The sequence below is a fragment of the Chiloscyllium plagiosum genome, chromosome 31, assembly GCF_004010195.1.
Source record: "Chiloscyllium plagiosum isolate BGI_BamShark_2017 chromosome 31, ASM401019v2, whole genome shotgun sequence".
Taxonomy (NCBI): Eukaryota; Metazoa; Chordata; class Chondrichthyes; order Orectolobiformes; family Hemiscylliidae; genus Chiloscyllium; species Chiloscyllium plagiosum.
The window spans coordinates 1,632,390-1,735,983 of record NC_057740.1 but is presented as its reverse complement, the minus strand read 5'-3'; the positions used below and the strand labels follow the sequence as shown (position 1 = coordinate 1,735,983).

The 103,594-nt window shown below is 40.8% G+C and overlaps 2 protein-coding genes across 4 annotated transcripts in view; both read left to right on the top strand.

The window, feature by feature from the left end:
• Window positions 1-2,621: 2,621 nt before the first annotated feature.
• Window positions 2,622-70,372, top strand: LOC122565133 (calcium homeostasis endoplasmic reticulum protein). Of its 3 annotated transcripts, none has more exons than XM_043720794.1 (20): window positions 2,622-2,751; window positions 12,122-12,292; window positions 16,775-17,013; window positions 23,978-24,115; window positions 28,526-28,677; window positions 36,023-36,134; window positions 47,668-47,757; window positions 49,126-49,396; window positions 50,129-50,289; window positions 53,288-53,717; window positions 54,925-55,166; window positions 56,832-56,965; window positions 59,606-59,692; window positions 62,254-62,346; window positions 64,051-64,203; window positions 64,895-65,008; window positions 66,280-66,408; window positions 67,564-67,658; window positions 68,247-68,432; window positions 69,748-70,372. In XM_043720794.1, exons 1-20 carry the CDS (start codon window positions 2,727-2,729, stop codon window positions 69,783-69,785), a joined length of 3,060 nt encoding a protein of 1,019 aa, XP_043576729.1. In that variant the 5' UTR covers window positions 2,622-2,726; the 3' UTR covers window positions 69,786-70,372. The 3 variants fall into 3 exon arrangements, with proteins under 3 accessions (XP_043576729.1, XP_043576727.1, XP_043576730.1); XM_043720792.1 differs by having other exon boundaries at window positions 69,745-70,372; XM_043720795.1 differs by lacking the exon at window positions 66,280-66,408 and having other exon boundaries at window positions 69,745-70,372.
• Window positions 70,373-81,016: 10,644 nt separating this feature from the next.
• LOC122565075 (E3 ubiquitin/ISG15 ligase TRIM25-like) overlaps window positions 81,017-103,594 on the top strand; it is a 30,459-nt gene continuing 7,881 nt past the window's right edge. The window contains exons 1-4 of the mRNA XM_043720708.1: window positions 81,017-81,600; window positions 89,673-89,768; window positions 97,155-97,388; window positions 100,969-100,991. Coding sequence (XP_043576643.1) covers window positions 81,031-81,600; window positions 89,673-89,768; window positions 97,155-97,388; window positions 100,969-100,991 — 923 coding nt within the window. The 5' untranslated portion in view covers window positions 81,017-81,030. The remainder of the gene's footprint in view (window positions 81,601-89,672; window positions 89,769-97,154; window positions 97,389-100,968; window positions 100,992-103,594) is intronic.

Genomic DNA, 103,594 nt, shown 5'->3' with positions numbered 1-103,594 from the left:
GATACTTTGTAGTGTGGATGAGCAGAGGGATCTTGGTGTCCATGTACATAGATCTTTGAAAGTTGCCACCCAGGTAAATAGTGCGGTGAAGAAGGCATATGGCGTACTGGCTTTTATTGGTAGAGGAATTGAATTCCGGAGCCCTGAGGTCATGTTGCAGTTGTTTAAGACTCTGGTGCGTCCGCATCTGGAGCACTGTGTGCAGTTTTGGTCGCCATACTATAGGAAGGATGTGGAGGCACTGGAACGGGTGCAGAGGAGGTTTACCAGGATGTTGCCTGGTATGGTAGGAAGATCGTATGAGGAAAGGCTGAGGCACTTGGGGTTGTTTTCATTGGAGAAAAGAAGGTTTAGGGGTGACTTGATAGAGGTGTACAAGATGATTAGGGGTTTAGATAGGGTTGACCGTGAGAACCTTTTTCCACGTATGGAGTCAGCTATTACGAGGGGGCATAGCTTTAAATTAAGGGGTGGTAGGTATAGGACAGATGTTAGGGGTAGGTTCTTTACTCAGCAAATCGTGAGTTCATGAATGCCCTGCCAGGATCAGTGGTGGACTCTCCCTCTTTATGGGCATTTAAGCAGGCATTGGATAGGCATATGGAGGATAGTGGGCTAGTGTAGGTTAGGTGGGCTTGGATCGGCGCAACATCGAGGGCCAAATGGCCTGTACTGCGCTGTATTCTTCTATGTTCTATATGTTCTATGGTAAGGTCCTAGGGAGTGTTGCTGAACAAAGAGACCTTGGCGTGCAGTTCATAGCTCCTTGAAAGTGGAGTCGCAGATAGATAGGATAGTGAAGAAGGCGTTTGGAATGCTTTCCTTTACTGGTCAGTGTATTGAGTACAGGAGTTGGGGGGTCATGTTGCTGCTGTACAGGACATTGGTTAGGCCACTGCTGGAATATTGCATGCAATTCTGGTCTCCTTCCTATCGGAAAGATGTTGCAAAACTTGAAAGGGTTCAGAAAAGATTTACAAGGATGTTGCAAGTGTTGGAGAATTTGAGCTACAGGGAGGGGCTGGACAGGCTGGGGCTGTTTTCACTGGAGCGTTGGAGGCTGAGGGGTGACCTTATAGAGGTTTACAAAACTATGAGGGGCATGGATAGGATAAATAGACAAACTCTTTTCCCTGGGATCAGGGAGTCCAGAACTAGAGGGCATAGGTTTAGGGTGAGAGGGAAAAAATATAAAAGAGATCTAAGGGGCAACTTTTTCACACAGCGGGTTGTACATGTATGGAATGAGCTGCCAGAGGAAGTGGTAGAGGCTGGTACAATTGCAAAATTTAAGAGGCATTTGGATGGGTATATGAATAGGAAAGGTTTGGAGGGATATGGGCCGGGTGCTGGGACTAGATTGGGTTGGGATATCTGGTCGGCATGGACAGATTGGACCGAAGGGTCTGTTTCCATGCTGTATATCTCTATGACTTATTACACCACCCTTTTGCAATTCACATTGAAGGGCATACAGATCCCTCTTTACTGCAGTATTCTGCAGCCTCTCTCTATTCAAATAACATCCTGTTTTTCTGTTCCTAACTGCCTAATTGGATAAAATCACATTTTCCCACATTAGACTGCATCTGCAAAATTTTAGCCAATCATTTAACCCTTGTACTCTTTATGTTCACTTTCCGACTCAATTATCTATAATCGTGTCATCAGCAAAATTTAGCTTGTGAGCCAGAAGCTCCAGGTTCAAGTCACACTCTCGGTCTCAATGGACAAGGAAGATATGTTTGTAAAGTGGCCAAAAAAAAAATGAGAATTAGCTTGTAAACCTTTCCGTCACACACCAATGGCAGGCCATAACAATTGGAAAGATTGCTTATCAGCCTTTTGATGAAAGAAATTGTAACCTCTACAATTACTACCTATCCATCTAGCTGCAACATGCAAGTAAAAGTGTGTTAATGTTTCAGGTCCAGTAACCCTTCTTCAGAACTGGATCCAAAATGTTAATTCTGTTTTCTCTCCAGAGCTGCTGAGATTTTCCTGCAATTTCTGTTTTTGTTTCTGATTTTGGACATCCACAGTTCTTTGAATTTTTTAAAATTTAAGTGTGTTTGCCAGAACAACTTAGACTTCTTGGTGATTGGGGAGTAGTTGGCTGGTATTCTGGAGCCAATGGTATACTGTTCAATAGGAGTTCTGGTTGAGATGAATTGGATACTTGCATCATTATGCCACCCAGGGTGATGGGTCGTGCTTTGGGCCAAATTTACCTTTGAGCAGACAGCATTTAAGTCCAGAAGCCCTACAGTGTGGAAGCAGGCCATTCGGGCCATCAAGTCCACACCATTGAGCATCCCATCCTATCATTGTAACCATAAATTGCCCGGGGCTGATTCGCCTAACCTACTCATGTTTCAATTGTGGGAGGAAATCCACGCAGACACGGGGAGAATGTGCAAAATACACACAGGCAACCACTTGAGATTGTAACTGAACGTGGATGCATGAGCCAGGGGACTGCTTTGCATTAACTTTGACCACTCCCTGGGCACGGGAGACCCGCACAAAGATGGCCGCCACGGCCGCTCTTCACCGACAGTCCGCATGCGTGATGTAAGCCACACCTACTGTCGCGCATTCCCTACCGTCGGTCAGTTTTCCTTCCGGTCGAAGACGCCTGCAGTCGGAGAGAGCGAGTGCTCAATCTATGACATGAAGATTTAACTGCTATATCTGAAAGTGCGGACAGCCAGAAATCCGCCGCGATGGATATACCGGTTCCTCCTGAAGGTGAATGCTGGAATATACCACTTTGGAACAGAACTTAGGCTGAGAAATTGTTTTTTTTTAAATTGTACTGGAACATACAGGCCCTTTCGTTGCGCCGCTTTGGCCCGATCTGTCTCCTTGTCCGCTCGGAGCATGCGTGTCCGCCCGTATCGGTTCTGCGCCTGCGTGGTATTTCCCTCGGCGGCAGTTGTGCATGCGCAGACTGAGTTCTGCTGAAGTGGGGGTTGGGGTTCTGGGCTGTTAAATATTTCTCAGTGGAGGTGGGAAAGTAGGTATGGGGAGTTTAGGGCTTGTTACCTGGCCTGAGAATCGAACGTAAGATCACCGTCAGCTTCAGAATAATTCTTTGGGAACATTTGTCAAACGTAAACTCCTCCTCCCCCTCAAATGTAAGTCATAGGGACATACAGTATGGAAACAGACCCTTCGGTCCAACTCCTCCATGCCGACCAGATATCCTAAATGAATCTAGTCATATTTGCAAGCATTTGGCCCATATCCGTCGAAGTCTTTGTTATTCATTTACCCACCTAGATACCTTTTAAATGTAATTGCACCAGCCTCCATCACTTCCTGTGGCAGCTCATTCCAAACACACATCATCCTTTGCATGAAAACGTTGCCCCTTAGGTTTAAATCTTTCCCTTCTCATTCTAAACCAATGCCCTCTAATTCTGGACTCACCCCAACCCAGGGAAATTACCTTGTTTATTTACCCTATCCATGCCCCTTATGATTTTATTAAGGTCATCCCTCAGCATCTGATACTCCAGGGAAAACAGCCCCAGCCTATTCAGCCTCTCACTATAGCTCAAACCCTCCAACTTTGGCAACATTCTTGGAAATCTTTTCTGAAAGCTTTCAAGAATCATTTCACAGCTTTCCAGATTGATCAGCTCACAGTCCTATAAAATAATATCTTCTAATTTTAGTTTTGTTTTTCCTCAAGCAAAGTTTTCCTTGCCGCAATGTTCATCTGCAATCCATTTATGTTTTGTACTTTACAAAATATGTCCCTCCTTCAAGAATATAAAGATGTAGAAGACTTGAGACTCTGCCTTATTTCTTCAGTTTCAATCTAACTTTCACTGATACATATGTTTCTATCATTTGCAAAAATATCATTCCCACTGAAACTTAACCTATGATGTTAAAAATTTCACAACACCAGTTTATAGTCCAACAGGTTAATTTGAAAGTACAAGCTTTCAAAGCATTGCTCCTTCAGGTAGCTACCAACACCTCCACATCATGGTTAACCTATGATGTTGCACAAGAAAGTATTAATAATGTTTAGATTTCCCAGATAGTAGTACAGGGAGTCTTTAATGGATGGGGAAAATTTGCTTTACAGTAACCAAACTGGTCAAGAGGGATGGTTGGATGGCATAGGTTACCTGTTGACAAAAGGTATTCTTTGTTCAAAGAGTCATCGCAATGTCAAGTACCATTACAGACTGGAACATGAAAAAAAATCATGTATTGCTTTAAGAGATTAGGCTTTTCAAATAGGGTGTCTGCCAGACTAAGTGGCACTATTCAGAGTGCTGTGAAATGCTGGCACATTGAATTTGATGGAGGAAAGTAGGAAGACTTTCTATTTTGGTAGGAAGAATCAATAGGCAAGATATTATTTCATAGAGACAGAGAGAGAGCGCGCGACTCCAAAAACAGTGCATGCAGCAAGGAAGTAGCTACATATTTGTGTTCACGAAACACAAAATGTTAATATGCAGATGCAGCAAATGGAATGTTTACCTTAGTGGGATTGAGTATTAAAAGCAGGAAATCCTTGTTACAACTGTATATGTGTAGGTGAGGCTGGAGTAGCATGTGCAGTTTAGGGTGCTATATTTAAAAATGGATATACTGGTATTGGAGACAGTGCTAAGAAGATTCAGTGGGCTGATTCCTGGGATGAGGGCATTGACTTATAATGAACAACTAAACAGGTTAGGCCTTTTTTCATTAGAATTTAGAAGACTGAGAAGTAATCTTATTAAAATGTAAAAGATTCTGAAGGGACTTGACAGCATAGGTATTGAGAGGATATTCTCACTCATGCTAGGCACCATAATAACAACACAGAATGTTGATTTAAAACTGAGGCACATAGGAATTCTCCCACAAAGTCATGAATGTTGAAATTCTCCACCTCGGTTGTGAAGGTTAGGTCACTGAAAGAGTTTAAAGAGATGGGCAGATTTTTGAAATTTCAAGGTGTTGAGGGCTATGGGAACCGGCATGAAAGCAGATTTGAGGCTTGGTGTAGATCAGCTATGATCTTGCTTAATGGCAAAGCAGGCTTGATGGACCGAATAGCCTACTGCTCCTATTTCACATGGGCTTATGTTACCTTCGTTGATGGAAAATTACTGTTGCCATATCCCTATAAGACTGACTGTTTTGAAAGTTATCCATTGTTCATAAAACATATTGGCTATCCTAAGCGCACTAGCATGTACATAGAAACAAACTGCTGTAGATACTGGAAATATTGAATAACCAAGCAACATATGTGGAGAGAAAAGCAAAGCTTTTCAAGTTAAAGACCTTTCGTCAGAATTTAACTCTCTTAATCTGATTTGTTGGTTGAATGGTGAAGGTAGATTAGGGCACAGAACTCATTACAAACAACACAAGCCTAACATCTTAGGTTGACTGCAATCATGAGAGAGTCCCTGTATTCAGAGTTGGAGTTTTTCAAATGCGAGGGCTCCAAGTTTCTATGACATTGTTCAGAGACTTCTCTGTCCGAGAGAAAAGTCTGTCTGTCTATCTATCAATCATGTTTGGCAAAGCTGTGCTACTTTTACTATACTATAATATACTCAAGGTTCTTTTTTTTTAAATAGATTTTTTTATTGAACATTTAACATTTTTACAAGTTTACAAAATAAACAAGTATAAACATTGATATACAATTAAATCTTAAATAAATAATAATCAAAATTTAACTAAAGAAAAATACCAAGAGAAAAAAAAAAACTCAACTAACTACTAATCTAACCTACAACTAACCAGAGTGTATAATTAAGTCTCTTACATTATTCAGATAAGAAAAAAAACTGACGGATAACACAGAAATTGGGTGGTGAGATACATGCTCGGAATTATTAACATCAAATGTAACAAAACCCATATTCGTGCGGGATTCCTCTCCCAAGGGGCCCCGGACCAGCCAGATTCGCCATCTCAATTAAATAAAAGCCCTTGTTAGGATGGCCGAAATATCTGTATTTATATAATTCAAGAAGGGCTGCCATATTTTATGGAATAATTCGGTCTTTTGGTGCACCATATTTGTAAGGAAATCAAGGGGAATACATTCCATAATTAATTTGTTCCGTAGTTTTTTTTTGTTGGTCTAAACATAGCCCGGAGTCCATGCGGGGTCAGTCGGTTCCAAGGACATGCAGGTCCTTGGCCGCCTCCATCGCCAGACTATGACAACACAACGCCTGGAGGAAGAGCACCTCATCTTCCGCCTAGGAACCATCCAACCACAAGGCTCCCCCAAGTCCCTCCTCCCTACCTTTTATCTCAGCCTGCTTGGCACACCCTCCTCATTCCTGAAGAAGGGCTTATACCCGAAACGTCGATTGTCCTGCTCCTTGGATGCTGCCTGATCTGCTGCGCTTTTCCAGCAACACATTTTTAAGCATAATTAAGCATAATTAATCTGTGCCAATTTGAAAGTCCAGGGGGGCCCTCAGTCACCCAGTTTACCAAAATATTTTTCCTTGCACAGAAAGAATAGAAAATTATCTCTTCCCGTGCATATCTAGGGAGGGTAAGTTTTTGAAAAGCCCAAAAGGAGAGATACAGGGTCCACTCTAATTTCCGTTCCTAAGATTTCTGTCAGAGCACTTGCTACTTTAGTCCAATATCTACAGATCTTATGACAGGTCCACAGGCAATGTACAAGAGTGCCCAGCTCTATTTTACATTTGGGACACATTGGAGATACTCCTGCCTTAAATTTTGCCAATCGAACCGGTGCTATATGGGCCCTATGAAGTATCTTCAGCTGAATAGCCTGAGTACTGTTGCCGATGGTAATTCTTGCGTTTTCCCAAAAGTCATTCCACGTTTCTATAGAGATTTCTAGTCCCAAATCCTGATCTGTCCATATCTCCTGATACTTCATCATGTAGTAAATGATAAATAGTACTGACGGAAGATACCCCCATTGGTCATAGCACTCTACATTCTCTCTCTGATTTATAAAGACTATCTAATAATGTAGTCTTCTTCTGTATGTAATCTCAAATTTGGAAGTATCAAAAGAAGTCTCATTAGGTAATCTGAATTTCTGACACAGCTTTCAAAAGACATCAGGACCCCTTCTTTAAATAGATCCCCTAAACAAGAGATACCCCTGGATCTCCAGAGTTTGAAACTGGCATCTGTAAACCCCGGTTAAAATCCCCATTCTCCCACTATCGGAGCATAGGGGGATGTTTTATGTGAGTTGCCCTCATCCCAAGCTTTAATTGTGTTTAGTATTATAAGGTTTTTACAGTGATCCGTAATGATTTTCCTCTTGCCTGAAAATAAAAGGTTAATAAGTGGGCATTTTACTTGAGAAGCCTCAATGTCCAGCCAGATTGATTGCAGGTCAGACAAGACTGAATCGGCTATGTAACTTAATAGGGATATTTCCTAAAATCTGGGAAATCCAATCCTCCCCTTAGCTTTGGAAGCTGTAGCTCCTTCAGCTTAATGAGGGGCCGTCTATGGTTCCAGATAAAGGACCCCAATCAGCCATATAATTTACGTAGTGCCAGCCTTGGCAGCATCACCGGAAGCATTCTCATAGGGTATAAGGTGGAGGAGTTCAAAACTAGGGGGCATATTTTTATGGTGAGGAGAAGGATTTAAAAAGGATTTGAGGGGCTACTTTTTTTTTAAATGCAGAGAATGCTTAGTGTCTCAAATGAACGGCCAGACGATGTGGTGGATGACAGTCACAACAGTTAGAAATTTAAAATGTATTTGGATAAATGCATGAATAAGAAAAGTTTGGAGAGATATGGGCCGAATGCAGACAGGTGGGGCTAGTATAGTTTGGGAAACTTGGTTGGCATGGACCAATTGAACCGCTGGGTCTGTTTCCATGCTCTATGACTGAATGGCACCCATATACACAAACAGTCAAGTGGGCTGCTTTGTCCTTGTGGATGTCAAGCTTCAGTATTGTTCGATGTCCAGGCAAGTGAGGAGTATTCCATCACGCTCACTGACTTATAGCTTGTAGATGGTGGGCAGGCTTTGGGGGTCAGGTAAGTTACTGGCAGCAGGATTGCTTTCACCTGCTCTTGTGTGTCCTTCTTTATGTAATAGAATAATCTTATTACTGCAGTCAGTTTTACTTTGTGTTTTGAAAATGTACAAGCAATATTTATAATGGCCTAGATAATGTAGAAACATTTTTCAAGCTAAAAATACTGACATGCAGTACCTGAGTAGAATACAAGTACTGTGCTGAGGCTTTACATTGTAGTAGTCAAAAAATAATCAGGGTTGCCGTGTTTATTTAGTTCCATCGCAAGATTCACATTTGGGAGACTACAGAGGAAAGTAATAATTGATTCCAAATGTAATGGGCATATGAAGCTGATTTCTACAGCTTAAAGACAATGTAATTATGGAGTGGAATGGAATGAAACATGAAAGATGGTAGAAATGTAAGCTAAATATGACTATTTGTTGCTCACGAATCAGTCTTCTGTACACTAGGAAAACAAAACGCAGACTGGGTGACCGTTTTCTGGAACACTTATGTTCTGTCCTTATAAGTTACCCTGAGTTCCAGTTGCCTGCCACTTCAATAAGCCACCATGTTCTCTGGCTAAAATTTCTGTTTCAGGCTTGCTGCAGTGCTCCAGCAAAGCTCCATGCAAGCTGAAAGAGTAACAACTCATCTTCCACTTAGATTTCTTACAGTTTCAGAACTCAGCACTGAGTTTAACAATTTCAGCGTATTGAACACCCTGTTTCTTGTTTATTGCCTATTTGCACAACCCCAAATCCTGTCATGAAGTGATTTGTTTTCAGCACAGTGAACACATTTTCAATTAACCATTAATCCACCATCACCTATCTAGCTTTTTTTCTCAACTTACTATCAACAATCCCTTTGTTTACCTACCTTTTTCTGTCTGGCATCTCTGTCCACTCTCACATCCCTGCTCCCCACAAACATCAGTTGAAATTACACGTTTTCCTAGCTACTTCTAATTCTGAACTCAATGTTAACTCATTGATTCTCCCCACGGATACTACTGGACCTGTTGAGTTTCAGTTTTTATTTGTTTCAGCTGTCCAGCATCAGCTGTTCTTTGTTTTATTAGATATAACTTACAGATCTGGCTAAGATGGCAGAAGGGAGACAAACGTTCTATTATCTATCTAAGATAAAAAATTACATGATACTAAGATATCATCCAGCAGGTTTATTTGAAATCACAGGTTTTCGGAGCAATGTTCCTTCAGGGACTTCACCTGATGAAGGAGTGTTGCTCTGAAAGCTTCTGATTTCAAATAAACCTGCTGGACTAAAACCTGGTGTTGTGAATTTTGACCTTGTCCACCCCAGTCCAATACTGGCATTTTCACATCACTATCTTTCTAAGACAGCATAATGGGTAACTTTAATTATTGTAGATCTAGCTGGATAAGTATGATATTAGAAGTTTTCTAAAGGAACAAACCTCAAAAATTGCCCAAAGTGTCTAGCTTCAAATCAGTGCCTCAGCCACATTTTGAATGGGAAGTTGGACTTTCAAACATTGGCCTTTTTAGAATCAGCTAATTCTTCTACAAATACTGATGTATGGTTGATAGATGAGCAGTTTGTATGGTCCAAACAAAATTTGAATGTAAGGTGAATTAAATAAAAGATTCACATTTATCTAGAGCCTCCTTCAAGCTGTACAGGACATTGGTTAGGCCATGTTTGGAATATTGCCTGCAGTTCTGGTCTCCTTCCTATCGGAAGGGTGTTGTGAAACTTGAAAGGGTTCAGAAAAGATTTACAAGGTTGTTGCCAGGGTTGGAGGGCCTGAGCTATAGGGAGAAGCTGAATAGCCTGGGGCTGTTTTCCCTGGAGCTTCAGAGGTTGAGGGGTGACCTCATAGAGGTTTATAAAATTATGAGAGGCTTGGATAGGATAAATAGACAAAGTCTTTTCCCTGGGGTGGGGAGTCCAGAACTAGAGGGCAGAGGTTTAGGGGAAAGATATAAAAGAGACCGAAGGGGCAACTTTTTCACGCAGAGGGTGGTACATGTATGGAATGAGCTGCCAGAGGAAGTGGTGGAGGCTAGTATAATTGCAACATATACAAGGCACCTGGATGGGTATATGAATAGAAAGGGTTTAGAGGGATCTGGGCCAAGTGCTGGAAATGGGCCGAGATTAGGTTGGGATAGCTGGTTGGACAAAAGGGTCTGTTTCTGTGCAGTACATCTCTATGGTTGTATGACTTCTCAATACTTCATAAACATACCTGGTTCATATATTGTTGCTCTTTCTTTGTCATTGGATCGAAATACTGGAATTTTTTTTATTCATTCAAGGGATGAGGGCATCGCAGGGTAGTCCAGTAATCATTGTCTGTTCCTAATTGCCCAGAGGGAAGTTAGGAATTAAGACCCACATTACTGTCGTATGTCGGCCAGAGGACAAAATTGACCAGATGGATTTTACCCGACAATTGACAATAGATTCATGCCTTTCGTTAGACTCTTGACTTCGGATTATTTTTATTCAATTCAAAATCCACCATTTGTTGTGGTAAGATTCAAACCTGTCTCCCCAGAACATTACCAACATCTCTGGAATATTAGTCCGGCAATAATACCATTGCCTCCCTGGTGAATTGCAAGGATGCCTATCCAAAAGTAATGCAATAGAGGGTGTCAGGTCACCGGTATCACCTTGACGCAACTAGGGATTGGCAACAAATGCTGGACTTGTCAGCACTGGCCACAGCCTAAGAATACTTTTTTTAAAAAAATTACTTGTTTTGAGATGCATTGGTATTAGGTTCTTTTCCTGAGGTTTCACACTCGAGATACAATTCACACACACCAACATCTGCAAACAGTTAAAGTTTATTAAAGCCTGTACAAGGTAGGTGACCCCTTTGACCTTCTTTGTAGGCGTGCGAAGTCGAATCAAAGAGGCACTAAACAAAGAAAACACACCCCCTTTTTACAGGTCAGTTGGTAATGCTCACAGATACTCTGCCCTACTCTATTCTACTTTGTAGAATAGAATCCATTCATAGAAACCCTACAGTGTGCAAACTAGCCATTCAGCCCATTGAGCCCACACCGACCCTCAAAAGAGAATCCCTCCCTGACTCTCCCCCTGGTTTTTCCATGGCTAATACATCTACCCTGCACATCTTTGGGCTGTGGGAGTAAACTGGAGCACCCAGAGGAAACCCACGTAGAGACGGTTAGAATATGCAAGCACCACACAGACAGTCGCCTGAGACTGGAATTGAACCTGGCACTGTGAGACAGCAGTTCTAAGCACTGAGTCACCGCAGTTTGCCAGTCTACTCTGTTCCAGCGTACACCGCAGAATTGCAACAATGGGGGCTAATTTTCTATCACCATTTTGAGTGCAATTGGGTATGGGTAGTAAATGCTGGCTTCCTCAGTGACACCCCATCCAACTAGCAATGGCAACATTTCAACTAGCATTTTAAAAATATCTCTTTCCTGGTACATGACTCGTGAGAGATTAGTATGCACATACAGTAAATGATTTAGGAAAGCAAATGGAATTTTGGATTAATTGCAAAGGGGTTCAAATGTAAAGGGCTGGGACTATTGCATAGAGGATAGATGAGACCATATTTAGCGTTCTGTGCACAGTTTTGGTCTCCTGTAAGAAATTACATAACGTCATTGGAAACAGCTCAGAGAAGCTTCACTTTTCTGATTTCTGATAAATCTTGTGAAGAAAGATTATATTGAAAGATAAAGGTCATGAATCTGTACCCCTTCCCCAGAGAACAGTGGAGGCAATCTTTAAATATCTTTAAGGTAGATGTTGATTAACTCCATTGTTAGTCAAGAATCTAAGAGTAGTGGGGGGTAGATGGGGAAAAAAGGAGTTGAGGTCACAATCAGATCAGCGATAACCTTATTGCATGGTGCGACAGGTTAATAGTACTGATCTATTTCTGCTAGTTTGTAAGATGTATGACAATGTTTTTTGTCACCTGAACTATATATAATATATTATCTATATAATATCAGGTCTAGCATGATTTGGTTTAACCACAACATTTTCAATGGCAAAGAAAATATAGACATAGTCTGGATATTAATAATGTATTTCTTGTTGCAGACCAGGAGTTGAGGAATGTCATCGACAAACTTGCACAATTTGTGGCCCGGAATGGCCCTGAATTTGAGAAAATGACAATGGAGAAACAGAAAGAAAACCCCAAGTTCTCTTTTCTGTTTGGAGGCGAATACTATAATTATTACCAGTACAAACTGGCAATCGAGCAGCAATGTAAGTGTAAAAACAACATTCAGATTTCAAAGATAATAAAGCTATAGAGTTACTAAGAAAGAAGCCACGAACTCTCACTCGGTTATCTTAAGATTTACAGGTCACTCCATTTAGATTTGATACTTAATTATGGAAATTAAAGTTTGGTGGGTTGCTTCCATTCCTCCTTTCCACACAGCACCTTACTGAGAATATATGCATGCATATATTATCATTATTTTGATCTGTTTAAAAAGTGTAAAGGGGCAGCTTTTATTAAGTGAGAGATAAGAAAAAATTCCTACTTAACATTAGCTGACAAATAATGCCAACATAGTGATATAATAATGTCTAGCTTTACAAGGCAATGAAAGAATCAGACTTGACATTGGGAAATTTGATTGTTTGGCCAGTGTAATTATCATGTCCCAGTCACAGACAATAGGCTCAATTAATGCTTGCAACCAATTCATGGCAGTTATTTTCCAGGATATGCAACTAACAAATTGCTTTATTTTTTAAACAGTTAGTAAGCAACAATTGTAGTGTATTCTCTAATTTCTGTTTTCCAAAGTATTTAGGTTTGACATCGCTGAGTTATCAGCGGCTTCATGCATATGGAGAAGTAATAAAACAGAATTAAAGGCATGAGATGTCTATTTCATTAACTTTTGAAGGTGTATTCTGAAGCAAAAAGCTGGGACTCTTTTTCTCAAAGGAAGATTTTTTTAATTAGGAAAGATATAAAAGAGATTAAACAAACTCGACATTTCTCAGTGAAAAATTCTATTGGCTGAGATCAGGCAAGTCTAATAAGATGTATGCATAAAAGATTCAAACTGTTTGGGAAATGGACGTTATTATTAGAAACTTACATTTATCTGATGCCTTTCACAAAGTGAAGATATCCTAATGAAGGTTTTTTGAAGTGTAGCTATTACTTAATTTAAGTAATATTTCTGCAGTTTTTAACAGCAAGGTTCTATAATCAATAAAGAATAACTGAATTATCTGATTTTGGGTGTTGGAATGAAGCTTAAGTTGCTAATTGGAATAAATGATCTAATTTCATGTTGCACATTGTGTTCCATATTCTACTGTTTAAAATTGGCTGTACATTTAACATTCTTGAGGGAAATGCACCATGTAGGAAGAAATCTCCTCCATGTTAACACAGGATGGCAGTAAAAAGTTGGACTGCTGCTTAGAAGGTAGAGAAATTGAGGATTACGTGAACAAAGCTTGTGGACTTGTCTGGGATCTCTCAATCCTACGTCGGTTAGGCTTCTAAATAAATTGTAGGTTTGTGTAATTTTACAGGCTCTTTCAAATGCTAAAATTGGTCCTGGCATGTTAACATAGTAGGTATTCTCTCTAGTAAGAGAGAATCTTAACTATCTCCTTGACATTAAATGATATAATCATTGCTGAATTCCACCAACATTTTGGGTTACTATTATTGAACTGGACCACTTATTTACCTATTGTGGGAATTCAGCGGCAAGCAATTCAACTCTTGACTTCTCAAAGCTTGTCTATGATCTACAAGGCAATGGAATACTGTCTGCCTGCCTGGATGAGTACAGCTTTACAATAAAAAAAACCCTGACATCAGCCAAATCACAGGAGCCCAATTGTCTGGCACTCAATGTACCTCTTTAAACATTCACTCTCTCCATTACTGATGCACTGTTGTAGCAGTTTGCGTTGTCTCCAAGATGTATGCAGCAACTAACTAAGCTTCCTTCAGCAGCAGGACAGAAGACATTTCTTTGTACATGATGAAACAAATGAATGTTCAAACTGGTCTATCTTCTCCAATCAACGCAACTGTAGAACACAGCTTTCTGTACTGACTGAAACAAAGGGACGGTATATCTCACGTAGCTCAGACAGATGCAGCTTTTGAAGATTTAGCTACACAAAAAGCAGCATTTCCATACCTGTGACCTCTACCATCTAAGAAAGCAAGTTTAGTAGATACATGAGAACACCATATAGGCAAGATCCCCATCAAATCCCACACCATACTGATTGAAACTATATTGCTATACCTTCATTGTCACTGTTCTAAATTCTGGAATGTCTTTCCTGATAGCACTGCGAGTATCTACGCCAAATAGACTGCAGTGATTCAAGAAGGCAGCTCACCACCATCATTTTCCGGACAATCAAAAGTGGGCAATAATTGCTAGCCTAGCTGGTGATGCCCACATCTCTTGAATGAATGAAACCAATTCCATGCTTTTTTTCAAAAGTTTCTATTATAATCAGAGAGTTGCTGGTTTAAACTTCACTGCAAAACTGCAGCATACTCACAATCTCGGCTGACATCAGCACAATGTTGTGGGCATTGCACCATTAAGATCTTGCAGTTCAGAGAAGATTTTAAAGCAGTTTTCTAATGTCTCAGATGTATGATCAAAGCTTCAAACCAAGACAGAGAGATCTCCTTGGGTTTAACTAACATTTGTCATTCAACTAATTCCACTAGAAACCACTCCTTTTGATCTCCTTTTAGAGAAACGTGCAAATTAATGTTCTGCATAGGGCGAATGCATTTGTTAATTGTTGTTGCAAAGCTCTTGTCAATTTCTTCCTCCCCATTGGCTTCATATCTGTCAAGCATATTTAAGTGTAGAATTTGGAGTTATTTGAAAAGGTGGTGTTAAGATATGATCTTTAACTTGCACCATTTTTCAATGTTGTGATAATTTTTAAAAAAGTGTTGGCAAGTTGTATCATAGCCTGTACCTGGTGATCAAAATTGATTTTGTTCTGTGCAGACTATCACATTTGCTTACTGCAGACAGTGATTCCCTATCCCTGGTATTAGCTGACAAAACTACTTCAAGCACAAAGCAACTCACCATTTGCATTTAGCACTTTAGTGCAAAGTTCTAGATATTTGTTTGGTTCACCTGATCTCTTGGTCACTCTTAATGTCTAAAATTGTTTTAATGTGACCAGAAACCTCTGACTAGCTGACTTTGACACAACTGACTTCTGATCTTCTCAGCTGACAGTCAAGATAAAATCCTGAACTGAACATGAGAAACTAATTTGATGGCATTGATTTAAACCAATGCCCAAAAAAGTTTTGACCTGCAAATCAGTGTAGAATACTATTCCCAAAGGTTAATATAATTGTTCCAAGGCAAAGCATGTGCTCAGCTTACAGTAACCAGGCAGATTGTTTACTATATAACTTAATCATGATGCGTTCAATGCTAGAACTAAAAGCAGAAACTCAAGTTTAGCAGAATCTGTGGTGAGAGAATTGATGTTTCAAATGTGCGATGACTTAATTCTGTTTCTCTCCCCAAATGGTGCTACACTTGCGGAGTTTCTTCAGCAATTTGCTTTTATTATTTTCAGTACTAGGATCTTTGAAGCTAACTTGATTTGATTAAATCGTTATTCTGTGGTTTCTTTAAAATGTTAAGCCAGCAATTTAGCTCACTCAGATTAAACATAGTCAGGTAGCTGGCAAAACAAAATCCAGAAGTACAAAGGGGAAGATTAAGTAATTTATTTCAACCAATCTGTACACCAGATTCCACAAATAGAAATGGGATAGCCAGATCATCTGCCTTTAGTGCCATGTTTTCAGCGATAAATATTGGCCAGACCCCCTGACAAAGTCCCCTTCTCATCAAAAAATTACCATAGGACCTTTTATGTTACTTTATGTGAACTCAGAATATCCTGCCTTAGTGTACTGTGGTGTGATTGGACCACATCTGACACCTATGCAACAGTGCTGTTAAGAAGGTGTGTGGCCCCAAAAGTAAGTTGTGTAATTCTTATCTATTCGTATATTTTTCTAACCATCTGAAACATGACACAGTTTGAACCAAATGAACCAAATAGCAACATGAAAAACTACTCAGAATTTGACAAATGCCATTGAGAAAATAGTAAATTGTAGAACAGAGTGTTCTTCCTGATATTGAAATATATGTTCCTGATAAGTAGAAGGTGTATTTCCTGAGACAAAATTGCTTCTGTTCCTAAAGCAACATTTTTACTGTGCAATGCTGGGAAAATGTGTGGTTTGGTGTGGTGCTGAGTCATGTAGCTTAGAAATGATCTTTAATCTGCCTTTGCAAATCATTAAATCCATTAAATTTTTCATGTATCCTGCATCTCTGGAGAATTGACAGGAAAACTCGAGCATCCTTGGACTTATTAAAGGCGAGTTAATCAGAGTGAGACTTAGTCAGATTCTCACTCCAGATTGGATGTCTGGCAAAATTCGTGTTCAGATAGGTATCTGTTGAGCTCAAGACTGAACAGCTGTGACCTTACTTGGAGAATGACTGCTTCCTGAGACATCCAAGGACCCTCACTGGCTTGGGATCTGGATCTCAGAATGGGCTTTGGAAAATAAAGATGACATAAAGACATACTGACAGAATTCAGTCTGTTGTTCACTCTGTGATGAATAACATGAAGTGATGGATTTTTTAAACATTTAACTTCTGTGTATTCTTTTTGCAGTGTTGTGTAATCCATCGGGGCAGGAAAGTGAACCTCCAGCTGCAGCCTCTGTGCCAGCTCCAATTCCAGCCCCAGTTCCACCCCCTGCCTCCACAGCTGTGCCAGTCCCAGCTCCTGCCCCAACTCTAACTCAGCCACCCACACCTCCAGCTCCTGGCCAGCCACAGTTAGAGGAGCTGATTCAGCAGAGTGTATGGAACCTACAACAGCAGGAACAGCATCTCCTCGTGCAAAGACAGGTCAGTCCCAATACCTGGCAGTGATAAGACCAGGCCCCAGCAAAGATAACATTACATTGTCCTGGCATTTTATAAACTCAGTTATGTATTTGAGTGTCTCACTTAGGATCTTGAGCTTTTGACTATGTCACTGAATACTCCTCATTTGAAACAATCTGCTGTCTGCTTTGAGATAAATATTTCAATTTCCATTAATAGGAGGAATTCAGATAAAGGATAGTAGAGATCCAAAATTCTGTTCCACTGATGCTGTTGTTGATCGAAATTTTCAAGACTGTGGCTGATAAATTTCAATAAGACTAAGACATAGAAACAGAATTATGTTGCTTGTCCGAACAAATCGGTTCTACGAGTCAGAGATTATGGCTGATTGGATAAACCTTAACTCCATCTTCCTCTCCTTTTCCCATGACTCTTAATGCCCTTGTAGCCTTTACCCATTTTAATAATATTCAGCTCTTCTATTTTTCCTACCAAAGTGCAAAAACTTGCATTTTTCCACATTATATTTCATCTGCCATGTTTTACCCACTTGATTGTCTGTATCATTCTAATTCCTTGTGCCACCCTCACCACTTGACCTTGGACTTGCGTCTTCCACAAACTTAGCAATAGTGCATTCACTTTCATTATCCAAGATATTAATAAATATTGTAAAGAATTGTAGCCTCAGCAGTGATAACTGTGAAACTTAACTAATTAGAGGTTGCCATCTTGAAAATATCCCCTTTATCTCATCTCTTTCTTCTGTTACTTAGCCAATCCTCTATCCATACTAATATACTGTTATGACACGGCTGTGAACCCTTTGGTTAATTAAACCAAACACCCAGACAAGCTCACCTCGCCTTGTAATCTGTTAAAATATGAGTGATTGACAACTCCCAAATTCCACTATTTAGGGAAAATAATGTCAATTTATTTCTTAACTCTAAAAGTGAACATTAAACAACAACTACTCACAACTCTAAGCCCCCCTTTCTCTTAACCGCTTATTACCTGCCTCCAATTCTATTACAAGAAACTGTTCCAATAAAACACATACTAAAATTATATCAGTTAATTTCAAAACCATACAGTGGCTGTCATCTTTCTTCTTCCGGCTGAAGATCTCCCTGGGTCATCATCTTTCTTTTACTATGAATATGTTTCATATGAAAAGTTACCTTTGATAGAGAGTGTTTTCTAATTTCATCGCTCTTGAAGGCAGTTGCTGTGTCTGATTTTCAAAATCTCTGCTTTTTTTATATCCCCAACATTGGATTGTCTCATTGGTTCAAGGTTGGCAAAAAACAATAAATTCAAACTCGCTTAGGTTTTAATATCCTGGGCATATTTTAAACTGGTTAAATTTGAGTTGTCAAAACAGCGACCAACTCTGGTATCTATTTCACAGGCAAATATTACATATTTTGAATTTTCCAGTACACTCTGAGACTGCTCTTGTAAGGTCTCAGTGCAGAACAGTATTCACTTTCTCTTAAAGGTACAGTACACGCCTTCAATTTCATAACAATACTACCTACTGCACCATGTGTTCTTATCTTATTAAATAACCTAACGTGTGATGCTTTACCAATCCAAACATGTTATATTCACTGCTTCTCCTTTATCTATTCTGTTTGTTACCTCTTCAAAGAATTCTAATACATTTGTCAGGCATGATTTATCCTTCGTGAAGCCATGTTGATCCTCTTGATTATATATTTCTAGATGCTCTGCTGTTGTAACCTTTATAATAGACTCTCACATAGTTTCAATATCAGGTGTTAAACTAACTGACTTGTAGTTAAGTGTTTTTGTCTCTTTCCCTTTTTTAAAGAAGATACATACTAAATTACCCGTAGTGTTAGGTGCAAGGGTAAATGTAAGGGAATGGGTTGCTCTTCGGAGGGTCGGTGTGGACTTGTTGGGCTGAAGGGCCTGTTTCCACACTGTAGGGAATCTAAGAAATCTAAGATTGAAGGGTATCAAGAGATTCAGGTTAACAACAATAATTTATACAGTAAACTTAAAAAAAACTGTGGATGCTGGAAATCTGAAACAAAAACAGAAATTTCTGGAGAAGCTCAACGGGGTATCTGTGGAGAAGAAGAACAAGAGTTAATGTTGCATGGTGAATTTTGACCCTACTTCAAAACTTCAGAATCAATCTGAAGTTCTGCTGAGCTTCTCCAACAGTTTCTGTTTTTGTTGCCCATATACAATGCCTTTCACATAGTAAAGCAGCCCAAAGTGTTTCTCAGAGCATTATCAAACCAAAGTCAGCAGAATCATGTTTTTAAGGCATTACCTAACTGCATGATGAAACCTGACTTAAGAGGTTGAATGGCCTAATCCTGGTCCTTTGTACCAGACCACTTTGGCCCAGCCCATGGAATAACAGGACAGTACACAATCAGAAGCAGGTTTGGCAAGGATTGGTATATCTCTAACCAAATAAGAAAGAGAAAGTGGGAAGTAGTCTACTTGGACTTTTGTAAGGCTTTTGGTAAGATTCTGCAAGGGAGACAGATGGCAAAGGTATTGGCTGAGTGACAGGAAGCAGAGTGTGATAGTCGAGGGATGTTTTATGACTGGATAAACAAGGCAAAGCAAGGGAATACATGATGAATGGTGAGACCTTGGAAAGCACTGACTATCTGAGAGAACTTGCTGTGCATGTACATTGGTCCAAATAAAGTATCAGGGCAAGTGGATAAAGTGGCCGAGAAGGCATATGAAATACTAGCTTCTTTTAGTCAAGCCATAGAATTTAAGAGCAGGGAGGTTATTTTGAAACTGTATATAGCATTGGTAAAGACACAGTATTATAAAGAGTAATACAGCACAGGAATAGGCTCTTTGGCCCACCAAGCCTACGCTGAAACATGGCACTTTTCTAAACTAAAAACCTTTCACCTCTATGTGATTCTTATCCTTCTATTCCAGCTTATTCATGGATATGTCAAGCTGCCTCTTAAAATTTGTCACCATAGTATCTGCTTCTACCACCCTCTGGCAGTGCATTCTAGGCACTTACACCCTCTGTCGAAACAACCTGCCTCTCACATTTCCTTTAAATGTTCCCTCTTTTCCCGTAATAATTGACATTTCTACCCTGGGGAAAAAGATTCGGTGATAATCCATACCATCCATCCTTCCCATAATTTTGTAACCTTCGATCAGGTCAGCCCCTCAGCCTTGACATTCAAATGAAAACAAACCAAGTTTATTCAATCTCTCCTCATGATTAATAATCTCTGTACCAGGCAACATCTTGGTAAACCTTTTCTGTACTCTCTTGAGAGCCTCCACATCCTCTGGTAGTGTTGCAACCAGAACTGTTTGCAATATTCCAAATGTGGCTTAAGTAAAGTTTTGTACAACTGCAACGTGACTTGCCAAGTTTTGAGCTCTCTGCCCTGACTGATGAACAGGTGACCGTCTTATCCACTAATGTTGCCACTGTCAGTGAATATGGCCAAGTATGCCTCTGTATGTTGATGCTTCTAAGGGTACTGCCATTTACTCTATACTTCCTTTCTGCATTCGATCTTCCAAAATGCATCATCTTGCATTTTTCCAGATTAAATTCCATCTGCTTTTCCCTGCCCAACTCTCCAGCCTATCTATATCTTGTTGTATCCTCTGGCAGTCCTCCTCACTATCCACAGCTTCTCTAATCTTTGTGCCGTCTGCAAATTTAATAATCATACCACCTACATTTTCCTCGAATCATTTATAAACATACACAGCAAACAACGAGACCCAGCATTGATCCCTGCAGAACCCCAAAAGTCACTGTTCTCCAGTCAGCAGAACACCCTTCTATTGCTACTGTCTTCTATGACCCAGCCAGTTCTGTATTCATCTTACCAGCTTGCCACATATCCCATTTGACTTCCCTTCTGTATAAACGTGCCATGAGGGACCTTGTCAATTTCACTAAAGTTCATGTTGACAGCATTCACTGCGCTATGCTCATCATCATCTTTGTCACTTCCTCAAAAAAACTCAATCAAGTTTGTAAGACATGATCTCCCCCACACAAAGCCATGTTCCTATCACTATTAAGGCCATATTTTTCCAAATAGGAGTTAATCCTGTCCCTAAGAATCTTCTCCAATAATTTCCTTATCACTGAAGTCAGGCTCACTGGCCTGTAATTTCCTGGATTATCCCTGTTGCCCTTCTTAAACAAAAGTGCAACATTGGCAATTCGCCAGTGCTTTGGGACCTCTCCTCTGACACCATAGGATACAACGATTCCTACAAGGCCATAGCAATTTCCCTCCTTGACTCCCACAATATTCTGGGATAGATTCCATCAGGTCCTGGCATTTGGCTACTTTAATGCTTTCAAAACACCCAGCACCACCGCCTTTTTTTATATTGACATGCCCTAGAATGTCTAGATTCACGATCCACCTTGTCCTCCTTTGTGAATACCAATGTAAAATATTTGTGAAGGACCTTGCCCACTTACTCTGGCTCCAAGCATCAATTCCTTCATTTGTCCTTTAGTGGTTTTACCCACTTCTTAGTTACCCTCTTGCTCCTTATATCTGAAAAAACGCATTGCGATCTTCCTTAATCTTGTCTGCCAAACATATTTCATGATTCCTTTTTAGCCTTCATAATTCCTTGTTTAAGCTCTTTCCTGCTTTCTTTATATTCTTTGAGGGCTCTGCCTGACTTTAGAAAACTTTACATGTGCCCTCTTTTCCTTTTTGACTAAACTCACAATTTCTCTTGTCATCCGAGGTTCCTGAATTTTGCGTTCCTTATCCTTCATTTTTATAGAACATGTTGGTCCTGAACTCTAATAAACTGTCCTTTAAAAGATCCCCACATGATTTGGATTTACCCTCCAAACAGCTGCCCCCAATCTACATTCTAATGTTATGGTAGTTAGTGTTCCCCAATTTAATACTTTCACTTGAGGACTACTTTATCCTTATCCATAAGGTCACTGGTCCTGAAATGCTACCCTACTGAAACTTTGATCATGTGGCTGGGATCATTCCCCAATATCTGGTCTCGTGTGGCCCATTCCATAGTTGGGGTATTTAGATATTCTTCGAAAAGCCCTCCTGGATGCACCTAACAAATTCGACACTCACATGGACACAGATGGGCATACACACTTGCGTACACTCTATGGGACTCCGAGTCAATATGTGAAGTTAAAATGTGAGTCTTCAAATCTGAAGTTGGGGAAAGTTAAAATCGTGCAACACAACAACCCTCTTAATTTCGCATTTTTCCTCAGTCATTTCACTAGCTGACCCTCTGCTCTAGATCACACCTCCCTGCCACTCTAGTGTAAATCCTTCCAGGTGACATTAGCAAACCTCCCTGCTAGAATATTGGTTCCCTCCAGTTTAGGTGCAACATATCCTTGTACAGGTCCCAACTTCTCTGAAATACACCTCAATGATCGACATATGTGAAGCCCTCCCTCCTAAACTAGCCAAGTATTTAATTGTACTGTTTTCCTATTTCTAGCCTAATTGGAACATGGCATAGGGAGCAATCCCTAGATTATAATCCTAAAGGTCCTGCTTTTCAAATTACTGCCTAACCTGAACTCCTTTTATGTGACCTCATCATACTATCTGCCTCTATTGTTCGTACCAGTGTGTAACTTGACCTCTGGCTGTGTTTCCCCTCCCTTTTGATGTCCTGTGTGTGCTCAGAGACATCCTTGATCCTGGCATGGACACAACACACCATACTGGAATCTCTTTTGAGGCGAAGAAGCATTATCTGTGTCCCTGACTATAGTGTCCACTATTACTACTGCCCTACAGCACTTTGATCCTCCCTGCTGTACAACAGAGCCAGTTGTGATGCCACCACTTTGGCTGCTGTTGCTATTCCCTGTTAGGATCTTCCCAATGGTATCCAGCATGGTGTATTTGTTGAGAGGGGGATAGCCAAACTGGATTCCTGCACTGTCTGTCTGCCCCTTCTAGTGGTCACCCATCTGTCTGCCCGAATATAGGGTGTGATCATGTCTCTAAAACTATTCGAGGAGAAAGTGAGGTCTGCAGATGCTGGAGATCAAAGTTGAAAGGTGTGATCATGTCTCTAAAACTATTGCCTATGACACTATTCTAAAACCTTATGGATATGAAAATGTTAATGGAAATTGAAACTAAACAAAGAAAATCACCTATCCAGGAGCCATTCTGTCCAAAAGGTCACTTTAGAACTTTGTGACAAATTGGCGTTCCCACAATCTTCCCTGTGTGATTGGATCAAGGTGAGGCTGCTACTCCAAACTCGCATGATGACTGCACTGACTTTCCCAGCATCCTCCTTGGTCAACTCTCACCAGCGCCCTCTGTGTCCATTCTAGAATCCACATTACAGAAGGGATGTGATTGCACTGGAGAGGATGCAGAGGAGATTTACCAGGATGTTGCCTGCGTTGGAGAGTTTCAGATATGAAGGGAAATTGGACAGACTGAGGTTGAGGAACAGAGGATATATAGAGGGGACATGATTAATATGTATAAAATTATGGGGACAGAGACAGGGTAGATAGGAAGGAACGTTTTCCCCTTGGTGGATCGATCAATGACTGGAGGCATAAATTTAAGATCAGGGTTAAGAGGTTTAGAGGTGATGTGAGGGAAAAATCATTTCACTGGTGACAATCTGGAACACGCTGCCTGGAAGAAATATTTAGACATACACTTGCAATGCCAAGACATTGGCACGCAAGGCTATAGCCCAAGTGCTTATTACAAAAAAGGGGGATTAGTATTCGGTGGTTGTTTTTGACGAGCACAGACTTGATGGGCCCTTTCTGTTCTGTAGACCTCTCTGACTCTCTGGAAGGTGATGAATGGTGAGTTTAAAAAAAAACAGTTTGAGATGTGGCCCTTCAGAACTGATATTGATTGTTTTTCTGTCATTTTTCTTGTCATTTGATTCTTTGTCTATTTAATGATGCTTTTCAATTTTTATCTAGGAACAAATAACTGCAGCAATTGCCTTGGCAATGGAGCAACAAATACAGAAGCTCCTGTCAGAGACACAGCTGGACATGACTGAATTTGACAGCCTATTACAGCCCATTATCGACAGTTGTACCAAAGATGCCATTTCAGTACGGTGCTTCTTTTATTGACTTGATTTGAACTTGCATACAGACACTGTATTCAACAGAGATTAATGTTGGCTCTGGGTCTTGGGGATGAAAATTCCAACCCTGCATAATCTAATGTTTCGTTACTAATGCTTGCTACTTACAAATTCACAAGATGTAGTAAAGGGGAAACATGTAATACTAATTCTGTTGTAGCTGGCACGGTTACAAATGTTTCTGAAAGTCTTGATCCTTGGTTTGTCCTGGGTTATCTGACATCAATAAAGGCAGTAGTATGGTTGTTTGGAGAGAGGCAAAAATTTCGCTTCACCAACCAGGGATGCCTGGAATGACCTTGTACACGTGGACTTTGAGTATAGGTGCTGATGGCAGTGACAATGATCATAGTTTCCCATCTACACTCAAATGTGGGTTTTCACATGAAGAATGGTCACCATGCCTGATTTATGAAGAAAGTTTTTTGTCTCTGGAACAATGCTCCATTTGTGATGCTAGCTGTAAGAGTGGTCAGATAAAGGCAAAAAAAAACTAGTACATAATGAGAAGTAAAATTTTGCCACTTTATTTTGAGCATCAGCAGTGTATTAATGGGTGGCAAATTAGATCTGTGGGACTGCAGCAGCAAAGCGTTTTGATTTTCTTTTGCTCTTTGTTCATGAAGGAATTACAAAACATGAGTGTGCCACTCCACAACACTGATAAGAAGAACACAGACACCCTCAAGATAGCCAATTGCAATCACATTGCAGAAGGGGAGGTACAGCTGGGGGTTAGATACTGCTTTCTTTTCAGTGATGAGCATACTTCTCGAACAATATCTATATTCTGTAAGACAGTGTAAATCAAAACATAATGAGGACTTGTAAGTACTGTCATAATTGGTGGCAATTTTAATCTTCACATAGATTGGGCAAATCAAATTGTCAAAAGTAACTTTGAAGAAATACTCAGGACATTTTCTTAGAACAGCCTTCTGAAACCAAAATAAAACAAAGAACTGAAATTGCTGCAGAAACTCAGCTGGGCTGTCAGCATCTGTGGAGAAAATGAAAATTAAGATTTTAGGTCCAGTGACTCTTCTTCAGAACCTTCGACTTCTGCAGCTAATCAGGAAACCAGCTATTTTGAACTTGATATTATGTAATGAATAATAAATGGTCCTAAGGTAAAATCAATCACAACTTGATAGAAAATCAAACTTGCGTATAAACAATAAGACATAAAGACACAAAGTTCACTAAAGTAGTCTGGAAATAACTTCAGATAAGATGGATAAGCAGTTACAGAATTTTGGGAGTTAGTTCATAGCTTTTAATAAAAATATATTCCTTTGAGAAGGAAAGATTAAATGGGAATAATTTGCTATCCATGAGTATCCAAGGAAATTAAGAATGGTGTCAAAATGAAAGAAAAGGATTATAATGTAATGACAATTAGTGGTAAGATTGTGAACATCTTATAAACCAGCAAAGGATGATATTTTTAAAAATAAGAAATTAAAACTTGAGTAAACCAACAAGAAACAGAAAATCAGTCAATAAAGTATAACAAAGAAAAAAGAATAGCTTAAGTAAATATTGGTCCTTTAAAGGATGAGACTGAGGAGTTCATAATGGGAAATAAGGAAATGGCAGAAAATGTGCAGAAGCATTTCATAAATCTTCACAGTTGAAGGCACAAAAAGCATTCCAAGAATAGTAAAAAAAAATCAAAAGACAAGACTAAAAGAGGAACTCAAATGCATTACTGGAGGAAAAAAGACTTATAAAAATTAAGGGAGATAAAGACTGAACCTGATGGTGTGAATCCTAGGGTCTTAAAAGAAGTGGTGGCAGACATAGTGAATGCATTGGTTATGATATTCCAAGATTCCTAGATTCAATAAATTGGAAAACTACAAATGTAACAGCTCTGTTGAAGAAAGGAGGGAGATGGAAAGAGGAAGCCATGGCTAGTTAGCCTTATATTTGTCAGTGGAAATCAGGCTGAATCCATTATTTAGGAAGTAGTAGCAATGTGTTTGCTACTAAACTGTCCTTTGGGCAATAAATGTTCGCTAACCAGTGACGATTTTATGAAAAGGAAATACTATTGGGTAAATTAATTCGAGTTTTTTGAGGATGCAGTAGCAGTGTAGATAAAGCACTACTTGATATGCATTTCCAAAAGGTATTCAGTAAGGTGCTATGTAAGTGGCTACTACACATGATGTTGGGATTGATGTATTAGCATGGACAGAGGATGGTCTAACTATTGGGAAGCAAAGAGTGTGGATAAATAGAATTCCACAGAGATCACTTCTGGGGCTTCATATGTTTACAATTTCTATTAATGATTTCGATGAATCAACAGTTTATATTGTAGCCAAGTTTGCTGATGAGCAGAAAGATAGGAAAGCAAGTTGTGATGGAAACATAGTTGGATAGATTGATTAGGCAGATGTTTAGCATATGGAGAAAATATGGAAATAGACTGAGAGATTGCAACAGTTCAAAAGAATCTGTATAAATCATAAAACAGTGAGCGTGCAGATACACCAGTTAATTAAGAAGGCAAATGGAATGTTATCCTTTATTGAAGGGGATTATAGTATAAAAGTAAGGAAGTCTTGCTACAACTGTATAGATCATTGGTGAGATTGTAAAGAGAACACTTTACGTTTTTGGCCTCGTTATTTAAGAAGGGATGTACTTGTATAGGAAGCAATCAGAGAAGGTTCACTGGGTTGTTTCCCAGGGTAAATTGGTTTTCTTATGAAGAAAAGTTGAGTAGTTTGGATCTATACTTTTTGAAGATGTGATTGTATTAAATCTCAAGATTCTGAGTGGGCTTGACAGGGTAGATTCTGAACAGATGTTTTCCTTCGTACAAGAATCTAGAAATAGGATACACCTTTTCAGAACAACAAATCTCAATTTGAAGATGGAGATGAAGAAACATTTCTTAAAAGTGTGTTCATATTTGGAATTTGCTATCCGAGAGAGCAGTAGACACTGGGTCATTGGATTGACTCAACAATGAGTTAGACATATTTTCAATCTGCAAGTGTTAGACCAGGCAGGAAAGTGAAGTTAATGTCATAAGTAAAGGGACAGAGCGTTATCCTACTGCTCCATTTTTGGCTATGCTTTTGATGTGTGGTAGTGAACTTTAATTCTGATTTTAGAACATTTAAGATTGGAATATCTTACCTCACAATTGAGGCAGTCAGATGTAGTCACCAAACTTATTGATTAATTTATAATTGGTACCACTAATCATCTAATTGCACTCAATCGAACATGTTTTAGTGTATCCGCTTCCTCCCTGCCATGTTGTTAAGTTATCTCATTCATTCCCATCAGTATCACCTGTGACAATGCCAGCCTTCAACATTTTGCCCTTGTTAAATAACTCCGTGATCTCTCCAGTCATGATCCAAGTTGGAAGGAAATCTAGAAATGTGTAGCTGGCTATTTTTTATGGTTTAGGTGAATATGATGTGAAGTTATCATGTGCAAGCATTGTCCTTGATCAGAATTATTGTTATGATCTTGAATGTTCCTAGATTATACATTGAATACTACTTGGTCAGTGATTTATTGGTGCTTGGCCAACTTGGGAAGATAGGCTTAGTCCGGTAGTAGAGTTCATTAACATGTCTTTCTTTTGGTTGTACAAATCTAATTCCTATAAGTGCAGGTGGTCTTTACCTTACTTTTGTACTGCCCTGCAAGCATCGAACTTGGAGCAGCCAACTTGTTTTCAACCTGCAATGAACTTTTGTTGTGTGACTTAGAGGGAACATTGGTCACCACTCATGTAATTTTTAGCCTGCTTCCCAGCTGTAATGTTGTGTATCTGAAATGCTAATGTAAAGGCTAAATTAGGTGTGTGAAATAGCTTTGGAAGGTTTGTGCATCCTAGTGGTGTTGCAGTCTGGACAAGGCATTCTTGCTTGTTTAGTATTTTAACTGGTACAAGGGAGAGATGTCCCTGACTGTTGAACTGGAACAGCTTGAATCCCTAACTGTAATGATTGTGAGTGTCCCTACACCAGAAGGACTGTAGCTGTTTGAGAGCCTTTTCCAGGGCAATTAGGGATGAGCAGTAAATGTTGGCCCAGCCATTGGCCAAATCCGATAATAAATTAAGTGGGACACTACTGAAAACCGAACCATGAAAACAGACAGAATTAAAATATATGCAAATACCCATCTCCGTCATTCTCTTCCCATTAATGCAGTGTCATTTTACTGTTTTTTTTAAAAGTCAACATTAAGGTCACAATAAAAACAAAGATTTTGATGTGTTTTATTTTTGATGGGTGCTGTTGGAAATGTTTCATTTTTAAGTTGCTTGTTTTATTGCAACGCTCAGGAGTGATCAAAACTCTCATGATCTCCGGCTATATTCTCCTTTCTCCTTTAGGCCGGTAAGAACTGGATGTTTAATAACGCAAAAACTCCACAACATTGTGAGCTGATGTCTGGCCACCTGAGAAACCGTATCACAGCTGAAGGAGCTCATTTCGAACTCCGCCTTCATCTGATCTACTTGATAAATGATGTGCTGCATCACTGGTTTGTATCCAGTTATTAGATTGGTAGAAAAATAAACCAAAGGTAGAAATCCTAAGCCTATTATGAAAGTGTTATAAAACCACTTGTGCGTGTTGTAACAGATTGAGTTGGGAAGTAAACTAAGCTATAGTCAAGCTGAGTAGGAAATTGAATGTGGTGCCCTGATTTCATCCCATTGTACAGATTGCCTCGTCAATCAATAATCCTTTTTATTCACTTGTGGAATGTGGGGTCGTTGGCTAGCCAGCATTTATTGCCCATCTGTAGTTGCCCTTGGGAAGGTGTTGGTGAGGTACTTTCTTGAACGGTATCAGTCTATGTACTGTAGTCCTCAGCACCATTACTGGGGGAAATTTAAATATTCGTTGAGGTTTTACTATAATGGAGATGCAGCAGAGATCTTCAACGTGCTGTGTCATGGACTGGAGCCACACAATTGTCATCATGGCTTTACAGTAAGTCTGCAGTAGTGAGTAGGGTGGGCTCTTTCTTGATTAAATATTTTATTGAGATATGTCTCTTGATTAAACTTAAAATATAAGCCATAAATGTTAATTTAACTTGGGACAGTGTTTTGTAGAGGAATAAGACAGTGCTATTTTATGGGTCTGTAGATTGAAAGAAGCAAAAATGGCATTTAGTAGGGTGATATGCTCTTGTCGGATGTGGGAGTTTCGGGAGAGTTAATGGGTTACTGAGAATTATATCTGCAAAAAATGCCGTAGGTTGCTAATCCTATCACATCAAATGGATCAATTGGAGACACAGTTAGAGGCAATGAGGAATTTACAAGAGCAAGGGGATGTGATGGATGGCATTTATAGGAAGAGGGAAAAGTCGCAGATACAGTCACATAGATGTGTTAACTCCAGGAAAGGTAAGAGAGGTAGGCAGTTAGTGCAGGAGTCTTTTGTGGATATACCCATTTCAAACAGGTATGTTGTTTTGGAAAATGTAGGGGATGATGGATTCTCAGGGGAACATAGCACGAACAGCCAAGTTTCTGGTATTGAGACTGGTTCTAATGCAGTGAGGGGTATGTCGGGTTCCAAGAGATCAGTTGTGTTAGGGAACTCTTTGGTCTGAGGTACAGACAGACATTTCTGTGGCCAGCAGTGAAAAATCAGAATGATGTGTTGCTTCCCTGGTGCCAGGATCAAGGATTTCTCAGAGAGGGTGCAGAATGTTCTCAAGGGGGAGAGTGGCCAGCAGGAGGTCATTGTACACATTGGAACCAATGACATAGGAAGGGAAAAAGTTGAGATTCTGAAGGGAGATTACAGAGAGTTAGGCAGGAATTTAAAAAGGAGGCCCTTGAGAATAGTAATATCTGGATTACTCCTGTTGCTACGAGTTAGTGAGGGCAGGAATAGGAGGATGGAGCAAATGAATGCATGGCTGAAGAGCTGGTGTATGGGAGAAGGATTCACATTTTTGGATCATTGGAATCTCTTTTGGAGTAGAAGTGATCTGTACAAGAAGGACTGATTGCACCTGAATTGAAAGGGGACCAATATACTGGCTAGAGCTGCTCGGGAGGATTTAAACTAGTATGATAACTGGTATGCTGGGACCCAGGGAGATAGTGAGGAAAGAGATCAATCTGAGACTAGTACAGTTGAGAACAGAAGCGAGTCAAACAGTCAGGGCAGGCAGGGACAAAGCAGAGAACAAGGTAGGACTGATAAATTGAACTGCACTTATTTCAATGCAAGAGGCTGAACAGGGAAGGCAGATGAACTTAGGGCATGGTTAGGAATATGGGACTGGGATATCATAGCAATTACAGAAACATGGCTCAGGGATGGACAGGGCTAGCAACTTAATGTTCCAGGATACAAATGCTACAGGAAGGACAGAAAGGGAGGCAAGACAGGAGGGGGAGAGGTGTTTTTGCTAAGGGATAGCATTACAGCTCTACTGAGGAAGGATATTCCTGGGAATACATCCAGGGATGTTATTTGGATGGAGCTGAGAAATAAAAAAGGGTTGATCACCTTATTAGGATTGTATTATACATCCCTTAATAGTCAGAGGGAAATTGAGAAACAAAGGAGATCTCAGTTATCTGTAAGAATAATAGGGTGGTTATGGAAGGAGATTTTAACTTTGTAAACATAGACTGAGACTGCCATAGTGTTAAGGATTTAGATGGCGAGGAATTTGTTAAGCGTGTATAAGAAAGCTTTGTGATTCAGCATGTGGGTGTACCTATTAGAGAAGGTGCAAAACTTGACATATTGGGAAATAAGGCAGGGCAGGTGACTGAGATGTCAGTGGGGGAGCACTTTGGGGCCAGCCACCATAACTTTATTAGTTTTAAAATAATGATGGTAAAGGATAGACCAGATCTAAAAGTTGTATTCTTGTTAGGGTGAAAGGGAAGGCTGGTAGGTATAGGGAATGCTGGATGACTAAAGAAATTGAGGTTTTGGTTAAGAAAAAGAAGGAAGCATACGTCAGGTACAGACAGAGTAGACCGAGTGAATCCTTCCGAGTATAAAGGCAGTAGGGGTATACTGAAGAGAGAAATCAGGAGGGCAAAAAGGGGACATGAGATAGCTTTGGCAAATAGATTTAATGAGAGTACAAAGGGTTTTACAAATACATTAGGGACAAAAGGGTAACTAGGGAGAGAATAGGGCCCCTCAAAGATCAGCAAGGCAGCCTTTATGTGGAGCACAGAAAATGGGGGAGATACTAAACAAGTATTTTGCATCAGTATTTACTGTAGAAACGGGCATGGAAGCTATAGAATGTGGGGAAATAGATGGTGACATCTTGAAAAATGTCCATATTACAGAGGAGAAAGTGCTGGATGTCTTAAAATGTATAAAAGTGGATAAATCCCTAGAACCTGATCAGGTGTACCCTAGACCTCTGCGGGAAGCTAGAGAAATGATTGCTGGGCCCCTTGTTGAGATATTTGTATCATCGATAGTCACAGGTGAGGCACTGGAAGACTGGAGGTTGGCTAATGTGGTGCCAGTGTTTAAGAAGGGTGGTAAGGGCAAGTCAAGGAACTATAGCCCAGTGAGCCTGACGTCGGTGGTGGGCAAGTTGTTGGAGGGAATCCTGAGGGACAGGATGTACACGTATTTGGAAAGGCAAGGACTGATTAGGGATAGTCAACATGGCTTTGTGCGTGAGAAATCATGTCTCACAAACTTGATTGAGTTTTTTGTGGAAGTAACAAGGCGGATTGATGAGGGCAGAGCGGTATATGTAATCTATATGGACTTCAGTAAGGCATTTGACAAGGTTCCCCGTGGGAGACTGGTTAGCAAGGTTAGATCTCATGGAATACAGGGAGAACTAGCCATTTGGATACAGAACTGGCTCAAAGATAGAAGACAGAAGGTGGTGGTGGTGGAGGGTTGTTTTTCAGACTGGAGGCCTATGACCAGTGGAGTGCCGCAAGGATCTGTGATGGGCCCACTATTTTTCGTCATTTATATAAATGGTTTGGATGTGAGCATGAGAGGTATAGTTAGTAAGTTTGCAGATGACACCAAAATTAGAGGTATCGTGGACAGCAAAGAAGGTTACCTCAGATTATAACAGGATCTTGGTTGGGCTGAGAAGTGGCAGATGGAGTTTAATTTAGATAAATGTGAGGTGCTGCATTTTGGGAAAGCAAATCTTAGCAGGACTTATACACTTAATGGTAAGGTCCTAGGGAGTGTTGCTGAACAAAGAGATCTTGGAGTGCAGGTTAATAGCTCCTTGAAATTGGAGTTGCAGGTAGATAGGATAGTGAAGAAGGCGTTTAGTATGCTTTCCTTTATTGGTTTAAGAAAAAGAAGGAAGCATATGTCTGGTATAGACAGAAGAGATCAAGTGAATCCTTAGAACTCCTGTATTGAGTACAGGAGTTGGGAGGTCATGTTGCGGCTGTACAGGACATTGGTTAGGCCACTTTTGGAATATTGCGTGCAATTCTGGTCTCCTTCCTATTGAAAAGATGTTGTGAAACTTGAAAGGGTTCAGAAAAGAATTACAATGATGTTGCCAGGGTTGAAAGGTTTGAGCTATAGGGAGAGGTTAAATAAGCTGAGGCAACATTCTTGTAACTCTTTTCTGAACGCGTTCAAGTTTGACAACATCCTTCCTATAGCAGGGAGACCATAATTCCCACGCAGTATTCCAAAAGTTGCCTCACCAATGTCCTGTACAGCAGCGATATGACCTCCCAACTCCTGTACTCAATGCACTGTCCAATAAAGGTGCGCATACCAAATGCCGCCTGCACTATCCTGTCTACTTGTAACTCAATTTTCAAGGAATTATGAATTGCACTCCAAGATTTCTTTGTTCGACAACACCCCCCACGACCTTACCATTAAGTGTGGCAAGTCCTGCTCTGATATGCCTTTCCAAAATGCAGCACCTCACATTTATCTAAGTTAAATCCATCTGCCACTCTTTGGTCCATCAGCCTATCTGATCAAGATTTTATTGTACTTTGAGGTAACCTACTTCGTTGTCCACTGCACTTGGTGTCACCTGCAGACTTACAAACCATACCTCCTATGATCTCATTCAAATCATTTATAAAAATCACAAAAAGCACTCAACCCAGCACCAATCCTTTCTGGTGTCTCTGCTGTACAGAATGTGGTGACATCAACTGCTGTTTACCCCAGGACTTCAGTTGACTCATGGAGATCCTTGTTCTTGAACCCCTACTGCTGTAGTTTGCAGGAGACTAAGCTGGCAGTGTTGGATCCCTTTACCAGTGGTGTCTTTACCAGAGAGGTATAGGAAGTGCTCAGTACACGAGAGGTAGAATGTTTTACTGACCATGTATATATTATGTGCAGAACTAAAATGATTTATAATTGCTTCTAAATAGGGTGAGCTGTGGGAAACGCACATCTGTGGTGATAAGTTTAGTTTTGACATAGGTGATTGCGATTAAAGAGTTCTCATTTCAATGACATTTGATAGAGACACCAGAGAGCAGCTCTTGTACGTCATTTTAGAATAGATTGTAAATAATATCAGGGGCCACTGTATGACAGTTATCTGGCTTTCAAAAGGATCTATAGCTGATGTCCTGCTCAAGCTAGTTCAGACAAATCGTCCTGAAATAGTTGCAGGATACTGATGAAGTTTCTAAATCTTCAGAGTACACACCATAGAGCCTCATGATGAGTGAAAGTGTGGGCAGGCTGACTAATGTGCTGAAGAGTTCCTGGTCATCGAATATTTATCTTGGATTTTCCTGACAGCAGAAACCATGTCAGAATTTTCTCTGGTAGTCTAAGGTCCCAGTGTGACTTGGGCTGATTTTTTTACCCACAGGAAAGTAGCTCAATAGTTTCACAGCATGATTTGTTTCTTGTGAAGATACAATTGTCAGGGGCAGAGAGATGATACAGAAGTTGAATTTTATTGAAAAAATACATCTTGTCAAAGCAGACACCAGAATCATGAAAGTCCCAGAAATACAGTCTTTTTTTCTGAAGTGTCAGTGAGAGCTTCAGCGTTAGCATAGAACTTTTCCTGAGCATTCTCATTAGATTCAAGAGTCAGGCATAAACACAGGTGGCAGTGCTACATTTTGAGGCTGAGCTGGGGATGAAGTATTTTGAGTCTTTCATTTATACATTGGGTAGTGCATTCGAAATCTTGATCCAGATGGCAACACCAACCGCTCCGGAGAGTGGGCAACAAAGTGGCAGATGGAGTACAGTGTGGGAAAGTGTGAGGTCATGCACTTTGGTAGGAAGAATAGAGACGTGGACTATTTTCTAAATGGGGAGAAAATTTAGAAGTCTGAAGCGCAAAGAGACTTGGGAGTTCTAGTCCTGGAATCTGTCAGGGTAATCTTACAGGTTGAGTCAGTAGTTAGGAAGGAAAATACAATAATGGCATTTAATTTGAAAGGAGTTGAATATAAAAGCAGAGATGTACTTCTGAGGCTCTGGTCAGACTACATTTGGAATATCATGCACAGTTTTGGACCCTATATCTCGACTGATGTACTGGCCCTGGACCGTGTTCAGAGGAGGTTCACGAGAGGTCCCATGAGTGAAAAGCTTAATGTGAGGAATGTTTGAGGACTCTGGGTTTATTTTGATGGAGTTTAGAAGGAGAAGGGGGAATCTAATTGAAACATACAGAATACTGAATGGCCTGGACAGAGTAGATGTTGGAAATATGTTTCCATTGGTAGGAGAGACTAGGACCCGAGAGCACAGCCTTGGAGTAAAGGGGAAACCTCTACAGCCAGAGAGTGGTCAATCTGTGGAATTCATTGCCACAGAAGGCTGTGGAGGCCAGGTCACTGAGTATATTTAAGACTGAAGTAGATAACTTCTTGAGTATCAAGAGTTATGGGGACAAAGTGGGAGAATGGGGTTGAGAAACTTATCAGCCATGATTGAATGGCAGAGCAGGTTCAATTGACTGAATGGCCTAATTTCTGCCCCTATGTCTTACGGTCTTATGGCAAAGAAACTGATGAAAAATGGGGTCAAATTGTATATCATGTGTATGTTCCCAGCTGACCATGATGCTTGTGTATAGCAGATTCTTTAATGTACAGATCTCATTTGTGTATGGCAGGTGTAGGAGTCTGTCTGCCAAGGTGTAATATACCATATACAAGGCAAGCCTTGTTTTCCTATGCCTAATCTGTTCTGAGTTAGTGACTTTAACTTATAAAGGCCGTGCTTTACTGTTCAGCCCCCTCAGTAGGGAATGAAATTAATAAAATTAACTCTCCACTTTCCTTCCAGGACTCAGACGTGACTGCACTAAGTGGGTCTGAATAGTAAACATAGCAGTATTAATTCAAGAATCTAACCTAAAACAGATGTTGCAGAATAAAGAGAACACAACTGCCTTAGTATGTTCCAGAAAGGCTAATCACACAGTTAGAAGTCAGATTCAGGAGTATGCTGTTTATATTAAAAATAGAATTACTTTATTAGCCTGAGCTTAAATTTAATTCAGTAGCTCCAGGGAGTATTTAATCAGGCAGTTCATGTGCTCCACCTTTTACTATTGATTGTAGGGCCTTTAATGCACTCCGTTTCAGCTACTTTACAAAGTTCTTGGATAATATGCACTATCCAGTGACTGAAAAATAGACTGCAGGAACTGTGATTCTGCCAAGTCTCATTCCTCCACTTTGAACTTCTAGTGATGGTCACGTTAGAATTTCTGTAGTCCGAGACATTGCTTGAATACTTAAAATAAAAACATTCTTTCTGTGTTTCCTTTCTTGTAAATGTATCTGTACAAACAGAAAAGTTCAAATGTTGTTAAAAATTGAATTATTTTCTTATTTTGAGAGCCAGTTGTGTCTCAGCTTTCTTCCATTGTGTGTTCACAGTCAGCGGAAACAGGCCCGAGACCTGCTCGCAGCCCTACAGAAAGTCGTGGTTCCTATTTATTGCACCAGCTTCCTTGCAGTGGAGGAAGACAAACAACAGAAGATTGCACGGGTAATTTTCCCTACTTGCTCATGAATCAGTTTATTCACCAGGAGGGGGTAGTAGTGTGTTATTTAAGATTTCTTTTGATTTTATTAATCTGTGCTGGAAGAAATTGTATGATATAGTAATTAAGTGAGTGATTTGCAAACTGTGGGTCGGAACTCAAATTTGGGTAGCAGAAAGTGAATGGGGTCACAAACTCCCTTCCTTTAAGATTGTATCCCACCTTCGATGCCCAGGAGGTTTCCAGCCCTGCCCTTCCCCTGCTCATCTCTTAGTCTCTTGCTCTTCGGGCCATGGATTTCAATTCGTAGCCACTTCATTGAGTCTTAAAGCTCTGCCCTGACCATGAACCTGGTGGTGATGTCTCCGCTGCTGAGCTGTAGCCTCACCCTGTCACTCTGGTGCTGTTGAATGACCTGGATTCCAACATCAGCCACCTCAAGAACTTCTGCTACTTCCTGGCCAAGTTCCATGAGCTGGTAAAGCTCATATGAAGTATTGGGATGGTGAGTACACAAAATAATATTTTAAGAACATTAAGTACTTTAAAAATACAGATTTTCATTAAATTTTTCATAATTCTACATAGTATTCACAAAAAAATGTATTGAATGTTGCAGTGCTGCTTTATTACTGTTTTGTTTTTGTTATCATGTGGGTTCATATGAATTTTCAAGTGTTAACGCGGGCTTTATTACGAAATGGTTTGAGAAATGTATTCAGCTGACTATTCCATAAATGGCGAAGACTGATTCTCTTGTTTCGTGGCTGGCATTTTTAATGTGCACAATAAAAGCCTTGTTAGGTACCAGATATTGTGCTCAGTTCTTTACCTGTCTTTGCCCCCATCTCAATGATGTATCTACTTTAATGGGACAGCACAGTGTCTCATTTGTTGTGAATTTCCTTTTTTTTTTAAATTCAAGCATGGGATCACAGTATTGCTCACTGGGCTAACGTTTATTGCCCATCCCTTGTTGCTCTGGAGAAGATAGTAGGTTATTTTTAATAGGAAACCTTAATCACAGTGACTAAAGAGGATAAAGTCACAGAAGAATTAATGGGAAACATTCTTTTACATATAGAATATTAAAATAATCAGAATAAATCTATATAAATCCTTCGTAGGGTTGAAGTACTGTATTGCAGTTTTAGCTCATATAATAGAAGGGCTGAAACTTGTGCAAGGACACAGCATTGAATCTCTGGGAATTTGAATGAGAGAAACATAAATATATGAAGAATGAAGTGGGAAACAGTGGAGGCTATGGGATCATATGATAAAGATGTTTTAAAATAATGAAAGAATGGGGCAAAGGAATTGACAGGAGCTGAAGGAATGGGAAATATTAAGTGCTTAATGGCAGCACTCCAAAAGTCGCCAGGCTCAGATTGTAGAGAGACTCGAGGGAGCAGAGCTCTTGATAGAAATCTTAAGGCCTCTTTGAACAGAGGATTAGTCCTGGGGGACCAGAGGATTGCAAATGTGACACCATCGTTTAAGAAAGGGACAAAGGACATCCCAGGAAATTATAGACTGTCCGCTTGACATCAATAATGGGAAAACTGATGAAAGCCAAAATATGTACTTAGAGTAAAATAAGTTAATAATAGTTAACATGGCTTTGTCAATGGCAGGTCACATCTGACACAGCAGTGGTTGAGGGTACTGCTGTGGATATTATGCATTTGGACTTTCAGAAAGCATTTGATACAGTGTTGGCAGGTTCGCTAGCAAATTAGAAATGTTTGGGGTTGATGGGTCCTTGGCAACATGGATTAGAAACTGGCTAAAAGGTAGGAAACAGAGGATAGGTATAGATGGGCATTTCTTAGGTTGGAGATGAAGTGAAAGTGGTGTTCCTTAGCGATCAGTTTTGGGACTGTTGCATTATCTGATTTACATAAATGGTTTGGAGGTGAGTGCTGAGGGCAAAATCACAACATTTGCAGATGACTCTAAACTAGGGAGAATAGATGCTGAGCAACTTCAAAGGGACATTAGTTGACCAATTGGGCAGAAACCTGGCAGATCAATTTCAATGCAGAGAAATGTGAGTTAATGCATTTTGGTAAAAACAACATGGAGGGGCAATGCAGCCTCACTAGTACAGGAGCAGAGGGATCTCTGGGTTCATGTGCATGATTCTCTGAAGGTGACCAGGCAAGTTGAGATAGTTGTTAAAGAGGTTTATAGGATCCGTGGGATTTATAAATAGAAGTACAGAGTATAAAAACAAAGAAGTGTTGCTGCACCTCTACGAATCGTTGATCAGACAACATTTGGAGTATTGTAGTCAATTCTGGGCACCTCACTTAAGGACATCATGGAGAGAGTTCATAGGACATTTACGAGAATGATACCAGAAATGAAGGATTTTAGATAGAGATATTGGGCCTTTTCTCTTTGGAGCAGAGATTAAGAGGTTACCTTATTGAGGCATTCAAAATTATCAACAGCTTTGACAGGGTAAAAAAAATACTCCATTAGTTGGTATGTTAGTAACTAGGGATCATAATTTAAAGATTGTTGTCAAGAAAGCTAGGAGTGAGGTGAGGAATAACCTTTTTTAATCAGGCAGTTGTCAGGATTGAGAATGTGCCGCTTGGGAGAGTGGTGGAGGCGGATGCCAGAGGAGAGAGCTGGATATGTATTTGAAAATGATGAAGTTAGAGGGCAGTGATGATTGGGCTGGGGAGTGGAGCTAGCTGGGTAGCTCTTTCGGGAGCCAGTACAGACATGAGTCAAATAGCCTTCTGTACTGTAAAATTCTCTGATTCAAAGATATGAATTGAAGGGTAGAAAAAAAGATTCCACTCACAGCATATATGGCTGTGGAATACAGAACTGGAGTTGGAGATTACAACAGAGACCATGGCAACATAAAGGCAATGGAAGGGAAGCGATCTGAGAACAAAGTAATCATTTAATATTAAGGCTACTACGTATGGGGATGATTAATATTGATATGTAACTGTACTAACAAAACAAATTGGGTCTGAAAGTATCTGACAGTGGAGAAAAGCAGTTAATGTTTCGAATCCAATGACCCTTCTACAGAACTCCTGTTCTGATGCACAGAGAGAGAGTAGTGGCATAACACAGACAGGATTAAATGGTGACCAAGGGTGAAGCAACTTGCTGAACCAATGAGGGATAAAATTCATTCATTTAGTGCAGAGAGTTAGAATTAATTAGTAATGCCACACTAAAATACTCGTTGTGAAATAATCGTAAAACAGTAGAATTCTACATCAAATTGGAAATCTGTATTTTCCAATCTCGAATAAGAATCTGAACTGCCAATTACATAGGTGTATGGGGAGAGCTAGCTCAGGTTAATTGTATAAATAGAAAAAAGATGTGGTATTAATGAACAGTGGGAAATCTTTCAGCAAAAATGCATTGAGAAAGAAAACTTCAGTGAGAAAGATCTACCCATGTCATTTAAGGAAGTTAATGATGGTACTAAGTTAAAAGAAGAAGCTTATAATGTTACAAGAAGTAATCATAAGAGTGAAGAATGGGAATGTTTTAGAAATTAGTGAAGGTTGTTTAAAATCAAAGGAAAGAAATAAAATGACAGCAAACTAACTGAGATGTCTTACAAATTTAGAAAAAAGGAAGACCGTATCTAAAGTGACTGGTGATCCCTTAGAAGCAGAGACAGTAGAAATTATCATGGGAACTGAGAAAATTACACACAAATTTATCTTCTATTTGTCTGACTTTACTGGAGGAATCGCAAGTTGCACACCAGAAATAGAGAGTAACCCTGAGACGAACAAGATGAAGGAAGAGAACCAGAGACTAAAATTCAAATACCTAGGACCTGATGGCATCCATACTAGACTTCTAAAAATGATAATGCATTTGATAAGGTCCCTCAAATACGTGTCAAAGCAGGCAAATGGGAATTAGAGTCAGAGATATGTACAGCATGGAAACAGACCCTTCGGTCCAACTCATTCATGCTAAATTAAGCTAGTCCCATTTGCTAGCACTTGGCCCATATCCGTCAACCCTTTCTATTCATATACCCATCCAGATGTCTTTTAAATGTTGTAAATGTAACAGCCTTCACCACTTCCTCAGGCAGCTCATTCCATACACATACCCTTTACGTGAAAATTAGGTCCCTTTTGAATCTTCCCCCTGTTACCCTAAACTTTTGCCTTCTAGTTCTGGACTCCTCCAACACAGGGAAAAAAACCTTTTCTATTTACCCTATTCACACCCCTCATGATTGTATAAACCTCTATAAGGTCACCCCTCAACCTCTGACGCTCCAGGGAAAACAGCCCCAGCCTATTAGCCTCCAGATAACTCAAGCCCTCCAACCCCGGCAACATTTTTGTAAATCTTTTCTGAGCCCTTTCAAGTTTCACAACATCCTTCCGATAGGAGGGAGACCAAAATGGCGCGCAATATTCCAAAGGTGGCATAACTAACATCCTGTACAGCCAGTACATGACCTCCTAACTACTCTACCTAATGCTCTGACCAATAAAGGAAAGCATTTTAATCACCACCTTCGCTATCCTATCTACCTGCGATTCCACTTTCAAGGAACTATGAACCCGCACTCCAAGATCTTTGTTCAGCAACACTCTCCAGGACCTTACCATTAAGTGTATAAGTCCTGCCCAGATTTACTTTTCCAAAATGCAGCCCCTCACATTTCTCTAAATTAAACTCCATCTGCCACTCCTCAGCCTATTGGCCCATCTGATCAAGATCCTGTTGCACTCTGAGATAACCTTCTTCGCTGTCCAGTACGCCACCAATTTTGGTGTCATCTGCAAACTCACTAACTGTACCTCTTATCATCACATTCCAAATCATTTATCTAAATGAGAAAAGTAGTGGACCCAGCACCGATCCTTGTGGCACACCATGAGTCACAGGCCTCCAGTTGAAAAACAACCCTCCACCACCACCACCACCACTCTTTGTCTTCTACCTTCGAGCCAGTTCTTTATCCAAATGACTAGTTCTCCCTGTGTTCCATGTGATCTAACTTTGCTAACCAGTCTACCATGAGGTCCTTGTCAAATGCCTTCCTGAAGTCCATTTAGATCACATCTACCACTCTGTTCCTCATCAATCCTCTTTGTTATTTCTTCAAAAGACTCAATCAAGTTAGTGAAACATCATTTCCCAAGCACAAAGCCATATTGACTATCCCTAATTAGTCCTTGCCTTTCCAAATACATGTAATTCCTGTCCCTCAGAATTCCCTCCAACAACTGGCTCACCACCGACGTCAGGCTCAGTGGTCTATAGTTCCCTGGCTTTTCCTTACAACCTTTCTTAAATAGTGACAGCACATTAGCCAACCTCCAGTCTTCCGTCACCTCACCTGTGACTATCAATGATCCAAATACCTCGCAAGGAGCCCAGCAATCTCTTCCCTAGCTTCCCCTGATCAGGTCGTGGGGATTTAAGACATCCAGCACCACTACCTGTGTAATATGGACATTTTTCAAGATGTCACCATCTATTTGCCCACATTCTATATCTTCCATGTCCTTCTCCATCATAAACACGAATGCAAAATACTTGGTGCATGTCTCCCCATCTCCTGCGGTTTCACACTGATCTTTGAGTATTCCTATTCTCTCTCATAATATGAGGACTGCAGGTGCTGGAGATCAGAGTTGAGAGTGTGTTGCTGGGAAAGCACAGCAGGTCAGACAACGTCCGAGGAGCAGGAGAATTGACGTTTTAGGAATAAGCCCTTCATCAGGAATGTTGAGGGACCTATTTTCTCCCTAGTTACCATTTTGTCTTTAATGTATTTGTAAAATCCCTTTGGATTCTCTTAACTCTATTTGCCAAAGCTTGTCCCCTTTTTGCCCTCCTGATTTCCTTTTTAAGTATACGCCTACTGCCTTTATACTCTTCTAAGGATTCACTTGATCTCTGCTGTCTATTCCTGACATATGGTTTCTTCTTTTTATTGACCAAAACCTCAGTTCCTCTAGTCATCCAGCATACCCTACATCTACCAGCCATGCCTTTCACCATAACAGGAACATGCTGTCTCTGGACTCTTGTTACCTAATTTTTGAAGGCTTCCCATTTTCCAGCTGTCCCTTTACCTGTGAACATCTGTACCCAATCAGCTTTTTTAAAGTTTTTGACTAATACCATCAAAATTGTTCAGTTTAGAAACCTAGTAGGGGAGAGGTTGGACTGAAGGGTCTGTTTCCACTCTGACTCTGTAACTGCAGTGGCTACATCAGCTGGGATTTTCCAGAGTTCTCTACATTCTGAAATTGTCTTAGCGATGGGAAACTCTGAAGAAAGAATGGAAAGAGAGAAGAAAGGGAATTATAGGTGTGTTAAACCCAACATTTGTCATTAGAAAGTGCTATTGGGGAAATCTTAATGTTACACTTTTTTAAAAAAAATCAGTACAGCTAAACATGCTTTTATAAAAGGGAATTCCTGTTTGACGAATTTTTTTTTTTGAGGATGTAACTAGTAGGATAACAGGAGATGTAGAATACTTCGATTTCAAAAAGATATGAAATAAGGACCACATAAATATGAAAGGTTTAGATTAGATTAGATTCCCTGTAGTATTGAGAGTGCTGTAAGGCAGCTGTGCTGACCATTGAGCCACCTTTACACCCGTGTGTGTTTATACAAAAGCTGCAGACACATTGAGTTGGGTGTGATATCATGGATACAGGGCTACTTAATAAGCTGACAGTATGGATGAATGGGACTTTCAAGTTGGCAAGCTAGTGACTAGTGTGTGCTGTAATATTAGTGACTTAAGTGCAGAGGTAATGAGTAATGTGTCTATGTTTGCTGATGTGACAAAGGTAGGTTGGAATGCAAGTTCTGAGGAGGATACAAAAGAGATGTAGGCAATATATCGACAGATGGAGAAATAATGTGGGCAATTGTGAGATTATTCAATTTAATTGTAAGAATAGAACAGAAAATCAGAATATTTTTTGAAAAGCATGTAAATGTCGGTGTTCAAAGAGGCTTGTGCTTGTACAAGGAGCACATAAAGTTTTGCTTCAGAATATGAGGCTTTGGTGAGACCAAACTTGGAATACTGTGCATGATGGACCATGTGGTCTCTGTTGCTGCTTCTTAAGCCACAGCTCCTGTTTGTGAAATCTATGTCATCACACCAAGTGCTAAAACTTCCATCTTGGTTTGGTGGAGAAATCCAAGATGAGCCAAACAAGGAGCTCTTGACTCTGGTTGATCCGTGGTATCGACCAATCAAAGTGGGAGCAGGAATAGGGAGCAGTGAAGTTCAGTTTGAGACATTTGTTGGTCTGGCAAAAGATTTTGCTCAGTTATGGAGTGCAATCCCAATCTTCCTTTGCTAATAGCTTAGGCCATAAATTCTGAAGTTGGAATGAAAATACAAAATTCTGGAAAAACGTAGCAGGTCCGAGTGGAAAAGGCAACAGGGTCACACCTTAAGAGTCATCAACTCTTATTTTGCCTTTACAGCTGCTGAATAACCTGCTTTATCTTTCCAGAATTCTTGTTTTTATTATATGCCTTATATCATTGTACCTGTAAACTAATGAGAAGTGGCTTTAGTACCATGTAAGTCCCAACATCATGTTATGCAGTAACACTGCCTGCACTAGGCAGTGATTGATGAGTAAACACTAATAAGATAAAGCTGTAATTCTTCAAGAATTCTGGATTTATTTTAACCTAGTTTGATGTACATTCTAAAAGGTTTGCATAAAGGTTTGTAACTGGTTGCCATGATTGTGGGTATGTTTGCTGAACTGGGAAGTTGATTCACAGATATTTTGTGCTCTTTCTAGGGAACACCCTCAATGCTTTGGAGCCTCCTGTGAAGCACGACTGTACTGTGTCTTCTGGAATTTATTTGGTTTTATTCTCGCTGCTTCTGGTTGCCCGTTCCGTTGGTTCGTTTTAATGGTCGGTATACTGGATTTAGGTCTATGTGATAATTGATGGAGTCCATGGATGAGTGCCGTGCCTCGAGAAATTCTCTGGCTGTCCTCTGTATAGCTCATCCTGTTATCATTGTGATGCTCCAGTCGAGTTTGTGCACCTTGTCATCTGTGAATATGGCTTCCAGGTGCGGCTAGTCGTAGCGTTTAGTGGGTAGGTGGTGGTCATGAATGCGGATTGCTAGTTGTCTGCGTGTTTGTCCAATATAGTGTTTTGTGTAGCCTTTGTGATGGTAGAATGCGGATGTGATAGTACAAAGAACACTGAACAGTCAATGCATAACAAAAGTGTACAGGAATAGATTGGGACTGCCATAGTGTTCAGGGTTTGGATAGAGAGGAATTTGTTAAGAGTGTACAAGAAAAATTTCTGAGTCAGTATGTGGATGTACTTACTAGAGAGAGTGCAAAACTTGACCTACTCTTGAGAAATAAGGCAGGGCAAGTGACTGAGGTGTCAGTGGGGGAGCATTTTGGGGCCAGTGAACATAATTCTATTAGTTTTAAAATAGAGATGGAAAAGTATAGACAGGATCTTAAAGTTGAAATTCTAAATTGGAGAAAGGCTAATTTTGACAGTATTAGGCAAGAACTTTCAAAAACTGATTGGGGGCAGATGTTCGCAGGTAAAGGGGTGGCTGGAAAATGGGAAGCCTTCAGAAATGAGTCCAGAGAAAGTATATTCCTGATAGGGTGAAAAGAAAGGCTGGTAGGTATAGGGAATGCTGGATGACTAAAGAAATTGAGGATTTGGTTAAGAAAAAGGAGGAAGCATGTGTCAGGTGTAGACAAGAGAGATCGAGTGAATCCTTAGAAGAGTATAAAGGCAGTACAGTATACTTAAGAGGGAAATCAGGAGGGCAAAAAGGGGACATGAGATAGCTTTGGCAAATAGGGTTAAAGAGAATCCAAAGGGTTTTTACAAATACATGAAGGGCAAAAGGGTAACTAGGGAGCGAATAGGGCCCCTCAGTGATCTTTGCGGCCTTTGTGTGGAGCCGCAGGAAATGGGGGAGAAACTAAATGAGTATTTTGCACCAGTGTTTACTGTGGAAAAGGATATGGAAGACATTGAATGTCAGAAAATAGATGGTGACATCTTGAAAAAAGTCCATATTACAGAGGAGTAAGAGCTGGATGCCTCGAAACGCATAAAGGTGGATAAATCCCCAGGACCTGATCAGGTGTACCCTAGAACTCTGCGGGAAGCTAGGGAAGTGTTTGCTGGGCCCCTTGCTGAAATATTTGTATCATCGAAGGTCAGAGGTGAGGTGCCAGAAGACTGAGGTTGGCTAATGTGGTGCCACTGTTTAAGAAGGGTGGTAAGGAAAAGGCAAGAAACTATAGACCAGTGAGCCTGACCTCAGTGATGGGCCAGTTGTTAGAGGGAATCCTGAGGGACAGGATGTACATGTATTTGGAAAGACAAGGACTGATTAGGGATAGTCAACATGGCTTTGTGCTTGGGAAATCATGTCTCACAAACTTGATTGAGTTTCTTGAAAAAGTAACAAAGAAGATTCATGAGGGCAGGGACGTACATGTGATCTATATGGGCTTCAGTAAGGCGTTCGACAAGCTTCCTCATGGGAGACTGATTAGCGAGGTTAGATCTCACGGAATACAGGGAGAACTAGCCATTTGGATACAGAACTGGCTCAAAGGTAGAAAACGGAGGTGGTCATGGAGGGTTGTTTTTCAGACTGGAGGCCTGTGACCAGTGGAGTGCCACAAGGATCGGTGCTGGGTCCATTACTACTTGTCATTTATATAAATGATTTGGATGTGAACATAGGAGGTATAGTTAGTAAGTTTGCAGATGACACAAAATTTGAAGTGTAGTGGACAGTGAAGAAGGTTACCTCAGATTACAACGGGATTTTGATCAGATTGACAAATGGGCCGAGGAGTGGCAGATGGAGTTTAATTTAGATAAATGCATTTTGAGAAAGCAAATCTTAGCAGGGCTTATACACTTAACGGTAAGGTCCTGGGAAATGTTGCTGAACAAAAAGACCTTGGAGTGCAGGTTCATTGCTCCTTGAAAGTAGAGTTGCATGTAAATAGGATAGTGAAGAAGGCATTTGGTATGCTTTCCATTATTGATCAGAGCATTGAGTACCGGTGTTGGGAGGTCATGTTGCGGCTGTACAGGACATTGGTTAGGCTACTTTTGGCATATTGTGTGCAATTCTGATCTCCTTCCTGTCAGAAAGATGTTGTGAAACTTGTAAATCTTTTCTGAACCCTTTCAAGGATGTTGCCAGGGTTGGAGGATTTGAGCTGTAGGGAGAGGTTGAATAGGCTGGGGCTGTTTTCCCTGGAGCGTCAGAGGCTGACGGGTGACCTCATAGAGGTTTATAAAATCATGAGGGGCATAGATAGGATAAGTAGACAAAGTCTTTTCCCTGGGATTTGGGAGTCCAGAACTAGAGGGCATAGGTTTAGGGTGAGAGGGGAAAGATATAAAAGAGACCTAAGGGGCAACACTTTCATGCAGAGGGTGGTACGTGTATGGAATGAGCTGCCAGAGGATGTGGTAGAGGCTGGTACAATTGCAACATTTAAAAGGCATCTGGATGGGTATATGAACAGAAAGGGTTTGGAGGGATATGGGCCAAGTGCTGACAAATGGGACTAGATTGGGTTGGGATATCTGGTCGGCATGGACAAGTTGGACCGTGTTTCGTTGCTGTACATCTCTGTGACTTTGTAAAAGCCACATACGCACCAGATCCTGAACTACAGCACAACACACAAAGAGAAGTTGCATTAGGACTCTGTTCAAAAGGGCTGCAACACACTGCATTACCTGCAAAGCGAAGAAAAAGAACACCTCCACAAAGTCTTTGCCAAGGATGGATAGCACTACAACTTGATGTGCAGATGCTTAGCAGACAAACAAGACGACAATGCCATGCCATGACCTAACACACTAGCCACGCTACCTTATATTAAAAAATGTCTCTGAAATAACAGCCAGACATCTCCGACTACTTGGATTCATGACACCCCATAAATCAATTACTGCACTCATACAAAATTCACCAGAATAAAAGACCCAGTACCCATCATGTTCAAGACAAATGTAGCCGACAAGATTCCCATGCAGACAACTAACAATTCGCATCCACATACACCAACTATCTACTAAACACCCTGACTAGTTGTCCCTGGTAGCCATACACACAGATGACAAGGACTGCAAATTCAACTGGGAAAACACTACGATAATAGGACAAGCTAAACAGAGGATAGCCAAAGAATTTCTAGAAGCATGGCACTCATCCACAGTCTCCATCAATAAACACATTGACCTAGACCCAGTATACTGACCACTACAATGAACAATTGGAAACAGCAGGAACAAAACCAAATAAATTCCAAAAGGCACAGTACAGCAGCGCTTCACAGGAGGCTCCAAACCACTGAGGGGGTCACCTAGAATGGGGATGAAATGTCTGTGAATCAACTTCACAGCTTGGCGACCATACCCACAAATACATTTGAAAAGATTGTGCAGCCTGACATCTCCTAACACAGCATTTTTAAAATAATTTTTTCACAGCTGTTGCAACTGTGGGAGAAGAATGGTTACTTTGATGAGTCCATTATTCAGCAGTTGCAGAGCCCAGCTCTTGGACTTGGACAGTACCAGGTTAGTAACTTGTGGTACCTGTAGCATCTGCTATTCAAAATGCAAACAACCTACTGCTTATCTTTGGCATAGTTAACATTTAAAATAAGTTTCGATTAGGAAGTCAGCTTATTTTTCAGATGCTTTTTAAGTTAAATCCTATGCTCATCTAAGCAAAAAAGACTCAAATTCACTTCCACCATGTTTTTGGCAGTGTTGCACAGCTCAATCTATTGGGTGGCTGATTTGCAATGCAAAATGATGTGCAGGTTCAGTTCCTGCACTATGAAGGTCATGCCTTCTCAACGTCTCCCCTTGCCTGAGATGTAGCTAGCCTCCTGTCAAATTTACCACCAGTCATTTCTGTCTCTAATGAGAAACAGGCCTCTGTGATTATGGTGACTTTATCTTATCTTGTCTTCAAACCTTGTAAAACAGTCAAGGTGATACAGTAAGCTGTCACCTGTGCTAAACATTAGCTTAGATTAATTAGATGAAAAGATCCATTCTCCTCTCCCTCAAAGGATCCAACTTGAGATAGATTTGCATGATTTTGTCTCCATTCTTAGTAGATGTTGGCTTGTAGCATCAAAGTAATGCAAATTTGGCACTAATTTGGAGACTAAAGCAGGGAATTTGCAATGACGACTTGTGTGATGAATTGAAAATTGAGTGGTAGTTCAGAAAATGGCACAGGTGCCTTTTTCAGGTAATGAGATCCTAGCTTTTGCAAATGACTATGCTGGACTTAGCTTGGGAAATGTGGTATTGCGACTGGTGATGAGTATCAAGTTCCTTTTTAACACAACAGTACTCTTAATAAATTAAAGAGTTAGGATTTAGGACTGCAGCAATAGTGCACCATCTCCCAGCAAAGGAAATAAATGATCAGATTGTCTGATGTTAGTTGACATAAAAGTGCTGTCTAAGTCACAAAGAGAATCCCCCTATTTTCAAATATTGTTGTAGGATCTTATAGATCCACTTAGATAGAAAGGCACGGATAACATCTATGCCAAAAAAATGGCTTTGCCAACAGTGAAGTACCAGCCTAGATTGCGTGTTCAGGTATTTTAACCACCTTCTGACTCGGATCAAATTGTTACCTCTGATGCAAGGATGCCACAATGCATAACTACATAGTAAAATTGTTAGCAATATTTGGAAAGAAACCAGTTGACCAAACCCCTACTGTGAATCTCTTACGGGAATTATCCATTTTATTTCTCAGGAATTTAATTAAATTCAAGATCTTTATGATAAACATGCATTGCTTGATGCCTTGAGCCTATTCTTTATTTTGCCAGCATCTTTGGTTTACACTGATCTCATCTTCTCCATCAACGTTCCTGAATGTAATTTTGTGCTTCTGTATGGTACTTCTTGCAGGCCTCTTTAATCACAGAGTTTGCTGCTGTGGTTCAGCCCATTCAGATGGCATTCCAGCAACAGATCCAGAGCTTGAAAGCCCATCACCAAGAGTTTGTGGACAGTCTCACCAAACATCAACATCAACCACCCCAGCCTCCACCCCAGCCTCAGCCCCAGCCCCAACCCCAGGCACAGCCCCAAACACTGCTGGAACCTGAGGCTCCACCACCACACATCCCAATGCCTCCGAGCCAAGATCTGCCAGCGCTCTCACCAACTGAGACACAAGGTGCAGTAATGAATGAAATGAAACATATGAACTGAAGTGTTAGCACATTGTACATTTGAATTAAAAAAGAAAGATGTGCATATTTACATAATTTTTTTTATTTCCACTGCTATCTTACGTAAAACTCATGTTTACAGAAATCCTGGATTAGGCTGTTGACCTCTAACCTGATGAGATTTGACTTTTCAGGATAAGTAGAGGCTCAAGAGAGGTCCCTCTCAGTGAATGTCTGTGTTTGAAATTCCGATATGGAGCTGTTTTTGAGCATTTTATCTGAGTCAAAGAGTAATCGGAACAAAGTCAGGTTCTTTGCAACACAAGTATCATGAGAGCAAGGTATTATTGCTTCCCTTCATTGATAGTTTAAAAACGTTAGAAGAAATACACTGCAAATTGGAGGGCTCACATTTCACTTCCTCAGCCATTCATGGAAAGGTAATAAGCCTGATTTGATTATTCTACTTACAAGTTCTTGAGAAATTTCTGAACTCCATGATGGAGTTCTACATGGCAAGCTCACTATGTCTAGTCATCATTGGCCTTTCGTGGAAGATGCAGCATGAGAGGCCATTTCCTTCCCACACACAGTGTCCCATAGCCTGTGCACAGTTGGTTGCCATGACTTGCCTTGGAAAGTTAGCCAATTAACAGCAACTTTTGTGTTTTTGTAGAGATTTTTGTAGGATGCTATTGAGAGGAACCACTTTTAAAAATCTTCTGATTATATTACAGATGAGGCCAAGCCCCCACTTTCCCTCCCTGAAAATGTGCCAAGTGGAGGGCAAGAACTCAGTCCAGCAGGACAGCGAGGACCTGGGCAACATGAGCACTCGTCTTCTAAGCCACCATGGTTCGAACGTCCTGCCATGCCACTCTGGGGTCAACAGCAACAGGTACTGGTTTGGGGAATTCTTCCAGGTCTGTGGAGTAATATGTAGCCATTGATGGAGCAAGCAAATGTCAGGAATGAGGGAGCTGCATCAAAATCTCCTATTTAGGAATAATAAATTAGGAAAAATAATTACAGTATCAGTAGAGAAATAAATCAAGCAAACTGATTGTCCCAAAACAGGCTGTCTGTGTCACACAGAGGAGTGTGCAAGAGAACCACCAGAGAGGCAGTCAGCATCACAGAGGAGCGAGTGAGAGGAGCAAGCTGAGACAATTAGCAGCATCACCTAGAAGGGCAGGTGTGACAGAATTCCATGACAGGCAGTCCGTGTCATCTATAGTGTATTGGAGGAAGACCATAAGACAGGCAGTCAGCATCACCGAGAGGAGTGGGTGACAGGAGAATCCTGAGACAGGCAGTGAGCTTAAACTCAAGGAGCAAGTGACAGGAGAATCCTGAGACAGGGAGGGTGACTGTGAAAGGAATTGTCAATAATGATATAGGAAAGGTTGATTAGCTGGTGAATAACAGCCAATAACAGTGTAAATAGCTGGAAATTAGAGAAACATGAAGTTTAAAATATTTTAGGTGATAAAGGTAAATACAATAAGTGGTGAAACACTAGCTAAAGTGTTCAAGGATATTAATTAATTAAGGGAACCAAATAATAACTTATCATACACTAAGGATGGAAGGCTGGTGATGTGGTGCAGCTGCAGAAGGTCAGTGCTTCCAAGCCAGTGTCCTCCAGGACACTGAATGCAGAATATTTAAGTGAACATGTTACACATGTTTGATACTACAGTATCTTTTGCTCATATACTTAAAAGACATTTTCATTTATATAAATTTTAATGTATATTTAAATTATATCCATAAGATGTGCACAATTTTGATCTGTAAATACAGGATTTATATTATTTCCCTCATCTTGTTCTTATTTCACTGGTTAATACTTTCAGCCCTTCCTCCCATGTCATGAACCCCAGTAAATGTTCTTCCACTTCTCCATTTTCTCTGAATCCATTGAAATCTGACTAAGACTGGGGACTCAATGCAACATGGATTTTAGGTGCTTTCCTTCATTCTAACTTGAAGTACATTTAACTGCCAACTAGGAAACCATAAATAATGCTATATTTCTAAATCAGTGACCTATAAAAGGACACAAAGGTCTTACCATGAATGTAAAGTGTCAGCTCATTTATCTCTTGTGCCTGTCAACCAAAGCAGTGCTGCTATTCAAGAATGCTTTCCCATGAATAGGTTCCTCTGTTGGCATCTGTTATATGTGTGTGATTAGATTAGATTAGATTACAGTGTGGAAACAGGCCCTTCGGCCCAACAAGTCCACACCGACCCGCCGAAGCGAAACCCATCCATACCCCTACATTTACCCCTTACCTAACACTACGGGCAATTTTAGTATGGCCAATTCACCTAACCTGCACATCTTTGGACTGTGGGAGGAAACCGGAGCACCCGGAGGAAACCCACGCAGACACGGGGAGAACATGCAAACTCCACACAGTCAGTCGCCTGAGTCGGGAATTGAACCCGGGTCTCTGGCGCTGCGAGGCAGCAGTGCTAACCACTGTGCCACCGTGCCGCCCACTATGCCACTGTGCCGCCCACGCGATGAGAGCAATCTTATGAAACACATGGCCTGGTTGTAATTAAATAACATGTCAAACCTGTGTGTACATGCTGCTCAGGATTTCTAATTAAAGAATGATCATTTTTAAAATAATCTTGCTTTTGACACACTTCCTGCAGGAAATACTGTGTATTCTTGTAAGTGGTACTAGCCTACCATTATCCTTAGTCAGTATTCTGCACTTTCTTAAAGCAGCATTTGAGTATCTGCTTGTGCTTTTTCAGCATTACTTGGTTATATAAAGGTGACAGCTGTCATTTTAATGAATGTTGTAATAACAAAGACCAAGTTAATGGAGGCCTAATGAGGACAGGATCAGGCTTGGCAGTATATTTCTCCCATAATGTGAGTGTGAACAGATTTCAATAACTAACCCTATTTGAAAGAAGTATTTTTAATTACGAACAAATTAGAAATAGAGATTGCTGGGAAAGCTCAGTGGATCTGGCAGCATCTGTGAAGATAAATCTGAGGAAGGGTCACTGGACCCGAAACAGGGCAGCACGGTGGCTCAGTGATTAGCACTGCTGTCTCACAGCGCTAGGGACCCGGGTTCAATTCCTGCCTCAGGCAACTGTCCGTGTGGAGTTTGCACATTCTCTCCATGCCTGCGTGGGTTTCCTCCGGGTGCTCCGGTTTCCTCCCACAGTCCAAAAAGATGTGCAAGTTAGGTGAATTGGCCATGCTAAATTGCCCATAGTGTTAGGTGCATTAGTCAGGGGTAAATGTAGGGGAATGGATCTGGGTGAGTTGCTCTTCGGAGGGTCGGTGTGGACTTGTTGGGCCGAAGGGCCTGTTTCCACATTGTAGGGAATCTAATCATAGATGTTACTAGACTTGCTGAGCTTTTCCAGCAATCTCTATTTTTGCTTATGATTTACAGATTCCACAGTTCTTGCAATTTTTATTTTGTATTTTTAATTATTGCCCATTAATACTGATTGTTAGGTTAGTGCAGTGTTCACTGAGTTGGAGTTTCTCTTTGCCCCTGTTAATGCTTCCATTCACTAGCTGGGCTAGTCAGAGAATGAATGTCTTGGAGTCAAGTTGAGCATGATATAAATTAGCTGTTCAACCCAAACCATTTGTTTGGATGAATTAGTTAAAATTGAGAAAGATCTCTTTATGAATCAGTTCATTTGACATGGACCTCATCATTACCAAGGTGTCACGTATGCCAGCTTTTTAAAAAGGTAAGTCAACAAGTGTTGATAGCTGCAGTTTAAACCATGCTGTCGTAACATTTAATGAATAAATAAATGGTTCTGTGCTGTCAATTCAATGTGCTTTAAATAATGATTCTTGGAGTCTGAGCATGTCTTTCTCTTTTTACCATTGCCAGTTTGACCAGGGGTTTAATGCTCCACACCAAGGACCACCTCATTGCCAACCCTGGAATAACAATCATGAAGGGATGTGGAATGACCAGCGGGAACAAAATTGGAACAACCAACGGGATGCTCCTTGGAATAACCAGCATGAGCCATCCTGGAATAATCAGTTTGAGCCCCCGTGGAACAACCAGCATGAGCCACCCTGGGGAGGGCAGCGGGACCCACCATTCAGAATGCAGAGACCTCCTCACTTTCGCCAGCAGCCCCCATTCCCACCACACCAACAGCACCCACCTTTCAACCAGCCTCCACACCCCCACAACTTTAATCGCATTCCTCCGCGGTTCATGCAGGATGACTTCCCTCCTCGACACCACTTCGATCGTCCCCCATATCCTCCTCACCATTTTGACTATCAACAGGGAGACTTTCCACCAGGTAAATAATTCCCAGCAGCCTGTGCATTGATAGCATTATGTAGTTAAGTTCTTTCTTAACTGTTTTTAACTTTGCATTGTTGTGACTTCAAGCTGATTTCATACACTTATTTTCCATGGAAGTTTCTTCCAAGTGCTTATAGAGAAAGAAAGACTTCCATTAGTGCAGCACTTCTTAACAGTGTTAATGCCCCAAAGCCAAGCTCTCTCAGTATATTTGAAATGTTATCAGAGTTTACATGTAGGAAACATGGAAGGCAACTTGCACAGAACAAGGGTCCCTTAAACTGCAGTGTGATAGCAATTGTCTGTTTTGGTTGTGATAGGGAATAAATGTTACCTAGGACAAAAGGCACATTTCTCCAAACTTCATAATACTGCCATGAAACGTTTTACATCAACGTTAGAAGACAAATTGAACCACTGCTCCATCAGTGTGACCTCCAGTAGTGCACAGTAGAGGGTGTGCTGTGCTGTGTTGTAATGTCAGCCTAGATTTTGCGTACAAGGTTCTGGGGTAGGACTTGAGTACGCAATCCTGATTCAGAAGCTGAGTGTTACCAGTGAGCCAAAACCAATACTTCACCACTGTGATACAGCACCAGTGGGAGAGATCAGACCCTTGCCTTGACTGATAGTTTTTTTTCTTGGCCCTGACTTACCAACCCTGGAGCACTTTTTTGTGCTGAGCCTGTAAAGTCTGTAGGAATAACAGTGATGCTAAGTTCTTTACATTCCTGACTAAGGGGGAGATTTATAACTGACTGAAGGCAGATAGGAAAGTCAGGTGAAATCTGTTGAATGCTTCACCTAGTGAAACATAACTTTGGTTTAGTTGGGTAGAATAGCCTTTTTCATTCATGGTTGTGAACTGCATATGTAATTCAGAATCAAATCTGGTTATATTTTCCCATGTTTGAGCAAAATTGTGAATTTGTATGCATCAGTCACATCTCCTATCTGTCAAACAAATCATTTGCAATTTCAATTTATTGCTAAATGCAAGATTTGCATTAATGTTCCTTTTATAAACTACAGTTTATTAATTTTCTAATAAATAGTTGTCTTAAATTCCTTTGTGATTTGACACGTATAGGTCAGGTGTAATAGTATTGTGTTATATATAAGCCTGAAACATTAATACAACTAAGAAACAGAACCAGGTATTGAACTTTGGCTGAAATGCCTCTTCAATGTTAATATTCCAGATATGGGCCCTCCTCATCATCCTCCACACCGAATGCCTCCGCCAGGAATGGGAGAACCCCCTCCATGGGGTGGGCCCCAACACCCAGATTTTGCTGGTCCCCCTCCAGGTTTTAATGGACAGCCACCCCATATCAGACGGCAAGGGCCCCCTCCACCACAGATCAGCCCAGATGATCCTAGCCTGGTGCCCAACGTACCATATTTCGATCTCCCGGCAGGATTAATGGCACCACTGGTGAAGGTAAGCTTCCAATATTGCTCGGTCTGCCTGTATCAGGATTGACTTGCATTCTGTGTGTCATTTTGTAACATGAGAAGGCACCAAAACTGCTTCATAGGCTCCTGATCAAAAGCTGATGTGCAACCATTAAGGTACAGGTAACTAAATGTTAGGTCATAGAAGTAGGTTTGAAACAGGGCCTTAAAGCAGCAGTGAGAGATAAACTCAGATGTTTGGCAAAGAAATTCCAGAGTTTAGGATCTGTGGTTGAACAAATGACCACCAATTCTCTGCCAAAGGGAGTGGGATGTATAGGTGACAGATTTTGAAGGTTACAGAAATGGGAGGGTAATACCATAAAATTTATTTACAATGCTAAATCAAAGGTGTTGGTTGCCTGGGAACCAAACTAGATCGGTAAAGAACAACATCGATTTGTGTGTGGATTAACATATGGGCAGCAGAGGTTTAGATGGGTTTAAGTTTAATCAAGAGTGGGTGTTGTAGGCTGGGAGTCCACCTGGAAAGCTGTGGAGTTGATTTTGCAGGTTATGAAAGCACTGATGCCTGTTTCAGTGGTTTGTTGAGCTGAGACAGAGTGAAAATAGCTAATCTTTTACAGAGCTAGCAGGAGACAACTCTAGTGATAGAGGTGATACAAAGTCAGAGCTCAACCCTGAGTAATAAGAATACAATCTGTTCCTTTGTAGATTAGAGCTGAAAATGTGTTGCTGGAAAAGCGCAGCAGGTCAGGCAGCATCCAAGGAACAGGAGAATCGACATTTCGGGCATAAGCCCTTCTTCAGTTCCTTGGATGCTGTTCCTTGGATGCTGCCTGACCTGCTGCGCTTTTCCAGCAACACATTTTCAGCTCTGATCTCCAGCATCTGCAGTCCTCACTTTCTCCTTTGTAGATCATTCAGGCATAGGTTCCAATCAACCCGTCAAGTTTTCATTCGCTCTCTGTAGAGCAGTCCAGTCAGTCTCTTTTTCCCCTGCTCTCTCACTGTAACCAGCCGGTTTATCTCCCTCAAGCACACATCCAGTTTCCTTCAGAAATCGTAAGTCGTTTTCCATCACCTTTGACGATGAGAGTTTCAGGTCATTATAGTCACTATGTTTTAAAAGAAAAGTCCTCCTTCGCCTTCTCTTGCACAGAACTTTACATCAGTTTCATCTACACCTTTGTTCAACCAGTGATAGTGGTTTATGAGGGGGCTAGAATCATCAGCAATTCAACTCAGTTTGGGGGAGGACTGAAGACCAGAACTCCCTATCGTTTAATTGTACAATGGAATCCTTAACATTCACCATCTGAGAGGTCAAATGGAATCTTTGTTTACCGACTCCTCAAAAGATAGTATCTATGAATTATGTGCTTAATTCCTAGGAGTGAGATTTGAATTTGCCTAAATTAGTCAGATTGTGGTGCAAGTAGTGAGATTATAGATATTGACTGGAAGCTGTTAGCTCTGATTCTGAACTATCATTGTCTTTTATCATCAGCACCTGTAGTGTAAAGTACTAACCATTTAGAATGCTTCATCAACAAGTCATTTTTTAAAAAGCTGAATTCAAATGGCTTCATTAGAACTAGTAGCATGATCTATTGTCAGATACTTTTCTCCTGCTAAACACACTCCATAAACCAACTGTTTACCATTACTCATCCTTACTTGCAAACAGCTGGAGGACCATGACTACAAGGCTCTGGAACCTAAAGACATGCGCCTTCCACCTCCAATGCCACCTAATGAGAGGCTTCTTGCTGCAGTTGAGGCATTTTACAGCCCACCATCACATGACAGACCAAGAAACAGGTAGGAGTCGTTGCAAAGACTGTATTGCTGCTTCAATTCTGTCAATGTATGATGAAAATTGTGTGCTATCTACCTAGTTATCAGGCATTGAAAATGTAAGTGACTACATAGCAGTTACACCAGTGAAACAGACTATTCCTCCCAATTACTCCATACTTGAATTTATACTGCAGACAAGTTACATCTAGCTTCCCCTTGAATTCCATCTACATGCAAAACGCTCCTTGATAAATGCAGTAGAAATTGTCTTATATGTATTCTCCCTAGATATTAAACTACACACCTTTCATTCCTTGTTTTCTTTCTAATTAAACTCCTTCATATCCTTAGATCCGCATCATTTCATTCCTTTTGTCTTTTCAGTCCTGAAGAAATGATTTTTTTAATCTTCCTTCAGTATCTTTACTATTTCATCGTGAAAACCAGAACTGTGCGCTGGAACTGTGGTTCAACCATAGTTCTATAGAGTGCATCTACTTTTCAATGCTATTCCTCGAGTTTGGTTTGATTTTTGTTTTACATCTTTATTAATTGATATTGTTGCTTCTAACGATTTGTGTGCTCTAGATCCCTGTAATTTTACAAGAGATTTTTGACCACTTCAGTTTTTCTTTCATAACACAATTCAAATTTATATTAAAACAAATTTGTTAATCTGTGTCTATTTTGGCATTTCTTTATGTACTTGAAATGAAATCATTGCCTGTATATAAGAAAGTAGGACCAATTGGGTAATTCTCTCTCAGAGCCAGTATCGACACAATTGCTCAAATGACCTCATTGTCTGCTGTATGTCATCCTCAAGTTTTGAAATAATACTCCCAAATCTATATCATCGATGTAAATTATGGACAATAATGGTCCGAGTGTGAATCTGTGCTGGCAACAGAATCCTGACAACATACTCTGAAATCTTAACCATGAATCATGTGGTACTTTATTGAAGCCCTCTTGTAAATGCATCTACTTTATTAATTTTGTTTACACTTTTTCGTATTTCTTCAAAACGCTTGAGTTTGGTCAAGCATGGATTTTCCTTTTTGAAATCTGTGTTATATGTTTAGTTTATAGATGTTTACCTATTGCGTCCTGTGGAAAAGATAATGGAATCTGTACTCCCAGTGATATTAAGCAGATTTGCCTAAGTTTCCTGGACTTTTCTCTATCTCCCTTTTAGGAATAGCATTAGCTATCTACCAGTCCTTTTCCTAATTATATTATATGAATGTATTTATATGTAAAAGTGCCTTTGCTTTCTTCAGACTTTTAATAGTTACAAATAGAATGCAATTGAGGCTTTTACCCATTCTACATTTGGCTAATTTATCAAGCTTTCTCTCTCTTTTCCCCAACCTCCCCCGCCTCCACCCCCATATCAAAAATGTCTTTATCTTTTTGTTATCATTATCAATAGATCAAATCTGATTCTACCGTGGTTTTATTCTGCTGACTAGTTGAATTCTAAGTAAAAATCTTAGTAAAACTTGGTTTTTATCGATATCTTACAAATTTAATGCCAGTACCAGGTTCACAATGTATCTCTTTTTTTTTAGCTTCATTTCTGTATCGTTTGATGTTTTTCCTATTGCAACTTGTGTATCTAAAACAGGACGAATGACTCCGTCAGTAACCGCTTCTGATACTTTGATGTGTGCTCTGATAGCATAACTTTAAATTGTCAATTGGAACACTTTCAATGTAGGGGAGAAAGTGAGGTCTGCAGATGCTGGAGATCAGAGCTGAAAATGTGTCGCTGGAAAACATTTCCTGAAGAAGGGCTTATGCCCGAAACGTCGATTCTCCTGTTCCCTGGATGCTGCCTGGCCTGCTGCGCTTTTCCAGCAACACATTTTCAACACTTTCAATGTAGACTGTTTACATTGTAGACTGTTCAAAACTTTAAACATTACCCAGATCCCACAGTCAACTCTCATACATTTCTCAAGTCTTTTATGATTTCATTGTACTGTCTTTATTTTACAATAAATTTACATTGTGGCATTTTCATAAGCTTCAGTGTTTTCTTTAATATAGAATGAAAAATTCTACTGTACTAATGTATGCCTAGCTAGGGTCTTTACAATTACATTGTCACCTTTCCACTTTTGTGTTCAGGGTCTCACTTTTTCTCTTAATGACTTTTGCCAGCTGCAGTCTGCTTTTAAATAGTGTGCATTAGGAAAAAGGAAATTGGATATATACTTGAAATGAAAACATTGCTGGTATATAAGAAAGTAGGACCAATTGGGTAATTCTCTCTCAGAACCAGTATTGACACAATTGCTCAAATGACCTCATTCTTAGCCAAATGATTCTATCATCCATGTAGCGGCAATTCCTCAATCGCCCTGTTCATTCGTTTACTGTTAATGAATTTGATGCTATTTCAATTTTCTGTTCTTTTTCCCAAAGTGTAAGCCACATTCATCCATTTAAACTTCATTAGAGTATGTTTGCCTGTATACTGTTCTGTAGGCAGCTTTCTGCAGATTCTTGCTACATTTACCCATCACTACGCATATGTAAATTAATTTTGTACAAGAAAAAGTGAAAGTCTCTGCTGTTAGTTTCTCTGTTTTAATATGGCAATGATTCACTTGGACTTGTTTCACCTTCATAAATTACGGTTTTCTTGTGCAGTGAAGGTTGGGAGCAGAATGGGCTGTATGAATTTTTCCGAGCCAAAATGCGAGCCCGGAGGAAAAAGGGGCAAGAAAAGAGGAACAGGTGAGTGTTGATTTGGAGAGGAGAGAAATGGGATTAAAATTATAGAAAATTGCATGATCAAACCTGTCTAGTACTTGATTTTATGTTTTTGTTAGCTAACAATGATGGTAGTCATTACCAGTTAATAGATCGGAGTGTGGACAGGCCAAACACCCCTTGAGCCATTCTGTCAGACTGAAGCTGAATGGCAGCTGAATCTTTTCATATCCTTAACTTCATATCCCTTTAACAACTATATAACAATCTTAGACTTCGGAGCACCTCAGACTTGAGGGTTTTCAGAAAATGATTCCAAATTTCAAATACTTTGCATAAACAAAGTGCTTCCAGATTTCCCTTCCAAATTGCTCAGGTCTAAACTCAGTTTCATGTTTACTTGATCCAGATTACCCACTCGAGGAGCTAATCAAATCTGTGATTAATCCTTTTAAACTTTTTCAGCATCTAAGTTTGATTATCTCTCAATTTTCTAATTCAAGGAAATATTAGGTAAATTCCAGCAAATTGGCCTCATAATTTAACCTTCTGCATCATTCTGATAAGTCTGTACTTAACACACTTTATTCAGTGTGAGTACACAAAACTGAGTGCAATAATTCAGATACAGCCTGGCCAATTCTCTCTAAAGCTGAGGCATGACTCTGTTTTCAAGGCCCCCACTTTAACTAATGAACTGATGTTTGCAATTTTCCAATCCAAAAGTGCAATTTCTGAATCTAATGGGCATCTAGGGGTGGCTCAGAAGCAGCAGTGGTAACTACACAGCATCAGGGACCCATGTTCAATTCCATCCTCAGGTGACTGTGTTTGTATTTTCTCCCCATATTTGGATGGTTTCCTCTGAATGCTGTGGTTTCTTCCCATATCCAAAGATGTTCAAGCTAGGTGGATTGGCCATGCTAAATTGTCCATAGTGTCCAGGGATATGCAAGTTATGTAGATTAGGCCTGGGAAATGCAGGGATAGGGTAGGGGCTATGGGCCTGGATGGAGTGCTCTTCAGAAGGTCACTGTGGACTCAGTGGGCCAAATGGCTAACTTCCACACTCTATGGATTGTATGATTTTCTGATTTGGAGAATGACTGAAGTTTCTGCCATTTATTATTATAAAGGGGCTTTTCCTTTCAAAACGTAGTTGTTCCAAGCAATAGATTCATCTTTTGAATAGTAACCATATTTAGCTGAAAGAATTTGCAGATTTGGTATGTTCCTAGCTGCAAAGGAAATGAGTTGGTCTCAGTACAGAGAACCATATAACCAAGGAGTCCACAATATCATTATCCCAAAAATAATACAGTTCATCACTCTCTGCTGTCTTGTCTCAGTAAGTAATTAGGCAAGTAATGACAACAACATTCATTGCTGGGGTAACAGGATGTTGTTCATATGCTTGATCTTCTAAAACGTTTTATGACATAGAAAATAGGTACAGGAGTAGGCCATTTGGCTCTTTGAGCCTGTGACACCATTCAATATGATCATAGCTGATTATGAAATCTCAGTATCCCATTCCCGCTTTCTCTCCATACCCCTTGATTCCTTTAGCCACAAGAGCCATGTACAGTTACCTCTTGAATATATCTAATGAATTGGCCCCAGCAGCCTTCTGTGGTAGGGAATTCCACAGGTTCACACTGAGTGAAGAAATTCTTCCTCATCGTGATCCTGAATAGCTTGCCCCTTTTAGACTGTGATCCCAGGTTCTGGGCTTCCCCCAACATCAGGAACATTCTTCCCGCATCTAGCCTGTCCAGTCCAATCATGATTTAAATGTTTCTGAGATTCCCCCCTCATTCTCCTAAATTCCAATGAGTACCAGCCCAGTCATTCCAATCTTTCTTCATATGTCAGTCCTGCCATCCCAGGAATCAGTCTGGTAAATCTTTGGACTCCCTCAATAGCTGGAATATCTTTCTTTAGACCAGGAGACCAAACCTGCACAAAATACTCAAGGTGTGGCCTCACCAAGCATTGTATAACTGCAACAAGACATCCCTACTTCAATATTCGAATCTTGTCACTATGAAGGCCAGCGTGCCATTAGCTTTCCTCACTGCCTGCTGCACCTACTTGCCAACCTTCAGCGACTGTTTCACCATGGCACCCAACGTCTCATTACACCTCACCTTTTCCTAAATTGATACCATTCAGATAATAATCTGCCTTTCTTTTTTTGCCACCACAGTGGATAACCTCCCATTTATCCACATTATGTAGCATTTGCCCATGCAGCCAGCCTGTCCAAGTCACCCTGCAGCCTCTTAGCATCCTCCTCACAGCACAAACTGACTCCCAGCTTAGTGTTGTCTGCAAATTTGGAGATATTGCATTCAATTTCTTTGTCCAAATCATTAATGTATATTGTGACCCTTGACTGTAAAATCCCTGAAATATCTAGAATTTTGTCTTTCTTTTAAATTCCAGTTGTGGGAATGCATCAAAGTTTGTGTTAGAAAAATACATAGTTGTGTATAATTATGAAATGTGAAACTGCATGTGTGAACAATTTATTGATTGATAATGTAACCTGTAATCCAATTTGCCCAACAATCTTGATACAGGGGGGGTCCAAGCACATCTACACCTGGAACTATGAAACCAGGACCTCGTTTGGAGCCCCATGAGGCCAGTAGTGGAGTCAAAACGGAAAAGCGGTTAGTGCGGACATTATACACTGTCTTGGCATCTTCTGTATGTTTTTCAGGTTTGAGCAGGAGATTTAGATAGATGATTTTACATAGCATTTGCGAGACTTTGGTATTCACTGCCAGATGTAATGATTAAAGCAAAGACAATGTCAACATTTAAGAATAAATTGGCCAAGTTGTGTAAAAACTGCCATGACAAAAATGAGGTAGAGGGTCTATGATTTTGGGTTTGGGGACTTTTGCTCATCGTGAAGGTTAGTATCAACATAGGCTGGTTGGTTAAACTGCCTCCTCTGTGCTGATTCTGTGATAGATTACAGTATCTATAAAAAGAACTAATGACATCTAATGGCAGAATATTCATGCTGTTTCGTCTTTGCTTCTATTTTTCCATTATTTTTCTCATCTTCCCTCTTGCTCTCTCAGTATTGAATCCTTGACTGGGATCATTCTTCTATACGTGACATATACCCTCCAGTATCTCAGCAGAATATTTCATTTCAAGCATGAGCTGTCGTCAACCAGTGTCAATGATTGCACTTCGATCTGATGTTAGCAGAAGGCAATCAGGAGTAAAGAGCAGTGACTCTTATACATCTCCACTCGGAATATCCTTCACTCGAGAATCAGCTAAATCTACTTAGATTATAGCCAGAGCCAGGAGCTTCCTGCTTTGTGGAATATAGCCATTCACTATTCATTTAGTTTTCAAAAAAAAGTAAATTATCCCATTTTGAGGTGTTAATGAGTTGCCTGATGCCAGCTGACCACTGCACCCTTGGATGCACTAAGTTTTGTGAAATTTTCCAAACAAAAACTAGCTCCAAACACATACTAAGGAGATGGTGAACGTTACTTTAGAATTATACTCTTTAGACACCCCCACCGCCCGTGGAGTAAGAAGGAAATTTGCCACAAATCTATCAGGTATCTATAAAGAGATATGTTGTGAGAATTGCAGCAGCAAAATGAGTGTTGCCTTACTTGAGGAACCTGATGGAACATTATGCAGAACACCATCTGCAGGTTCCCCTCCAAGCCTCTACCATCCTGACTTGGAAATATGCTGCCATGTTGTTGGGTCAAAATCTTGCAATTCCTTCCCTAAGGACATTGTGGGTCTACATACAGCACATGGACTTCAGTGGTTCGAGAAGGCAGCTCACCACCAACAATCTTCTCAAGGACAAGTAGGGGATAGGCAATAAATGTTGGCCCAGCCAGTGACATCCATGTTCCATGAGTGAATTAAAAACAAAAACTAAGTCTTTTTGTGTCTCTGGTGATTTTCTTTTTGTTTCCCTGTGTTTAACCAATGCTCTCAAGGCCACATTTAGTCTCTAATCTAATTGATCTAAGAAAGTGATGGTCTGTTTACTTCCCTAAATCACTGGAGTCCTTGTTGTAGAATTTCTGTAGTGATATTAGGTTATGTAATCCATATTGGCTCAGTGACAATGGGAGAACAATATAGATGTCTGAGTCAGGTGGGTGTGTGACATGGTGATAGGGTTCCCCATATATAAATCTAAATACAGTGTGTGATATGGAATGATTGAATGCATTTCAATTCACATTTACAAAAATGTCGATTGTAGTTTGACTGTCTTACTCTTGCTGAGTGAGGTGCTGGAGATGAAAATTGTTGAAAAAAATTCTGTAGAAGAAAAATAAAATAAAGCAATATCTAATCCAGCCATTTGTCCACAGCGGGCGATCAAAATCCCGAAGTCGGTCACGGAGCAGGCGTTCATCCTCTGGTTCAAGCTCAAGGTCTTCACGGTCCTCCCGCTCTTATTCCAGATCAAGGTCGCGGTCTCGATCCCGTTCACGTTCTCGTTCATATTCCGGTTCACATTCTAGGTAAGAAAACAAACCATACTGCTTAACTGCAGATGTGTTAATCAGGTTTTCCAGTATGTCCTGAGTTTTCTCCACTGAGATGGTTTTGCCCCGATCAATATTATTTTGTTTTCTGTTTTTGAAGTCTTAACTCACATATTGCTGTGACCCGCTTGAAATTTAAGATTTGAGTAACCAAGGTCTTTTCCCCAGGGTAGGGGAGCTCAAAACTATAGGAACTAGAATTTAAGGTGAGAGAGTAAAGATTTAAGAGGGACCGGAGGGGCAACGTTTTCCACACACAGGGTAGTGCTTATGTGGAATGAGCTGCCAGAGGAAGTGACAAAGGTTGGTACAATTACAACATTTAAAAGACACTTGGACAGGTACATGGATAGGGAAGATTTAGAGGGATATGGGCCAGAAGCAAGCAAATAAGGCCAATTCAGTTCAATTGAGCCGTCCATTATCACCTGATGAAGGACCGTCGCTCCTAAAGCTAGTGTGCTTCCAATTAAACCTGTTGGACTATAACCTGGTGTTGTGTGATTTTTAACTTTATACACCCCAGTCCAACACCGACATCTCCAAATCAGGGCCAGTTCAGTTCAGGAAAACTGGTTGGCATGGGCAAATTAGGCCAAAGGGCTTGTTTCCGTGATGAATGATTCTGAATCTGTGACTCTTAAAATCTCCATAATATTATCTTCAGTCATAGCAGGTCAAGGTCATCTCAGAGCAGGTCTCGCTCACGCTCTCGCTCACGTTCACGATCCTTTTCACCAGGAAAGAGGAGAGTATCAAGGTCACGGAGCCAGACTCCACCGTAAGTTCATGTAAATTAGCATGTTACCCATTACAAGATGTTGCTGTGGTATAGGATAAATGTAAATGATTGGTAGGGAATGTGCTTTGAAGACCCATTGTGAATTTAATATAAATTGTAAGTCTTTATTACAATATTTCCCTTTCTGGGTCCAGACTTAATGTAGCAGAAAAGCTCAATGGCAAATTTATTTACCTTAGCCATATTGTGATGTTGAAAGTTTGAGGCATGGCGTTTGCTTCTCAAGAACACTTATGGTATTGGATGATTATCTATTTGGGAGTCTACTTATGAAATAAGTAAGGATTTAGATAGTGACTGCAACCTAGCTGAGTAAGTGCTATATTCTGAAAGAACAGAATAACTTGCCTTCATGATCTCGGGAGAAAGCACTTCCCAGGCAATTAAGCACTTCTGAGTGTGGTGTCTATTGTAGTGTAGGAAATTGGCCGTGACCAGCAGACCTGGGAACAGATTGTTAGCTTCTTTACTGTACAGAAAAGATTGTGTGCGCATCTATCTTATCCCTTCAAAGACTCCATTCTGCACCAAAACAAGGTTAGCATGGTTCTGAAATTCATTCCAGTTGTTATAATGGAAGAAATACAGATATTTTGGGTTTATGTTGGCTTTTTTCATCCTTGGGGTTAAACTTTATTTTGCTTTTATTGGAGGCATACTTCAAAACTAAATATTATCTTGATCTGGCAGCTGTAGGTTTTCAGTGTTGAAGCTAGAATTTTCACCCCAGGAATGTCCTCATTCTTTGCAGTGGATTTTCATTATTTTGATAACACAAAGTTTCTTACTGATTTAATGTCAAGCTTATATTAAAATAGTAATCTAAGCCACCAGAAACTGCATAATGAACCACAAGACATTGAGAAAACATTCTTTATTAGGAAGCTCTTGCTTGATTTGTTAAAGAGCAGAATTTAGACCAGATTGAAAGTTGGATGAGAAGTCATAACTGGTGGCACGGACCTTTCCAAGCTCCCTTGGAATAGTTTGGAAATGAGACATCAGGACCAGTATTCAGGTGGGAGGCAGCTCTCCCCCAGCCTTGGGGTCAAATTCATTTACCAACTTATCTAAATTAAATTGAACAACTGGTTTTGGAGGAGGCAATTATTCCTGAAGGGAAGTTTTTGGTGTGAAGTGTTACTGTGGTGATCAGGTTCTCCTGAAAAGAACTCCCGAGATCGAGGTGTATTGTGGAGAAATGGCATTGTACCCAGAGAGGGAGAGAAGATCATTTTGTTGGCCTTCAGTCTGTCTCCAGGTCTCAACGGGATGAGAGGAAAAGGAGGGAGGGAAAGAGAGACACAAAATGTACAGAGATTAAGAAACCTACAGAACCAAGAGAATCTGAGAGTTTCAGGAGGAGAAAGAAAGAAAAGGTTGGCAAGAGATTTTTTTTTCCTTTATTTGTTCACGGGATATGGGTATCGCTGGCTAGACCAGCATTTGTTGCCCATCCCTAATGGCCCTTGAAGGGTGAATGTGATCCACACAAAGTGAGACAGAGGGGGTAAAAGGCAAAAATAAATTGGAGACAGACAGTGAAAGGAAAAAAAAATTTCCTTTTGTCTCATCTGTATTTCTAAAATAAACTAACACCACTCATTTCCGAGCTTAATGAGAGGTCAAGATTCTTGCATGTCTCTGCCTCCCTGAAATGTGAGTTTGCTGCTGACATTTCCTGAGGTGTATGTAACGGTGAATGACAACAGTGGACTTTAGCTCACTCCTAGTGGAGCCAACCAGTGACAAAGTGGACTCCTGCAATAATTTTTGCAGAATAAAAATTGATAAGTGTTCAGCTTTTACTGGTTTTCATGTGTTAAAGAAGGGTGGCTTTCACATCGACCTGCAGATCTTAGCCAAATTGTAGATCCTCTGGTTACATCCGTGAGCCTGAATGGCTTCATGTTCTGCAGCCCTATTTTGTCCAGGTAGCTGCTTCTGTTTTGGTACATCTGCCTCTTAAACTGCTTTATATTTGTCCAGTCGCATAACTATGTTCTAATCACAATCTCAGACTAAAACTCCTCTCTCTAATATTCCCAAATAATTGAGGTGACTGTTTTAAAACATTTATATTTGTTCAATTCCCAGCCGACATCATCTCTGATGTAGTTTGAGGCACTTGCCTTCTGATATGAGTCTTGCTGCAATTTTATTTATCATTAATCACCTTGAGCCAGTTTTTTTTTCCCCTTAATTAGTGGCTTGTACCCAATTTTTATTTGTTGTCACTCCTCCACTGTTGTAAGATCACCTGCGTCATCAGCAAAGCTCAGCACAGTTGAGGTTGTGCATTGGTGTTTTCCAGACCTTGGCAACTCTCAAATGACATCAGCCTTTTCTCCAAAAATTGGTCAACATAAGATAGGCATCTGATCCTAGATCTAAAATTACTGCAGAATCCAGCTGTTTGCTGTTCTGTTTCACAAAAGCAAAAGGTCCTTGCAAATTGTTCCAGCTGTTGCTCAAGGATTGCCTGTGGGAATCTCTGCTTTAGGATTAACTTATTGACATCTGTTTTTCTTTAGTTCCACAACAGGACTTGGAGGTGGTCCTGTCACCCTCACTCCTGATCAGAGACTAGGGGAAGAAAACAAAGGACACCAGCTGTTAATGAAGATGGGTATGGTTGCTTTTTCTGCTTCTAGTCATGTTTTTCAAAGTAATTCTATTTAAGGTACTTGGTGTGTCATGTTATTTCCTCTAAGCCATACGGGTGGCTGGGGATTTTTACCAAAATAATTAGTTTGGCAGGATAGTGTTACAAAGCAAAACATTGGTCTTGCATTGTAGTTTGTATTTAATGAAGCTTTTGTAATTTATAATTGAGTGGTTTTGAAGTTGCTTTTGCTTAGTGGATGCACAAGACTCAACAGTGGTAACACCCTGGGATGTTCAAGTCTTATGTCATCATAGCTGACGTAGGTACAACTGAAATAGCAATGTCGTACAGCAATGCCAATGTGAAATTTTTTTAAAACCATTTTGGATAATTGAGAGAGACTTAAAGCCAATGTCTGGTTGAGTTAGCTAATTTAACAGATTTAACCAGAGAAATGCAAATAGTCAAACTCACTGAGCAAGAAATACTAACACCAGTGTTAATTCAAGGCTTCAGAATGTGATATCTAGAGTTCCTGTGATACCATGTGGACTCCCACTGACTGTGTATTTAGTAGAAAATCATTTTGCTTGTGTTGGTTTGTTCTAGGCTGGAGTGGGTCAGGAGGACTTGGGGCAAAGGAACAGGGCATTCAAGACCCAATCAAAGGAGGAGAGATTCGTGATAAGTGGGACCAGTATAAGGGAGTGGGTGTTCCACTTGACGACCCCTATGAGAATTATCGAAGAAATAAGAGTTACTCTTTCATAGCTCGCATGAAAGCAAGAGATGAAAGTAAGTTGCGTGAATTAATCCAATCTGGGTATGTCACTCCAAGTTGACACTTATGCTGCTTTATAATTAGAGTTGTACCTCTTGATGTACAGGATCTGATCATTGATAGTGAAAGTTTGCAAATGCATCGAATAAGTAGAGCTTGGAGCTCTCTTTTGAGCTGGGCAAACAGCTTTTTTTTTTAAAGCTAAAAGTGCTGTAGCTGTCACTTCTGCTGTTGAATTACTTGGTCCCTGGTGTACACTAGAGAACTAAACACCTGTGCTATGGAAACAGTTTCCCATAACCTGTTCGTTTTTATCTATCCATTACGCAGATTTTACCCATTCATTTTACATACATGATTATCAAATTATTACAAATATCATGATACATCTTATAATAAACAGGATTCAAAACCTATCTTTGCTGACATCCTTCCATTTATAAAGAATCATCACCTAAACTTACAACATCCCATGTAGTCTTAGATGTCCAATTTTATGTACTTCAGTACTTTAACTTCAATAACCCGATGCCAGGATGTTTCATGCAGCTTTATTGCAGAACATGTGTCAAAACTTTGAATTAAAGTTTTCAATTGGTAGTAACCCGGTGTATGTTTTTGCTGTTCTGTGCCATACCAACCCTGTGATGGACCATGTTTGGAACCTGTTCTTCATTGCATCTTCTGTGTGCATTCCAAAGACTGAGTCCTTCTCACAAGCATGTCATGTCTGAACATTTAGTCCCAAAATCATACAGCATTTGGTGCCTCATGCAAGGCATTTCTATCCTTCCAAGTTCTCTCGCCTAACATCAGAGTTTTTTTGATTAGAATCACTTTGAATGTTCCCAACATGTCAGGTAGTGACAGGCTACTAATAAGAGACGAAAAAAACCACCAATGTTACACTTACTTTTATTTCAAATTTGAACTCCTCTCAAATGTGAACTATTAAGCTAAACCTTTACTTTTCCCAAGTGATTGAACAGCAGCTCAAAGCAATGTGTCCTCATATTGTAAACAAACGATGTCTCACCTCAATGGTTTTTATGTAACTCCCAGGGCTCCCCTATCCTTTAGTCCTGATGTGTTAAATTGTTGCTTCAGTCATGGCTTCGGGGAGGTTTGTTGGTAACTGTTATGTTACAGAACAGGAACATGACATATTTAGTAAAGTTAACTGTCATATTCAGGGCAATGGAAATATCCAAGATGCAGCTTGAATGCATTAATCATTTCTCCAAATATAAGTTCTTCCATCATGGTTAACAAATAATTAAAGTATTAGAATATTTGTTTTGCTTTTTAATATTTTTCTGTTTATTGCAGTGAAGAAAGAAATACAGGAGCAGCCACCCCCAGAGTGAAGCATGCTTAAGATGATGAAGTTGTGTTTGTTCTGCTTCAGATGGTGACATCACTCCCATAATCCAATAATAAGGACTTAGAAACCCAAGCTACTTCCTGCTGGACTGATCAATCAAAGGGGGGGGCCTCAAAGCCGAGTATTTCAGGGCTGGGACATGAGCAGAGGATTAAATCCCTCTTGAATCTTCATGTAGATTGAATATACTGTAATTTCATTTTCACATGGGGTATCTGCTTATACAATGATGTGTTTTTCCCAGTGTATTTTTTTTTAGGTGAAGCAGTGCAAAGTTGTAGGCATCAATGATAGGATGAGAATTTTTATACTGACAAATTGTAAATGTTTGTGTTGGCCTAAATTGGACATTTTGACTGTCTCCTCTCTTGTGTAGTAAGGAAAGAATCTGAAGTCTTGAAGTATTTTCACTTGCCCTTTTATGTTTGGTTATTGAGAGATGTGCCTGGATTGTTAACACACTCTTGTTTGATCAGTCACTAGACTAGACCTAATGTGAACTTTTGTGAACCATTTTAACCTGTTCATCTGAACTGCAGGAGTAAAGTTTCTCAATCAGTAATTCTTTAATTAAATGCATTCTGTTTATTGTGGCCATCTCCAATTTGGTCAGCAGTGTTCCTGTCACTCCACATTCTACTCATGTAGACAACAACAACTTGTAGTTATTGATCGCCTTTAAAATTATGAAACATTCAAGGTATTTCACTGGTGTGATATAAAGGAAAATTTGATGCTGAGCCTCATGAGATGAAATGACAAAACTAAAAAATTGGACAAAGGTGTAGCTTTTGAGGAGGAGGGAGTGTTAGAGACATAAAGAGACTTAGCAAGGGGATTGCAAAACTTAATGCTCAGGCATCTGAAAGCTTAGCTGCTAACACAATCCAGATGAGCAACACGTTTTTCAACACAATACTGTGCGATCAGTGTTCTGACTCTTGTATTACCCTAGCATTGATTTGAGTAGATGCCTCTCGTAATGATTATACCCACATTCCTCTCTACTGTCTCATTTTCACCCATGAATGTGTGAAGCAAGTCGATTTTGCTAGACATCTAACACTGGCATTAGCGGCGTTAGTACAGCTAATGGAGGAGTTTGAAAACTGTCACAGCATTATCGTTGTCTTCAACCTGCCAGTAAGAAATCACAGTCAATTAAATGGCCTTTAATAATTTCATAATTTTGATATTGCTTTGATACAATTTTCTCCATCCTTACAAAACAAAACAAAGGATTTAATACAGATTATTTCTCTATGCTTATGGAAAATGTGAACCATGTAGTCGTCCCAGTACGCTGATATACAGTACACAAGCTATGTTTGATATCAGCAAGATAACTGTTACCCATTGATCTTTGTTACCTTCTGCCATTGACGTTCATCCTGCAGAAATCAGTTTCTTTCTGACACTTGAAATAGTTGTTCATTTTGCAATGAGGACTCAAGATTTTGGGCTTACATTATATTTCCCACTCCAACCCCATGAAATGTGTATTTCTGTCCCCTCGAGCAAATGTAGTAGGACCAACAATTTCCTTTGATATTAAGTAAAGGGCCCAATTTCAAAGAGTGCGGTTTTGACCAGGACTAACTTGGAATAAAATTCATGTCTATTCAGCTGAGTTTTCCTGGAGAAAGTTCTTACTGGTGTATGGTATGTCCACGTCATGGTTATAATTTTATAAAGCATCTGCAGCATACAAAGCAGGCCATTCAGCGTACTTCTCCATATGATTCTCCTCACACACCCTTCACTATCTAATCCCTTGAGAGTATCCTTTCATTTAATTTTCTCTCAAACCTACAACGTAAATGAACATGCCGTTTATTTCAACTACATATTCTTTGCATTCCACAGTTCAGAAGAACTCCACACTTTTCAGCTCAGTTAGCAAACTTACATCCAGAGCCTCAACCTGAGCTATAAATCTTCTCAAAACTCGCTAAGTTCAGAAGAAGTTACTCCAAAGACTTAAATTGCACTTGGAAGTTGTCCAGTTTCTATTGCTGAAGAGGGATTTCCAAGTGGTTTAAGGAGGTATCAAGTAGGGTAGATAAAAGGGAGCCAGTCAATATAATATATTTGGATTTTCATAAGGCATTCAATAAGATACAACATATAAGGCTACTTAACAAGAGGAGCATGTGAAGTTGGGATCACATATTAACTGTGATTGAGGATTGGGTAACTAATATAAGTCAAGAGTTGGGAAAAGGATGGTGATTTCAGGATGGCAACCTGTAACTGGTGGTAATTCTATAGAGATCAGTGCTTATTTACAAAACATATCAATGATTTGTAAGAGGAAAGTGAATACTATAATCAAGTTTGCATTTGGCTAAAAAGATATGTGTTGAGGCTGACTGCAGAGGGATGTAGACAGGTTTAATGACCACAAATTCTGGCAGATGAAATATAATGTGGGAAATCTGAGGTTATGTTCTTTGGCAGGAAGAATAGAGGAACTGAATAGTATTTAAATGGAGATTGACTGTAGGCAACTGCAGCACATGGATTTGGGGGTCTTCATGCACGAATTACAAAATGTTGGCATCCAAGTTCAGCAGCTAATACGGAAGGCAAATGGATTAGCTTTTATTTCCAAGGGAATGGATTATCAAAATGGGGAGGTCTTGCTGAAACTATACAAGGCACTTACCAAAATTGTGAACAGTTCTTTTGAATGCAGTCTAGAGAAAGTCCATGAGGTTGATACTGGGAATGGAGTGAATTTCTTATAAAGAGTTTAGAAGAGCGAGAGGAGCACTTATTGAAACCAGTTCCTTGGGCTTGGCTGTGTAGATGCAGCAAGTCGGTTTTCCCTGGTTGGAGTCTCAAGGACCAGAGGGTAAAATCTGAGTAAGGGGTTGCCCGTAAGACAAAGATGAGAAATGCTCTTCTTAGAGGGTAATGGATCTGGGATACATTACTGCAGGGGGCTGGGTTGTTAAGTATATTCAAGCTGAGAGACATTTTTAAGCAGTAAGTACAAGGGTAAAAGGCAGGAAAATTTGAGTTGAGGATTATCAGATCAGCTATGATCTCATTAAATGCCAGAACAAATTTGATGGGTTGAATGGGCTGCTTTTGCTCATACATCTCATGGCATTCAGTAACTGAGCTAAGAAGACTTCAAAGGCACAATGACAATTGCTCACATAATCTGGTTCATTGATGGGACTCAGAGAGGGGTCAATGGGTATTTCCTTTCTGATCGTCATCCCTGCAATTCTGCTACCTGATAGGCATGGTCCTAGTTGGGATAAACCAGAGGAGTTTTTAACCTAACAAATTCCACTGTTAAAACATCTAGGTGTTTGATATCGAACAGAAGCTTGTGCTCGATATGTGGTTGCTGATTCGTTCCTCTCTGAATGAAAATGCTGGAGATTCTGAGTAGGTCTACCAGCACATGTCAGAAAGAAATAGGTTAAGGTAGAAAATCTGTGCCCCTCAACAGTATCTGATTATGCTAGTCCTGAATATTTCTAATATTTTGATGTCATATTTCCAGCATTTGGACAATGTTGCTTTTGAATTTCTATGTGAGTACAGCTCCAGAAAATGATCTGCTCTTAATGCTGCTATTGCAGGGCCTCTCCCACAATGTCTTTTCAAGGTGTTTTGGGAATTTGTGGAATTTTCATCTCTCTCTCTCTCACATACGCACACACACACCCTTTGTAGAAAATGCATCCACAGGATGAGGGCAGTGCTACCTAGGCCAGCACTTATTGTACATCTAATTTCCCAGAGGGCAATAAAGTGTGAATTTGTGTGGGTCTGGAGTCACATGTGGCTAGACCTGGTAGTGTGGGAAAATGTGAAGTCATTCACTTTGGTAAGAAGAATAGAGGCATACACTATTTTCTAAATGGGGAGAAAATTCAGAAATCTGAAGTGCAGAGAGACTTAGGGGTCCTAGTCCAGGATTCTCTTAAGGTTACCTTGCAGGTTGAGTGGGTAGTCAGGAAGGTAAATGCAATATCGGCATTTATTTTGAGAGAATTAAAATGTCGATGTAGGGATGTACTTCTAAAGCTCTACAAGGCTATGGTCAGATCACATTTAGAATATTGTGCCAATTTTGGATTCCATATCTCAGAAAAGATGTGCTGGCCCTGGAGTGGGTCCACGAGAATGAGCCCAGGAATGAAAGGCTTAACATATGAGGTCCATTTGTCTGTACTGGATGGAGTTTAGAACGATGAAGGGGGATCTAATTGAAACTTACACTCTATCCAGGCCTTTCAGTATTCTGTATGTTGGGACGATGTTTCCATTAGCAGGAGACACTAGGGCCCGAGGGCACAGCCTTAAAGTAAAGGAACGACCCTTTAGAATAGAGATGCGGAGAAATGTCCTCAGCCAGACAGTTGTGAATCAATGGAATTCATTGCCGTAGAACGCTGTCAAGGCCACGTCATTGAATATATTTAAGACTGAGCTAGATAGGTTCTTGATTGTTAAGGGGATCAAAGGTGGGAGATTGAGGTTAAGAAACTTATCAGCCATGACTGAGTGGCAGAGCAGACGCAATGGACCCAATGGCCTGATTTTTATCCTATGGTCTTGGATGGCAGTTTCCTTCCTTAAAGGACAAGGTGAGTTTTTCTGAAAGTTGGTTCACGGTCGTCAGTAGATTCTTAATTCAGATTTTTATTGAATTCAAATTCCACCATCTGCCATGGCAGGATTCAAACCGGGTCCTCAGGACATTATTTGTGTCTCCGGATTAATAGTTCAGTGATAATACTGGTAGACCGTCACCTCCCGGTGTATGCGCATCTTTGGAGGAAGCCTTTTTCCAGCACATCAGTACAGAGGACCAACTATTTTCCCAAGTGAAATCTGTTCAATTTGGAATAGACCAATGATCAAACTTGGGAATTTCAACACAGCACAACACATCAAACCATGAATGTCAAGAAGCAAACCACTGAAAAAAGAGGGTGGTAGCGATTGCTCAGAACATCAATGACTTGGAAGAAATTGTAAAAGAATGGTGGACAATAAGGTGATCAGTGCTTCATTGATGACCACAGAGGAATAGAAGATTTAGCAATTCACCCATCGACTGAATCACTAAGGTACCCATGACGTTCTGTTTTGTAGCTAGCACCAGGTTGCGATCTTTGATCTCACTGATGGATAACAAGAATAAGCTGTCGCAGCTCTACTACAGGTTTGGTGTGGAGAGATACAAAGGACAGAATGTCTTCTCTTTTTATATTTGAAAAAGTTTGGGTGTTCTGTCATAAAGAAATGTATTGTGAGCTGTATTAAACTGTGAGCTAGAAGATCAAAAACATCAAATAAAGGGAAAGATCATTCCATCAGAACAGTTTATATGTGTCACAGATTATATTGGTTCTTACGTCTCTAACTCAAATTATGATGATTTTCCTTATTTGGGTGTAACTGAGAGAACGAGCAGGATGTTTCCATCTTTGGACTAAGTCTGAAAGTGGGAGAGTTCCCTGGAAGGAAAATTGTAGCCTATTAAATTGAGAAAACCTATGGGATCTTCCAGCAACTGGGTGTCTGATTGGCAACCAGTAGGTTTTCTATTAGAAAGTGGGCCCTGGACCAAGGAGTCTCAGTGGTGGCTGAACCTGGTTAGACTGCAGACAAGGTGTCCCCGGTTCCCTCGGAACACTCCCAGGATAAAGAATCGCCCAGGGCAAAAGCAAGTTCAAGCTGTGTTTGGGTTTGGCCAAGCGGTGCTGGGGGAATCAGAAGCAAGGGAAAGGGTTCGGCTCTCTGACCATCCCCTTCCTGAGATCCACTCACCTGAACCTACCTTTGCTATTATGGCCACCACCTTCCCTCACTTAAACTGGCAATCTGCCCACACTGGTTAACCAGTGGTCATTTATCATTTAAATACCTCAAATGGCAGTCAGGGTGGAAAGATGGATCTTGGACCTTCCCACCAAAACTTAATTCAGGCAGGGTCAGGAAGATGGCTAGATTTTGGTCTTGCCTGCGTCAGTTCAGTTCACTTCCCACTTCTAGGCCCTGAAGAATGTGCCAATGATTTTTAAGGCGCAGTGAATTCATCAAGTAATGAAACTTTCAGCACAGCACATTTTCAGGGTTGTACTCCTGCATGTTCTAAGTGTCTTTGCCTGTTCATGAACCTGATTATTAAAGCTGTTTTTTGTCTGACCAGGGGTATGGGTAATTAGTTGTTAGAAAGGGATGTGGAATGGGAACTGATGCAGACATGGCAAAGGAGGAGTTAGGGAGGAATTCAGAGCAACCCCTATGAAGGAGGTTCTTAGAGTTGCTGTTGAAAGTTTACTGATTCAAAGATGTGAAGAATATTATACAGGTTTGTCCTTTATTGAAATTCACACTTCAGTGGTATATTAAGAGTTCTAGAAATATATGGCATAGAAACAGACACTTCAGTCTAACTTGTCCATGCTGACCAGATATCCTAAATAAATTCAGCATTTGGCCCATATCCCTCCTATTCATATACCCACCCAGGTGCCTTTAAAATGGACCAGCCTCCAACTTCCTTTGACCGGTCATTCCATACACGCACCACCTTCCGCATGAAGAAGTTGATCCTTAGTTGATCTAGTTTTGAAATGCAGGGTTACTTGGATAAGATAGGGGGTGGGATGTTCTTCGGAGGGTTGGTGTGGACTCAATGGGCCAAATAGTCTGCTTACATACTGTAGGGCTTCTATGATTTTATTCTAATATCAATCACATGGTATTGTCACATTGTGTTGGAAAATAACAGACTTGTCCAAAAAGCTTTTGTTAATCAAAGCTTAAGCAATAAGATTTCATATTATCTTTATTCCCAAGTTGACATTGTATTTTTAAGTATTCTTGCCGCTTTGATGTGCTCCAAATATAAATAAGTGTGATCAGATCAGTTTTTAAAAAAGAATATGGTGAGCATCCTGCTGATCTCCAATGTTAATACTTTTGGTAGAAATCATCACTTGATAATTCAGAACTTGAGTATTGATAACAAAAGACTGTCAAAGCTTTTTGTCTTGCTCTCACCAATGCAAGAATTCCAAATTTCAAAGGTACTAATAATGTAGAAAGAAAGGGTACTGATTGGTTGACCCTCATTGACCCTGCAAGTAATGACAGTGTAAAGTGAGTAGACTACACACAAGGCCAGAATTGAATGAACAGCAAGGGAATTATAGGTCCCAAGGAGTTTACATATGTAGTGACATGCGTGAGAAAAAATGAGAATTATGATTTTAAAATTGAGGTACTGAGGGGATGAGTTAGTGTATCAGGAAAGTTGGGTTGAAGTAACAAGGATAAGAAAATGGAAATGTAGCTGAAGAAGGATTTGAAGTGCAGGTGGAATGAGCGAGCCAGAGAATATCAGCAGGTAGGAGTAACAACTGAACAACTCATAGTACAGTACAGGTACTGACATTTGGAACGGGTTGGATTTCAATGGGGGGCAAGTGAGGGTGATTAGCAGAGTTCAGTCTGGTGGTAATTAAAGGAGATGTTAATTCTCGCTTTAATGGGGGGAAGTAATGTCCAGAAACTTAAGTGGACCAGCTGTGTAAATACAATAACTACAAAATGAAGTCAGAGGCTGGGAATTCTGCAGTGAATAACTTACCTTCTCACTCCCAAAGCCTGTTCACTATCTGCAAGGTATCTGTGAGGTATGTGATGGAATACTCCCCATTTGCCTGAGTGGGTGCAGCTCCATCAACACTCATGAACTCATTAACACCATCCACAACACAGCAGCCTAACTGTTTGGCACCTGCTTTGCCACCATAAACACTTGTTTTAACACAAGTGCACATGAGTCAAGATTAGAGTGGTGCTGGAAATGCACAGCAGGTCAGGCAGCATCCAGGAAGCAGGAAAATCGACGTTTTGGGCAAAAGTCCTTCATCGGGAATGGGTGGAGAGATAACTGAGAGGGGGTTGGGACTGGGGGAAAGGTAGCTGAGAGTGCAATAGGTGGATGAAGGAAGGGGTAAAGGTGATAAGTTGGAGAGGAGGGTGGATCGGATAGGTGGGAAGGAAGATTGACAAATAGAACATGTCATGAGGACTGTGCTGAGCTGGAAGGTTGGAACTGGGGTAAAGTGGGGGCAGGAAACTAGTGAAATCCACATTGATGCCATGGGGGTGAAAAGTCCCAAGGCGGGAGATGAGGCGTTCTTCCTCCAGGCGTTGGGTGGTGAGGGAGTGGAGATGGAGGTGGCCCTGGACCTGCATGTCCTCGGCAGAGTAGGAGAGGGAGTTGAAATGTTCAGCCACGGGGCAGTGGGGTTGGTTGGTGTGGGTGTCCCAGAGATGTTGTCTGAAGCGCTCTGAAAAAAGGCGCTCTGTCTCGTCAATGTAGAGGTGATTTATTATTGTCATATACCGAAATACAATGAAAAATTTTATCTTGCGTGCAGTTCAAGCAAATCATCCCATTCAAAGTGTATTAATGTAATAGAACAGAGTGAGGAGTACAATGTTACGGCTGCAGAGAAGGTGCACAAAGAACGAGATCAACATGAAATTTAAAATTTGAGAAGTCTATTCAAAAGTCTAACAACAGTGGAGAAGAAGCTGTTCCTGAATTGGTTGGTATGCATTTCCAAACATTTATATCCTCTGCTTGATGGAAGAGGGTAGAAGAGAGTATAACCAGGGTGGGAGTGGTCTTTGATGATGTTGGTCACCTTCCTGAGGCAGCAGGAAGTATAGATGGAGTCAATGGATGGAAGGTTGGCTTGTGTGATGGACTGGGCTGTGTTCACAACTCTATAGTTACTTATGGTCCTGGGCAGAGCAGTTGCCATATAGAATGCTTACAGAATTGCTTTCTATGGTATATCTGTATAAATTAGTAAAGAGTCCTTGTGGTCATACCAAATTTCTTTAGCCTCCTGAGAAAGTAAATTGTGCCTTCTTGTCCATCATGCCAAATGAGCAGATCATGACAGATTGTTGGTGGATTTTTGGTCAAATTACTGGGAATTTGACATTCTCAACCATGTCCAGCTCAGCACCATTGATGTGGATGGGGTGTTCCCTCCACTCCACTCCCTGAAGCCAATGACAAGCTCCGTCATTTTATTGACATTGACAGAGAGATTGTTGTCTTTATACAATGCCGCTAAGCACTCAATCTTTTTCCTGTATATTGTCTCGTCATTGTTTGAGACCTGACCTACAATGGTGGTGTCATCAGCAAACCTGTAAATGGAGTCGGGCAGAATTTGGCCACACAGTCGTGAGTGTATAAGAATTACAGTAGGGGGCTACTCCATATAGTTATATGGATAGACGGGAAAAGGTCAGCTTGTTGTCCCCAAGAATAAACTCTCCTAAAGAAAACGAAGATGACTTAATTGGCTCGTTTAAGGGTTTAAATAGAGAAAAACAAGAGAAACTGTTGTCGCTGCTAAACAGGTTGATGAGCAGAGGGCAAGATTTAAGGTGATTGATAAAAGAAGCAGAGACTGAGAGAAAGATCTATTTATGCAATGGTTAGTTTTTGGAATGTGCTGTCTGGTAGTTCAATGATTGCTATCCAACTTCCATTTCAGTTCATAATCCCAAAAATGAAAACATGGTCTCTTTACAGAGTGAACAAGAAGGAGTCTAGGGAGTAGTCTAGGGAGTCTAGGGAATGAGCTGGATGGGGGAATAGTCAACAGGATAATTGCATGGATTAGTATGGGGGCACAGGGTTGAAGAAGTGGAGGTTAAGGTGAAGGGAAGGAAGGTCAGAGCACTCAGTGAGAATAGAGTAAGAATTTAAATAAAGGTTTGATGTATCTTCCATGGCAACAGAAGAGCCTATTTGTGAATGAATCTGCAGCCAATTGTACACTATAAATCGATTTTCCCTTTGAGATTTTGTGTTCTTGTGATTTAATCCTGATAAGTGTAAGATAAAATGTTCTGACAGCTTGTCCTTTTCTTAAGCAATACTTAATGGGATATGCATAATTGTCAGCATCCATGGTTAATATGAACATTAGCAAGGATGACATAATCCCACACAGTGGTCTCTGTGGCTGTGTACACTGTAACAATCTATATGTTGCCAGCTCTACTTTTAAACTAAGGGCAGTTATGGCCCACAGTGCCTCTTCTATCAGTTACCTTTCTGCACAACTGGAAGTTCTTGCTCTCCTCTCAGTCAGTCCCACAGGTGTGGTGGGTAAACACCTTGCGGAGTGTGGCAATGTTGGCTCACATCCTGCTGTTCCATATTAAACTGAGACACCGATTCTCAATGTTTCTCTGCTTGATGTGATTTATTCTTTACCTGCGTTTTGATCAGTTCTGGCTTCAGTACACACTGATTAGAACACATTTGAAGTGAATGGGTTGAGGATTTCCCCCAGTGAGTTACCTGTCGACAGATGGTCTGTATCCCTGCTGGACCAGTCTTCATCTTCCTGGCGCCTGCTCCACTTTGCCAGATGCTCATACTCCCTTCTGTGATTTCACTTAATCTGACTTTATTAGTTACATATTATTTTAGTCCATCCTTCACCTCTTCAGCTTTCTTTCCTTCCTTAAGATTCTTTTAGAAACTCACAAGTTTGACCAAGTTTTCTGTCACCTGACAAATAATTCCTTCTCTAGTGCGACATTATGTTTTATAATCTTCTGTAAAATGCCTTCAGGCACTTTATTGCATGAAAGGTGCTTATTATGTGTAAATTGTTGTTGTTGTGTATCTCTTCTTTTTCTCCAATATTTTCCATTGCATCTGCTCTCATTGTTTCAGTCAGTTCGTCCTTTGTTTTTTTGTTACCAAATCCGCTTGCAGCTTATTCTGTCCCTGACATTATTTGGTCTAGCTCCTTTCCCTCACTGCGATATCATTCTGTCATGAACAAGGGATATTCCTGAATTTACATCCATGATTACCTTTAGATGCTGAGTCTGACATCCTGAGTTTCCTCCATTTATTATGTTTACATTTGACATCTAATAACCTGGGCTTACTTTGGCAATAAAAAAATGTTTTTTGTTACAACTACTTAGTTATCAAGTGAATTGCTCTGTTTCTGGGTGTTGATATCCTAAGCCAACTAGTCAGTAGATCATCCATGGACAGCTGTTAACAGGTGCACTTACACACCCTATACACAAGGGATCAAACACTAGATGTTTTGCTGATCTAGGCTGTTGTTGTCATTTAGATAAATTTCAGTAACACAGCAGCACGCATTTCAGAGAGCCCCGACATGAACATGGCAACCGGTTTAGCTCAGGAGGCTTTAGGGGAGGAATTAACCTGTGCTATTTGTCTGGAGATTTACACGGACCCTGTGATACTCGACTGTAAACACAGCTTCTGCCAAAGCTGCATTGAGGAGACCTGGAATGACACGGCTGCAGCCCCTTACTGCTGTCCTGAATGTAGAGCAGAGTACACCGAGAGGCCCGGCCTTGAGAGGAACTTTAAACTGGCAAATATCGTTCAGAAATACCTGGCTCTGGAGGTCTCCCAGGATGCTGTTCTGTGTAACTATTGCACTGAGAAAATACGGCCGGCAGTGAAGACCTGCCTGAAGTGTGACGCTTCCATGTGCCCGGAACACCTCAGGCATCACACCGAGAGCACTGTGTTTAAAAGCCATCTCCTTGTAGATCCCACTACAGATGTGTCCCAGTGGAAATGTACAGAGCACCAGGAGCTGCTGAAGATTTACTGTAAGGAGGATAAGGTGTGTGTCTGCACTCTCTGCACTGTATTTGGGAAACACAAGGGCCATAATTGTGGGAGCATCAGCGAAGGAGAGAAGGAGCTCAGGGTAAGTGTGTGATGATTACTGCAAAACTGTATTACTAACTGCATTAAGGAAGAGTTATGGTAAAGATGGCGAGGCATACACACACTTGATTCCATCCCTTTAATTTACCACTGTGTAACCAGTTCAAGTCTAATGATACAAATGTAATACGGCATTAGGGATATGACCTAGCTGATGCAATAGTTTGTTACTGAAATTTTAAAAATGGAATATGGATGATTTAATTATGACTTAATTTTTACTTTTAATATATAAAGTCATAGAGTCATACAGCACAGAAACAGGCCCTTTGGACCAACCAGTCCATGCTGAATATAATCCCAACCCAAACTAGTCCCTAAACTAAACCTTCCTGCTCCTAGTCCATATCCGTCCAAACCTTTTCTATTCATGTATCTAGCCAAATGTCTTTTAATGTTGTCATTGTACCCACATCCACCACTTTCTCAGGAAGTTCATTTCACATGCCAACCACCCTCTGTGTAAAAAATTCTCTTGGTCTTTTTTTAAATCTCTCTCCTTTCACCTTGAAAATGTGTCCCATCATCTTGAAATCTTCCATCCTAGGGGAAAGACAACTGCCATTAACACACATCTATATTCTACTTCCTTGATGATTCATTAGGCCAATCATTAGATGGCTATGATGATGAGAAAATAAAAACATGATTGTGATGTTATAAAATATTGAGATTGGCAACAACAAGGAGACTGAGCAGCTCAGTGGCTCAGTGGTTAGCGCTGCTGCATCACAGTGCCAGGGAGCTGAGTTTGATTCCATCTTCAGGCAACTGTTTGTGTGAAGTTTGAACGTCCTCCCTGTATCCACATGGGTTTCCTCCAGGTGCTCTGGTTTCCTCCCATAGTCCAATGATGTGCAGGCTGGGTGGATTAGCCATGGGGAATGAAAGATTAAGGGAATAGGGTAAGGGCATGGGTCTGAGTGGGATGCTCTTTGGAGGGTCAGTGTGGACTAAATGGGCTGAATGGCCGGCTTCCACAATGTAGGGATTCTATGAGGAGCAGCACAAAGTGGTCCACAGGTTAGGGTGGGGACACACTAAGAACATAAAACATAGAAAACTACAGCACAGAACAGGCCCTTTGGCCCACGATGTTGTGCTGAGGTTTAATCCTAATGTAAAATATAGTAACTTAACCTACGCACCCCTCAACTCACTGCTATCCATGTGCATGTCCAGCAGTCGCTTAAATGTGTCCAATGACTCTGCTTCCTCCACTACAGCTGGCAACGCATTCCATGCATTCACAACTCTCTGCGTAATGAACCTACTTCTGACGTCTCCTCTATACCTTCCTCCTAATAACTTCAAACTATGACTCCTCGTATCAGTCAATCCTGCCCTGGGGAAAAGTCTCTAGCTATTGACTCTATCCATTCCTCTCATTATTTATGCTTTCTTAACAACCCTATCCACTTGGGTGGCAACTTTGAGGGATCTATGTAGTTGCACACCCAGATCCACCTGTTCCTCCACACTGCCAAGAATCCTGTCTTTTTTTATATAGATATTTTTATTAGAAATTTAACATTTTTACAAGTTTACAAAAATAAACAAAACTCTCAAATTAAACATTGATATATGATTAAATCAAATATACAATAGCCAAAATTTAACAAAAGAAAAAAAAATACCGAAAAAGAAAAAAATACAAAACTCAACTATCTACTAATCTAACCTACAACTAACCAGAGTGTATATTTAAGTCTCTTACATGCTCATAATGTGTTAACATCAGATGTAATAAAACCCGTATTCGTGCGGGATTCCTCTCCTAAGGGGCCCCGGACCAGCCAGGTTTGTAATCTCAATTAAATAAAAGCCCTTGTTAGGATAGCCGAAATATCTGTATTTATGTAATTCAAGAAGGGCTGCCATATTTTATAAAATAATTCGGTCTTTCAGTGCACCATATTTGTAAGGAAGTCAAGGGGAATACATTCCATAATTAATCTGTGCCAATTTGAAAGTCTAGGGGGGAGAATCCTGTCTTTAATCCTACATTCAGCATTCGAGTTCGACCTTCCAGAATGCATCACTTCGCATTTATCCAGGTTGAACTCCATCTGCCATTTCTCAGTCCAGCTCTGCATCCTGTCTATGTCACGCTGTAGCCTGTAGTAGCCCTCTATACTATCAATGACACCTCCAACCTTTGTGTCATCTGCAAATTTACTAACCCACCCCTCAATCACCTCATCCAAATCATTATAAAAACTACAAAGAGCAAAGACCCAAGAACAGAGCCCTGCGGGACCCCACTCAACACTGACTTCCAGGTAGAAGCATTTAATATGATAAAGGCTGATTTTAACTTGGCCACTATTCCACTTTCCTGCCCTCTCTTCATGACCCTTTACCCATTACTAGTTATAAAAAAATCTCTCTCTCCTCCTTAAGTCTGTTTAATATCCCAGCCTCCACGCTTTCTGAGGTAGTGAACTCCATAGACTCATGAGCCTTTGCATAAAGTAATTTCTCTTCATCTCTGTTTTAAATCTGCAACCCCTTATCCTAAAGCTATTACCTCTTGTTCTAAGGTTTGGAGAGATAATGGCCTGGAGCAGGCAGGTGGGATTAGTTTAGTTTGGGATTATGTTCGGCATGGACTGGTTGGACCTAAGTGTCTGTTTCTGTGCTGTGTGACTGTATGTCTCTGTGAGGAAACGTCCTCTCTGCATCTAGTTTGTCAATCCCTTTTAGCACCTTATATACCTCAATTGGATCTCCTCTCATTCTTCTAAACTGGAATCCTAAACTTCTAAACTGCTGCCTCACAGCACCAGAGACTCAGGTTCAATTCCAGCCTCAGGCGACTGTGTGGAGTTTGTACATTCTCCCCATGTCTGCGTGGGTTTCCTCCAGGTGCTCCGGTTTCCTCCCACAGTCCAAAGATGTGCAGGTCAGGTGAATTGGCCATGCTAAATTGCCAGTAGTGTTAGGTGAAGGGGTAAGTGTAGGGGTATGGGTGTGTTGCGCTTCGGCGGGTCGGTGTGGACTTGTTGGGCCGAAGGGCCTGTTTCCACACTGTAAGTAATCTAAAAAAAATAAAAAAAATCTAAACACTGGAGGAGGAGCCTACACAAATGTTCCCACCATCAATAATGGAGGAGTCCAATACATCAGTGCAAAATATAAGGCTGAAGTACTTGCAGCATTCTTCAGCCAGGAATGGCAAGGGAATGATCCATCTTGGCTTTCTCCAGTGCTCTCACCATCACAGATATCAGTCTTCAGCCAATTCAATTCACTCCACGTGATATCAAGAAATGCTGGATCCTGCAAAGGCTTTGGGCCCTGACAACATTCTAGCAATAGCACTGAAGACTTGTGCTCCAGAACTAGTTGCACCCCTAGTCACACTGTTCCAGGACAGCTACAATACTGGAATTTATTTGGCATTATGGAACATTGCCCAGGTATGCCCTGTGCACAAAAAGCAGGACAAATCCAACCCGGCCTATTACTGATAATCATCAGTGGATCAAAATTGGAAGATGTCATCAACAGTGCTACTAAGCAGCACCTGCTCAGCAATAACCTGCTCATTGATATCCAGTTTGGGTCCTGCAAAAGCCACTCAACTCCTGACCTCATTAGAGCCTTGACTCAAACATGGACAAAAGAACTGAATTCCAGAGGTGAGAGTGACAGCCCTTGCCATCAAGATCATATTTGATTAAGTATGGCATCAAGAAGCCCTAGCAAAACTGGAGTCAATGGGAATCACCAGTTGGAGTCATACCTGGCACACAGGAAGATAGTTGTGGTTGTTGGAGGCCAATCATCTCAGCTCCAGGACATCTCTGCAGGAGTTCCTCAGTGTGGTGTCAGAGGCCCAACCACCTTCAGCTGCTTCATCAATGGTCTTCTCTCCGTAATAAGGTCAGAAGTGGGGATGTTCATCAATGGATTGCACAACGTTCAGCACATTCCACACGTCCTCAGATACTGAAGCAGACAACGTTCAAATGCAACAAAATCTGCACAATATCTAGTTTGGGCTGACAAGTGGCTAGTAACATTCACACCAAACAAATGACCATCTCCAGCAAGAGAGAATCTAACCATTGTTTTTTGATATTCAGTGGCATTAGCATCACTAATACCCCCGCTATCAACATCCTGTGGGTTTTCATTTACCAGAAACTGACTTTAAACATCAATATGTTATCACTGAACTGGGCAAGACGTATAAATACAATGGCTACAAGAGCAGCTCAGAGGTTAGGAATCCTGCAGCGAGTAACTCACCTCCTGACTCCCCAAAGCCTGTCCACCATCTACAAGGCACAAGTCAGGAGTATGATGGAATACTCCCCACTTGCCTGGATTTGTACAACTCCGACAATCCTCAAGAAGCTTGACACTATCCAGGACAAAGTGACCGCTTGATTGGCATCACATCCAGACATATCCACTCCCTCCACATTCAGTAACAGCAGAGTGTACCATTTACAAGCTGTGCCACTGAAATTCAAAAGGGTCTTTAGACAGCACCTCCCAAATCCACAACCACGTTCATCTAATAGACAAGGCTAGCAAATACATGAGACCACTACCACTTGCAAGTTCTCCTTCAAATCACTCCCCTCCTGATTTGGAAATCCACATATGGGGTTGGATATTGTAATTTCTTGGAGTATCTAACATTAGAGTCCTTGCATGGTGTGTGTGCTCTCAACCATCTCAAACCTGTAAAAACTATGATACACAGTCAGAAAGCCAATGCTGCTTTCAAATCCAAGGGAGGTTGACCAGCTACAGTTGGCTTTCGTGTCAGCATTGTCATTCCTTCCTGGCTGTGAACATTCAAAGAAAGATATTCTTTGTAATTGATCTTCTCTTGTTATTATATTGCAATTTAAGTGTTAGTAAAAAATGCTTTCTTGGAAAGTTAGATTTGGACTGCCAAACTAACGCCTGAAGCACAAAGTACTGCAGATGTTAGGAATCCAAAAAGAGAAAATGCTGGAAATACTCAAGGGGGTCTGTAGTTTTTATGGAGAGAAAATTAATGTTTCACAATGATGAAGGACCTAGGAAGTCTTGGAAGACTTTAAATAGCCAAAAATATCCTCTAGACCAACATGATCATGACAGATTATAAAAGCTGTTTCACATAATGAATTACTCTTAGAGGTAGCATTTTGTCCCAACAATGTCTCACACAGCAGTTTTGACAAGATTGAGGAACAGTGCTCCGAAAGCTAATGTTTCCAAATTAAACCTGTTGGACTATAACCTGGTGATGTGTGATTTTTAACTCAGCTTTGACAATATTAACTAAGGGAGAAATGTTGGCCGTGGTAGCAGAATGTTCTGCTCTTTGACTGGCATCTTAAATGTCCTACTGAATCATCAGAGTAAAACATCTGATCTGAAGGATAGAACAATGTAAAATTCCCTTCATGTCAACCTAGAATGGGACTCCATCCACCACATTCTAACCAGAGACGAAGGTGCTATAAACGAAGAAAAACCAATTCCCCTGTGTATTGGTCCTATGTCTATTGTCTGATCCTGTGCCCTATTAAAAGCATTTTCTATCAAAGTCAATCATTTGGCTGGAAGGACCAGACTGACATTTCTCTGGCCACAAGTAGGCTAGTGGTTTTCCATTTCTGTAATCTCCTCCTTGCTTGTTTTCTGTTGAGTTTTAAAAATGTGTTGCTGGAAAAGCGCAGCAGGTCAGGCAGCATCAAAGGAGAAGGAGAATCGACGTTTCGGGCATAAGCCCTTATGCCCGAAACGTCGATTCTCCTTCTCCTTTGATGCTGCCTGACCTGCTGCGCTTTTCCAGCAACACATTTTTAAGCTCTGATCCCCAGCATCTGCAGTCCTCACTTTCTTCTGTTGAGTTTTCCCTTGTACTTTTGATTTCTCCTGTAGTTTTCATGACACTTGCTCTTTTTACACAAGTCTTCAATTTTAGATTAAATTAGATTCCCTACAGTGTGGAAACAGGCCCTTCAGCCCAACAAGTCCACTCCGAAGAGCAACCCACCCCCCTACGTTTTACCGCTGACTAATCCACCTAACACTATGGCCAATTCACCTAACCTGCACATCTTTGGACTGTGGGAGGAAACCCACGCAGATACGGGGAGAAGGTACAAACTCTACACAGCCAGTTAGCCGAGGTGGGAATTGAATTCGGGTCTCTGGCACTGTGAGGCAGCAGTGCTAACCACTGAGCCACCGTGTCCACCTAGTCAATAGTGAACGTTTCTCATGTGATTCCTGAGATGCTTTTTTCATGCATCTTGGTTTTTTGAGACCAAAATGGAAATGATGTTATGACTTAGATGGTAAAGGGTCTCTTTAACCCCACAACATCAATGTTGTTGCTTTTCCTGGTTCCTCCTGTGCTTAATCTGATGCTTTCTTTATATTAGATTAAAAATAAAAAGGTCCATCAATATGTATTTATTAATAAGCACAATCTTATTGATTTGCTGTAAAGCAAAACTTGTCCCACTTACAACACACAGTTTGCAATCTGAAAATATTAATACTCATTGCAATATCCTAAAACAGAGAAATAAAGATTCAAAATAAATGGGTTTCTCTCTGCAGATGAAAAACACATCCTTTTGGCTAACAGAATTCATAGAATCCCTACAGTGTGAAAACAGGTCATTCGGCCCAATGGGTTCACCTAGATCCATCCCCCTACCTTATTCCTGTAACCCTGCATTTTCCATGTTTAATCTAACTAGCCTACACATCCCTGAACACCATGGGCAATTTAGCATGGCCAGTCCACCTACCCTTCACATCTTTGGACTGTGGGAGGAAACCGGAGCACCCAGCAGAAACCCATGCAGACACAGGGAGAACATGCAAACTCCACACAAACAGTTGCCCAAGGGTGGAATCGAACCTGGGTCCCTGGTGCTGTGAAGTGGTAGTGCTAACCACTGAGCCACCAAATAATTCTTAACTCTTGAAAGCAAAAAGGATGATGTTTAAGATGCTGAAATGTTGGTCTGATGTGCTGGCACACAGAGACAAATGTTGTTGAACACATGCAGTGGCCTCTGGGACCTTTGCTAACACAATTGTTCATGAAATATTGACAAACCCTTTCAGAGGCTTTTCATGGAGAACACAGGCTCCAGGTACTAGACTCAGGTACTCAGTGGGCAGCACGGTGGCACAGTGGTTAGCACTGCTGCCTCACAGCGCCAGAGACCCGGGTTCAATTCCCGCCTCAGGCGACTGACTGTGTGGAGTTTGCACGTTCTCCCCGTGTCTGCGTGGGTTTCCTCCGGGTGCTCCGGTTTCCTCCCACAGTCCAAAGATGTGCAGGTCAGGTGAATTGGCGATGCTAAATTGCCCGTAGTGTTAGGTAAGGGGTAAATGTAGGGGTATGGGTGGGTTGCGCTTCGGCGGGGCGGTGTGGACTTGTTGGGCCGAAGGGCCTGTTTCCACACTGTAAGTAATCTAATCAACCTGCATCAAGGGTTGTTTTCCACAGAAGGGAAAACTGGACTGGGAAGTTTCTGTTTTTCATCTGTCCCAAACTATTCAAACAACATCTAAAACAGCAGCTGGAACCCGACCAATTGTAAACTCAGACTCTCTGTGTGGAGTTTGCACATTCTCCCCGTGTCTGCGTGGGTTTCCTCCGGGTGCTCCGGTTTCCTCCCACAATCCAAAAATGTGCAGGTTAGGTGAATTGGCCATGCTAAATTGCCCGTAGTGTTAGGTGAAGGGGTAAACGTAGGAGTATGGGTCTGGGTGGTATACGCTTCGGCGGGTCGGTGTGGACTTGTTGGGCCAAAGGGCCTGTTTCCACACTGTAAGTAATCTAATCTAAGACTCCATCAAAAAGAGCAGTTATGAGAAAAACAAGAATTACCTTGTCAAAAAAACCTCCAAATATCTTTCACTGACTTCTTTAAAAAAACTGCACAATCATTCAAACTCAACTTTTCATATAATTGATTAAATATGAAACCATCAGACCCACAATGGCAATCTTCCTTTGCAGTAAAACTGGCTTTTATATTGTTTACAAAGTCTCCAATATTCCTACTTTAGAATCATTTACAACATCAGCTTCAGAAGATTCGGAACAATGTCGAAGCAGTTCACCTTGCTCTAAGTGATCTTCACAAAGAGAAAAAGAATGCACAGGTAAGACACTGTCAAACAGCATCAAAACCACTTTGCTAGTCACTGGATCAGTGGTGCTGGAAGAGCACAGCAATTCAGGCAGCATCCAACGAGCAGCGAAATCGACGTTTCAGGCAAAAGCCTTTTACCACTTTGCTAGTCAGTTCATTCATGTGAGAATGTAACCAAAATGATTGATGAGGGCAGAGCAGTAGATGTTGTCGACATGGACATTTGTAAAGATTTTGATAAGGTTCCACATGGCAGACTGATTAGTAAAGTTAGATTACATGGGATTCAGGGAGAGCTTGTCAATTGGATGTAGAGGATGGTGGTGGAGATTTGTTTTCTGGACTGGAGACTTGTGACCTGCGGTGTTCCACAGGGATTGTTGCTAGGTCCACTGGTGTTCATCATTTAATATATACACTTTGAATGAGAATGTAGGAGGCTGTTAGTAAGTTTGTGGATGACACCAAAATGTGTGATGTATTGGACAGTGAAGAAGTTTGTCCTAAGATTAAAAAGGGATTTTGATCAATTGGGCCAGTGGGCTGAGGAGTGGCAGATGGAGTTGAATTTGGATAAATGCAATGCATTGCATTTTGGTAAAGTGAACAAGAACAGGACTTGTACAGTTGATGATAAGGACCTGGGTGGTGCTGTCAAACAGAGAGACTCAAGGATTCAGGTATATTATTCTTTGAAAGGTGTGTTACAGGTAGACAGAGTGGTTAAGAAGGTGTTTAGAATGCTTGCCTTCATTGCTCAGATCATTGAGTATACGAGTTGGGACATTATGTTGAGTCTGTACAGGACATTGGTGAGGCCACGTTTGGAGTACTATGTACAATTTGGGTTACCCTGCCATATGAAGGATATTATTAAATTGGAGAGGGTTCAGAAAATATTTGCCAGGATGATGTTGGGACTGGAGGGTTTGAGATATAGGGAGAGGCTGGATAGGCTGGGGCTTTCATTACTGGAGCTTAGGAGATTGAAGGGTGATCTCATAGAGGTTTGTAAAATCATGAGGTGTATAGATAAGGTGAATAGCAAATATCTTTTCCCTAGAAGTCAGGGAGTTCAAAACTAGGGGGCATATTTTTAAGGTGAGAGGAAAAAGATTTGAAAGGGACCTGTGGTGCAGAGAATGGTTCGTATGTGGAATGAACTGACAGAGGAAGTGGTGGATGCAGGTACAGTTACAACATTGAAAAGACATTTGGACAGGTACATGAATAAGAAAGGTTTGGAGCGGTATGGGCCAAATGTAGGCAAGTGGGACTAATTTAGTTTGGGAAACTTGGTCGGCATGAATGAGTTGGCCCGAAGGGTCTATTTCTGTGCTATATGTCTCCATGTCTCCAATATCATGGCAAATTACCCAACTGAGTATTCGCTCTTTCTCCTAAATCTTTTGATCACTTCAGGCATAAGAACTTTATCTAACTCCTTCTTGAAACATTCAATATTTTCACATTAACCACTCTCTGGCAGGGAATTCCACAAAGTATTAGCTTGACCCATCTTGTGGCCCTTGGTTCTGGACTCCCCACTCTCTGTACGTTTATGCTTTCAGCAACTTTTGTGTACGACTGCACCTCCCCCTTTCCCAGTCTACCTCCATTCAGATAACAAGCTGTCTTTCTGTTCTTGGTATCAAAATTGATGACCTCGCTTTTATCCAAATTATAATTCATCTGCACTCAATGTGAAACAAATCATACTGAATCCCTCTCTATCCTTCTCACAAGCCCCACCCCACTCCCCACCTCCCAACTAACTTTACGTCGGATGCCATCTTGAAGAAAGTGCATTGTGTTCCCTCATCTAAGTCACAATATACTTCGTGAATAGCTGGGGTCCAAGTACTAAGATCCCCCTGTTACCCCATTAGCTGCCATTCAAAATTGACCCATTTATTCCTTTTTTGTTTTGTGTCTACTATCCAGTTCTCTCTTCACACAATCCATTCACACATATTTAATTTTACATGCTGATCTCTTTTGAGGGGCCTAAATGAAAGACTTCTGAAAGATCATGGAAGATACATCCACTGCCCCCACCATGAACTCTACAAATTATACCCCCATAAAATTAATGTGTAATTGCCAGGCAAGATTTTCCTTTTGGTACGGATATACAGAAGTCATTCCTGGAGAGGGCTGTGGAGGCCAAGTCATTGACTATCTTTAAGACAAAGATAGATAGATTCTTGATTAGCAAGGGGATCAAGGGTTATGGGGATTTGGCAGGAGAATGGGGTTGAGAAATTTACCAGCCTTGATCAAGTGGCAGAATAGGATCTGTTATTTGGTAGGAAGGTGGCCTGGACCTGAAGTTTTCTTATTTTAAAGGTAAATGTAAAAATTCCAGATTCAATTTGTTTGTTCAAACTATCAACGTGGACCAAAACACACTTTATTCTTACATTATAGGTGAAATAAAGCAAAAGAAAAGATAAAGGTAAAGAATTGACTTAGCTGTAACTCCATCGAAATGCTTAATAAAATAATAGATACAGTAACTATTACTAATTAACTGTTCCAATGTAGTAAAATCCCATAAACACACCCTTGACAAAGACAAATTCAGAAAAAGAGCTTGTCTCATATGCAATTCCAGCAATAGGAAAACATCAAGAGAAAACTCCGAATATAACAGCGAGTATATCTCATACTACAGCTTCTAAAACCTGCTGAGACACTAGCAACAACTGCTGAAAGCTAAAACTAACATTTCTGGTTCTGTGGCAGCTTGACTACACCCATTCAGGCTGCTTCTATTGTTTCAACTTTTAAACAAAGTCCCAAGGCCTCATAGGCTGCTTACTTTACAAGTTTTCACTAGACAGCTTTTCACCTCTGCCTTAAAATTTCGCTTCAAAAATAACCAGAACAAAATACACCTCTTAAAGACATAGTATCGCCACAGATTTATGGTCTGAACTGCCTATTTCTGCTTCGATATGGACTTATGGTCTCACGCTAACTTAATCTGATTTTGTCACTGTTTCCCAAATGTTCTGCTATTAAGTCTTTTATGACGTTGCCCTACTATTGATGTCAGGCTTAACTGTTCAATAATTCCATGTTTTCTCTTAACTGTTTTATAATAGTGAGGTTATATCAGCCAACCTCCAGCTTATAGCATCTGTTCCAGAGTTTATAGAATCTCGGAGGATGGCCAAGAAAACATTCACTATTTCTAAGGCCAATTCCGTAAGCACTCTGGGGTGTAGATTATCAGTCCAGGGGTATTTATTGCCCTTTAATCTCATCAATTTCCTACCCATAATCCCTACCAATACTGATTTCTTTCAGTTCCTCCTTCTCATGAGATGCTGTGTCAACCCAATATTTTTGAAACATTTTTACTTCAGAATATTCTGAAAATACAATCATGTGTTCAGCTGTGGCTATTTTATAAATCCAGCAAGGTTGTCCATTTTTAAATGAAGCAGGACTTAAACATGAAAATACTAATGAGATTATTGTTTTCTTTTGAATTTCTCTTTATGGCCACTGGCCATGGCAATCAGTTATTCTTATCTGCTGGCATATCAAAATATTCACACTGACAAGAAACCAATTAAATATGAGGGCTGTTGAAAGTGTTATAAAACGTCTGGAGGCTTACAGTACAAAAGGAGGTCATTTGACCAATTGTATCCGTACTGGCTCCCAAAACAGACACCCAGCCCCATCTCCATAGCCCTCTCACTTCATCCCTTTCAAATATATATCCAGCTCTCTTTTGAAACCTCCAATGGAATTCATCATCATTATTCTCCCAGGCAGTGAATTCCAAATCTTAACAATTCTCTGACTAAAGAAGTTTCTCCTCATCTCGCTCCTAACTCTATTGCTGACAATATTGAAAAGTGGTGACCCCTTAGTTACTGACATATCGACGAGTGGAAATAGGATATCTTTCTTTACCCTGTCAACATTGTTTGTAATTTTGAAAACCTCAATAAGGTCACCTATAAATCCTCTCTGCTCCAAGGAGAATAAAACCAATTTCTCTAATCTCGCTTTGTTTTTTAAAATCTCTCATTCCTGGTATTATTCTGCGAAGTCTCCTTTGCACTCTCTCCTGAACTTTAATATCCTTCTTTAAATAAGGTATGCAGAACTGACTACAATACTCCAAGTGTGATCTGATCAATGATTTGTAGATGTGTAGCATCACTTCTTTGCTTTTATACTCCTATGCCTCTATTTATAAATCCAAGGATCCTATAAGTCTTCTTTACAACTCTTCCAACATGCCTGGCCATCATCAGAGAATTATGCCCTTGAGCCTTGAGATCCCTCTGTTCTGGTATTCCCTTTAAATGTACCATTGAGCCTCTGTTGTATCTCCATGTTTCTTCTACCAAAATGCATTACCTCACATTTCTGTGCATTGAAATTCATCTGCCAGGTGTTGGCCCAGGGACTTGGTAATATCCCTGTGAAGTTGCTCAGCATCTACTCTCCCTAGTTTAGTACCATCTGCAAATTTAGAGATTTTGTTCTTAGCACCCATCTCCAAATCATTTAAATAAATCTTAAAAAGCAAGGGATCCAACACCAATCCCTGGGGAACACCACTTTCATCTCCAATCTGAGAAAAGTCCATACCTATTCTCTGTTTCCTACCTTTTAGCCAACTTCTAATCCATGCTGCCAAGAACCCATCAATTCCAAACATTTCTAATTTGGTAACCAGCCTGCCAGGTGCATCCTATCAAATGCTTTTAGCAAGTTCAAATACACAACACCCACAGCACTACTCTCGTCCACTGCCTGTGGCGCCTTGTCAAAGAGCTCAAGAAAAAAGGTCCCATGACCTTCCCTTAACAAAGCATGTTGACTGTCTAGTATTAACTTACTTTTCTCTAAGTGTATATTTCGATTATCTTATCCATCAGTTTTTCCACCATTGATGTCAACCTGATAGGTTTCCAGGATTATCCTTAGGCTCAGGGTCATAGTTGCAACCTTCAGTCCCCGGGATTAACTCCATGTTCAGAGAAGCCTGGAAAATTTCTGTCATTGGCTCTGCAATTTGCTCCCTTACCTCTCTCAGCAATCTAGGATGCATCTCATCCAGGCCTGGTGATCTCTCTACCTAGAGTGCTGCCAGCCTTTTTAGCACATCTTCTTTATCTATCACTATACTGCTCAGTTGCTCAACAAAGGTCAACATTCCATTTATTTCCCTCATTACTTGCTGTATCCAAACACTAACCCCATGTCATTCATCTACCAGGAGATCCATATCCCTCTGTATAACAGCATTCTGCAGTTCCCCAACAATTCAAAACATTTTGTTTTTCTCTTCTTTCTCCAAAAGTGGACAAACTCATATCTTCCAACATTATTCTGCATCTTCCCAATTAAAGCCCACTCACTTAATCTGTCATATCACTTTGGACACATTTTGTAATGTTCTCACAGCTTACGTTCCCACCTATAATACAGTTAGTCCCTTCATCCAAGGCATTAATATAGATTGTAAATAGTTTTGCCTCAACACTGACCTCTATGGCATTCCACTAGCTCATCCTGTTTTCCAATCTTTTACCAATGTTTCAGTGGAATTCCCCCCTCATCCTTTTAAACTCCAATGGATACAGACCCAGAATTCAGTCAAGCCCTTCATTCCTGTAAACCCCATCTGGTCTCCCTCCAAGGCCAGCATATCCTTCCTTAGATATGGGGCTAAGCAGCACTGATACAAACATAGGTGGGGAAACAGGTAATGTTGAGGAGGTGGGGATGTTGCAGAAGGACTTGGATAGGCGAGGTGAGTGCACGAGGAATGGGTAGATGGAATTCAACGTAGGAAGAGTAGAGGGCGTAGACTATTTCCTAAGTGGGGAAAATCTCCAGAAATGAGGGGTGATCCTACAGAACTTTATAAGGTAATGAGGGGCGTGGATAGGGTGAATAATCAAGGTCTTTTCCTAGGGTAGGGGAGTCCAAAACTGGAGAGCATAAGTGAGGGGAAAGATTTAAAAGGGACCTAAGGGGCAACTTTTTCACACAGAGGGTTGTGCGTGTATGGAATGAGCTGCCAGAGGAAGTGGTGGAGGCTGGTACAATTGCAACATTTTAAAAGGCATCTGGATGGGTAAATGAATAGGAAGGGTTTAGAGGGATATGAGCCAAATGTTGGCAAATGGGGCTAGACTAATGTAGAATATCTGGTCAGCATGGACACGTTGGACCAAATGGTCTGTTTCTGAGCAGTACATCTCTATGATTCTAAGGCTCAAAATCTGAAGCATACAGGGAATTAGGGGTTTTGGTTCAGGAATCTCTTAAGGTTAACATGCAGATTCAGTAGGCAGTTAGGAAAGCAAATAGAATGTTAGCATTCATTTTAAGAAGACTAGAATACAAAAGAGGGATGTCCTGCTGGGGCTGTGTAAGGCTCTGATCAAACCATATTTGGAACATTGTGAGCAGTTTAGGCCCTGTATCTAAGGAAGAATGTATTGAGGGGGTCAAGACAAGGTTTACAAGAATGATTCTGGGGATGCAGGGCTTGTCTTATCAGGAGTGGTTGAAGAATTTGGATCTGCACTCAATAGAGTTTAGAAGGTAAGGGGAGATTTGATTGAAACTTAAAGAATACTGAAAGGCCTGTATACAGTGTATGTGGAGATGTTTCCACGAGTAGGAGATACCAGGACCTGAGGACACAACCTCAGAATGATAGCACAACTCTTTAGAACTGAGATGAGAAGGGACTTCAGTCAGGGACTAGTGAATCTGTGGAACTCATTGCCTCAGAGAGCTGTGGATGCCAAATCACTGAGTATATTTAAGGCAGAGATAGTTGTGTTCCTGATTAGTAAGGGGATCAAGGGTTACGGAGAGAAGGCAGGAGAATCAGGTTGAGAAACACATTAGCCATAATTGAATGGCAGAGTAGATGGGCCAAATGGCCTAATTCTGCTCCCATATGTTATGGTTTTATGGTCTTTATCCACATTATATCATTACCATGAGCTTTGATCTTGCATAGTAACCTTGCATGTAGCACCTTATCAAATGCTTTTTGGAAATCCAAATACCCTTTATCAACCTGCTTCATAGGTCGTCATTAGTCAATACAATTCCCTTTCACAAAACCATGATTCTGTCTGTGACTCTATCTGATAACAAATGACCGACTACATCTTTAATCCTGAGTGCTGTCATTTTCAAAATGACAGATATTAAATTATCTGGTTAAAAAGGTCAAAAATGGTAGTGACCAATCTATCCTTCAGCATCATCGTGTCTGCCTTAAGTAAGAGGGAGGTGTTGAGAGAATTTTTTTCTCATTGGAAATTATCTCATTTTTGCAACAGTAAGGTGAATTAATCTGTTCTTGTTCGTGACAAAATTCCCTCTGCATTTTAAGAGCATGAAAAAAGTTGTACAGATGAAAATTAAAGCGAAATATGAGACACTGAGGAAGCACATTGACAAGGAAGAGAGGCGGATACTGCGATACCTGGAAAGTGAACAAAGCCGTGTGACTACAGAGATTGATGTCAAGATCTGCAATCTGGAAAAGAAAGTGAAAGACTTTGAAAAGTCTTTTACTGATCTCAGTGACCTTCTGAAACACAATGAAGATCTTGTATTTATCCAGGTATTACTGCACCTTTCTTAATGTCTCCAATAACACAGTATTGTGTGCAAAACATGAACACATGAACTCTGGCTTCAGATGGTAAATGGACTAGAATTCTGGAATATCAGAAAGTTAAGCAGTTTAGACAGCCATCCAACTGAAGTTTATGGAACTATGGAAAGAATTGGCAAACTTTACTTAGGAATAAGTTTCCCTGTTATGAAGAGTTCAAAACCAATTGGTAACAAACATTAGGAAATTAGCAGTACAATTGATGTAAGTGAGGACAGGAAACAATGGGATGTATTTCTGGCAAGGAGCAAGTGAGGGATAACAATGATGAATTAAGTTCCTAATTCCTTTTCAACCCCTTAAATTCCTATATTCTATTAAAATATACATTTTAACTGCTTATTCATCTTTGCTTTTATTAAGTAACAGCAACTGGGAAAGCAGATGAAGGAGAAATGTAAGCATCATCATTGTCTAAATGCCACAGGCAATGAATTTCCAAACGTTTCAATGATAACAAGTGTGGATGACCTCATTGTTGGTATTCTGGTAAAGCTAATCTTTAACAGCCTCTTGCTATTCTGTTCATCCTTCCAAAGGACATTCATTCCTCCAAAGAATTTTTTATTATTTCATAGGATGTGGTTGTCCCTAGCAAGGTCAAACTTTGTTGCCTATCCCTAAAAGCCCTTGAACTGAGTGACTTACTAGGCCATTGCAGAGAGCAGATTCAATCATTTTCCTGTAGACCTGGAGTCACAGGTAGGCCAGACCAAGTTAAAAAAATTAACCAGATTTTTTTTTAAAAACAACAAATAATGTGGCTCAGGAGGTGGCACAGTGGTTAGCACAGCTGCCTCACAGCACCAGGGACCTGGGTTCGATTCCAGCCTCAGGCGACTCTCTGTGTGGATTAGATTACTTAGTGTGGAAACAGGCCTTTCGGCCCAACAAGTCCACACCGACCCGCCGAAGCACAACCCACCCAGACCCACTCCCGTACACTTACCCCTTCACCTAACACTATGGGCAATTTAGCATGGCCAATTCACCTAACCTGCACATTTTTGGATTGTGGGAGGAAACCGGAGCACCCGGAGGAAACCCCTGCAGACACAGGGAGAATGTGCAAACTCCACACAGTCAGTCGCCTGAGGCGGGAATTGACCCAGGTCTCTGGCGCTGTGAGGCAGCAATGCAAACCACTGTGCCACCGTGCCACCCATTCTCCCCGTGTCTGCGTGGGTTTCCTCCGGGTGCTCCGGCTTCCTCCCACAGTCCAAAGATGTGCAGGTTAGGTGAATTGGTCATGCTAAGTTGCCCATAGAGTTTCGTGCATTAGTTAGGGGAAATAGGTCTGGGTTACTCTTTGGAGGGTCGGTGTGGACTTGTTGGGCTGAAGGGCCTGTTTCCACACTGTAGGGAATCTAATCTAATCATAGTCACTGTAAGTGAGTCTACCTTTAGCATTTTGGATTTATTAATTGAATTAAGATTCCATAAATTGCCATAAACTCAACCCCTGTCCCCAGAGGATCGCCTGGATTACTATGCCAGTGAGATTATCACTTTGCTATCATCACCTCTTAAGAACAGGGAGAAAGTGAGGGCTGCAGATGCTGGAGATCAGAGCTGAAAAATGTGTTGCTGGAAAAGTGCAGCAGGTCAGGCAGCATCCAAGGAGCAGGAGAATCGACGTTTCGGGCATAAGCCCTTCATTCCTGAAGAAGGGCTTATGCCCGAAACGTCGATTCTCTTGCTCCTTGGATGCTGCCTGGCCTGCTGTACTTTTCCAGCAACACATTTTTCAGCTCTTAAGAACAGACATCTTCAAAATTATGGATGATTTTGACATAATTAAAAAATGAAATTTCCATCCGCAAGAGATTAGTTAAACAGAAGATATGCATTTAAGCTAACTGGTGAAAGGAACGGTGGTGAGTTTTTAATAACACGCTGCATTGTGATGAGTTGCATTTACTTTTAGATCTGAACTGTCGAAGTTGGTTAGTTCTGTTGGCTAGATGTCGAACGTCCAGTGCAGATTCATGCTAACAATGTGGGTTAAATCTCCATACCAGTTCTTGTAGTGCATGAAGGCCATCTCCTTGTATTGTCCCATGGTTGTGGAATGGTTTCCCTGAAGCTATATAACCAATTGTTTCTCTGAAATGGACAGAAATGTTTATGGCTCATTGTGGATTTTCGATAATTCCCATTGCCAACAGGTTCAATCATTAATGTTCAAAAAGGAATTAGAAATCCGTGCGAGCAAGCAAAGTCTGATTAACTATGAGAATATAGAAAGGGGGGTAATTTGAGATAGCTTCTTAAAAAATGATGTTTTCAGCACCTGGAATTTTACCACTGAGAAATTGGTGAAGCCGTGGAGTAAGGGCTAAATCCCCAATGCAACCTGCAACGAGAAGGGGAGTAAATGGCTAAATTCAGGTTGTAACCCAGTGAAAAGAGATAGGTATAGAAACATAAAAGATAGGAGCAGGAGAAAGCCATTTGGCCCGTCGAGCCTACTCCACCATTCATCATGATCATGGCTGATCCAATTCAATAGCCTAATCCTGCTTTTCTCCCATATCTTTGACTCCATTCACCCCAAGTGTTATATCTAGCCACCTTTTGAATATATTCATTGTTTTGGCAACAACTACTTCCTGAGGTAACACATTCCACAGGCTCACCACTCTTTGGGTGAAGAAATGTCTCCTCATCTCTGTCCTAAATGGTCCACCCTAAATCCTCAGACTGTGACTTCTGGTTCTGGACACACCCACCATCGAGAATATCCTCCCTGTATCGACCCTGTCTAATCCTGTTAGAATTTTATAAGTCTCTATGAGATCCCCCTCATTCATCTGAACTCCAGTGAAAACAATCCTAACCTAGTCAGTCGATCTCTCCCCATACTTCAGTTCCGTCATCCCCGGGATCAGCCTGGTAAACCTCCACTGCACTCGAGAGAGAGTAAGAGCATCCTTCCTCAGAAAAGGAGACCAAAACTGCACACAATATTCTAGGTGCGGCCTCACAAGAACACACCTCTGCTCCTGTACTCGAAACCTCGGGCAATGAAGGCCAACATACCATTTGCCATCTTTACCACCTGCTGCCCCTGCATGCTTACCTTCAGTGACTGGTGCACAAGGACACCCAGGCCCCACTGCACACTCCCCTCTCCTAATGTACAGCCATTCAGGTGGGAATCTGCCTTTTTGTTTTTGCTTCCAAAGGTGAATAACCTCACATTTATCCAAATTATACTGCACCTGCAATTGATTTGCCTGTCCAGATCATGCTGAAGGATCTCTGCAGTTATAGCACTAATTGTCTGACACTTCTTTCAAATCTGCAGAAATTACAGGAAAGTGTGAGAACTTTAAAGGGAGGTCAGAGACACCCGGGCTCCATTTTCTTCAGAACCACAAAGTTCTATCTTTTTAAATAAAAGAAAATAATAAAATATATAGTGAAAAATTTGGAACAAGCAATATTTGAATGATTGAACATGTTATTTTATATACTAAAGTTAATTTTGATGATGTTATTTACAATGAGTGTTTCATTCCAGGGTCTCAATTCCATGGCAGACCGGTAAGAGTCATATATTTACTCAGTTCTCCAATAATTCCTTTTGTCAGCCATATTTTAATTCATTTCTGAGGTTTGTAGTTTAGTACCTTTCAATATTTGTTTATTTATGAGTGAGTTTGGTTGTGTTTTTGCTCTAAATAGGGAGGGTCAAAATTGTACCCAATACTGTCCTCATTCAAACTAACGTACACTTGCAGCGTGCTGTTGATGAATGTCAGTCTGTGCTCTGTGTATTCTAATTTATGTTCACGCTGATGTAACTTGCGGTTTCCCTCTGTCCACTTGTGTGCACTTTGGTGGCTGCTGCAACCTGAGATCACTGGTACCAGTTCCACTCAATTATTCTCCTTAGTCTTTTCACTTCTTTTCTCTCAATTCCTCCTTGACTCTTCTCTTCTCTCATTACTCCTGCTTTCATTCCTCCCCTGAGATACTCTTTTTTTCCCAAATCCCTTCCCTAACGATTCCTACTCCTTGTTTTTCCTGCTGCTGATCCAGGATTGAATCATTCTTCCATAAGTCTGTGGCTTCTCTTTGTGTCTCCTGGCATCTTCCAAATGGCCTATTGAAGCAATTGTTGCTGTTGACCTCTTGAGTAGTAGTCTCAACAACAGTCTCATCCTTCCCTCTTAAAAACTTTCCCGCCCTTACCAAATCTACAAATAACCTCCTATGTGACGATAGCAAAGGTAACTTGACCCTCCTGACACCTCACAAACTGCAGCCTTTGACACAGTTGATGTCACTATTATCCACCTGCACTGCTCCAGCTGGGAGGGAAAAGCCTTCCGAAGAGGAAGCTGGGTAAGTGGAGTTTCTTTTAGATAAATGTGAGGTGTTGCATTTTGGTGTGTCAAACCAGGGCAGGGCTTACACAGTCGATGGTAGGGCCCTGGGGAGTGTTAAAGAACAAAGAGATCTAGGGATACAGGCTCATAGCTCCTTGAAAGCAGAGTCATAGGTAGACAAGGTGGTGAAGAAGGCTTTTGGCGTGCTAGCTTTCATTGGTTAGAGCACTGAGATCGGAGTTGGGACATGCTGTTGCAGCTGTAGAAGATGTTGGTGAGGCCACATTTGGAGTAGTGTGTGCAGTTCTGGTTGCCCTACTACAGAAAGGGTCTATTAAACTAGAAAGAGTGCAGAAAAGATTTATTAGGATGCTACCGAGAATGGAAAGTTTGACTTATGAGGGGCAGCTGGATAGGCTGGCACTTTTTTTCCTGGACCATAGGAGATTGAGGAATGACCTTATAGAGGTCTACAAAATCATGAGAGGCGTAGATATGCTATCTAGGGAAGTCTAAAGCTTGAAGGCATAGGTTTAAGGTGAGAGGTGAGAGGTACAAAGGGTGAGGAGGGGCAGTTTGTTCACGCTGAGGGTGATGAGTGTCTGGAACGGGCTATTAGAGGGGGTGGTAGAAGTGAGTACAATTTTGCAATTTAAGAAATATTTGGACAGATACATGGATGGGATAGCTATGGAGGGATATGGATCAAATGTATGCAATGGGACTAGATTAATTGTGAAAAGCAGGCAGCATGGACAGAGTGGATGAAAGGGCCTGTTTCCATGCTGTAAGACCTCTATGACTGACTGCATTTGCTCAGTTCCAGTCTTTTCAATCTGATCATATTCTAAAAGTTGGCATCTCTGGCCTTTTCTTTTCACTGCTCCTACACCCAAATTGTCTTCTAAGGTTCTACTCTTGGTCATCCTCTATTTCTCATTGATGTGCTGCACCTTGGTGCCAGCACCCAAATACATAGCACGGCTTCTACATATACAATGATGAAACTAAGCTCTATCTGACCAGCAACTCTCCAGATCCTTCACTGACTTGAAATTGTCAGGGATAAGCAGATGGATGAGTATAAATCTTGTCTAATTAATATTTGGAAAACTGAAGTTATTGCCACAAACTTTATTCCTTAGGCGCAGACTCCATCCCTGTTTCTGGAAACTGCCTGAGGCTGAACCAGAGCGTTTTCAACTATGGTATTTTATTTGACCCCAAAGTGGGCTTTCAACCATATACCACTAACTTTTGTGGCTCTGTTCGCTGAGCTGGGAATTTGTGTTACAGACATTTAGTCCCCTGTCTAGGTGACATCCTCAGTGCTTGGGAGCCTCCTGTGAAGCGCTTCTGTGTTGTTTCCTCCGGCATTTATAGTGGTTTGAATCTGCCGCTTCTGGTTGTCAGTTCCAGCTGTCCGCTGCAATTGGCCGGTATATTGGGTCCAGGTCGATGTGTTTGTTGATAGAATCTGTGGATGAGTGCCATGCCTCTAGGAATTCCCTGGCTGTTCTCTGTTTTACTTGTCCTATAATAGTAGTGTTGTCCCAGTCGAACTCATGTTGCTTGTCATCTGTGTGTGTGGCTACTAAGGATAGCTGGTCGTGTCGTTTCGTGGCTAGTTGTGTTCATGGACGCGGATCGTTAGCTGTCTTCCTGTTTGTCCTATGTAGCGTTTTGTGCAGTCCTTGCATGGGATTTTGTACACTACATTGGTTTTGCTCATGCTGGGTATCGGGACCTTTGTCCTGGTCAGTTGTTGTCTGAGAGTGGCTGTTGGTTTGTGTGCTGTTATGAGTCCTAGTGGTC

What these genes read in the sequence shown, in the direction of transcription:
- LOC122565133 (XM_043720792.1), top strand. Translation starts at nt 2,727, where the DNA reads ATGGATATACCGGTTCCTCCTGAAG. An exon ending in ACTGGCAATCGAGCAGCAAT is followed by an intron (nt 12,293 to 16,774) that starts GTAAGTGTAAAA and finishes TTCTTTTTGCAG; the next exon opens with TGTTGTGTAATCCATCGGGG. An exon ending in CATGACAGACCAAGAAACAG is followed by an intron (nt 56,966 to 59,605) that starts GTAGGAGTCGTT and finishes TTTCTTGTGCAG; the next exon opens with TGAAGGTTGGGAGCAGAATG.